Source organism: Nesoenas mayeri (assembly GCF_963082525.1).
Source record: "Nesoenas mayeri genome assembly, chromosome: 18".
Lineage (NCBI taxonomy): Eukaryota > Metazoa > Chordata > Aves > Columbiformes > Columbidae > Nesoenas > Nesoenas mayeri.
Genome location: NC_137566.1, coordinates 6,280,517 through 6,419,436, shown reverse-complemented (window position 1 = coordinate 6,419,436; position 138,920 = coordinate 6,280,517). Strand labels below are relative to the sequence as shown.

The following is a 138,920-nucleotide window of genomic DNA, read 5'->3' as shown; positions in this document are numbered from 1 at the left end:
GGCTTGGCCTTGACAGATTTTTTTGAGAGTAGTCGGTGGCAAGGTAAACGGAACATTTGAGGAAACAGGACCTTAAATATCTCAGTGGGATATGCTGAACACTTGCAAAATCAGCCTCCAAAGTGTTTGTAAAATGTCACCTTAAAGAATTTGCCCAAGGCTGTGGCAGAGATAAACGCCTGGATGCATTAAATCTAGAGATGTAATCAAACTAGCCTGGTAGGAGCGAGAGAGTGGAGGGAGATTAGTGAAGGAGCCCATTAGTCTTCCACCTCTTCCCACATTTTCTCCCCAGCACTACAATCCCCCACACCAGAGGGTCCCCAGATGCCTTCTCCAGCCAGAGGTCCACCCTATCTGCCATGTGCTGGGCACAGTCCTGCATCCTGCTCATGGGCTTCCACTATCACTGGGGATGTGCTGATGGGAGGAAGGAGGAACCTGCCTTTTTCCCTACTCCTCATATCAGCCATTCTTTTCCCTGTTGCTGAAGACATACTTTTGGGTGGAGGGAGGACAGGCTGCTGTAGACAGACAAGGGATGCTCAGCTTTGGCAGGTGACACTTGCAGAAGGCCTCTTGTCCAGCGACCATGAGCATCACCAGTTGAGTAGAGAGGAGACTGCTCTTCTACAGTCAGCTGCACTGGGGCTGAGACAGGTGATAAAACTGCGTTTCCTTTGGAAAGGTGAGAAGGATGAAAAGCTGCTGGCTGTGAGGAAAGCATACGCTCCAGAGGGAATAAAGCTCTGAGACACATGGCTGGGGCTGGGAGGGAGCGGAGAGCTGGCAGGTAGGAATGCAAAGTTCACTGGCAAGGCAAGTGCAAAATGCTGAGACCAGTTACCACACTGGGACTAATGATTCCTTTGCTTCCTGGGTTGCGAACAAGAGAGAGATGTGACGGGCAGGTGCAAATCTGTCAACAGGATATTGTGTAGGTGTGATGATGACTGTGCTCATAGGCTTGGCTAGAAAGGGGTAGGATGGACAAGGGAGGTTTTGCTCTGCAAAATGCATGAGAAAGATGCATGTGGAAAAAAAGCTATGAGGTAGGACTGCAGTTTACCTGCGTTATTGGAAGATTGATTTCTGATGAAAGGAGCAGAGAAGGGAGGGAATAAAATTTTATAGGTGGCAGGAACAGGGATCAGATCTTTAAAATGGCAGTTGTGAGTTAGTATTTTTGAAGGATTGTTTCAAATGTGGCTGCAGATAACTGGTGCTAGGTTCTGGTTTCCAACCATTTGCATTTAAAAAGAAAGAGACCAGCACACTGGCCTCAGTGAAATTCTGCTGGATTTCCCCTAGAGCATCAGGATTGTCCCTGCATTTGAAGTACGTAAAACACCAACAAGGCTGAAAGGTGAGGTGAGGGTCGAACAGAAGGAATGGCTGGCAGGAATAAGCAGATTGTAGACTAGGCTGAAAATTCAGGGATCTGTAATAAAATACATGGTGACGGATAGTGAACAAAAGACTATAGGTATATTATGGTTTACGGAGCACAGGACAGATGTGTTTCTAAGGAGTAGAAGGGAGCAGCAGCTGTTTTGGGATGCTACAGCACTGTGTGAATAAAGCAGCACCGTAGCAAGATAGTTCAATCCTGATGCTGTCACCAATGTGTTATATACGACCTTGGGCAGGTCAATTCGGCTGATATGTTTCAGAAGAGCTTTTAAAATGCATGTTCCCACGTGTAAGAGCTGAATTTCTTACAGCCAGTGCTGTGGTTCTGAGCCCTCCAGCTCATACAGTGGATGGGAACCACTCGGGGGACTCAGCTCCAAGTTTGGGATGAGAAAAACAATCTGTTGTTTGTTTTTTTTTTTTAAGAATTCAGCAACCTGTGTCCTCAGGAAATGTAGCCCCCAAAGACTGATGTTCAGCAGTACTCAGTCTTTACATTCCCAGTGCTTGGCAAAAGCAGCACTGGTTTGCATCTGACCCCCTTCTAACCCAGCAAAATGGCCCGACATTTAGAAGACTGGCCTGAATTAATTTCTCATTGCATAAGACCACTAATGAAGTTGGCATTTTACTGGAATATATAAAGGAAGAATATGCTAACTATATCTCTTTCCCTCCCTTGCCCAGAGAAATGGAGCTTTTACTTACACAACATGCACGATGAAGTGTGGACGTGCACAATACACATGCATGCATTGTGCTTTAAGAAGCCTGAATAAAGACCACTGTTCCAGTGCAGCATATTAGTCTTTTTACCGACTTCAGCATTTGCACTAAATAGCAATTAATGATAAAGCTGCTTACATTAAAAAGAAGAGCAAAAGAGGCTGATAAGTCCTTCCTACCAGTGGATTCTCCCGCAGTGCTTCTCATTACTGTTTGTTTTCAAGTTTGAAGACAGAAATTTTGTCCGGGGCATTTATATATATATATATTTTTTCTCACTGATACTTCTCCAAGGCAGCTCTTCTGTAAAGCCTCGAGACCAGTGAAGTACAGTCTGCAAACCCTTCATATCTCAGATAACAGAGATGCTGCTTTGATGCTGGGGGCATGACCCTCCCTTGGGTGCCAGAATAGAGGTGGACAGAAGGGCTGGGGACAAAAGCACATGCTGCTGCCCTGGCACAGCCTTACTGCTTGTCTGCAGACCACCACAAATCGGATTGGGAGCTGGGGAAAAAGAAATCAACAGGAGAGCTGAGATACACTCTGGATTTGATTTTTTGTGTGTAATTTTAAAATTCCAGACTCTCGAAATGGTGTGTGGGCTGATTTCCTGCTCAATAATGTGGTATTTTTGTAGTGAGATGCTCAGGATGCTTTTGCACACCCTATGCAGAGTCTTCTGGGACAGCGCTGAAGGACTGAAAGATGACAATAAGCCTTTGGAGAGTTGGTGCTTGCTCATATTGACTACAACTGATATTAATAAAGCAAGATTTACCCAGAACTAGGTTTCTTCTTAGTTGAAGCTTGTTTGTTCCTGAAGAAAACCCTAAAAGTGAACTAATACAAATGCAGTGTCTATGGCTAAGGAATGTGGGAGCAGAGTTCTTTGCCAATGTAGAAGCACTCAGAAATATTTAGATGCCTAACTCCTAAATACGTGCCTAATTCTCTTGAAATTCACTGGATGCAGGAAGCTAAGCAAGTGATGGTGCCCCGAATATAATACCTGTGGGGCTGAGATTGCCAGGGGGTGGCTGTGAGCAGGGTTCTGTACTGGAAAAGTCAGAGATAGAAATGGGCGTCAGAGATGCCTGAGGATCCCCAGGACAGGCTGGTTTATGTTTGTTTGCTTTTGGTTATTTTGGTTGGTTGATAGTGTCATTTATTTCGTTGTTCTTTGCTTGATGTTATATGCACTTGGACGTGACATGTTCCAGTTATCTGTAGGGACCTCATGCCTATTTAGTTACAAAAAGGAGAACCGAGAGAAGTGAAAAGAAAGAATTCAGAGAAATAAGGGGTAAAAAGGGATGCTCTGGCTGTCTTAAAATAAAACAGCAGTAGATGACAGTTTCTAATGGAAAAAGTAAATCCAGTCTCAGATTATTTCCCAGGAACTTTTCTCTCATTTTTGATACGAGGATTTGCTCATTTATTTTTTTCTGTGAATATAATTATTTTACTATAAGTTCTCTGTTGAATGCAGGTTTAGACTAGAAGAGAGCAAAGGACTATGAAAGCCATCAGCTTAAGAAACTCGCAGAATCTCAGCCTTGCTGAGATCTCTCGTGTTGTTACGAAGATCTGACAGACAGTCATTGTAATTCCTAGTGGGGATAGGTGAATAATGATGACTTTTTTTTTGTCAATTGGGTTCTGAAACAAAATGAAAAGAAAAAATTACTTTTAGCTATTCAAACATAATTAAGGTGGAGGGAAGAATGAGAAAACTCTTTTTATATGCAGGACTAGAAGGAAAGGAGAAGAAAAAATCACTTCAAAACTTTATATCTTGCAGAAATGCATGACGTTTTTCATAACTGGATTATTTCACTTTCATTTGGGTTTTTTTTTCCTCATTTCCTCTAGATCTGCTTTGTAAACACTTCAATATGAAGCATTTAAGTTAAGAAATAATGCAGTCATGTACTTTGATTCTTTTCAATTTTTCCCATCCCATTTTTTGACAGTAACTATCTAATGGATTCAGCCTGAATTAATAAACATTGTCAGTCAATCCCCAAGCACATTTTTGTGCCTAATTTTAGTACACGTTAAAAATAATGTCTGGCATCTTTAGTGCCTATGATTGCAGTTTCCTTTATGCTACACACAGTTAAAGACAATTCATACCTCAAACAACATATATTCAAAGGATACAGAGCAGTAGGACATAAAAGGAGAAAATAAAAAGATTTAGCTGGAGTCACAGAGTAAATCGGTAGCAGAAGTGTATAGAGCAGCCCACAGTCTTGACTTCCATTCCCCTGCTCTCTCACTAGACTGCGGATTAATTATAAATCTCTTTCTCACCCGTTAGGTTTTTCTCATACTTCTTCTCCTCCTCCACTTTCTCATTCACACCTTCAATTCTTTGCTTCCCTTCCTTTAATCCAACTTTCCTTATTCTCCACTTCTGCATGCTTTCCTCTTTTCTCCTCCTCTGCTCCTTCTGTACAAGATCACTAACGAAGTGGCAAGTGTTAATAACGTGTCTCGGCTGTGCCTGCTGCAAGGGATGAAGAAGGAGTAAGGTGGGTGAAGGAGGAGAGTAGCAAAGCGGGGAGGGATGTGCTGCGATTTCAGAGTTCAGGTGATGGTGTGTAGGAAGGCAGGAAACCCAACTGCAAGCTCAAAAACCCTTGCTGCAATGGGAGCAGAGTCCAAACCAAATGTCTAAGGAGTGGAGGAGAAGGGTTTCTGAAAGGTAGGACCTGTGTCTTCAAGGATAGAAGGGCCAAAAGGAAAGCAAAGACTTACAGGGTTGGGAGATGTGTGGGCAAAGGGGAACCAGCAGATTTCTCCTTTTTGCTGTGACAGGACCTCAAACCTGGGTGTCTGGCACTTGATTCATCTGGATGAATTTGTGCACAGGGACTTCTAGTGCTTGAATAAAATGAAATGCAAATATGCATATTCAATCAGACAGGGGTTACTGGTGCCCTCCGTGCACTGGGTGTTGCATGCTGGCAGGGATTAGACCACCATCTGCTTGATACAATGCACATCACAGGGTCGGTACCTGGAGCCAGGATGTTGATGGAGTTCCTGCTGGCTTCCTCGAGTCCTGCAGGATGACATTTTTGTCACTGGAGCCTCAGTTGTGTGGTTAATGGACAAATCTGGACAGAACACACAGATTTAGGGAGGAGAGGGGACAGGTAGAAGAGCCTGAAGAATCCATACATTGGGCTGATATCTATAGCTCCTTGAGGAGCACAGCCCAAATACACAACAGCTGGTGGAAACCATATTGATGCTGTGGGAACAAAGGTGTTGTCTAGTCTGCAACCCAGGCAGGAGGAGAGAGAAAACAGAGATGTAAATTAGGAGGAAGCTTCCTTGAGCTGCTTTGGTCTAAGAATATTATACCAAGAATAAAATGTCTGAGAATAGCTCTATGTCATTGTAAGCAGTCACATTAGACATGATAGATAACTTCAGGCTATGTCTTCCTGAGCACAGCAGACTCTAAATACCCTCCTTTCTTTGGAAACTCCTTCCAAACACCTTTGATTTCACAGGGATAAGCCAGCTAGCTGTATTCCTGTTCTGCATTTGATTTACCACTCTCAGAAAATTATTTCTCTAGCTAGCTATTTATTATCTAATTCCATGGCTGCAGCTGAGGAAAGTCTGTTTATTCCTCTTCTCCAGCAGTGTCTCTTTCTCCGGTAGCTCTGACTAGCTGCTAGGTGCCCTGGGGAATGTCAGAAGAGAATTAATTAATCATGACCAGTGATTGAGGTGTTTTTCAGGTTTGGATTTGGCCATCTTTCTGGGAGTCAGGCTGTTGAAGAAACAAATGGAATGCCTGCTCTGGCTTGCTTTCAGACAGAGTCACTTTGGGAGGCTGCAGAGGCATGTAGGTTCTATCAAGCAATGGGGAAAATCTAGCAGAAGTCAGCAGTGTCCATGCTGGTAGAGGGCACTGCTTGCTCCCTTTGGCAGGACACAATGCCAACGAAACTGTAAACTACAGTTTAGCATGTTCTATCCTGTTCCCGGCCCACAAAGGTGTGAATCTTTCAGCATCCACAAAAAGAAGTCTTCTGGGCATTCTATTTCCATGTCGCCTTTGGAGCATGAGGAGTTGTGATGGCACCTGGCACATGCCAAACTGGAAGTCGCCCCTTCAGCATGCCCACGAGTGATGGCAACGCCAGCCAACTGCACAGGTTGCATTGAAGCAGCAGTGTTTGTTTTACAAATAGCTCTGAAATCCCCCAGAGCCTCTTCCCTCCCTTTGTAGAGCCCAGTAGAGCATGTGCTGTTCTTCCTGGTCAGTGATTTCCTCCTGGTGATGGAGAAAGGTCAAGTGTCCACGCCAATTCTTTTTGATCTGTCAGCAGCCTTCAGCTCCTCTGGCAATGAAGGGGTAATGATTTGCAGTGTCTGGCATGGATGGGCAATCTATCCCTGCAGGAGCATTCCTCCTTTCCAAAGAGACTCCACAGCGTGGCTTGGAGCAGTAAAATATTTCCCTCCAGGACTTTTCCAGGGGGCAATTCAATGCTCAATTGTATTGTTGCTGACAGAGGGATGGGGCTACAATATTATGGAGGTGCCGATGACAAGGGACAAGATCAACGTTCAAGTAAATAATCCCCGGTTTTCAAAATTTATCATCCACAAACATCTTCTGCCACCTTCAGCTTGTTCCATTGTTGCCTGACGCAGAAACAAATTGAGGCGCTTTGCTCCTTTCCCACCCCAGAGATGAGGCTGCACGTAGAGAAATGTCGGTTGGGCTGGAGCGATTTGTGAGGCGGGGAGGTGGAAACATCAGCCTTTAATGGAAGTCTCAGACTCCAGCAGCACCCGCTATTAGCAAAAAAGCTGTAATCTACAGTGACAGGCCAGCTGGAGCAACAGTAGATAACCAGGCGGATCTGCATGCAGAGGTGCACTTGGAGCAGCTGTGGGGGGGAATTCAGATTTCAAACCGCAGTGCCTGGCGGTAGAAGCATGTCCGTCCCTTTAAGAGGAAAACCAGACAGAAAATCCACCCCCTCTACTTTAAATAAACCTCTGAAGATTGAGGATTCTTCTCCTTTTTATCCCCATTGCACAAAGCACACACGGTGGGGGGACTAACCCCTCTCTCCAAGGGGTGCTGGCAGCTTTGTAATGAAGGAGCAGCCCATGCTACTTATTTAAACTTTATTTTAGCTTGATGAAAGGGAGGGGAAGGGAAACAGGGATGGTCATGCACAGCCACGCTCTGTGTCCTGCTCTATCCACCAGCACACACAGATTTGCGTTAGGGCCCTGCCTTTGTGTACCTATACATATATAGTTTGCGTACATTTAAAATGCACCCTCTGTCTTACAGTGTCCAGCACTGCAAGTGGGTGTAGAGCATTCGGTCCCTAAACCCACTGCCCTCAGGCCCTGATCAAACCGCAGTGAATGCACAGGAGCCGTTGGGGACATTTTCATCCATGAAATGAAGAATCAATCGAGTTGCCTCATTAAGGGCTCTGCTCCGCGCTGCTGTCCTCGCCTTCCCTTTTGCCGTTCGCCTTGTCCTTTTTTTCAACCCGCTTTTACCACGGACTCGATGGCACAAATTCGCAGGTAGCAATTCCCCTCTGCCATGCATGGAAGAGCAAAAATATGCTTTAAAAGGAGAAGAAGAAAATAATAATCAGGTAGACTTTTAAGAAATAGATGGAATATATATTTTAAAAGTACCTAAGTGGTTTAGAAGCCAAAGGCCCCGGGAGGTCAGTGGTATCCAGACTTTTCAATCCCTGATGCTCATGAAAACATCACACACAAATTCCACCCTGGGAATATCTGCATTTTCTTTTTTTTTTCCTTAAAAAGCAGACAAGTAGGTTTTCTGATGTGCAGAGGGGAGCGGAGTTGTCATTGCAGTCATTGAGCTGACAGAGCTGCTTGGAAAATGGACACGCTATTTCCTTAGGAAATTCTTACCTTTGGATTTGTGGTTATTTTTTTTAAGCTCCAGTTTGAATGAGAACTATGCTCCTACAAAGCTCTTGTGGCCCGAAAATTCAAAAGAAATACTAATTTGAGACCATAAATATATTCTGTTTCTGTGGTGCTGAAGTACTAAAATGCTCTGGGAAATATTTTGCATTGTATAACGATAGCATATGTAATAAATAAAACACCATCAAATATTTTATGCATTATATAGTATTTTAAACATATATCAATACAATTCAGAATATGTAAAATTGTCAAAACAAATTAATTGAAACAACATAAAAATAATGTGTTTATCTCCTCAAAATGAAACATTTCAGTATAACTGAAATGAAGAGAGAAAATCAAACTGATTTGTTTTGACATTTTAAACGTAAAAAAGTTTGTCAAAATTGACATGTTCCCCTGCAACGTTTCGATTTCAGGAGAACTGCGTTTTCCTGCGAAAAACTGTTCTGTCAAAATTTTTTGACCAGCTCTACTTACAGTCTATCTAAACAGACAAGCTTCACAGCCAAGACTCTCAAACGCTCCAGGTGGTCAGAAGATGGATTTAGCACAGTGCAGAACAGGCTCGAAGAAGGAAATAAATAAAACTCACAGCTAGAGGCGGCCTTAAACTCGGGTATCAAACTGCTTTAATGTTTGAGATGCTCAGACCTGAGTAGTTTTGGACTTTAATCCTAGCAAGGGCTGAGTTCCTTCAGTTTTTAGCAAATCTGTGTTGGTGCAGTGATGGAAGAGATTATTTGTGATGGTGAGATGCCAGTGCAGATTCTCAATATCCTCTGGGATTTTTTGACTCTTGGCATCGGTTGGGGTCTAGCTAGTAACTGCCCTTTGTGTTGGACAGATTAATACTGGTACGTATACTGGTACCACACATCCTTCTGTCTCAGTGATAATCCCAGGCTTAGGCTTTAGGGAATGGGCTGAAAAGCAGTGCTGCAGGTAGACTGGATTCAAGGCTGGTGAGACTGGCTTTGGGCAGGAGTTCTTCCACCTTCATGATACACAGATTTTAAATCTTCTCATTACAGAAATGCAGTTTCAGGTTAATTTGAGCTTCTAATTTAATATGCTCTTCCGAATTAAGAGATAATATTATATTTGATTATCTTTTTGCAATGAGATCCAACCCAAGGCTCATTGACTTCAATAGACCTTCCAGCAGAACCTGCGGCTGCAGAGCTACTTAGAGCGGGAGACCTACACTCAAGGTTTCTGAAGCTGCCGATAAAACAATGTTATTTGAGGCTATTACACATTCCACCTCACATTTCTAGCTGGAATTTAAGCTCTTGTGTATTAATGTGCACATAACTTCCCCTATATGGGGAGGCAGGGCAGTAGAAGGAGCTAAACCTGAGTGTTTTCAACCTCAGACCAGTGTCCTACTCGCTAAAGGAATCTGTCCTAAATAGGTAGATAAGCCCTTTGTTTAACATGTCTCAGTCAGTGAGCAACAACCATCAGGTAGCTGCACAGTTTGACCAGGGTCCAGAATTTGCAGCTGCCAACAACTTGGGGTCTCTTCTCCCTCCCCTCTCCAGCTGCCCCTGGTTCCCTTGGCTTCATCTGGCGGGAACGGTGGCAGAACCTGGTGCCCATAGGAAGCTCCAAGTTAAATGGTGCTTTTCATTCCAGCAGGCAGGGCTGTCATTACCCAAGCAGCAGGAGCTTTTACCAGGAGAAGCAATGGCCTGTGCATTTTAACCCCTTCTGCTCCTCCATAAGGGCTGAGGAACACAAAAGACTCAGGTCAAGAGCTGCACTCCTTTCTGAGGGACAAGAAAACAGGAAAATATCTCATTTGCAAGAATCATTAGGTAACCTCAGCTTCCTAGCAGATCAAAGTAAGCAGTTTTATCTTGTATTTGCCAAACACTATGGATCAGGATCGCTCCGTGTGGTCGTGGTGGCAAAGTCCCTGCCCGGGAATGAACTTCAGAACAATAAAAATATTGCAGAGAGTGTCAGGTGTGGGGTAACAGTTGACCTTTTGGATTGAGCATTGCATTATTGCTCTTCAGGGCAGTTTTGGCATCGATTATTTTTTTTTTCCTTCAAGCTCTCTGCTTACACGTCCGAATTGTTGCAATATTGGAAAGGTAAGAGTGGTGCACAGAAGAGAACAGGCATGAAAACAAAAAACAGGGTTTCTGGATTCTGACACAGGCCTCTGCGAACTCATTTTTCAGATTACTCTCTTTCCTAGATTTCCAGTAAAAAATTTAAGGAATAGTATGATTTTTGTTCAGTTTAGTGTGTATGGTTTGCAGGTGTTTCTTCTTACAAAATGCAAGAAAAGTATTAAATGAATTTGGATGTTTCTTTTTATGCATAAATTACAAAATCTGTTTTGGCTCAGTCAAAACATACTGTTTAGGAAAACACTTCATTTTGATTTTTAATGTATATTACTCAACATGTAATGAAAACCAAAATACAATCTTGAACCAATCCCTTCCAAACAGAACACTCGACACATTCTGTTCTAAAGAAAAGCTGACTTTATCAAAATGCTTTTTTTCCCTTAAATCAACAAATTTCTACAAAGTGTTCTGCCTCTGATGAATTGGCATTTTTCTAACATAAAATGAGCAATCAAAAAAAATTCTTAGCAGCTCTGTGGCAAGTCTTAGCTAATTCTGGAATAGTAGCGTGAAGGTGCGTAGGAAGGGTACTGCAAGGAGAAGTGGCATTGAGCTGAAACTTAAGAGATTTGGGTTGAATTCCTCAAGCAGTTCTAAAATGATCTGGGACAAGCCATTAATCTACCCCGTGTCTCAATTTCTATTCTGCAGAATAGGAAAAACAGCATTTCCCAATGTCCTAAAGCTACTGCGAGAATAAAATCCTATTAACACTTATGAGATTACTAGACTTTGATATGAGGTGTATAAATACTGAGGAAGACAGAAGACTGAGCTGCATTTTTCTGTAACTTTGAATGAAATTATGGGGAAGTGGACTAGCTTGGACAATAATTTAATAATAGTAGGAATAATTTCAAGTTCAGGGCAGTGTTTAATAGAAATCACTGCTCACCACCCACCATATTTTTTTTTAATAAGCAGCTCAGAAAAGTGCAATTTATCATTATTATTATCATCTACATTCATTCTATCTCTGCCACTTCACAAATGAGAGGAGTTCCTCACAAATATCTACAAAAGCTAGCTCATTATCCAGCTTCCCTATTTAGAACTCTCATTTCTGACAATAGCTATCAGAATCTTGCCAAGCATAGGGCTGCTGGTGTGCTGACACCGCTGCTCCCCGGCCCGCTGAGCAGCATTATCTCACTGTTCCCTTGCCTTCCCCCATCTGTCCCCGGCCATCTGCTGTCCTTGGTCTTCTAATGAGATTGTGAGCTTTTTGGGGCACAAACCGCCTAGCACAATACCGTTCTAGTCTCAGATTCAGCAGGGTTGTCTTCAGAATGTGATACTTCACCACATATCTGTGTGCACTTGCAGAAGATCTTTTTAATTCCATTCCTAACCTACTAAGAACTGTTTGATGGATCCTTTTTCTAAGTAGATCCCTGAACCAAGTGTCTGTGGATCCTGGATTTCAGAGCGCCTTGGCTAGTGTTACAGATTTATGATGAGGACTAATGGAGTTTAATTCCCTCTGTCCAGCACCACCCGATGTCCTGACTTGATGGAGGTTGCACGCCTGCCACAGTTCTTCCGTTCCAAGCCGCCTCTCATCCTCATCATGATAACACCAGTAGTTTATAATTAGCTGGAGTGCGGGGACAAACGAGCCAAAAACAGGTACCTCGTTGTTGCTGGTGTGATTCTCGCCTCGCTACAGGCAGGGAGTAATTAGACTTTCTACACAAAACCCGTTCCCTTTAGGCTGCTGGTTGAGCTGCATTAATAACGAAGGATTTGTAGGATGTTTTTGGTTTGCTGAATGTTCTGACAAGTTGTAAGCAAAGTGCTGACAAACTGGAAAGAGAAAACAACTTTTTCTCCTCTAAGTCATACGGGGTTAAAAGAAATATTTTTATCACTGTTCTCTCTTAAGAGGCTGGTAAGACAAATGAAAACCAGGAAAAACTCTAGTAGTTTCAAATGGAAATTTGGGAATATTTTCCCTTGGTGCTCTCACAACCAAAACCTTGACATCTCCCCATCTTTATCTTTTTCAGCATGAACAATTTGGCAAAAGTGAAGTGAATTTATGGACTGTGTTGTTTTTTATTGGAGAGGTATTTCTCATTTTCCTTCCATGCCTTTCCTCACCCCAAACTGTTTCAGCTGATGAATATCCCTCAGGTCTAACCACTCATGCATATTTCAAATGAAATGGGTAAAGAATAAGTGCAAATTTAGACATTGATTAGTGCAGAATTACCAAAGTTTGGGGAGGGATTCACCCATCACTGCCTGAAATGGAGAAATCCCACTTCCGTAAAGAAATAACTTTGCAATTATTTGGGTTTTTATAATACAATATTGCATGCCACAGTCATCTAGAAAATCAGAGCCACTGCTGAAGTGCAGCTCCATCCCTGACTCCTGTCTGATATCAGCCTCTGTACTATAAAGACACCTACAGCAGAAATGGCCAAATCCTGTTTTCCCAGGGCTCAGGTTTATCCACAAAAGTCCATATGACTTAACAAACCTCAACAGATTGGACTTCCCATCCTTTTCCATCCACATCCCCTGCTTTCCCCTGGCCCTGACACACCAAAAATGTTCTCAGCTTGGCTGGGTTCCTGACCAGTGTTTCCAAAGTTCAGCTAAAGCTGCTTCACAGGCAGTAGCTGCCTCCCTGGACTGTAATGAGCCATCTCTGGATTAGGTGCAGGACATAAATGTTATTGCTCCAGTTGCACCCAGTGACTCAACTAACATGAGTTAAATCCTGAAGGTGAATGGCAGTAGTTACCTGTCGAGCAGGAATGTGAGTACACAGTTAACTCAAAGCTGGGATAGTTGAATCAAACCTAGGAGAGTGTCTCCCATACTTAAAATTAAGGATACACTTAAGCTGTTTGCTGAAATGAGGTCAGACATTCGTCACGTTATAGGGCCGAGCTCTAAACTAACATAAGCTGTTTCATCTCTCCCTTGACACTTTAGTCTTTCACTAATTTATCAGCATCCTAAAGCGGGGTGTGAAGTTTCTGCAGAACAGAAGTGTTTCAGATACAAATAGCAATTGTTAGCCTCTTCCCTCTGGTAAATGGCAGCAGGCAGAAACCTCTCTCAACCTGCCAAGAACCAAATGTGGGACACAAGGAAGAATTATTGGTGCATGAAGCTTAAAGAGATAGGGGACTTATTTCTTTACTGCAAATAATGCGTTCGGTAATTTCTCTTTCCTGCGTCTGCATTTTTGTTGGAAATACTTTACAACAACGAGCATGAGAAAACAGAAGGGATGTGTACAAGATCAATTTGAATCTAATATAAGGGACAAATGAAAGGTGCAGGGGCTAGAAAAAAGGTAGAAAATCCCAGGAGGCAGAGGAATAGTGGAGTGTTTACAACAAGCGGTGAAGAATCAGAGCTCCTGCATTCCCATTCATAGCAGTGATCTGGGGCTACACAGCCTCCCTCATATGAAACAGACCTTGCAATATCATTTTGTGCAAAATCCATCATTCTGAGCTATCCCACTGTATAAAAATTACCTTTTAAGTGGCTAAGTAGACACCCAGCTTTATTCCTTTCTTCTTATTTCAAGAAACAATGGGAGTAACAGCACTTGCCTGCCTTACTAGAGTGCTGAGAGCTTTAATTAATGTCTCTAATTCAATTTGAACTCCTTGGATAAAAGGCACTGCCTTGTGACAGCAAAGGTATTGCCTAAAATAGAATATAATTAACACACAGATATCAATCACGATGAAATTAAGTGTACATTCAAATACAACTTGCACTTTACAGAAAGTACTTGCCTATTTTTCCTCCAAGAATCCTAAAGACTCATAAGACAAAGAACATTTAATGTTCCAGGCTGATTTCAGCTTAGAATAAGGCCATCTTAAACTGCCTAACGAAGTGAAAAGGGGTTGTGACAGAAATCTCCATTTGCACTGATGGATGCGCCTTCATGATGGACAATGCTGGAAACTGACTGGAACATGACTCAAAATCAGTATATCTAACATTTTCCTCTCCTGATACTTATTTACCAAGAACTCTACCATATGTCCTAGCTCACCCGCCGACCGTGTTTAGTAACAGATGTGACAATTGTGTGATCATGTTTGTTACTGTGAATCAGAAAGACCCAGATCGCTGCATTGCTCTGTAATGCTCCTGAGTGGGAGTGGGCTTTGTAGCTTGGATCTGTTTAACTGCTGTATTACGAAGCTTGCTGACACGTTGAGATGGTTGTCATTCATTGCTTATAAGACAGGAACACGTGTGGGCAATGGGACTGTGTTTTGCGAGGTGCTGTACCCAGATGATGGCCTCCCCAGCAAGTTCATGGTCCAAGCAGTCAAAAAAATACTATCATATCTCTATGCTGATACTTGGAAAATTAGGCAAAAAAAATAGGGCACTGCTGAAGGTCACAGAGGGTGTGTAGGGTAGAACTGAGCAGAATGCTGCATTCCTGGATCAAAACTCAGTGTCTAACTCCCCCAAGCCTCCATTTTAGTGCAGAAATTGCTTCTGTGCCAGATTTAGCTTTTACTAAGTCTTAGGTCTCCTACCCAAGGGCTATATACTTAGAGACATCGCCTCCCTGTCCCTTCTTCTCCTGTTCCTTTAACAAAATCCCCAGAAACATATCTTACATCAGTGGAGGCCCATAAAGACACCTAAAAAATTAATTTCAGATTCAAACTTGTTAGGAGTTAGATTGAATGCACCTCACAATATTGCCTTAGACACAAAATAATCCCACTTTAGTAAGCTTTATAGCTTCCATGGGGACCAGCCCCGTGGTGTGTATTAATCTTTAATGCGAAACAACATCTCTACAGCAGCTACAGGGGGGAAAAAGATACTACTAAAAAATTAAAGTCGATGGTGTGATAGTTGTCTAGACCCAATTGCGTTCTACCATCCTCGGTTGCCGCAGGCACCGTTCCCTGCTCTCAGCACCGATACCCACAGCCAGGTACAAGGCTGGAGATGCATCCGTTTGTTCTAGTGATCTCAAGGCATGTTCTCCCCATGTCTTAACCCTTGGTTAAGGCCCATCACAACTCTAATCATCCTGACTTTGACCTAAAGGAAAGAAAGGGAGGATGAAGAGGTGTGTGGGGAATTAGTGAATATCTCCTGTCTTTTATAAGCTGATATTTCCCCAATGTATGATGTCTTCATGTGGGAGGACACACTGGGATTTCTCTGAAACCCATTTCTTTTGGTTCTTCTCATATTTATGTTTGTGCTGTGCTGGGAAATAGTTGAGCTATCCCTCCACTTTGGTATGTAAAAGCTCCCTTCCCCTCTTTGCAATAGAAATTCAATAGAAAGTGAAATGTTTAAAGGAAAACTGATCCAGGCTGGCTGATGAAGGAAGTGGTTATGGATGAGTTTAATGAACAGACAATCAGGCGAGTTTGGATGATGTGTACAGAACAACTGATCATTATCAGCAGCAAATCTGCATACCTGTCTAATGGCAAATGCGCTGAGTTTGCAGCTGCTTACTGTGATGGGACAGTGTGGATCTGCAAAGAGCAGCAAGGAAGAGAAGGAGCCTGGATGGAGAAGCAGGAGAAATGAACTCCTGAACTGGAATTTGGAAATGCCAAGAATGGGCTGTAGCTAGGAACATTTCCCGGTAATCACGCCGGGTTCATGACCACTGTGAGTGGGAGCAGAACTGCACTGTAGCCCCCTTGCAATATATTGTATTCCTCTTGATGTGGGGCTAGAAACTCTCCAAACCCCAGTTTTGTACAGTGAAGTAGAAACACTCCTTTCCAGGAGGCGAGGGACTAAAGCACTGATAACTTCCACGTTTCTAGGTAAAGTAGGAGTTAGTAGTGAAGGCTAGTATTAAACACATGCCTCCAGAACAGGAACAACCTCCTCAGGCAGGAGCTACAGGTACCATTATGTTTAATAACAGTAATATTCTGTCTGCAATTGGAAAGAAGTTTACATGTACCCAACAGGAAAAGTGAACATTCATTGCTTTCCCATACCTCACTTTTTCCATTTCTTCACGTACTGCAACAGCTGACTGTCATTTTTAACCAGCCTTACAAAACTCCGTTTTGTCGAGGGCTGCTGAGCTCGCCGCAGCTCCCCCGACACATGCTGTGCACACGTGCAGCCTCCCACACACCCCGGCACACACACGCTCAGCGCTTGTGTTCCCCATCGTGCTCCTGGGTTCCATCTGCCTGTGCAGAAGACACGAACACTCGCTGCCGTGGGCTGCAGCTTCACCACGCTCCTGGTGAAAGCTCTTGGAGCTGACGAGATGGCTGTGGTGGCCACAGATGCTGGTGCCCTCTGGTCTGCGCTGTGCTGGTCACACCAGCCAAGGTCTCATGTTCACAGGCAGATCTACACCCCTGGCACACCTCAGTTTGGCCTCTCCTACCTTCTTAGCAAAACCTTTTCTTTCTGGGAATCACAGACTTTCAGAGTGCTTATGGTGGACTCAGACTCAAAACCAGAAATGTTTCTGGAGATGTATGAATCAACCTTATGCCGAATCTCCAAGCTCTGCATAGCCTAATTTCTCCTGCTTTAAAGAGTAGCTACAGTCCCTCTGCACCATGTTCTGCAGACGTAGGTGGGTGTTGTCTGTCCTGAGGACAACTTTTGGCCAGGTTTGTGCCCCTAGAGCAGGGGATGCAGCCTCAAGATCACTATGCCTGCCTGGGCATGCCCTCCGTGTTGGCACATCCCCTCCAAAACTCAGCAGGGCAGACAGATGGATGAGAGGTGGGCAGGAGGAAGAATATGGATGGAGAGGACTATTTCAGAGCAACAACAGCAGCTCCCAGCGATGAGGAGCACAACCCAACACGCCGGGCTGCTGTTGCAGCCGTGTTGCGGTTGGGAAGCAGAAGGTTTGGGGGTGTCCACATCAGACACGGGGTGCCAGCTAAGCGAGCCGCTCACCTTCCACCAACGGAGCACATGGCTTCATTCGGAGAGGGGCATCGTGCCAACAGCATGACTGTGGAGGCGGATGATCTAATGGCTGAAACGCTGGAAATGGGAGTCAGGAGGCAAGGGCTCTCTTCCAGCTGTATCTCTGGCTTGCTGCGTAACCTTTGGCAAGGCATTTCACCCCTCTGTTTCCCTTCCCACTCATCATATGTCTTGTCTGTTTAGCCGTTAAGCACATTGGGGAGAGGAGCTGGCTCGTAGCAGGGCTGTCTACAGCCATCGTTTGACGGGGGTGCAGCGGGACGGCCTCTCTCCCATCGTATGAGTGACGGTGTGCCCTGCACCAGGTGGTGTGAAGCATCCCCTTAAGCTCCCTAGTAAACCTCCGACCCTGAATATGCATGTTCAGTACGTCGCCCTGCAGAGCCTTGATCTTGGGAAGAGCCTCGAGGTCCAAAATAGTGACAGACCCTCTCCACCTCCAACAGACACACCTCCCAAACACCCAGGCAGGAAAGCAAGTTGAGGTGATTTTTTTATCTTTCAGACTTTGGCAGGATTTCATAGTGATATATGTGTGTGCGTGTGTCCATGTATCTGTATGTGCTCGTCACTGGAGCCTAGGTAATTATTTTTTTTTAATTTCTTTTTCTGGCAGCACTTGAAAGTAAGAGCTGGGTCTTTATAGATTGCTCAGGTTGCATGGAGTATGGATTACAGATCATCAGACAGACATGAAAGCAGAAGACACGTTTCTCTGGCACAGCTTTAAAGGGACAATGAGGGGGTAATTGTAGCCTAGGGTGGGCCACCTTCTGCGCCCAGCCTTCACTTGCCTCTGCGGCACTGCGGAGAACTTCACCAGGGAAATGATGGAAAAGCTGGGTGAGGATGTCTCAGGTCAGGACCTGGTTATTTCAAAGGTGATATATGCTCAGGAGGTTAAAGACACCACTTAGGTACATGAATAAAACACTGCCAAATACTCTAAGCTGTAGCACAGGCAGAGTGAAGTCTTTTAAAACTTGATTTTTCATGTCTGTTTTCACCCTGAGAGATGGCTGTCAAAGCATCAAAGGAATTCCCATTTTTAAACTATCTTTTTCTCTCCCTTTTCCCTTTCCTCTCCTCCCCCCTATTTCTCTCTCTCTTTCCTTCCTCCTTTTCCCCTCTCTTTTTCAACAGGACTCCACAGAATGGAGCAAGAATGAGAGGAAAAAGGCAGACAGAAAAGCATGAACTGGAGGCTTGTTGAGTTCCTCTACCTCCTGTTTATATGGGACCATATACTAGTACAGCCCTCCCACCAGGACACAACTGCTACCAACCAACATGTCTCCAAGGAATTTGATTGGCTTATTTCAGACAGGGGGCCTTTCCACCACTCGCGGAGCTACTTATCCTTTGTGGAAAGACATCGTCAAGGATTTACAACCAGATATAAAATATACAGGTATGTTGGTTTACGTTGGATAAGTTGTTAGGTGGTGGGAACTCAGCCAGTTCCTATGGCTTGCAGTCAATGATGTGAGGCATCGTTTCTGTTCCACCTGGAAATGCTTCTTTGGTTCTTCATGGTCCTCAGCTGGCAATGCAAATTGCTTCAAAGACTCAAAAGTAATGCTCTGATAGTGAAATAAAGGCACAGTGGTATCACGGCAATATGCACAATATAGATCAAGATAAAAAGGCAGCAAGGGTCTGGGTGCGCTTAGCTTGCGGTGAAAGATGAGTTCATAGGCAGGTTCACAAGCATGTTTTTCAAATCCATGTGCCTGTGGCCAGACCAGGCCTCTGTACCAAACTCATACATGTGAACTGCCGATAGCTTAGGGTTCACATGGGCAACAACAGACATAAAGACAGCAAGACACACATCAGTAGGGCAGTTCTCACACTGCTGTGTGTGAGCCTTAGCTGGGTATTGCCTACCACAGACCTCTGCAGATTATCCCCATATATGAGTCAAACTTGCCCCCAGAACTCTTATCTTGGTTTAAAAGTGTTCCAATTAAAAAACTACAGAGACTAGGCAGAATCTGGATTCTCCTTTGCCTTCTAGGTTTTGAAGCCTTTGTTGTTGCCTGTTTCAGGCTTTTCTTGCCAGCTGTGATATCCAGAAACACACTTTTCTTTTTTTATTTTAACATGAAAAGCTGGAGTAATCACATGAGTCTCCTATTAAAGCAGCAGGCACGTTGGAGTGAAAGGTAATAAGCCAACAAGTGTCATGAGATTTATGCTAAAGCCCAAAGAGACTGCAAACCTTTCATAGATACATGTGCATTTACATAACTATATAGTCCTGTTTTGTTTCAGAAAGACACTTGCAAATACAACAATGCAAACTAGTAGGTAGGAAAGTGCTAGCGAATGGCCAACTGGTTACTGCACAGAGATAATATACATGATGACAGGGATGGGGGCCCAGGGAAACCATGTGTGCACAGGCAGTGTTCTCCCATGGGCAGAGAGCCAAAAGCACTTGCAGAGTAACAGGGACATGCGAGACATCATCTCTGTGTGGGGAAGAAAAATGAGTTGTGCCTGTCCCATGGCTTGTAGGGAATGCAGCATCCCCTCCCCTTGCTGCAGCCTGCCGAGCAGGGGCAGGTTAGCATGGGTTGAAGACATTGTCTTGGCTTGTCCTCTTCCTTCAAAACAGCTCGGGGGGAAGACAGCCCCAAAAACTAGAAATTTAGCTGCCGTGCTTCCACTAAGGATGTCTCACTGTCTTTGCTTGCACAGAGAAGCAGAGAAAACATGTTTTTTTCAAAAATGCTTTATTCCCGGTGATGCATATCCCCAGCTTTCTGCCTGCCCAGCCTGATAGCATCCACTCTGATCAAGACGGCAAATCTCTGCCCCATGCAATGCCTCTGGCAGTGGCTCTGCCCTTTGCTAAAGAGCTGTTCAGCCCAGAATGCCATCACAGCAGTCTGCAGGGGCTGTTGTGGGAGAAAAATGCCTGCAATCGATGTGTTCAGACACATCTAAGAACTGTCACTGCAGGTCAGGCCAGAGATCCATCAAGCCCGGGATCCTGTCTCCGAGAATCATGGAGAAAAGGGTCTGGAAGGACCTTGAGAGGTCATTTAATCTCTGCCTCTTCCCCAAGGCAGACTCAGCCATACCTGTGTCACATCTGACAGAGGTTCGTGGCCAAACTCTCCTCAAAGATTTCCCATGACGGAAAAGTCACACCCAGCGCAGGCAGCCTGCGCCACGGCTTTGCTTTCCCCGCATTTATAAAGGAGCTAAAATCTTCATTGTATGTGAAGCCTATGATTTCTGGTTTTATCTGTTAAGGGATGAGGAACAAATTCCTCTTTGTTTTGTATGAGACTGGTAAGAATTTGAAAGCTTATCTCAATTCAGGATGCAAAGCAGAAAGGGATCTGTTTTTCTCCTTGTCTGATGGATATTGCCAAAGCACTTACAAATGACACTTCTAGCACAGGGAGGACAAGGTCCTCCTTCTTCCAACATGGGAGAAAATGGGCAGCAGCATTCTGCGTGCACAGGAGGTGTGAGGAGGTGTCTGAGAAGGGTCTTACAGATGGTCATAGGGCTGGAGAAGTCACTATTTGCAAAAGAAACTGGAGGTGAGACAGAGCTCTGGTGGAAATAGTTGGGTAGAGAGTTCAGAGAGATGTGGGAAGATGGCAAGGACACCTTGGGATGCATCTCAGGGGCAAATACCATGCACTAGGCTGAACAAGGGAGCTGAGAGCTTGGGGACAATCCAGCCGTGTGTGTGTCGTGGTTTGAGCTGCTGGGAGCTCAGCACATTGGCAACATACTCTATGGGACTCACTTTCGCTCCTACCACAGTCAGCTGAGGAGGAGGGAAAACCTCCTGTGGTCCAGCAGAGCAGATGGAGCCATTAGGTAGGAGCCTGGCTGGATGTTGGAGGGTTTGGTTGTTTTCAGTATCTGGCCTTGTTGGCGGAACTGATCTCTTAAAAACTGGGTCCATGCATTTTTTAAGGAGTGTCTAAATCAGTCTAGCAATGGTGAATTAGTGGAGTCACAGCCAATTCTAGCAGTTAAGACCTGGACTCTGAGCACACACACCCTCCAGAACAGATCGTTTTACTGAAACCCACAGGGGTAAAATCTCATTTTTGTGGACTCCTTAAATTGACTTCGAGAATCTGTGAAGCTGTTGGGATTTTGTCAACTGTTTAATTTCAACATAGAAGCCTCTTTCCTCCCAAATGATGTCTCTCAATTGCTCTTTGCACCAGACTAGCCCAAGGGAGGTACATATTCTACATTAAGGATATCATTCTTTTCTGCAGAAAAAGCAGCTGATTTGGAGCATGGGAATTTTCTGTGTAGTCTTCTCTTTCAATGTTCCTTTTCTCCCACACTTTTTTTTTGGTTGGCTGGTTTGTGGTTTTTTGTCCCTCAGTCAGACAGTTCCTTTGGGCACTTGTGATTTTGTTCAATGCGGTCTGACCTGGCGACTGCTCCTCTCCTAAGGCCAATAGCAGCAAACCCCAAACCAGCCACAGCGGCCAAGGCTTTGGAACAGATGTGAAATCGGGCAAGAGGACCTTACCCATCCCTAATTGAAACACTGTCGCCTGTTTAGTGGTGATTTCCCTAGTGTCTTGCTGTGCGGTAGCATGGACACAGCACATTAGGACCGTGTCGTTTATGTTGAAGACACTCCGAGATAAAGTCATTGTCAATACTAAACAGCAGTGTAAGGCAAAAAGCAGCGTTTTCTCATTTTACAGGTGACTTTAAAAAGGAAGTAACCACAAACTAAAACACGCACCACTCCTCCTTCTATCAGCAGCAAAGAGCTGGTTTTAGTAAGCAAGGCTATTTTATATGCTGCATAAGCAGAATTGCTGTAGAATGGCATAGCTGCTGATATCTCTTCATGGGATGCCGGGCTCCAGATCTACCATCATAGCACTGCTGTTATAGTCTCCAAAGGCTCATTCCCTCCTTCTGTGTATTATGCTTTAGCAGATTTTAGGCCTCTTTCTTGCAAAACTTGGACCACTGATTTTCCTGGTACCCTCAGTCAAGGTTTGCACCTTGCCTAGAATATTAGTAGGAAGGCAAGCAAAGGGGAGATGTTTTATATTAAATCATGGACAGTAGGGATAAATACAATTGCATTAAGGAAGCACATTAATCAGCATTGATTCATACTAATAAGGCTGGTTTAGGGGGGGCCTCTGGCAGGAAAATGCTGCTTTGATCATTATCTGTGCACTCTGATGCTAATGCAGATAGGATGGCAGATGCTGAGAGTGGTTTGTGGGATGTCTGAATATTCATTATCACTATCCTTGTTGTTGTTCCTAGTCATGAGAGCCTTGGGTCCTCGGTATGGCACGAAGGCTGGAAAACAGATGAGGCTCAGCTTGGCTTTGGGACTAGGGCATTGCTCAGAACAGAAAACATTCCCGTTACTACAGAACAGTAGTTGACAGCTTCAGTCCACTTCTTTGAAGGATATTGTGGTGGTGTCCTTCTTTCTTCTCCAAGAAACTGAGTATTTAGCTATGAGGCAAAGCAAATGAAACAGTAGACTGAGATACACTATGCAAATAGCCAGGCACAAGCACTGAAATAGAGGCATTTTACTAATGATGCTGCTCAGTTTAAGCAAGTTCTAGAAAAACGAATATTTTCCAGAAAAAAAAAATAAGACTTTGTTGTTCAGTGCCAGAGGTGTGACATGGGAGGCAAAGAGGGAAGAGGTGAGATGATCTCATCCAGCTTGGAAAGAGGGACTTACGGTTAGACTGGCAAAGGGCTAACACGGGCAGTATCTTGATTTTTGCCCCAGGCAATGGTGTTGCTGTGGGAAATCTCACTTCTCTGTGCCTCGGTTCCCTCCCTGCCCTCCCGAGAATGGGAGATGGCAGCATTTGTCTGCTCTGTGTTGCTGGGCAGACTTAATTAAATGCTGCAAGACATTTGGACGTAAGGGACGACGGCAGTGTAAAGTGGATGATTGCACAGGGCTGGAAGGGGAATTTGCGTGTACAAGAAGAAATGTGGATTTTTCCGTGTGTGGGAGTTTAATTCCATTTTCTGAAATGGAATTCAGAAAATGAAAGTAAGGACAGAGAGATCTGGCTTTCTATGTAAGAGAGCAAGGAAACCCTGGAGTATAAAAGGGAGATCTGCTCGCCTTGCAACTTCTCCTGCAGTGAGACCATTTAGAGGCTGCTTAATTTCAAGAAACCTGCAAATACGGAATGCTTCTGAGACCTCTGCCAAGCCTGGTTAAAATGCACCAACAGATTCAAAACTTAGTGGGGGATGTGACAGCAGACCAGTCAGTCCCTGTTCCATCCCTCCACCTGCAGAGTGACAGGACAAAACAGATTGGTTGTGTATCCTCATTACTGTAAGGTCTCTGGACATGTAAAAAGGAAAACTAGCTCCTGAGACAGGAAAGGTTGTGAGTAACTGGCTGCACAAGCTGGCTATAAATTGATTGGGATGGTGCCTGGGGGAAAAACAAACCAAAAAACAAACCTGATATTTATTTTTTTTTTGTCCTGAGAAAAATTGGTTCATCAGGAGGGTGGTGCAGGTCTGGGACAGGTGAATGGAGAGGTGAGGGATATTTCCATCCTTGGTCATTTTCAAGGCTTGGCTGGGCAAAACCACAGCTGATGTGCTCAAGAGCTGGTGCTGGTCCTGCTTCAAGCAGGAGGTTGGATTAGGGACCCCCAGGGTCACATCTAACCAACATTTCTGAGATTTCCCTGTTTCTCTGATTCAGAGTGGACAGTAAACTGGGTGCTCGTAAAGGGATTTGCACTACTGAATGCATTTGGTCACACTAGAGGTTTTTATTTAGTCCTAGAAAACCCACAAATCTAAGTCGCTACGTGCTCTCTAAATGTGTCATTCCCTTGGCAAAGAGGAAGAGAATTACCATGAAGTGAGGATCTTTGCTGTGTGCATAGCACAGGCTACAATTGACTTAGAAATGCATATGCTGTTTCGCTGCTTAAATTTTCCCTTAGTGGAAAAAAAAGAAAAAGGCAGACAAAAAATTGGTCTCACAAAACTGCCTCACAAAAATTTCAAAGTTCTATCACACCACAAATTAAAAGCAACGAGCCAGATTCTCTGTGACATAAATATGAGAAGCTGTTGTCTTCAAGGAAAATTCACCCATTTATTGTCTGGAGAATCGCTTCTAGCATATCCATCATCACCCCAGCACCTGCATCCACAGCACAGAATCACAGCATGTCAGGGGTTGGAAGGGACCTGGAAAGCTCATCAAGTGCAATCTCCCCATGGAGCAGGAACACCCAGATGAGGTTACACAGGAAGGTGTCCAGGCGGGTTGGAATGTCTCCAGAGTAGGAGACTCCACAAACCCCTGGGCAGCCTGGGCCAGGCTCTGCCACCCTCACTGAGAAGAAGTTTCTTCTCAAATTTAAGTGGAGCCTTTTGTGTTCCAGTTTGAACCCATTGCCCCTTGTCCTATCATTGGTTGTCACCGAGAAGAGCCTGGCTCCATCCTCCTGACGCTCACCCTTTATATATCTGTAAGCACCACGGTTTATAGGGCTGCTTGCCTTGTCTGTCTGTCTGTCTGGGAGCATTATGACCTTTTGTTATTTCAAAGTGAAAGCAGAATGCAAATCCTGCATTCAGGCACAAACTTGGACAATCTGGCTGGTGAATGTGAGGTTTTTAGGATTGTTTTTAGCAGCTTCTACTATGGAAGTTTTGCCTTTCCTCACCAGACCTTTCAGGCAGGTTTTGTGCAAACCTGTGATTTCCACACCTGAAGAGCTGATCCGTCAGAAAAGTAATCTTGCAAGAAAAAAAGAAAAAAATAGATTTAATTTTCAACTAGATCACTTTTCTGCTCTGATCCATTTTGTGCTCAGGTAACAGTAAATGGACAGGACTCCGGATGGAGTCGGGGACAAAGAGGATGGTGATGCTGCTGTTTTCAGCAGCAATGTGGATTAAATTTATATTAAAGTGGCTGTGGAAATGCAAAATGCACGCCAAGTTTTGGCAGAGACAAGATCTATTAGAGCTCCTTCTACCATTTTTTCAGTCCATTCTTCTCCCATCTCTCCACTCCTCATTGACTCCTTTTGCTGTCTGCCTGTTGCATTGAATTTAATCTACTGGTCACTAGAGCTCTACAAATAACTGATTTTGTGGTTCACTGGTTGCACGGAAGAAAAATAACATTAAAAATGGGTTGATCTAAAATGGATGTTTGTTCAACTTTTCAGTAAAATGAAAAAAGCAAAACATTTCATTTTAGGCTCAGTGAAAGGTTAAAGCTTTGCTGTTTGTTTTTGTTTTATTAATCCAGTGAAAAGTGGGGGGTTTTTGCAATTTTTAAGGCATAGAAGTTCATTTTAAATCACAAAGTCAACCAATGCCACTTAGAAAAATGTCAAAAGGGAAACATTTTGATTTTGAGGGTATTTTGTTTAGCTGTTTGCACTTCAGCTTCCTCGTTCAATTTAAGTTGAATTTGCAAGTAGTTTTTATGTCCCTAGGAAGGGTAAAAAAACAAACAAACAAAACTTGCTGTCCTTATTGTTCACTCCGAGAGTCTGAAATCTCAAAATTCCCCAGGGCTAAGCTTTGACTTCCCTTGGGTTCAGCTTTTAACATCTTAGGATTCAACAAAATAAGATTTCCCCAGCACCACTGGGCAAGTGAGGCAGAACCAAGGGGAACAGCGGGATCACAACTTTGCGCGTTCAAAACCCAGGTGGATGCTGAGACCTGGGTGCTACTGGCTGAGACAAGCTGTACAACATGGGCACAGTTTCTCTCTCACATGCATCCCGGTAAGTTTTCAGTTCTCTTCCAGTTGTTTGGATGCCTAGAGCATCCAAAAAAGCGCCGCGAAAGTTCTTCTCAAGCAGCTTTAAGGTGATGCTTTGCACCGGTACAAATTGATAGGCACTGTTAGGCTTTTTAATCTTTGCTTTGGCTTTTTTAGTTATGCTGAAGTTCTGCTGACAAGGTTTTCCTATTAGGTTTTTATGCTGTCTGTTTAAAGGGGACATCAACTTTTATGTTTTCCAGTCGTAGGCAAGGCTGTTTTAGGAGAGGCACCGCAGCAATTGAAGGACAGAGGGAGCAGAGATGAAAGGAGGCTCTTGCCTCTGTGCGGAATGAACAATGGGAATCCGCACAGCATTGCATGGCAAAAAATACAAAATCTCCATAGTTTACATTATGCATGTAAACGAGTGATGTACATTGGTTTGTAATCAGTAAATGCCTTGTAAATAAGTGTGTGTAAACCAAAAATTTAAATCTATTTCCATAGTGCATGTAAACAATGAAGACTTCTAGTGTTCTCTCCAATGTAAATGTTAATCTAAAAATGACATTACTACAAGTTTATGCAACTTTACAAGAGACCCACAATTTGCATTCCTGTCTCACCAGCTCTAACACAGCATCTTGGCAAACACGAGATGGGCACAAACCAGCCAATTCCATCACGCAGCCTCTCCTTTAGCCACAACCTTCATTCTTCATGCAGCTCAGAGACCAGTGTCATTACATTCCCCGCATAATGCGTCCCTGCATACGGGAAACTTTTAATACATTTGCATAAGCAGAATAAAGGCAGGAGTGGGGGATGGCAGGGAATGGCTCTGGCTGAATTGGATGTGCTTAGTCCTGGCAGTGCTGGGCTGAGCTTGGCCCTCATCAGGGCTGGAGGAGCAGCTGCTGCAGCCGCCTTTGGATTCAGATGGCGAGGGCTTGGAACATGGCTGGCAGCTGCAGGGATTGACAGTAGGACACACCTCTCCTCTTTGATATTCTTGAGAAGAGAGGGCAAATGGAAGGATGAATGGCACCAGCCTTTGATATGCTCAGAGCTGCTGAGATCTGGGAACAGAACATCTGGCCAAGCTTTGGGGAAGGGCAAACCCTCCTCTCAAAGTAGGGAGAGGTGCAGAAGCAACGCAGATGATGAGTTCACATTCTGTGGTTCGGACAGCCCGATTCCTCTGGAGAGAAGCGTGCACATGAGCTGGATTTCCAGAAAGACGTCTTGCTAACTGGCTGCCCTGCCTGCTGACCCGGGTAAGCTCCGTGCTGGGTCGGCTGAGCGTTAGCGCAGTTCTGCAGAGTTGCATGCTCAAGCACAAAAATTCCCTTTCTGAATCCAGACTGAAATATTTTAGCCATCCTCCCAATGATCCCAAAAGCAGCACAGACAAATATTTTGAGTCACTGAACCTTTCCAAAGAGATCTGCGTCCTGCTGCATAGGAAGGAGCTGTTTCCACAGTCCTCTCTCAGACCCTGCTTGGTGAGGGGATCTTTTCCCCATTGCATGAAAAGCAGGGGAATTTGCCCAGCGAGCCTCCCAAGGCTGCTCCCAGCCTGCTGCGACAGCAATGACTCTGCACGTTCATCTCAGGTTTCTTCAGACCAGCACACTATGGTCCAGTGGCTTGAGAGCATATTTTAAAGGCTAACAAGCCAAGGAGAAGGCTTCACTCCTTTTTTTTGAGCAGATTATTAATTCTGCTTTTAAATTAGGCATGTTTATTCCAGCAGAGAAGCTGTTACATTGAAAAAAAAAAAAAAAAATAAGGAGTCATCCTGTTAGATGCATGGAATAATTCTGTTCTGGCACCAGTAGCACTGGGAGATGGAATGACTGTATCTATTAAAGGGGTTTCTCTACTTCTGGATCCTTCTAATGTTTCCCTTGGGTTCCAAAAGTTGGTTTGTTTGGGTTTTTTTTCCTTTCTTTTTTGTTGATTGCCACCTACCAGCCTCTCTAAATGGAACAAGGTACGTCCCACCAGGGCAGCCGGAGCCATCCAGGGATCAGCTTTGCCTGCAGTGGGGACGGAGAAGGGTTTGGGTCAGGCCTTTGTGTCAGGATCCTCCTCTGCAGGCTGTATGAAATTGAATATATCTGTGCAGAGCTAGTGGTTCCTCCGTGTGCCACAAACCACGTGTGCCCAGTGAAGGAGCTGACTCAGCACATGAGCAGCTCGATGCTGCCTCAGTTTCCCCTACAGAGAACACTGGGCAGGGGTACCTGTGCCTGGGGAAGGGAGTTGGAGCAGTATTTAGGCTGCCAGGTCTGTGCACTTGGGATACTGTTCACTGGTGACCAAGCCTGGAATCTCTGTGGCTCGGGTGATTGAGTGAGACCCAATTTCACATCCCTCCATTGACCATGGAAGGTTTATGGGAAGCTGCAATGAGTCTCCCTTCAGCAGGGAGTCATTTTTGCTGGTTAAATATATCCCATCAGGTGAGAAATTCTGACATGGATGGAAGGAGAGGGGCAGAGGTGTAGCTGCAGGTCACAGTGGTATTTGCATCCACCGCATGGTCTGGGCTGGAGGCAGATGCTGCTGCCTCCTCCTCTTCCTCCTCCTCCCTGCCAGGCTCCTTGCAGCTGCCTCTCCAACCTCTCTGTTCCAGCAGGACAGAGATCCTCCCCATCGTCCCTATACTCTGCAGTGTGGGAAAGCCTCAAAACTGCTCCATCCCCTGGCCCGAAAGGCAAACCTCGAGGTCTGACACCGGCAGCTGTGAGCTGGGCTGGAGCAGAGGGATAGGATTCTCTAAACTCTCTGCTATGCTGCTAAATCAAAGTCCCGCTGACAACACAGAGCACTAAATGCCTGCCTGGGGCTCTGCTCCTACAGTCATGTGATGACATCAGAATTTAAGCTTTAATTAAGAAATGAGTGCGGGGAGGGAAGGAAGAGTCTCTAGCCCTTATGACTGCAAAAGAAAGCTTGGAAACATGACCTGAGTGCAACCAACGTCTGCTTTAATGTGCAGACGGCTCCCAGCAGAGGGGTGAGCAGCCGGGAGAAGCCATTACATCAAATTCCCAATCAGTTCAGGCCTGCTTGTGCTTCTGCTTGCAATAAAAGAGCTTGCTTGGAGAAAGGGGAGTTTCCCTAAAAGCTGTGCTATGGCAGAATTCCATCAACATGCCCTCCCTCACTGTACATGGCTCTCATATAGCCTTGCAGGGCCAAATTTTATACTAACACAGCCTCTACTTGTGCACAGACATAGTCTAGGGATGGCAAAGCCAGCAAACTGCCACTGTGTTGCTGCAGGCTGAATTGTGCCAATTGGGACTGGAGGCTCAAATATGCCTGATATTGCAACAACCGCTCATTCCCATGAATGATTATCACAAAAAGCCAGTGGAAGAGCTGTTCTCCTATAAGTTACAGCTGGGACCTGTCTCTGCCTTCTTATTGACTTAGTGATAGCTCTTACAGGTGTCCTGACACCGACCCCTCTGCTGATGTGGCTGGAGACCTTTTCATTCCTGCAACAAAAGTGCCTTTTGCAAGTTGGAAACAAAGGTTTCATGGGCTGGTAGCAACTGGCAGGTCTCCTGGAGCATAGGTTGGGTCTAAACACTGATTTTGGGAGCTGACCATTGCAGAGGACTCAAGGGATTCAGCTTGGATGAGGTTGCAGAGACTGATGAGCGGGGGACACTGCCTCCCCACAGCTACCTGGAGGTGGAAGAAAGGACGAGGTGAAACGGAGCATTATGTCAGAAGAGCAAAGGTTTCATTGTCTGTGCATCTGTATCCAACCTCACTTTGCGTTTCCTCCCTTTCATACTTTTTCTTTCCCTCTCAGCAAAGGAAAACCTGTCTATTTAGTATTCAGCATTAAATATTTCAGTGTTAGCTTCCAGCTCGAGCAAAAACCCAGAAAGAACATTACTTTTTACTCGCCTCCAAATATCTGAGGCTGTCCCTGGGGAATACAGGAGCGCAGCCTGGCTAACGCTAATCAGAGAGCTTGGTACACAAAGAGAACCGTGTGTTGCATGGTTAAGTGCAAACAGGAGAGACAGGAATAAGAAAAGAAGGTTGTTAGCCTCATCTCTGGTTATAACTAAATGAATAGTCCCCATCAGACTAAAATGTTCTCTTTTTAGTTTGTCTTTCCTTCCCCTGTTTTCCTCCCCTCGCCCCCCATTCATGGGCAGACTGGGAAAGCCTCAGATTCCCCCACTCCCACCCATAAAAGGCTCCCGACTGTTTCTTGGGAATATTTGATATTTGAAATCTGTGCCAAACCGATTCAGCAGCCGAGTGTTGCCGAGTCACATGGTGAGCTGTATCTCAAGACTATTTAATGTCTCTTCAAAGCCCACACTTTCAGAGTCCTGTGATTATGTAAGAGTCTCAACTCAATTTTTAAAGTAAGTTTACGGCCCTCATAATTGCAGAGGAAAACTTGATAATATGACTCCTACATACTCAGAAAGCAGAAGGCAAAAAAGAAACGGAAAAAAACCCCTGAAGTTTATCAGATTTTAGAAGTCTCATGAATTTTAAAACCAATCTCTTAATTCTTTTTTGGAGCCTGACTCATGGTTTTCAAACAGTTAGCAATATGGCTGTAGGGATTGTAAGGCTGGTTTGTTATCTTATTAGATAACTTACATAAAATATCCAAACCCTTGGAGACTCAGAGATTGAGTATTGCACTTCAGTACACAGTTGGAGAGAACAGTGTCTTTTCTTCTGTATAGATGCTGAGGATTTCCTCTTAATCCAGGTCTCGAGTCACCACTGTGGCATAAATATTTCCCAAAATTATATTAGTGCTAATCATATGAATAAGAATAGCCATAATATTGATCTTCATAATACTTAGGTTATTAAATTTCAGTTTGAAGGTAGGTTTGTGGGGCAATTCATAATAGTAAATCTCGTCAGCATGCATAAGCAGGGAAAGCAAGCCACAGAGCAACAGCATTGCAAACCCAGAGAGAAATGCATTCTAGATTCTTCCATCATAACACAAGATTGCTCACTGAACAAACACATGTGAATAAGTTAGAAATGCCAGAACTGATGATTTGTTAATCATTTGATAATCTGGGGTGAACTTAATTGATCTTAAAGGGGAGAAAAGCCTTCAGATATTGAAACAACTTCTTCCAGTGTTTCTGTGAGGTATACGCACCACCTAGGCGCACTTTATTCCTGAAATATTTGCACACATACAAAGACAGGGATGCTGGTGTGATAAGATGAAGGGGGATTGCCACTGTTACCATTAAATACCTAAAGGAGACCTACAAGAAACCTGAAGAGGGACATTTTACAAGGGCATGTAGCGATGGGACAAGGTGTAATTGCTTTAAACAGGAGGCTGAAACTAGATGATCTTTATGGTCCCTTCCAACCCAAACCATACTATGATTCTAAGTGGTGGGCTTGCCTTCCACATACATGTTTATTGAGGTTGTCCATGTTCAGTTTAAGCATCAAGCATGCTGAAGAGGTACAAGGCAGCAGAACGTCCTGTACTCGTACCTGGTCACAGAGCCCCACACATGCCTCTGTGCAGACAAGAGCATTGATATTTGAGGTGCACGCAGATATTGGGGTAACTGAAGCGTCGTACATAGCAGATTAAAGGAAATCTGAGGATGCTGTCCTGTGAAATGGCTGTATAAAAGGGGACCAAAAAAAAAGGCCTACCAGCTCTTTTAACATGGAAAGGGGGAACCAAGAGTGTGGAAGAGGCTGAATGCTATGATATAATAACATTACAGGATAATTGCAAACTGTATTTGGACTTCATTTTCTTCTGCAGAAGAGTCATAAAAATAAGTTTATTGTTTTTGCTTCTAGGGACTGAGATATTTGCATCATGTCTTTTAAAAAAAGACACTGCTTTCTCTCCCCACTTGAACATATGAATTCCACTGGTGATTGTCTCCTGTACAATTGTGGGTGAGCATCCGAAGATAAAGATTTTATACAAACAGCTGCTCTCTGCTAGCGGAACAGAAGTAGCTCAGCTCTCTGTCAGTGTCTTACAAGCATTTGTAGCACTGAGTGGGGGGAATTTTCACTTGTAGTGTTGGGGATTGTGCACTAGAAGGCGAACGGATCTGGGGTAGTTCTACAAGGCTGATGGAAGGCAAATGACAAGATGGCAAAGTCTTTGCATTTTAAGTGTAATAAAATAGTCTCAGTGAGGTAGAAAAATGTTTTCTCCAGCATAAGGTTTTGTCAAAATGCTTAATTTTGTTAGTAATATAGTGGCTTATGATGATGAATTTGATTCAACATATTTTTGAAGTCCTGTCCTCTCTGGTCACTATTGACGATGGTGAAAGAGAGAGATCTAAGAAATGAGCTATTTTGACAAAATTTTGTCTAGTGAAAACATTACAAGCTGTTCCAGATTCTTCCAGCGTGGAACAAAGCCAGATTCCACAGCCCTGAAAGTAGCTACAAAAAGGAATAATCTCCTAGACAGCTCCAGCCGCAACTGAAGTCAGAGCTCTCCCAAATGTGAGCGATTTAAGCTTTGTCTGGAGACACAAAACTGAAGCCCTTACCAATTACAGATGAGTTATCATCAGGTGCCACAGGGACAGTGCAAAGGGACTGAGTAGTAAAGGATTAGCCAGTGCACACAGAAATATTGAGCAACTCACTACTACCTCCTATTGTGCTCATGCCAGTGGAAATCCTTCTTAGAGAGGCATATTTTATTCAATTTTTAAGAGCTCTCAATTTTTCATTTAGGAAAGGAAGTTGGAGCAGCGTCCAATCCGTAATCAATCAGTCCGCCTTTGCAGAGAAGCTCTGAGGAAGCGCTCTTGCTCTTTGGTCCTTTATCTTCTCTGTGAACTCACAGAAATTGTATTTCTGAATGGGATTAAGAGCGAGGGAGATGCAGAACTACAGCCAGGGCAATCCTCAACTAAATCTTATAGACTGTCGCCTTGTAGTAACTAGCCGTACCAAAATTATCACTAACCACATCACTTCTCTCTCCAATTGGAAGAAGCAGATGATGTTTCAGATAAGCTTAGAAAGACTTAAAAAAGGTATTTAAGCACTTTGTGTGGGTACTTAACTGCCTAAGTGCCAAATTCCTGTAGAGTTTAGTGGGCATTGTAAAATCAGGAGGTTTTGGACAGGATCTGTCACAGTCTTAAATGAGGCTGTCCATAACATAAGCCATGGATTTATTGCTCCGGGTAATATATCACTAGAAATACACAATGATAAAAGGAGGAATAACAGACAGAGCTCGTTCAGAGATCTCAAAGCTCTTTGCAGCCGTTATTTAGGGTTCCTTATGATAGCTGAGGAAAAGGTTGGGATTTGTTTGTTTGGTTTTTTCAAATGAATAAATTAATCGTTAGTAAAATATTATGCAGTTCATCAAATATATTATTCACTAGCTATTTGTCAAAATAACAGCTCCGTCATATATTATCAGAACTAAACATTTATAATGTGTGTATATCTAGTCATCGGATGATTTATTCAGGCTTTTGTGGAATGAGTTAGTTATTGACCAGTTTAAATCACTGCTCCCTTGGGAGGCAGAGACGTATTAGGTTGTGAGCTCCCAGTGAACTTGCACCATCTTTTTTGCTGCATTGTTGTTCAGCACCTGGCACCACAAGCAGAGTCCTGCATCTGGGTTCCTTTTTTGAAACCACCTCAGTCATAATAGTTATAATTCTGTTCATCTATAGCCAGGGCCAGGTCTGTCTCAGGCAGGAAAATTCAACCACTGAGTCAAGATCAAACTATGATGAGTTCTCCATGTTCTTGTTGGATTATTGCCTGAACCCAACACCAAGTTTCTGGCCCATTCTTAGATATCTCAACTGTTCAGTGTCTCTCCACCTCCCGGCTGCAGGAAAAGAGGGTTTATAAATCTCAGCTCGCTGCTCCGGGTGGTAGATCACACTATTTCAGTAACGCTGGGAAAGAACAGAGGAGCCCTTCACCAGGTCCCTCCCAGCTCCCTCTCCCATGGCAGCAATCTGGCCGCCTTCCAATAGTGCCTCAGCAGAGCGAAGCTACGTGACTGACACTCACTGTCCCCTTGTCATCCGTGACCAGCATCCCAGAAGACTGCAGCTCCTTCCATGCCTTTATTGGTGTCAAACATCCCAGCCTCTCCCCTGGGTTTTATTAGAGAAGCTGATGCCAAATCACCCAGCTTCCTCCTACTCGATAAAAAATGTTTATAACCCAGTAAATTCTAACATATCAGCGGCTTGTTATGGAGGGAAAAGGTCACTGGGAGAGAAAGACACACACAGAAAAAAAGAGTGCCCTTCCATTGGAAATTCTGGCTGGGTATATACAAAGGAGTCAGCACCAGGAAAATATCTTTTGATATGATAAAGTCTCATAATAGAAAATGTTGCTGCAATACAGGCCTCATTTCTACAGATAAATATTTAATATAGATCACTAAAGATTAATCGAGTACAGAAAAGAGTCTCTCCTATGGTTGGTGTAACGAAAACATCTTCTTGTTAATTTATTATGGAGCCTGAAATGAGAAAAATCCTATAGAGAGACATGCAGGGTACGGTTTCCATAGAGAAGCAGCGCACCACACCAGAATTTATTTAGTGTGTGGGCAGAGGCCTTCCCAGAACCAGCTGCAGCGTGGCATTCGCACGATAAAAAATGCCAATGTAGGAAGAAGCCTCACAGACTCATCGCGTTTGGCTGGTCTGACTCCTGCAGATCCCAGGGTTTCCAGGAATGGTGAGACCGTAGGACATGTGGGCTCTCGAGAGCATTCTCCACCCTGGATGAAGACTATATGATGGCATGTGAAACATCCCAATATGTTTCTCCAGGAAAGGACATTTGGTCCTTTTGCCGTAAGGTGATACCCTGAGCTCAACCCCCACACTGACCCCGAAGGTTGTTTCTTTTAGCCAGAAGTCCCTGTAAGCATCTCCCTGACAGCTGTTCCAAGGCACTGTGGCCATTTTACACTGTGCCCCTGACTGTATTGGGTAGCAAAGAGTCCAGGGTGCTGGGTGAGATTTCCATCTCCCATAATGCTGGGATGTGTTTAATCAGCTCCATTGTGATGGGTAAATGACAGGACTCCTCTGCTTTCTATACCACCAACCACAGAAACCATCTTCTCAACCATTTTGCAGCATTAAATAGGACAGTTGCAGAGGATAAATCATAAATAGCAGCAGAGACAGTATGAGGGAGAAAATAAGAGAGTCACGGGCAAGGGAAGAGAGAAAAAAGATATAATTTCAGCCAAGACTGAAATGGAACAGTGTTGATGAGATGGAGAGATAGATGAAGGTTGTTCCAGATGGCCAGCCCCACTGATTTGAAGCCTCTTGCACCACCAGTATCTACAACACGTGGATGAGGTGGGACCACTTGCTGTTAGATGAACAGTGGAAGTGGTGGGAGAATCCAGCAGATCTGTATGTGCTCAGGGATGGGGGAAACAGAGGAGCCCCCTCCTGAAACGCATGTTTTAAAACCCAGAAATAACTCTGGAGAGAGGGAGGGTGTAACATTTTTCCACCTCTCCAACAAGCCTTGTCTAGTTGCTTCTCTAGAGGTGATTGTTTTCGTACTTGACCTTTTCCTGTGGACACCTTTCCTGGTTTGGGACTGTTTGTATGGAGCAGTTGATGAAACACTAATCCACGTGTTTAGCTCTACCCATGAGAGAGGCCAAGGAGAGAAAGGTTGAATGTCACCTGTCAGACCCTGGTCATGCTGCCCTGTGGGTTGCTGGGAGGCATTCAGGAGATGCAGCTGGGAGAAAGGTGGAAAAAGCATGGTTAGAAAAGGGTTTGTTTTATTTTTGTGCCATACACAATGCAGTGTGTCTCTTCTTGTGCTGCCATGCCTAGCTGATCTCACTGGCCACCAGTTTTTTGGCTCACATCGACAGTAGTGGAAGGACAGAGAGGCTTTAGCATCTGGTATTGCAACCCAAGGAACACAGGATTAAAAGGATCCCCCAGGGTCACAGATTCTGCCAGGCACAGCGTTTTGCCATTTGAAGAATTACAGCACGGGTGGTCTCTTTGCAGACTGCATCTCCCAGGCCTTGGCTGCTCCCAGAACCCAAGTAACAACTGAAAACCTTAATAATAATTCTCTCTAGTTCTACCACGGGCTGTTGGACTTGGTACAGGTGTGACTGGATGGCAAGCTCTAGCCTCGGGCTATCCAGGGGAAAGACTAACAGATTTTTAATAGCAGCAGTGACTGTTGCAATCATCTAATATAAAACTAACCTGTGTTTAGAACATTTATTTGTGGCGTGTGGCACAGATGTGGTCAGGAGAATCGCAACAGCTAAACTACCCCCAGGATAACCTGGAGGCTAATCAAGGGGCTTCTATTTTCATCTCTGCCAACACGGTGACTGCACTGCAGCTTGGCCCCTGTCACCTTGACAGGGCGTTCATCAGCCGAGCCCCTCTGACTCTGTCATGCTTTGTACTCCCGCCGCAGTGAGCCACAGATATAATCTATGGAACACAAACATGATTTTATAATAAGTTTTCTATGCAGCCAGGATAAAATGCCAAACAGAATCAGAAAACAATCAGTCAGTGAGACTCGGCACTGCTGATGAGTGCGCAGCTCGTAACGGTTCAGTGCCTGGGAAGATTGAGGCTTTAAATACAGGCACCACCTGCCCTTCCAAACACCAGGATATGGGGGGCAGGAGGAGATGGGCAGGCAGGGGGATGAGGCACAGGGAAGTGGGAATACCCAGGACATGTCCTGCTGGGAGTTAAGTTAAAACAGGAGCAATATCAGAGCTGCAAAAAAGACACCTTGCTGCTGCTTCTCCTATTCAGAGATCAGCAAATTCACCAGCAGCTGGGCTTTGTGAGTAACAGTGCGAGGAGCAGGGACAGGTCTGTTGCAGAGACGGTATTTGAGATAAACATGCACTTATTGTGAAGACCTGTGGGTGATGCTCTTGTACAGGACGGTATAATTGATTCCTCCCACCGGAGGCAGTTTTAGGATGCCTCTCTCCCCACCACCAGCCTTGCAACTGCCCTTCCCTGAACAAGTTGAAGTTTACATCAGGTTCTATGTCCTGCTGCAAGAATGTGGTCTGTAGGACCCTAAATCTGTACTGCTCAGCACAATGCAACAGCTGGTGGAGTGGGAAAAAAAAAAAAAAAAAATAGAAAAAAAAGGGCTGGGAAGCACGAAAAGGGGAAGGAATTCCACCAAAGAGCAGGAGAAAGAAGGAAAATGGATGCCTTGGTGTGGAAGGGAGAGCTAAAAAGCATCCTGCTAGTCTGAGCAGCAGCTCAACTCCCCTGGCAGCTTGCCCTGGTCCAGGAGAGGGTAACTAGCCAGCCCATCACTGGCCAGCCCACAACAAGGAGCAGACTTTGACCTGCCCTCTTGCTTCCTGACACTTGCTCAGGCACTGGGACTTGTGAGTTTTCCAGTCTGTAGCAGGAAACATTGGGACCAGCTCCCTGCCAGCCTGCACAGATTTTTTTTAGTTGTTCCCTCCAGTATTTGTACGAGTTGGGGGATTCATAGTGGCTTTTTTCCTGTCTTCTTTAAGTACTCCAGGCTCAAGTCATATTACTGTATAACTCACAACTTCCATTTAAAAAAATAAGACTAGGCTGCCTTTTAGGATTGCAAAGAAAAGCCAGAAAATATGAGTCTTTAAATTTCAAAACCCAGAAGGCAAATAAAAAGCATGGCAAATATTGTTATTTTGTTCAGTAGATAAATATATACATATACATGTGCTTCAAAATTCTGGAGTCCAGTTCATTATTTCTGAGCAGAAGCTCGGCTGTGCAATAGCACATAAACCCTTATTCAGCCCTATGCATTGGTTTAGCTGGCATAGGAGGTGGTGCTTTTGCTTTGCCCAGTCCTCACCTCCTGAAAGTGCCATGAGTTTTCTCTTCAGCTTTTCTGTGGTATCTGGTCCCCTCAAACTAAGTTTCCAATAACTTCCCTCAGACAGAGCCTGACTTTAACTCAGCACAATCCAAAAGGACTATAGTGAAAGAAGGCAGCACAGGCAAGAGGGAAAGAATCAGTCTCATAGAAGCTGCCACTCAGACTCAGCAAAGGATTCGCGAGCCACGATAGAAGCACAGAGCAAATACTTGCCAAGGCAAAATGAAAATTTGAGATACAAGAGCTCTTACTAAAGAACAGAAAGAAAGAAAAAGAAAAAGAGGACAATAAAACTCCACACCTCCCCATACAGCTGACTTCTATTTCCCCCTAAACAGATCATGAATGGTGAGGCTCTAAATCTTTGCAGCTGGGCTTATCCTGTCCTACATGAGAGAGCTTTGCATGGTGGGGGGGGGCGGGCATGGAGCCCACTGGGCTTTGAGATTGTCTCTGTACATGGGGCTGGATGATGTCTGTACTGAAGCTGAGGAGGTTTTGCTCTCAATGTCTCCAAGAGCTGAACCTCACATCTGGATCTTAGCATGTGAGTGGATTTTGCTTTGTATTTGAATTAAGTGATTTGCGTGGACAGGTGATTTTGTGGCTTTGTGCGTGCTGCTGGGCAGTTTGCATATACCAGTATTTCTCTGAAGTCCCTCCCTGTACCATGCTCAGTGAGTTAATGTAGCATTCTGGTGGGCCATTTTCCACTAAAACAGTCCCCTGTGTTATCTGGCTATCGTATGTTTCTAAAACTGCAGGATTTCAGGCAGAGACAACCTGAAGGGGTACAGCCTGGTGTTGCTGAAGGTATTAGATGTCTTCAACCTCTCTTGCAAACCATCTGGCATGTTCTTCTTTGCTGATTTGAACACAAGAGAGTCTGCGATCAACATGGTTTGTGTTTCATTAGATTGATTTGACAGCCTTTGGGGTCCTATAACTTTGTAGAAGATGATGACCCCACCATCTACTTTAGCACTTGCTGTTGAAATCCTTTGGCCAGCCTCTACATCTGGGTTAATTTTGTTCATGGTTGTGCTGGATCTTTTTCTTGGAAAAGTTGTTCATATCTTGCTGCCTTCGTTTGTCTGTCTATAGTGACATATTCCTTTACAAATGCTTTGAGATCTATGTACCAAAGTCACAAATAACAGCTAAAGGAAATGTGGCTCATGATTGGAAAATTGCAAAGCATGTACCTGAATAACCAAGTACTTCACAAACAGCTCCCAGAAAACAAAAACTTTTGCATTCATTAGTTCCTGTTCCCTGGATAGGGCAGGACAAAGATAATGCTTTTCCTTTATGAAATGTTGCAGAAAAAGCATAGTTGTCTTTTTATTGCAGGCCACCTTGCAGCATGCAAAATGATGATCTGTCTTCAAGAGTTTGTGAATTTTTATTTTATTGTAGTCTCTTTATTTCCTCCATCAAAACATGTCTGAGTTTGAAGTGGCATGACTAGGAATGAAAATTAAATACATGAAAACTGACTTTTTTATGAAATGAGGTTTTGGAGCAACCAGGGAATGTTCAAGGCTTTCTCAGTTTGCTAAAGAGAGATATAGTCTGAAGAAATGGGTCACCTTTTTCCTAGAGAAAATTTCTTCAATTTTATTGTAAATCTGCAATGTCACAGGCTTTTGGGGACAGGCTGGTTGTGGATTTTTTTGGTTTTTTTAATCTTGAACAAAACACTAATGTCTCTGATTGTGGATGGTTTGAATTTTACTGCAGCTATGCTCTGGCAGCCTATTTTTTGTTTTAGCCCCTCACCTCTTACCTTGTGCCCTTGGCTAGTGATTTCAGGCCCAGTTACCACCTGAATCCTGTAGTGAGAAGGGATAGTCTCTGCGTGTGGCCACTGTGTGTATCTCTGCTTGCTGGGTGTCACTGTTAAAAGAACAGCCCTTGTCAAGTGTCTTGAAGGCAACAGAACAGCTTAGAAACCAAAGGGCTGTTGAGCCCCAGCTCTTGTACCTCCAACATGGACTTGTGAACACTTTCTTCAAGACCTCTTGCAATGGCGTGGGTGATGAAGGGTGCTAGTCCTTGTCAAATCTCCTGGGTTATTCTGAGGCTGGTGGCCATGTGTTGGATCTAGGTATGTCTTTAGGACCAAGTAGTGATTGTTGCATCTCTGCAAGTCAGGATTTCCCCACATATTCTCTATACGCAGCCTGGAGCATGCCCTTCCATCTAAAGGTTATTCCCTGGCAAGGAAGGGCATGGACTCTCTTCACTAAACCTAAACAAAAGCCCCTCAACTGGCCTGCAGCAAAAGATCTCTGATGGAAACAGGTGGCTTTGCCAACTGGTTGTCTTTAGGCATCCAAGCCGCCCACCAGCACCATCAGTGGTGTCTCCATCAGCTGAGAATGACTCAGGGACAAGGTGGTGGGTGAGAGGGGACAGCTGTTCCATCACCGCCTGCCCTTGCTGAGCCCACAAGCTGCTACCTGTGCCCAGGTGGCTGTGACAAGACTGTCCTGAGGGTGCTGCTGGATGTAGAAGGCAGGAGAGGTTTTGTATTTAAACACCTCCTGCTGACAAGGTGAATTTGAGCCCTTGCCAAGTGAGTAGCACAACTGACCAGAGGGGGATGATTAGTCCATTTTCTGACAACAGTTCAAGTTTTGCAACATAGTTGCATGCTGCGTTGGAGAAGATTTTGTGCTCTTTGAGGAAAAAAAGACAAGGCTAAATTTCCGATACTTACTTTCCCAGTATTGGCAAATGCTGTGCTTAAGTTGCCAGTAGTGCAGCAGCCAGGTACCCAGCCTGTAGCATCAGAAATTTAGGTTCAAGTCCACATTTTTCATGTATTTTTTTCATATGAGTTAACTGTGAATCATGATAAGTAAAGAGCAAAGCTTGGAGCTAAGGTGATCAGCTTGCTACAGCTAAAATAAGGGGGGTAAAACCTATTGTCCACACACCAGTATCTTCAAGAAATGAAGCAAGGATTGGATGTCTCTATTGTCCATTCCAGTGCTTGGAACACAGGACCTCATAGCTTGTTAGAACATCTTCCTCAGTAGCTTAATAAACCATGTCTAGTTTAGGTAAACTGTTAGGAAATGTTCTGCTCAGTTGCTGTTTTATTTCTATTGTTGATAATGTTTAAGCTGCAGAGTTAACAACGCTGGGAGCTCTTATAGAGATGTCACTCTGGCTTCTAGCATGGAGTATCAACCACTGTGTAAATGGTAGTGGCTTAGAAGCGCCGTCAGCCCAATGCTGAAAACAGCTGAAATGGTGTTAACGGTAATGGGAACTATTTACAAGCAAGTGTCCGGGGTGGATGAGGCTTAAGCAGGCTGGTGTTGAAAAGGGAATGTTTAGTGCCCAAGATGGGTGCTGTTTGCATTAAATCTGCACAAAGGACATTATGGGGAAAGTTGAGGGGAATAAATGTCCCACGAACAGTTTGTGCTGTAACCTGATGCGTGTGATGAAAGGGAATTATAGAAGTTGGCTCAGGTGAAATATGGGAACAGATCAATAGATGAAGGTAGCTGGTGAGTTGACTCTTTGCAGAAGTTTAGAAGTTATTACCTGTTAGTTGTATGTAACTCAGAGGTGATCCTGTTCACGTTGAAGGGGTAATAACCTACTCAGCTGTGTTTGCTTGTGGTTATATTACTGTAATGTTAGCTATGTTTATATTTGAAGTCTGAGCTAGGAATCATAGCCACGTCCTGTCTATGGTCAAATTTAATAATAAGCAAACTTAATAATGAGCAAATTTAATGACCTGTCTTTTAACTTGTACTTACCTTGCTGAATCACTCTGCTTTGACTTTCTAATAATAAATTTATCCTAGCTTCATCTTTTTTTAAACAAATCAATCCTTTCAGTACCCCACAATTACATGTTGCCTCCAAAGCAACCCAAATGTAGTCCCATCTTAACAAAGAACACAAGACTCAGAGTCGTGTCTGACTGGGTTTTAATTTGGTGCTGGAACAATGTGTTTACCAAGATACTTTCAAGGTCACATGAAATCCTGCTAACTTACAAACTTCTTGTCATTCTGGACCTATTATTTAACTAAATCTCCTTCTACAAAAGAAAAAAAAAAAAGGCAGGCCATAAACTTCCAAGTTTTTAACCCTTTAACAACTTAATACTTCTAAGAAAAAATATCAGAGAATTGAAAACAAAACTCTGTTTATAACAGGAAAATCCAGCAAGCTGAAACGGTTGCACAAAAAGGGGGAATTAGTTGAAGTTTCAGACACCTCAGCCAATACCAAGTACATGGCCAAGTGTAGACCAAGGAAAAAACAACAGAAGCTTCTTCCACTGTCCTGTGGAGACAGGTGAAGGAGTATGTAGTCCAAGAGTGCTGTTTTAATTCTGTCATATGATTCTGGTGAATGATCCAGACAGTGATGGTCTTCTCCTTGGGTTCAGTCCTATCCAGGTAAATGCCCCTTTAGGAATGCTGCAGACAGCACAGCATTTATCAATAGATCAATAGTCAATTTATTTGTCATATTCACCTGCCAGCTGTCATATGTCAGCCTGTCTGCTTGCCTAGTTGTTATGCAAAATGCTGTCAGGCTTTCAGCTTAAGTGATTTCTTTTTCATATTCCTCTGGTATTAGATTTTTTTGTGTGTGTTTTTTTTTTATTTTATTTTTTTAAGTGGCAGAGCTCTGTTTAATTTGAAACTAGTTTGAATGTATGGACTGGAGTTTTCTTAAATAGATTAGGGGAGCTGAGTGCCAAACCCTCAGAGGAAACTAACTCTTATAGGTCCACTGAAAACCTCAGCTTTGAAGACTGACTTCTTCATGCTGGCGTAGACAAAGACACCAAGCTGCAGAGGAAACGGCTGAAGGAACAGTGCACTGCCCAGCCTGGGGCTGTCTGGCATTTTGAGGGCACAGACTAGAAATAAAACATCACTGACCCCACCATAATCACAGATACCCTCTGCAGACTCCCATTAAGCCAGATCTGGCAGTAAAAGATAAGCATTATAGTGCTGTTGTCCTGCTCGGATCCTGTCCCCATGGCATTGTTTGCAGAGTCAAGGGCTCACAGAAACCTGGAAGAGATACCGCCCTGAGGATTTAAGATAACTATTACTATGGGTAGCCCATGATAGGGACAATTAGGCTGAGACAAAACACAAGACAAAACAAAACAGAACCCCCAAACCAACTGCTGTGGCATAGGAGCATCTGAGAGGATTCTGGAGGACTTTGGGCTAAGTTCCTGATGCTAACACAAAATTTGTTTATACCTGGGCAGGGACTAAAATCTGTCTGTTTTGGATCACACTCACTCCAGCAGCTAATAACACTTACTTGCAACATACATAGGGGTGTCCAAAAATGTCTGTCTTGATGATTGTGGCGCTAGTCCTGTTTGCTGGGTGTGCACCATGAGTGGGATGGACCGACTGCCCTGCAGCCAATAGATCCAGCAACAGGAGCTGTTGGAGTGTTCTAGTTAGCATGACAGTTATCAGCTTTGTTCGGCATCTTCCTGCACTGCTTTTTTTCCTTTTCAAACAGACTCCGTCTTGATCATTGCTTAATGCATTTAATTTCTTTTTGGTTTCAAGCACCAGCCCCTGAGGTCTGTACTGAACTTGTTTCTTCACTTAACGTCCTTTGCTTGTCTTGACCATTTGAAGATGGGGGATTTAATTTGTTCTGATGGCCTCTCTCTTTCAGACTCCTCTGCTAGGCTAGAGATGCTCATGCTCTTGGATTCTCCCATCCTCTCTGCTGGTGCAGTGGGGGGTCTGGGTGTGATGTACCCACTCCAGACTTCTGATTTTTCATCCCTTTTCACTGCTTTTCCCCCTTTTTTCTGTTTCCCTGGATGGGTCATAGTGCTAATGAGCACTGAGACATCCCCAGTGACTCCCTCTGTCTGACATGTGTGGCCTTGATGGTGAGCTCATTAATGCAAACTCTGAAGGGGCAAATATTTTCTCAGATATAACCACATACAAATAAAATGCATCCCCTTACTGCGACAGGGTGGAAGGCCTGAAATACGCGTCTGCCTCCCTGAGGCAGTACTTCATCGTTCTATTTTCTCTCGCCTCCCTCCCCCTTTAGGCATTAGCACTTCCTACCCCTTCCAGCCATCAGATGAGGAGGCTCTTCAGTGCTTTCAGCAGACATTAGAGAGCAGATTCCCTCCTCTGACCTGGCAGGCATTTTCCTGGGTACGCTCCACATTAGGGCTGTCTGTGCTGGCGAGACATTAGAGCACAAACAAGTGCCTCTCCAGCACTACTCAGACGTTAGGTCATAGTTTCTCCTTATCCCGTCTCTGCATCAGGGATCCAGGCTCTTCTCCCTCCTTGCTAAGAGGTTTATCATTCTTTGTGAAGCCCTTAAAAGCTTCCCCACTGGCAGAAGTTCAGGTCCTTGCTCAGGATTTCTCCAAGGGTCAGAAGACTCTCCACTAATCCTGACTGTATCATGGGGTGCTACCATAACCCTGGCCAAGTCTTCACACCTGGAAAATGAGCAACAGCACAATATTTCTTTTAAAGTGACTTGAGACCTGGAGAGGCCACACCTGTGCTTCTGGGCAGTGGCATTGAGACTGTGGTGTCACTGACGCTTCTGAGAAGCAATGGTCAGTGAAATGGCATTCAAGAATTATTTCTGGAAGGAAAGATCTCAGTTCCCTTTTGCACACATTGTCCATGAATGCAAGGCCTTTGTAGATCCTCCAAAGACTCACAGATTCAAGGATTCAGTGGTGAGTTTGCTTATCTAGCCTCGTGCCATGGTTTCACTTTTGGTCAATAACATCTTCTGCAGAAAATGCCATTAAGTCTAGTACTGAAAGCTAATAGGTAACATGTCCTTGGAGGTGTTTCTTCATTAATTTCTGGAGTTACAGGCTGGATAATTCCCTAAGGCTGGAGCTATACTGTTCACTGCAAATATATGTGTATATACATTTATTATTTTTTTAATCACCTCAATAATTCTAAGTGATTTCACTAGGCATGTCCATTAGTGTTGAGTCTATTTTCCAAAATTGTACCATAATCTTGGCCTCGGGTGCATATTACAGCATAGAGTTCTATAGACTGCATGGAAGATTGCTAGTATTTGAAGAGTTAGTTTCAATGTAAAATATTCTGGAACTGGGGAAGCCAAGTTTAAAATGTATTTGTGGTCATTAATCAGGAAGCTTAACAATACCATATCATTTAATGACCAATCTCAACCAATCAACAACATGCAAAGAAAGAATGCAGCCAAATACTATGCAAAACCTTAAAAAAAGCTTGAGAAATGTCACTGAGTAAATTCAAATAATGCATAAATTAGAGGGAATTGCAACTGGCTCATAGATATTCTATGAGCAGAAGATAAACATCTAAGCTAGTTGCATAAATTATTCATCATAACGTATTTGCTCAGCTTTTCTCATCAGCTACGAAAGCCACACAGCCAAGCGTTTGGAGAGTATAATAGAACTGGGTTTTCCCCTCAATGATATGCCCTAGGAGCAGGAAGCCCTGGGGAGGGATGTATTAGGCAAGAACTGTGTGGAAATCCACATCCACTGTGATGTTTTAGATGTGGGTTCTGCCAAGGGTTTGTGTACTGCAGGAGTGGTGACACAGTGGATATAAATGATGCTTTGTCTCCATTTCATATAGCACCTCCACAGATACTAAGTACTGGACTTTTACATTATTCCAGGATAGCAGAGCAAAAAACCTGTTCTAGTCCATATGGGGAATACATGGACATTCATATTGGACTCACCTGTAGACAACTTTGGAGCCAATGGTCTGTTTTCTCCACTCCTGGTATTAAGATGGGGGTTTTTTTGGGTTGGGTTTGTTTGATTTTGGCCTTTTGATGTGATTTTCTAGCAAAGACCAATGTTTCTGTGGATTTCAAGGTTTGACACTAATGACTCTTTGGATGTGGTTAGAGGGGTGTTCTGATTTGGCATTTTTACTTGGCTTGTGAAAGCCTAGGAGTGGTAAATGGGGCATTAGCTCAGGTGTAAGGAGGTATTTTGAAGTACAAAGCTGGCACTTCGCTGTTTTAATGAATGCAACTGCTGTTAGGCAGCCTGGGGTGTCATGATGGGCTGCAATCAAAATAAATGCAAGCATAATTGCATTAAGTAAAATAAGCTAACACACTTAAAGTGGACTGGGAGTAGAATCAACCTTGGGGAAAAACAAAATCTGGTTTGTGATCCTGGCTTTGCAACTGACTTGCAGCATCTCGTAAATCTGTCTGCATGTCAGGTTCTCTACCAGCAAAGTGGGATCGCCGGTGCTGGTTGACACACATTGATAGAAAGTGCCGCATCAGTGCCAGGTATTGTCACTCCTATTATTTAAATAAAATTTTTGTCTTAAACACAAGTTACAGGAATAAGCGAATGGAAAGTGACAGAGAAGATTGTGACTTGATTATCTGAGAGATACCTTAAGATAGTGCAGGTGCATTGTAGGAGAGCAGCTATAAATAATATCCTTTCTTTTTAAGAAGGCCTTGCTCAATATTTTTCAAAGGACATTAATAGGTTTCTCATCTTTTAGGTGCTCAGCTAGTGATGTATTATAGAGGCCTGATTTTTAGATGGCAGGTGTGCAAGGTTTTTCTCAAGGCATTTCCCTTTGTGTCATTTCAAAATGGATATCTGCAATAAAGAGCTGCTTTTGCAAACATTAACTTTATTTTTTTTCCAGTTGCTATCAGTTTAAAAGAAGGGATTTGAGAATCACTTCATAGGTTTTAAAAAATAAAGAAAAAAAAAATAAATAAAAAACCAAGCCTCCATTTTCATCATGGCCTCTGAATCAATCCTTTTAGATGGTTTATCAAGCATATTGTTTTTCAAAGTGATCTTTTTCAAAGGGTCTTTTGCTGCTGATGCTGAAAGATTAATATATTTGGAGAAAGTGTGTTTCCTTCAGCCTCGCTTTGCAAGAGCGGACAGGTGGATATAGCAATGATCGACTGGTCTAGCTCTACAGTTTGTCTAACTGACCAGCTCTTTTGCTGACAGAAACCAGAATTTGCTGCTTTGTGGAGAGGTGTAAGACCCCGAAGTGTGTGTGAAGGTGAAAGGACCAGCCTGATTTCTTCATAGGGAAATGCAGCCTCTGTCAGACACCTCTGGAGCCTCCCAAGCTGCCTCATCAGCTTAGACCCTGATCCTTAACATGTGTCATTATTGTACAGTAATGTCTCACTTTTCCTTTTCTCCTCCCCCTTCCCTTCTGTCCAGCCTTGTGACTTCATGTGTGTATCCACGTGGGGATGTCAACAGGATTGTCCCCTTCACCATACTCCTTCCTTGCCCTTAGTGGCTCTCCCTGCCTCTCCAGACTCGAAGCCTCACCCCTGTTGTGTTCCTGTGCTGTCTCACAGGGAGTTTGCCCGTTGGAAGGTGAGGAACACAGCCATCGAGCGGAGGGACCTGCTCCACAATCCACTGCCCCTGATGCCTGAGTTTCAGAGGAGCATCCGCCTCCTCGGCAGGAGACCCACCACACAGCAGTTCATCGATACCATCATCAAAAAATACGGCACCCACATCCTCATCTCTGCCACCCTGGGAGGTAGGTGGCAACCTGGGGTGGTTTTTGACGTGGGTGGTGGGGTGGTGAAGGCACTGGAGAGCACCCGCAAACCCTGGCCGTGTTGCATGGAGGCTGGTTGGTAGCACAGAGCCAGGCTTCAGCTCTCTCAGCCGAAACTCATCTCCTCGTCAGATGGTGTGAAAACCCCCGGAGTACAAATAGCCTTTGCAAATGAATTCACAGTGCAAAGTGTGCGAGTTCGGCATCTGTGATACGTGAGCACCTGTGCTCCTCCGACAACCATGTGGGTACCGGTGTGCGTCAAGATAAACATGCTCCATTTGGTTGGGGAGCCTGTCTGTCATTCCTGTGCCTCTGTCCTTGATTTGACACTAGAGTGTGTTGATCCCTCTTTTTATTTTTTCAGAATGAAACCAAATGCAGAGGGGAAAAAAACCCCATCCTTTCTTGCTAGAACTAGAAGAATTCTAAAGAGCTGCAGGAAAAGGGAGTTCAAGGAGCTGGGTAGCAGGGGAAGCGATGGACAGAAAGGCCTGTGCTGAATGCAAAGTGAAAGCAGTAACGTGGAGTAGATTTCTGAAAAAACAGTAGTTAAGTAAAATTCAAAGTGTATCTGCAAGGACTGCAGAGGTTCGTGTGTGCAAGCAGAATATGTTGGTGATGCCATAAGACAGAGGACTGTAGGGCTGTTAATCCATGTGCATGCTTTGCTATTGGTGGTGCATAATTTCAAATTCTGAGCATTGAAAATGGGGTGTGGGGGGCTGGAAATCAGCAGCTCTTTTGGTATTTGTTGCTGTTTTGTTTTGGGTTTTTTTGCCACCCTCTCTTGTACCATTTTTACTTTTCTTTAACCCTTTGGAGCATGCATTTAAATGCCTTTATTTTGAGAAAGATTATCTGTAAGAAGGATTGGGTGGTGGTAAAGGGTTTTAATTTTAGTGGAGTTTGTTGTCATTGCCCCTTCTAATGTGCCTGACCTCCAGTGCTGACAACTTGTGAAGTTTGTAGTGAACTTTGAGGAATTTCTGGCCATCTGTCTGTTCTCAAAGCATTCTGCAGGATGAGATGTAGATGAGATTAGATGTGTGCATATGATTCATGCACAAATTAGGTGGTAGGTAAATTGGCATGGTTCCATTCAAGTCACATGGCCTCTTGTGTGGCAAAAGTCCTTCAAAGAACCTCAGGCTTCTATTCCAGTCCAGGCATTCAAACTGTCTGCTCCATCAGCAAGAAATGTGAGAGAAAGCGGGTAGGAGTGACTGTCTGCATCAGTTCTTAATGAAGTCTGCACAAAGAAACTCATTTTTTACTGAGGAAATCACTTTTCAGGACCATATTTTACAGAGTCCAAATCAGCTAAGTAAAAGTCCAGTAAGGTGTTGAGAGTTGGTTTTGTGGATTTACTTTTCATTCCATTGATATGACTTTTTCTCCTTGCCACTCACATCTGCGGAAATTGAAAATGAGAAGGACCTTTGGTAAAATATATTTTTAGTTTTGCCTGGGTGAGGTTGTGAATTATTCACAGTGGCTTGTTTCTTCTCCTGATTTTACAACGCAACAATTTTAAATATGCAGAGGCTTGTAACGAAAACCGGTGTTGGAGAAGAGTACTAAATGCTCCATCAGCCTGGAGCATGGTGAGCAATGGTGGGGGGAGAAAAGAAGGATTTATCTTGGCAATGGCAGTCCCAGAAAAAATGTAGATGTAGCTGGGCATGCATTATGCAAGGAGGACAGACTCTAATCACAGTCTGTGGGCTAAACAAGACCACTGGGATATAAAAGCAGACATGTCCTGGTATCCTTGCTCTCCCAGGGCCTCAGATCTCAGAAAAGTTACAAGAATTCTGCTTTGGATTTACAGTGGTTTGTAAACTTAGCCTGATGTCTTATTAGGTTGCAAACAAGTGACAAGCACACAGGAAATTGTTTGGCTTTTAAATGCCAGCTGTTGCACAGACCCCAGGGGCCGGGTGATGGATCAGGCCAGCCCACCTGAATGCAGCAGCTATTTTCACACCTGGTCACATGGGGAACAGCTCTGGTGCCTTTCAACCTACAGAGCAGTCGGGTCCCCCAGGAGCCTAATAAAAACCAGCTCTGCTCCAGTTTAGTTCTGACAAAGGGATTGGCAAAGGGTCATTTTGAGGGCATCCATGCTCCAGGATGGAGCACACAGAGCTGAGAGCCAATTTGCAGGGAAAGCCCTGAAGGAAAGACAACTTTGGATATAGCATCTGCTTAATAAATGAGAAATTAAGACTTAATAATGCAGCAAAAGTCTATTAACCTCTCTTGATCTAAGGGTTGCTTTCTTGTGCACACTCTCTATGGGGATGCTGTGCTTTTCCAGGTCTGCACACATGTACACAGAACAGGTTTTCAGCTACATGATTTCTGCTCAGCAACCTTCAGTCCTTGGGACAGTATTTGTTCTTCAGGTCAACCAAATATCCTCAATATAATAAAATATCTTGGGCTTTACTTTCCTGTTTTCTTCATCCTCCTCCCAGCGGAGGGATCCAAACATCTCAGGGAGGAAAAATGACAGTTTTTGTGGGGAAATCACTGACCTCCATTGCCCTAGAGCACAAGTTTCTTCTGTCTGATGTCAAGGAGCTGTCTCAGCTGCTCTTTGCCTGCTGCTTGTTGTCTGAGGACTCAAAGCTAAAGGTGGAGCTCCTGGTGAAAGAAACCAGCATTGTTGGTCTCTGTCCAAGTGATCTCCAATCTCAGCGTTCCTCTGCTAAAACAAACTGGTCTGGACTGAAAAGGTTCTGATTTTTGCACCTTGCCTGTTAAAAGAAGGCATGATATTTTTCTACAAAAAACTGGGTTTTTATTCCAGTTACTGGTGGAACTGAAGAGTTGATACCTGGATCCCACAGGTTCCTCTAAGAACCGCAGCTAAGGGAAGAATTATCTCAGGTCTTCCCTCTCCTTTCACAGCCTTGTGAAATGGAGTCAAAACATCATTTATATTCGCTGCGTCTCCATGCTGGTAAATATTTCTGTTATGTGAGAGATACAAAACTTTTGGCTCAAAACAAACACTTGCCAATTTACCCCAAGCCTCTTGGCTAATGCTATCCAGGCGAATGAGTTGCCTTGCAAAAATTCCCAAAGTCTGACCTTCCTTCAGCTGTAAAACTGTAAAACCCACCTTGAAGATGACACCTGAAAATGCAGTGACAGCGGCCAGGTGTCTGGTGTGCAGTGATTGCTTTTCTCGCACTAATCACAGTCATCTTATTGCCTTGTGCTTTGGCTGTTTGTTGCGTACACCTGTTGTGTCTCATCAGATACGTGGGTTTTAAGTCCTCAGGGACAGGAACCGTCTTTCTGCTGCTTATGTGGATGGAACTTGATGTGACAGAGCCTTGATCCCTGCTAAGGTCTCAACGCAGAATAATGTTAACGGTGATAAAGGAAATCAAAGCTGGTCATTTTCTGGGGAAGGTGTTTTTGTGAGAAGTGACAATGATGATATTGTTACTACAGTAACTTTGATCATTGTCAAAAGATAGCATGTTATTTTTAACAAAATATTAAAGTGACTAAGTTTTACATGCCAAACTTCTCCACTTAGCTCCAGTGAAGCCAATTAAAAGATCCCAACTGATCAATTCTTTTGATGAAAACCATCTTTCTACAAGAAAGTTCCATCTTTCATATCAAAGCCAAAGGCTCAACATTCAACATATCACTTGAAAAACTGAAATCCAATAAAACTATTTTGATTTTCAGCCAGAATATTTTTGGTTTGTTTTTAGGCATTTGGCTTCTGGATAAAAGCTGGAAAACTTCCAGGAAAGCAAAAGGGAGGGCTTTGTTTGTTTGTTTTGGGTTGTTGTGGTTTTATTTGGTTTTGTTTGTTTGTTGCATGTGTGCAGTAAAATAAATTATTTGGAGAAATTGAATGATTTCAGCTAATACAAATTTTTAAGAAACAAGCTTGATCTCTTTTTAAAAAAAGCAGGGCGGGGGGGAGAGGGCAAAAATGCTGAAAAAGGAAATATTTCTTGGCCTAAAAACTGGTGCATTTTTGCTCTTTGACCATGCTATCGTTGCCGGAGGCAATGTATTCATCAGCGATGCATCCATCCAATCAGAACAAGTACTATTTTTCTCATTAAAAGAGCTATGTAGAAATGGCACATTCTTATCCTGGGTATATATTTTCTTCATTTTTTAAAATCAGAACTTCAGATGTTAAGAATGCAGGGTGATATTCCACCTTTTTACTCCTTCTATAATGCCAGCTTTGTTAAGAATGAACAGGATTTTAATCTGGCTCATGCAGCACAAATTGAACTTTTAGGTAAATATTACTTCTCAGCTTCGTGTCCTTTTCATATAACTTTTGTTAGATTCAGGTTTCTGCTAATGTTTAGGATGTTTGGTGCTATCAGGTCTTAACTACTTCACTCCCAGATTTGCTGTGATTACTGGCTTGAAATCAGCTGTTATCCCTTATCTTGCATAGTATTTTTCACTTTCCACTTAAGTTCACTAAATGAGACGCTAGGAGAGGGGAATAAAAAAAAGGAGCAAGGGTGGTTGGTTTAACTTAATGTTCCCAATTTCCCTTTCCTCTGATTGCTGTTCTTCACTCAGACCCCTGCCCTTTCCCTTTTATGTGGTCATTACAAGCTAAAGAGGTACAACTAGCATTTGTTTGTCCTCTGTACTCACCCACGTACTTATGTCCTATTTGCAGTTTAAATCATCATTTGCTCCTTCTAAAAATCAGGTCAGAGAGAACCGCATAAAAGCGGCACCTCCTTTGGTCAGGTGTGGGTCATTCCCATGGCACTGCCCACGGAGAAAAGCGTTCCTCAAGGGGGACACTAGTCTGAACACTTTCCAACAGTTGTGGTAAAGATGTGCTGGATAATAAATGTCCAAAACGCTATCTACTCACTTCACTGGAGCTGATCTGCAAGTGTGGTGGACCTGGCCTTTCTGGCTGCGTAGAGAAAGAGGCTCATATATATAAAACTGAGGTTCTGGTGAGGAAGGTGGATTCATTTCAGAGTACTTTAGATATTGGACTTTTCCTTCTTCAGGTGCAACATGTGATATCGTGTTCCTGAGAAGATGACCCAACGTGGCATCCTTTTAGGCCTTACTGAAATCTTTTCTTTCTGCTGCAGGAGAGGAGGCCCTGACCATGTACATGGACAAAACCCGCCTCGACAGAAAGTCGGGAAATGCTACCCAGAGTGTTGAAGCGTTGCACCAGCTTGCTTCCTCCTACTTTGTAGACCGTGATGGCACCATGAGGAGACTCCATGAGATCCAGATCTCTACCGGAGCAATTAAGGTACTGTATCTTGCCTTGGGAAGACAAAGAAGATTGTACGTCCATACAAATACTGTAGGGATTTTGGGTAGGGATGATTTCCTGGGGTAGGTTGGTCTCTTATGGACCTTATTGAAGAATATATTTCCCTAGGGCCAGTAATATCTGGAAAGAGGTGGGCATTCAGTGTGATGGTTGTGTAGGAGAGGAGACTTCCACAATATGTGGCAGTGACCTCTGGAAGGGAGAGATGGAACAGATAATCCAGATCAGAGATGGAGGCTGGAAGGGAAAAGCAGGTCTGTGAAATGGGAAACCCTGTGCACCCCAGAAGTATTTTCCTCTTGCAGGTGTAAGGCTGCTAAACAACCCACAGATGAATTTACTACAAGAAAAGGTGAAAAACTCAGTGTGGAATTATTGAGGCATCTGGAATGAAATGGACTGAGAGACAGCTTGAGGGTTGCAGCAGGAAGGAAGGGGAGCTGCTCAGAGCATACAAAATAGGGGAAATGGCTCTGCAGACAAAGGCTGCCTTCTCTGGAAGCAATCATCCTATACTGGGGAGGGATTTTATTGTTGCAGAGTTCACTCCAGGGAAGGTGATGTGGATGGAGTTGTCATTGTTAGCCACTTCTGAAAGGTTTCAGCTCTTGTTATTGTTCTGTGGTGTCTCATGGCTGAGTCCGTTCCCTTCTGGATGGGAAATTGGATTGAGATTTTGAAACAGTGACAGCAGATAATCACCCCATCTGAATTCAGGAAGGGCAGCTCTCCTCCATGGCTGGAAACCAACGACAACAACCACAGTAACAGCACTGCAGGTCATCTGTGCCTCCATCCATCCTCAGCACAAGGATGGTGTGCACATATGCTGTGGGAGCTCCAGGCACCATTGTGGGCTGGCAATCCATCTCTGTGTCTTGCTTTCCAATAAGAGAAGCCAGGGAATAATTCCTCTACTGGCTTCTGATGTTCTCCAGTGGAGATCCTCTATGAGAAACATCAATCTGCAGGACTTCCTTGCCAAGCTCAGAATAACATGCAGTACCATAAAGAAAGCAGATAGAATTCACTCTAGTTTTTCAGCTTGTGAGGGTGCCAAACATTAGCTGTGTCGGTCCAGTGTGGGGCATTTTTCCCTGATTAGGGAAGATGTATTTGGGATTGCATCAGCTGGTGACAAGGGGCTGTTATATTACAAGGTCTGAACCTGCTTGGGGAAGATGTGATGGGAACACTCTCTCTTCTACCTCCTCCACAGGTAACAGAAACTCGGACTGGCCCCCTGGGCTGTAACAGCTACGACAATCTGGACTCTGTGAGTTCTGTCCTTCTGCAAAGCACTGAGAGCAAACTCCACCTGCAAGGTAGGGCTCAGGAATGAGGGAGAGGGTGATACAGGGCATGGAGCGGGGGGATGAAATGAGAGACGCCTTTTTTCTAGCCTTTTCCACTCTTTTGTTTGCCATGATCGTTGTCTTTGCTCCAAGTTCCCTGAAGCAGAACTGGTGGCTTCATATGATGCTCAGCACAGCAAAGCCAGGGCTTGACAGGGACTGAGTTTAAGGCACAAGGAACTACAGACTGGATCCCAGCAAAGTGTCCGGGCCCCCTGCTATTGAATTTTGATGATTTCTGTGTATTACACACACACTGATATAAATAAATTTGACCTTTTCCATTAATACTGAAGTGACATTCTGCCCATGTCTCTTTGTCCCTCCCAAATTGGTGATTTGCGTAAGAGGTTTGCAGATCAGCTTTTGGGACTCTGTAATGACCATAATCTTTGGGAAAAGTCACAGAGGTTTTATTTAGATGCTAGAAGCCATGGCTTCGGTCCCGGTTGGGGAGCTAGTCCAGAAGTCAACAGATAGAGGTCATGACTGAATTAATAAATAAATACATGCTAGTTAGCAAGAAGTCAACTTCAGTAGAAGGAGAAAATTCACTGGGCATGTAATTTACTATGGTTATTCCCAAGTTTTTGACAAAATAAGGAAATGTGGGATTTAATTGCTCATTTGCCCAGATGGTTTTATTTCTGGAATCCTTGTACTTGCACAAATTTTAATTTTTCAGATGAATGGGCTACATTACATCTTCTGCTTTGAGTGTAATTTGGCAAGTGCTGTTTTAATCTTAGTTTCACAGAAACTGAGTTTCATTTACTGAGTCATGTTGTGGATATATTATTATTGTTGTTATTATTTGCCTTTAAAAATAATAAGCAGGTGGTTTTCACTATTTCGGTGATTATCTAAGTCACTGAGTTGTGGCTCTTACCTAATTAACAATAAACAATTTGAGGGGTTTTATATACTGTTATGATGGCTGCTGGTAATGAAAACCAAAGGATGACACATCAGATAACTAGGTAAACTGCTAAATAAGCAGACAGCTCAGTTTATAGGCAGAGAAACTGGTAAGTGGGTAAATCAATAGATCTCTATTGGCGATCTGATCCTACAAAATAAGAGCAAAAGCAAGATACCCAAGAGAGGGAAGGAGGTGGAGGAAGAGGGAAAATTAAGGAGAGATAGGGGATGTAAGGTGGACAAGGCTGAGATTTCTGGTGGGAGCAGACAGGACCTCAGTGGTCAACCACACATGGGCTTCATGGAGCTTCATGGCATAACCCAGTGCAGAGAGCGGCCAGACCTGAGCCAAAGGAGATGCAAAGGAAGGGAGGAAGGCAAGAGCTCTTCCTCATAGAACAAAGTGACCTCTAAAGCTACACCTGAGTGTTTTCTGCCTAATCTGGAGTGCAGTTCTTGGGATAATTACCCAGGATTGTTCCTCTGCTCTGAGAGGCCTTATTAGGAATAAATCACAGGGCTGCAGGTAATGGATCGTGACCGAGTCTCCTCTGATCTGATTAGCAACCGAGCATGAGCTGCTGACAGAAATCCATGTTAGTCCTTCCTGTCAGTCTGTCTGGGGCCGGCTCAATAAAAGAGCAGCATCTTCGTGACAGGGAGAATTTCTGCTTCTGAACTTGCTCGCTGGCGCCCAGCCCTGAGAGTCATGGTTTCCAAGACGTGTCCTTTAGGCGATGCAATGGCTGCATATAGGGTTTGGGAAGGTCAGCCAGCCTGGAGATAGAAGCTAGATGCACGCACAGTGCAGGGTGTCTGGTTCTGCACCTGTGGGTACATGGGCCGAAAAGCGTGACTGATTTATAAACCAGCATCCACATGGACCCAGCATGGGAAGTGGTGGAGTCAGCATCCCTGAAGGTGTTTAAAACACATGTAGACGAGGTTCTTAGGGACATGGTTTAGTGCTGGAATTAGGTTATGGTTGGACTTGATGATCTTAGGGGTCTCTTCCAAACAAAATAATTCTATGATACTATGCACGTACATCTGTGTCAGGTTCCCTGTCCTGTGCATGGGGACAGCTGTGTCCCCTTACAGTACTGGGGGGATCCTGTTGTGGACCAGGATGTCGCAGGTGGCTGCATTCATTTGTACTTCGTGTCCTCCTGTCCCTGCCACCAGCATGAAGCCATAACTTTGCCTGCCTCCACCTCCAGCGAGGCTGATGCACGAGCTGCCTGGAAAAGGAGAAAACCAGAGCATGGGAGGGGAAGATGCTAACAGCTCTCTAGGCTAAAATTTGAGTGAAAAAAAGGCAAAATTTTGAAAAGTTTCAGGATATTAAAATTCCAGAGACATATCCTTTTGGACAGCGTGACGTTATATACCAATATTGCAACATGGCACTATTTCAATAAGGTAAAATCTTCCTGTGCTATTCTAAACATTGTGATATTAAACAGAAAATACTGCATCTTAGGTAGCTTGTTATGACAAATATGGCAGAGTATTAAAATTTCCATTACAATTAATATTAAAGTATTTGCCAAGATGGACAGAGCACTAATGACAACACAAAACATTTCGGCTTTTCAGTGCAACAAAATGAGGAATTATGAAAAATACATTTAGACCTTTCCCTGTCAAAAGAGCTTTTGGAGTCAACATGCTCTCACAAAATGCTTCAATGAAACTGCATTTTCAACAGAGAACTCTTCTGTGGAAAATGTTTCAAATAGCTCTAATTTAGCGCTGGGGAAATTTACCTCTTTTAATGCAGGAAGCTTTTTATATACAGTCCAAAGCCAATCATGTCTCTCTAATAGTTTTTCTAGGTGAATTAAGGACACGCTCCCTTGTCAGACACTTCATATTCTGCCTGTATTTATCTAAGACAAACCCATACCAAATCTGTGCTGCTCTTAATGTTTAAAAAGGAATATGTGCTTTACAGAGTAGCAGGATTTCTCCTTCCAATCAATACGTTGCCTTCAAAACTAAGCTATTTTTGTTAACACTCCTCACCAGCAAACTTCTCTGTGTATCATCGTGTACTGAGGCTGCTGTGGAGCATGAACCCATTCCTTGCACATGCTGGCTTGAATTGAGGGGTTCAGCCACGAAAATGGTCCAGTATCTCAGTCTTAGGATAAATGTGGGGTTGTTTATATAAATATATATGTCAAGTGAAAGCAGGCATGGTTGTATTTCAGTAGCCTTAAAACCGATTTATTCCACAAGGAAATTCCTGGCCTGAAGATCTCAGTGTCACGTGTAATTCCTACAGCATGTTTGCAGTTATAAAGTTAAGGCTTTGTATTTGGCATATGCATGTGTGTTGCAATGAGTAGCTAGATTTGTGTGTTTCTGGTCTAAGCACATATTTGAAAATGTGCTGCTTGTGAAATGCGACAATTAACCGCATGGATTCTAGCAGAACTGCTTACCTGATGAAAGATAAGTGTTTATGTAAGTGTTTTGTTGAATTGGTGCTAAGTGTACAGGGGCTCTGATTACCTCTTAAACGTGAGATAATTTCTTACAAGAGAAGTTTATCCTAGAAACATCTTTTTTAGAAACCGTGAGTTTTATGGACAAAAATCATGTATTCACAGGAGGCACCCTGCAGTGTAGGATGGGACCATGTTATGTTTTGGAGATGGCAGGATATTGATGTTTCTGCACATGCTGAGACATACAACAGATGTCCCTTGCAATGCGAAGTGTTTTCCCTGAAACTTTAGTTTGGTTTTTTTTTTTTACTCCTCTCCCATCCAGAAAAAAAATCTCAAAGCCAGTATTATTTGTAGTTGGTAGCAGACAGCATGTCAGTGCTGCTATCAGAGTATACAATTCAAAGAGAAAACATGGTGAGCTGAAGAGCCTATGGGCATTTGGGCCTCATATTCAAAGGTTGGAGGAGCAACCAGGACAGGTTCCTCCTCTATGAAGCGAAGAGTGGAAAGATTTGTTCATGGGACATGGACCATGAATAAATAGTCAATGCACATGAAGAAGCTCAGCTCCCCTGTCCTGTGAGCTTGCAAAGTCAGTGAGTCCAGCAGCCTTCAGGCTCTCCAAGCCCCTTTTACAGATCTCAGTAGCATTCTTCAGTAGCACTGCACTTTTTCATCCTGAAGGAAAGTTTTGGAACCTGGCAGGTGGCATTATCTCTAACACCACTATGAAGGCTTGAAAAGGAACCATTCCTCTGTGGTGGTCGCTTCAGATAAATCCCTAAAAGGCACTGAACCTCAGGCCTTGACAACAAGAAGAAAGCTGAGCTGCTTATTGAGAAACATCTCAGAAATGACCAAAAGGACCTTAAAGTGTTGATCCCCCTTAGACTGGTTTTGAGGTGTTCCTAGGGATGCTGCAGACTGTGGTCAGCTCTTTGCGTGTCCCTTCCTTTCCCTGCAATAGCACTGCAGAAAAGGCAGCAGGATCTATGCAGACATGGTGCCTCCAAGTGCCAGGCCTGAAATCCTTCCTTGTGCAAGTGTCACACGTGTCTTCTCCAGCTGAAGGTTGCTCTCTGTTCACCCTGCCTGGTGGCTGCCACTGCTCCACGCGTGACTGCCAATGCAGTCAGACACGGGGGCAGCTTGCTGCCACCAGCCATGATGCTCTCAGAAACCCTGCCCTGGCCATGGGGGAGAGGAAACAGAGGTCCCTGTGCCTTCAACACCCTCCCCATGCCCCCCAGACTTAGTCTTCAGAGGGACCCTGTCAAGGCTGAGGTGTCCCTGTGGAATCAAAAGCAAAAGGGTAATGGGGTCCTGGGGGTGCTGCCTGATGCTTTTCTCTTGCCTGAGGTGAACACGACCCATCACAGAGATGGGTCTGAACTCCTGAAAGGAGTCACAGCCCTTCCTGCCCTTCCCACACACTCTCATCCTCTGAATTATTGCCTTATTTTCCTTCCACTCCAATGAGCTGTCAGCCACGGATACCGTAATTCAGCGCAATAGAAACACAAACAGATGGGTAATTGACCCGCGTGCCTTCATTACGATGGAGTTCAGCTCTGCTGTTCGAGCCATAAACTCCTTTATCTGCCACTCTGAAATCCCTGGGCCTTTTACAAGGAAGGCGAAGCAGGCTGGGCTTCCTCTGAAACGCTTGCTCAGAATTATTGTCATCTCTGCCTTGTGCATGGCAGATGCTGACTGAGTGTGACAAGCAGGACTTACCAGGTAGAGGGAAACAGCTGTGAATCCTCAGGGACAACTGTAGGGAGCCTGGGGATGGGGGCTGGAGAAGGACAGAATGGAAAAACATGTACACTGTCCACCAGGCAAACACTTTAACTGTTACCACGTCCTCTTGTACCTGAGCAAGGGTACACACCTACACTGCACAGATGGGTGGACACACAAACACTCGCTGTGGAGGAGACATGGGGACAGATCTCTCAGGCAGTGTAAATCCTCAGAGCACCACTGAAATCACTGGCACTACATCCATTTGCACTTTAATAGGATTTGGCAAGTAGCCTTCCTAGCAGGGAGTGAGCTGAAGAGAGTCAGGTACCAACTCCTGTATTTATACTGTGGGAGCTGGGCACTTAACTCTGCAAGTGTCTGCTTGTGTTATTTTCTTTTTCTTTTTTTTTTTTTTCTTTTCTCTTTCAGTGTGTAGTTTCCTTGTTTCTGTGCTACCAAACCTATTTAGTCTCTCTCAAAACATGGCAGAACAGCATAATGCTCATCACTTCTGAACGAGCACTTGGTTGCAAAGTATCAAAAAAACCCTGCACCTGGGAATAAGGGAGGCTTTGCATTCAGGTGCTTTGTGCTGTACCAGGATCCAGGACTGGGATGAAAGGGGTTCACTGGGCATTGAGGTGGGGAATGTTATTTGTCACCCTTCTCTCGTAAAGCAGATGGGCTCTGCTCTCAGGTAACTCACTGCTTGCACAATTTGTACCTCACCTTCCTTATGACAGCTCCGAGAGAAATATCCCAACAGCTTTTAATTCCTCAGCATCACTTTCCCAAGCTGTTAATGAAACAGTATTTGAAAAGAAGAACAGATACCTGAAATGACTTTTTTTTTTCTTCCTTCACATCCTTGCCTGTTGTTTCGATGCCAGGTCTCCAGATCATCTTCCCTCAGTATTTACAAGAGAAGTTTGTCCAGTCTGCCTTGAGTTACATCATGTGCAATGGCGAGGGCGAGTACATCTGCCGGAATAGCCAGTGCGGCTGTCAGTGTGCGGAGGAGTTCCCCCAGTGCAACTGCCCCATCACCGACATCCAGATCATGGAGTACACGCTGGCAAACATGGCCAAGACCTGGACAGAAGCCTATAAAGATCTGGAGAATTCAGGTAACTGAGCAAAATGTGTTTTCCAACTGATTTATTTCAAACAAAGTATGTCAGGTTATACCAGTTAATACTCCTTTCTTCCCTTAATATAATGTTACAGTTAGGATAAAAATAGAGGATGTTGAACCCAAAAACATGATCTTAGTCTTGAGGGATTGCCTTTTTAATCTGTACACGTACAGACAAAACCACACACCACATGTAATTGTATGTATAAGGGGATATTTTCCATGGAACAGTTTGTTTGATTAAAAATCTGTTTTTTCATACTAAACCAGCTCAGAATCTCTCTTTAATAGTTCTACAGAGAAACTTCCACAATATGAATGATGCAGAAATTGCTTTTCAGATTTGCATGAATGATTTATTCTGCTTTGGTGAAAGGCAATTCACGGAGAGAGAGCACAGGCCAGATGACACCTCATTTGAGATAGAGAGAAGGGAAAATGACTTCTCTCTCCTACAGTGCTGATGTCTGCCGGTGTGAACGTTTCTCTCTTCACTTTCTCCCAGTGTGACACTGGAGGTGTCAGCGGAGTTTGTTCCATGTTGATGCTGGTAACCCATAGTAGGTTTGCAACATCACTCTCAAGGACTTGAGGTAGGAAAGAGAGCAATATTATCAGTGCAATTACATCCTTTCCTTTAGCAAGTGGATGCTAAGCAGAAATTAATCACGAATTTCATCACGAGCTTCTTATCCCTGTGCTGCCTTTCATCTCTTAGTGTTAGCCAGTTACCTTCCAATAAGTTTTCTTTAATGATTATTGTCACAACTGTCCAGGTCTCCATGTTAGGAAAGAAAACTATGAGGAAGGGACCATCTAGCTCTATTCAAGGCATTGAAGAATTCTTCTTCAGAAGTCTTCCCAGCAACAATTTCTTTCTTGATGTTGAAGGTCACCTTAATCCCCTTAATGGTTGAAATGACTCAGCCTGTTTCCTCCATGAGCTATTGAGAACTGCTTCATACTTCAAAATGTGGACCCTGCTGATGTCTCTGCTGTTGCACAGATTTTCATGTCCAACTCACACTGTCAACTTGGTGCTCAGATGAGCAAAGTCAGAGCAGTAGTTAATGGCTCAGTGCTGTTGACCGCCTTGAGAAGAGCCCTCCATAGACTATGGGGAGCCACCAGGCTGGGCCAGTTCCAGAAGTGGGTGACTAGCTGAAGAAGTCCATGAGTTTCTATAGATTCATGGATGGGGTGGGTACACCAGGGCAAACCTGAAATGTGGATTTTGGAAGCTTCTACTAGCTCAGTACCACGCAAATTGGGATTACTGGCAGTGCCTGGCAGCACAGCTCTGCTGCTAGTTAAGTGCTACTAGTTGCTAGTTCTGGCATAGGACCTCCACCTAAGGTGCTCAAGAGCCACACATTGACCACCACTCATCAAACCCCTTTACATTCCCAGGAAATCTCACCCAGACACTTATAAGCTGAGAGCCCTATGGAGAAAGAAATTACAGTCTGAGTGATTGTTTTACTGTTTCATTCTGTACTTGTTGCACTTGATCTAAGCAAAGACTCTGGTAGATAATGATATTCAGTCTCCCTTCCCTTGAGATTTCAATGGGGGAAGGTGTTTTTCATTTGCTATGTTAAAGTGACACGTTCCAGTGCAATTCTCTGCTGTGCTGGAGCCATATTCCACCCAGGGCTGGAGGCTTTTCGGGGCTGGATGGAGTGATTATCTTTATGTTTAAAGCTGCTGCATCTCATTCATCACTTTGTTGCACCATGCGTGAACTTATTCTTTGAGATGAAAGTTGCTATCACAGAAGAATGTAATATTAGTATTTTGCTCCTTTGTTTTAATAAATATTCCCAATGACTAGAGGATTTTCTTCATAATGAACAGCAGAAACAAAATCTCTAATGGCATCTGAAGGTTTTTCCAATAAAGTGGGCTGAAAGGCACATGAGTGCTCTGAAAGCAAATACCATTTGCACAGGAGGAGGCTGATAGCCTTAAAGATCTATATTTTGTTTCTGATCTGTGTTGGATTCCTATGTCAATTTGGAAAAATCGTGTGGGGCAAATGAAGAGCTGGTGTGATTTGGGATGGCAGCTTCAAAGTCAAGGAGGCTGCAGTGAACTGACGCTGCTTTGAATCCGCTCAGGAATTCTTAGTCCATTGCTCATGTTTCATCTTTGAAAGAGATGTTTGACACGGCCACCTGTGATGCTGAGTCACTGCCAGGGCACTGGGTGACTCTGCAAAAATAGGGAGCCTTGTTGCATTATGGGCAATGTAGTCCTGGCCATGAGCAACATTTTCTGTGCAGAGAACTAAAACACAACCAAATGCAATCAGCATTATTAGTTAACTGGAAATTCTCAGGGTTCAGAATGAGCTATTCCCAGAAAGGTACAAGGCTTAGCACAATGCAGCCATAGTCTTGGTTGGGGCCTCCAGGGATAGATATAACTAAAATACAATTAAATAGTGAAGAAACTATTCTTTTTTGAAAGTATTTTATTTTTTTTCACCCCCTGCTTCCCTTTTTTTATACCAACCCCACCCAGCTTTTATTTTGCTCATTTGTTTTCCCCTCAGTGTTGCACTGCAGTATCAAAATGTGCGCACTGCACTGAAATTTCTCCCTTTGCCCGTCTCCATGAAAAATGTAGCACATTCATCATCAGAGGGAAAAGAGCTTGGTCTTGTGCACAAACAGGCTTTTGAGGAAATTGATTTATAAGGGGTGGGAAGCGAATGCAAGGCTTTTACTGCTGAAAGGTACCAGGAGTAATCAGCATGGTCAACAGAAGCAATTATACATGATGATAGTTTCAGAGGACCACTGAACAGAAGAGAATCATTTTTGGGGAGGAGAAGGGCACTGAAAGCAGCATTACAAACAGAGTGAAAACCTGAGAGATTCTTCTAAAAAAAAGAATCTCTCAGCTATCTTTGTGGAAGAAAGGAGACAAGCAGATGTCCCATGGATCTTCATAGTGCAATAACGACAATTATTTTTATTAGGTGCTCGGTTTCACCATGTGATGAGTAAGACATGAACATCCATTTACCATCTATATAATGATGGTACTGACTAATGCATAGATATTCTTTGTTAGGCAGTTAAGCATGAATTGTAAGTTATTCAATAACAGGAAATCTGTTATGCAAATATATATAAGATTTGGAGAATAGGTTGTAAATTATCTGGCCTGATTTTCTCCAATGATTCTATGGATTATTTCTTTTTTTCTGAAAAGATGTCAGCCTTTACAAGCTTTCATTTTTTTTGGCTATTGTCCTTTTTCTTCCATCTGACAATAGGATGAAGGAATTTTTTAAAAAAAGGATTAGGAAAGGAAGAAAAATAATGTAGAAAGCTTTCAAGAAGAGATGGCTGCATTTCATGTTGGACACATTGTGGGGGCTATGGAAGGGCTCTAGTCCACCTCCCTCTAGAAGGACTCCCACCAGCACTACCCTGTTTCCCCAAAAATAATCCCTAGCATGATTTTTCAGGATTCTTAAGGATGCTCAAAATATAAGCCCTACTCCAAAAATAAGGCCTAGTTACAGCTCATAAAAAAAGTCAAAAAAAAAAGCATCCTTTGGAGCAAAAATTAACACCGACCCTGTCTTGTTTTTGGGGAAACAGGGTAGGTCAAGTCCACCACAGTTTTGTTTAGTGGAGTCTCAAACAAGAGATTCTTCTACATCTCTGGGCAGCACATTCCAGTGCTGCATTACCTCCAAGTGAAGAAGTTTTTCAAGAAATCATTTGAACTTCTTAAGGCTGCAAGCTCTCTATTACTTCTTGTTACATCATTGGTCTCTAAGAGGAAGAGTTTCTCTCCTTTGTACCTTTTAAGCAGTTGTAGGCTGTAATTACATTGCCCCTTGGCCTCTTCTTCACCACATTAAGCAAATGTGGCTCCCTCCATTTGACCTCATCAGATATGGCCTTTGACCATCTTGGGAGCCCTCAGCTGCGTCCCCCCTTTCCTGCCCCCCCCCCCCCCCCCCCCCAGAAAATCAGGTTATTTTCCACTGAGAAAGTTGGAATCATCTGTTTTTTCCATGTTATTTCCATACAAGGATTTCCCAGTCTGGTCATCAGAGCCTAAGCAAACTGCACTTCTCAGTAGGGAAGAAAGGGTTGGTCAGAAACAGAATCAGATTTTCTGGTTTGTGATGAAAAAAACTCAAACAAGCCCTACATAATGGTGTTTTTCATTATCAAATGAAATCAAATGGAAATAAAGTGATCACAAAACAACATTCAACAACATATTTTTGGACCAATTAGATTTTTTCCTTTGGCTAAAACTGACACATTTTGTTCTGACTTTAGCCCTGCAAACTACTTTATTTTAATTTCATTGTTACATAAAGCAACTCATTTAACTTCAAATGAAGTTAAACGAGAAAAAAAAGAATCAGAATACTCTTTTTAAAAAATGAGAAAGCAGGACATTTTAACACAATTCAAACCCTTCCTCTGGGGATTTTTTAAAGCTTTTTTTCTCTCTTTTTTTTAACAACACAGCCCAAGTGACTTGACTTCAACAACAAACAGCATTTTAGGAGCAGCTAAACAACAATTTAAATGAGAACTCTCTAACTGACAATGATTACAACTCCCTGCTTTTTGTTCATAACCCCTAGTTCATAATTCCCATCCTCCAGGGAATTTTCTTCTTTTTTTTTTAAAATCTACCCTGTATATATTAACCATATTGTTTCACCTGAATATTCTCTGGGTTTTATTTCCCGTATGGGAGCAGCAACAGCCATGAAATCAATGAGCTTCCCAGGGCAGAATGATAAACCAGTGTGTTACTGGACATTCCCTCCCTTCAGCAGAGCACCGGTGGCCTCGTGCATCACGGTTGGTTCTCCATCCTAGTAAAAAGCTTTGTAACTTCGTTATACTCTGTATTTCTCCACGATTTTGTGTCTTCCAGATGAGTTTAAATCCTTCATGAAAAGGCTACCTAGCAACCACTTCCTGACCATCGGGAGCATCCACCAGCACTGGGGGAATGACTGGGACCTGCAGACCCGCTACAAGCTGCTGCAGAGCAACCTGGAAGCCCAGCGCCAGAAGATCCAGCGCACTGCCCGCAAACTCTTTGGCCTCAGTGTCCGGTGTCGGCACAATCCCAACCACCAGCTGCCTAGAGAAAGGTACCTTCATCCTTCATGGGGGTGGGAGTGGTGTGATTTAGCTGAGGCTGGGCTTGGACCTAAAACACAACAGCTGAAGCGTTTGGATATAGGATGTGCTGACATGGAGGTCTGGGGGAAAAACTAGTCTGAGCATGGGTTGACATTTCTGGAGGTGTAGGTAACCTGTATCACATACCGAAGTGCACTCACATCCCTTCTGTGTGGTCTTACCCACCCAGGTGGATGGCACCCACTTATTCCATCATATTCTATAGGGCTGATATCACACAGCCAGGCAGACTAAGCTGCTTTTAAAACAGTCCTGCGTCACATACTAGAACTAAGTTTTCAGCCTCCATTTGCTGTTAAAGCAGACATATGGAACACAAGATGCTTCAGCCCATTTTTGAGCTGTGCTCCTCAATGAATGTCACCAAAGCAAAGCTTTAATTTCACTGTGAATAGATCACATCTCTTCTACAAAATGCAGAATGAACCTCTAAAGCTGCACTGACCAGAAGCCTGGCAATGTTACTAGAGATGGAGAGAGCAGATTTTCCATTACAGCTACAGTAACTATTGATATCTAATAGTCACCTCCTCCTGGCTCCTTCCAGCCCTGACCTATGGCTGAGTTTCAGTTAGTTTCCAATCATTTTTGGAGACTTGCATCTATGGGTTTGAATAAACATTTCTTACTGTTTCTTTCTACATTGTCCGGAGTGAAGCAACTTAAAGTCTAGGAAAAAAATTAGTCCAAGAGTCTTTTCTACCATGCTTATCTTGGAAGGGTCAGGACAAGTTAATATTTGTATAGGAACTGTTTTTTTCACCTCCCTCTTACCTAAATATTCAGTCTCAAGAAAATAAATTGATTGATTGATGTCTCCTGTTATCATCCAACCCCTGGCCACTAAGCACACTGAGTTTTCATTCCATCACTATGCAGCTCAGGAAACTCCTCCAGGGCTTAACAATTCTTTAATTACCAAGAGGTCTCTTTGTTTCTGGACAAAGACTTCATGGACTTACTAAGAATGAGGAGAAATATTTGTTAAGTTTAAACACTTATGAAAAACTCTGGAGAACTTTCCAAAATCGGCCCATTGCTGCCAAATGGCTGAGATTTTATAAACAAGCCAACTGGTGGAAGAATCACAGGCATGTCCAGGCATTATTTTGAGTTGTGCCACAACGACGAAGTGAAGCAATAGCAAGCAAATATCCAGCCAACCATGTTGCTGAAAAGCATTCAGAGAAATCTGTCTTTAGCTTTTCTCGTCTATTTTAAAAAGTCAGCCACGCAGAAAGGGAGCCTCCAACGAATATTGTAAAAATCTGGGGGAAGTAGGACGAAATGGATGATGGCAGCTGGGTTTTTAGCTGACTGATGTGCTTGATTTGTTTAAGTCAACACCACCAGGCATATTATAATTTCTTTTCTTATTTGTCATTCTGCATTTGTAGCTAGGCAGAGGAGGCGCTCGGCAGGCAGATGTGTAGTGCGAGAGGGATGCATTTCACCCTTCTTTTCACAGGGCTTGGAAATACTCTAATTTTCTAATTGTTACTGTACAGAACGACAGACGCTTATCAAGCATGCCAGTGGCTTTGAAAGGATGGAAAGGTTCTATTAAGGGCAAGCCTCTCTCTCTTTAATACACATAATAGTAAGCCTACTTTATATATTCAAAAGCAATGTAAAAAAGAAATAGGGTTGCTGTTGATTATCCTCAGGGAAAGGAAGAGGTGGTGTTGCCAAAAGAAAGGAAGAATAGGGATTTTTGGCAATTAGGCTGGTTCTCCATGACCTTTTGCAATAGCTAGGAATAATAATAATATATATATATATATATATATATATTTACTTTACACTGCTTTTGCTTAAAAAAACAACTCTTTGCAGGCAAGTTTGTTGGTTTAAAAAAGAAACCACTCCTCAGCTGTTAAAGCTTCAATGTTGAATGACTACCTATAGTTGCATTTTAAAACTCTGGATGTAAAATATAAATAACATCCACTGGAGCAGGGGGGTTGATACATGTTCTGGGCTCCAGCCAAATAGTTATTAGTTAAGAATACATCTCACAGCTGCTGGGAATAAAAATAGCATTTTTTACTTCACTGTTCCAATACAGAAAGCCCAAAAGTACCTCCACAGCAGCTAGTGCTGGTTTAAAAGTGAAAGGTGAGTTTGCAAAGGAAATCTTGTTAAATCTCTACAGTTTTTCTTGGAATTAAAAAAAAACCAAAACAAACCAGTCCTGCTGGATCAGGTTTTTGACTGTGGGGTTTTTTTTTGTTTGGGTTTTGTTTTGGTATGGTTTGGTTTTCTAATCACCTCAGACACGATCTACAACAAAGATGCATCTCAAGGGACACCCATCAGCTCCTTCCCCTCCTCAGACCCAAATAATCCTGAAAGATGACAAAGCGGGAGGGAAGAAAATGATTCATCACCTTTCTGTATAACATGACCTCCACTTCTCATCTGAAAGCCCAACACTGCCCTGCAAAACTTTTTATTTTGGTCACAAGAGGTAATTTTTAAATGGTGAACCAGCTCTGCATGATTACCTGGCTCTCAATTCCCAGCATTGCCAGGGGAGCAACAGCAATAAAACACAGCAAAATAAATCTCACATTTTTCCATTCTAGTTTGGAATGTAAGATATTAAAGTTGAGTGTAAAATTGTTTGACCTTTGAAGACATAGTTTTCCTTTTTTTAATTTCATGTACTCTAGTACTTTATACTTTGGATGGCCAGAGGTAGCAAACACAAGGCAAAATAACTTGCAATGATATTAAGAGGGAAAAAGGTAAACTGGTTACTTCCTAATGAAAGAGAAAATAATTAAAATTAAAACCAATGGCTACTCTACCGGCTTTCAGCTTTTCAACAGTGGCTCTTTTCAGCTGCCATGTGCCCTGACATCTCTTGGTTCCATTCACATCAGCCTGAGGCATCATGGATTTGTGTTTGCAGACGTTACCTCCTGTCAGCTGAAGGGCTGTGCCTGGACCTGCATATATTCTTATCCTGTCCCAGTTGCAGGACAAAATGGGGTAATTTATACCACTTTTCCTCTCTCACTCTGTCACACTTCCCATGGCCGATGCCCAGCTCTGCCCTGGATTCTGCATTTTCATTTAATTATGTCCTTTATTGCTGCCATCAGCAGATGGTGGAGAGATGACTTTTTTTTTTTCTTTTTTTGTCCTATTTGTGTCTTTGCTGAATGCTAAGACATATACACACACTCCTCTCAAAAAACCCTCTTTCTCCAGATCTTCTCCCATCTTCCCTTCATAAAGTTGATCTGGCAAACAGGAAAATTATTAGTTTTGATTGCAAGACATCAGCCTAAACTCCTTTCTCATTTTGCTCTGCTGAATGTCAGTATAATAGAAGGACAGAAGAATGTATATATTGTTTCTTCCTAAGACAGACAGGATATGGTCATCTGACACTGTGTTTGTTGCATTCCCTGCTGTACAGCCTGGCAGTCCTTGTCCCATGAGCTCAGTGGCATTATCCACATGTAAAACCTGTGTAATGCACCAGTCTAGCACTGCACAAATACACGTTCCTGCAACCCAGTGAATAGTGTCTGTATACTGGGGCATTGCTTTGGTTTTAGCTTGTCTTCCACTTGTTTATCATCCCGCAGCTTCATGCTTAGATCAGTGGTTAGAGGCAAAGAAAGAAGCTTTCAAAGAGGCGTGTGGAGGAATCAAGGTGCACTCACAGCACCTTAGGGAGATTCAACCTGGAATCTGGATACCTTGCTATAATAAATTCAAGTGCATGTGGCTGGCTTTCCAAACAGGATCTGCAAGGATTCAGGTGGTGTAAAAAAAATTATATTTGTATTGCTGAAAAAGTGAGCAAAAATTCACCTATGAGCAGAAGGCAGACTCAGTCCCCAGGGGATGGTTTTGAGAGTGTTTTTTGCTGTCAGCAGCATGGTTTGCAATCATGCCAGGCTGTGCTGTCCCCTCCCCTCCAAAGCAGAGCTGTCCGAGGAGCCAGGAGGAGCCCAGTGCACTTTTCCGGGGACCAGAGCTGTCATCATCTCCCTCTATAGAGGTCACTGCCTTGCTGCCAAGCTCCCCAGCCAACCTTGTCTTCTCCTCTAGCAGAAGAGTTCCTGTTAGCTGTGAATAGAGGAAAGAGACCCTGGCAGCTCCCTACTGCAAGAGGCATATGGAAATTGTCTCTTCCCACATCCAAGACTTTAGAATTTTCCTGCTGATGTACTTTTTTCCTCACTCATTTTTATTTTCTTTCCACTCAGTTTCTTCCCACTTCTTTTCATTCCTGCCTGTCCTCTGTCTTTCAGTTGTTGCCATTGTTCCAGTTTTCCCTTTTCTCCATCCCTGTTCCTGCTGCCCACTGCATTTCTCTCTCATTTTTCCTTTTACCTGCACATTTTCCCCCCTCTTTCTTCCCCCACCGTTTCTGCTTCTGTTCCTTGATTATTTCTTTCCTTCCAGCACTTTCCTCTGTTTTATACTCTCATCCCTGCACTTGCTCCCTCCCCCTAATTATCTTGCTGGTCTTCGCTGCTGTATCATTTAATGCCTTCTTTGATACAGCCTACAGCTTAATGATTATTCGGAGGTCAGGCGATGCAGGTGCCATGAATTTCACTAATCCAGCTCTGAGAGCCTCTGTCCATAATCACTCCTCCCGTTCTACAGGGACTGAATCCTAATTTGTCATTAGCCAGTCCTCTCACTGCAGCACTCCCGAGAACTTTTTGCCCAGAGGAGACAATGAAGTATTCATTAGCTGGGGGGGAGGCGGAGGGGAGGGAGCGGGCGGCTGAACAAGGGGTTCTGCTGAAGGATGCTGAGAAAGGAGTTGCTGTGCTGAGATTTCCCAGGGCAGTGAGGAGGAGGGAGCAGGGGGCAGCAAGGCCATGTTGCGAGTGGGTTACACAAAAAGCAAACGTGGGTTATGGTGTCGTTTGTAAGGATGAGGAGGTGAGGGTGATGATAGAGCAGTTGTGGGACTGGTGGGGCTTGGGAGTGGGCAAGTGTGGATGCTTGTTAAAGGGAGAGGCTGTAAGAGGAGGTTAATTAGCAGCAGATTTTTTTAAATGAGAAAGCATTCTAACAGCTCTGTCTCTACACACCCTGACTTCCACCCTCTTCTGTGCTGTTATTGAGTTCTGCACCATAAGCAGAGGTTACTGCTGGCTTTGCCTCATCCCATTACAAGTCTGATTTTGGAGAGTAGGGGGGAGTTACCAATGACGCGGAGAGGAGTTTTCTCCTGCTCACCTAGAAACTATGCTGACCTGCAACATCCAATAGCACCTCAGCCTCTGGCATGGTTTTATCAGCTCCACTCCCATCGCTGAACTTTGTCACTGTGGCACTGATGAGATTCTTGGCAGGAGACTGTGCCAGCCTCAGCTCCTAAAACAGCGTGAAGAGAGATATCTTAGATGATCAATCCTAACTTTTAGCTGTTTCTTAGAGGGCTTTTGTTCTCCACCAAAGGAGTAAACAGCAGGTGAAAGATTCAGTCTCAAAATAGACTGGAATAGCTCCCAGATGCCACGGCAGGGCATCAGCATTCTGAGAGCTCTGCCTCAGATATAGCCCTGAAAACACTGTGGCTCCAGTAAGATGCCAACACCAAAGGCTCTGTGAGACTCTACAATGCTAATGCTTTCTTCTTCCCACCTGCAGGACAATACAGGAATGGCTTACTCGGGTCCAGTCCCTGCTCTACTGCAACGAGAATGGGTTCTGGGGGACCTTTCTGGAAAGCCAGCGGAGCTGCGTTTGCCATGGTGGCACCAGCCTGTGCCAGCGCCCCATCCCCTGCATCATCGGGGGCAACAACAGCTGTGCCATGTGCAGCCTTGCCAACATCTCTCTCTGCGGCTCATGCAACAAGGGCTATAAGCTTTACCGGGGTCGCTGCGAGCCCCAGAACGTAGACTCGGAGCGGAGCGAGCAGTTCATCAGCTTTGAAACGGACTTGGACTTCCAGGACCTAGAGCTGAAGTACCTGCTGCAGAAAATGGACTCTCGTCTGTATGTGCACACCACCTTCATCAGCAACGAGATCCGCCTGGACACCTTCTTTGATCCCAGGTGGCGCAAACGCATGTCCCTCACCTTGAAGAGCAACAAGAACCGGATGGACTTCATCCACATGGTGATTGGGATCTCCATGCGAATCTGCCAGATGCGCAACAGCAGCCTGGACCCCATGTTCTTTGTCTACGTCAACCCCTTCAGCGGGAGTCACTCTGAGGGCTGGAACATGCCCTTTGGGGAGTACGGCTACCCGCGCTGGGAGAAAATCCGCCTCCAAAACAGCCAGTGCTACAACTGGACCCTGCTGCTGGGCAACCGGTGGAAAACCTTTTTCGAGACTGTCCACATCTACCTACGCAGCCGGACTCGGCTGCCCTCCCTGCTGCGTAACGAGACTGGCCAAGGGCCAGTGGACCTTTCTGACCCCACTAAGCGTCAGTTCTACATCAAGATCTCAGATGTGCAGGTGTATGGCTACAGCCTGCGTTTTAACGCCGACCTACTGCGCAGTGCTGTGCAGCAGGTCAACCAGTCCTACACGCAAGGCGGGCAGTTCTATTCTTCCTCCTCCGTCATGCTCTTGCTGCTGGATATTCGGGACCGAATCAATAGACTGGCACCTCCTGTGGCCCCTGGGAAGCCCCAGCTGGATCTGTTCTCTTGTATGCTCAAGCATCGCCTGAAGCTCACCAACAGTGAGATCATCCGTGTCAACCACGCTCTAGACCTGTACAACACTGAGATCCTCAAACAGTCAGACCAGATGACAGCCAAACTCTGCTAACCCGGACTTTTCAGTGGACATGTTGGTGATTGATCCTTTTGCTGTAAAAAAAAGAAATAATAATAAAAGAGGAAAAAAAATAAGAAAAAAACGTAAAAAGAAAGAAAAGTGGGGGGAAAGTTATAAGGGGGAAACCAAGATTTGTAAAATGTAATTAATATACAAAAGAAAAAAACAAGAGGAAATTCTTCATTTGTTGAAAACTAAACCCGTTCTAGCAGCTGTATAAAACTGTCAGGCATGTTTGTTATTTCCATAATCCGTCATAAAAGGGTGACACTTTACTCTCTCTTGACCTTGGGGGTCTTGCTTGCTAGTCCTTGGGGGCAGCAGAGTAAATAAAGGGAGGAGCAGAGAGAGGGACAAACTTCTGTAATGAACTGTAAAGTTTTCTGCTATGCAGGTGCCAAGACAAAGAGACAAAAAAAAAAAAAAAAAATCAAAACAAACAAGAGTTATATGTAAATGTAAAAGAACTGCCATTATTCCTATAGTGGGAGTAAATGGTTAAAGATAAAAGATATTTCTTCTGCTGAGATTTATACCAGGTTTACATTGAGTTATTCACACAGCCTGTGCTGAACTTTGCTGGAGTACAGAAGGTGATGTCAGCCCTTTAAGAGTAAAACTAACGCCTCATTGGTGAGAAAACACATAAGAGGTGGAGGGTGGGTGCAGGTCTCAGGTGTCTTCACTTTGGGATTTCCACCTTGGAAGAGTTTTCACCCGAGGTAGAGTCTCAACGCTTGCTGAAGAATGATACAGCAGGTCCCTTGGGCTGCTTTGCTCAGCTGGAGTTCATGCATCACAACTGCTGTTGCCTTCCATGTTGTCAGAGCTCAACCCCATGAGGATCAACACCTCTGGATCTCCGGAGTCGCTTGTCTTTCAGGTACTTCAATAGAGTCTCTAGAACAAAACTAAAATCATACGCCACTTTGATAAACCTAGGCTTACAGGCAAACCCGAGTCTGGCTTTCCGCCTCGGGTTCTGGGTTTTCCAATAACACTGGGAAACCCTCAGCACCACAAAAACCAAAGCACAATGTAAGAAAACACATTTCCAAGGAAAGCTGGAGACACATTTTTTGTTTTTTTCAGGGAAGGAAAACTCCCTTTTACTTTCTTATGTTTCTGTGGCTATGAATAATATCCTTGTTACACTTACACTTTCTTTGTTCACAAAGAAAATTTACAGATGAGAAAATTTTATTAAAATGTCCACGAAAGCAGTAAAAGGGAGGGAGTATTAAAAATAGGAAAAGTGGGAGGGAAGAGCACAATAACCAAATCCACCCTGAATTTGCATGGATAAAACCAAATTTAAAAGGGCCAAGTTATCAAAAAAAAAAAAAAACAACACCCAAAAAACACCTAAAATACCTAAAATCTGGGTAAAATTTTGTGGAGTGTGTGTTTTTTTAAAAATAATATATTGAATGGAGTGTGTGGATGTAGGATCAGCTGAGCTGGGGGATGAAGGCTGAATGCAGTGGGAGATGAGTAGTGGGGCATTTATCTTAATCTCACTGGTTTTTAGTTAAAGTTGGTGGTGAGAAGTGCTAGTGACAGACTAGAGTTTCTGCCATCTGAGAAGGGAGAAGTAAATCTCAGATTCTGTGGGTTTCTGGAGCTGGAGGAGTATTCAGGGGAAAACAAGCCTGAGCAAGAAGGGCAGTCCTGAAGTCCAAGATTCAACTGAGTTCAAAATGGTCTTGTAGAAATTGTGATGTTCTTATTTGGAGGCTCTGGCTCAGATTATAAGAATAATATCAGTTCTTCCAGAAAGAGCTAAATGCATGGTGGTGTAGTTCATGTGACACTGGGGACTCGGACAGTTAAGTTTGGCTTCAGATTTAGTTTGTGTGGTTTTGGTTGATACTCATTCAAAGTGAGAAGGAATTAGCTACTTCAAGGAAAAAATGCATTCATGGAACTCACCTGCTGAACTAGCAATCAGGGGCATAAGAGAAACTATCTGGGTAGTTAGTAAGAAACAAAAACAAGTCCTAATTGCAAAAGCACACCTACTTTTCCCAGTTCGTTCATTTGTTTTTCATTTGATTGGTCTTTGCTTTGTGTAGTAGACATTCATACTTGCAGATCCCACCATTCAAAGAGGTTTCTTTATAGTTCTGACATTCCTGTGTCAGCTTTCTGATATGGGAAAATTCAGTGGCAATGGTATGCATGGAAGTCAGTTTTAAGCAAATAGCAGAGAGTATTCATGGGAAATGAATGTCAAATTTGTAATTATGAGTGGAAATAATGTTCCTGACAGTTACGTCCATCCAAGCAGGGAATAGCAATGTACTGTTTAATTTACATGTATAACCCAAAGAGCTGACACTGAGAAGAACTATAGTTATTGCTCTAAAAATACTGAATACTGCATATGAGCAACCTATGGCCTGAGATGCAGTCTGCATTCAATGATGGGATTTGTTCGTGGCTGGGAATAGTGAACATGCTAGCACAAAGTGAAATTAATTCGATAAGTTGCTTTCCTATGAGAAAAGTATCCAGCTCTAGTGTCTAGAAGCCAAAAAAGTTGCAATTAAATCTCACGTCCCGTGGGTAACTAGCAACATGTTAGCTAAATCTTGCACTGTATTGGTGGGACTGTTAGGGATCAAATTAATTGCTCTCATGTATCTTTAATGAGGCATTGGGATGAGCAGCCACCGATATTACTGGGCCTCAGCACAGGGGGCAACACCGCAAACATTAAGCAAGATATTGGGTGCCCACAGAACATTAAATCACCGCTGTCCAGTTCAGACCCAAGCAATGGCAGACAGCTATGGAGTTACAGACGCATTTTCTAACATGAGCTAGTGTATCCACCATGGCTGGGAGTGGTGAAGCTGAAGCATAGAAAAATGGAAAAAAGTCTGGCATAGATATTCTGTCAGTGTATGTAACTTACCTTAGGAGTACCTGATGGTGCAGTGTGGCACCAGGGTATGATGGCACATCAACACAACAATCTGGAGGTGTATTGCAACATGCCTAGATGAGATTTTGTGGTGGAATTAAGCCAAAGTGTCAGGAATAAATTCCCTTGTCCTTCAGAGCGGGGAAAAAATGAAGCTATCTGGCAGCTCAGCCACCACTTTGGACTCAAAGTTTATGTCAGAGATAAAAAGGAAAAACAAACCCAAACAACCCTATCAAATGTGGCCTGGACCATGCCACACTGTGCTTGTGATGCTAGAAGTGTCTGCCACAAACAGGGCCCATGCTCTGTTCCCACTGCTCAGTCCCTAATACCTGTCCCCAGGTAAGGGGACAGCCTGGTCGAGAACCAGATCCTGCAGGTTTGTTTTAGGGTATTTGTTTTGCAGGCAATAGAAGATTTGGAGGCATCTGGCATACTTCTATCTTGATAAAAGAAAGTGGTTCTGATCCTCCTAGAGGACACACGAGTGCTATGGTGATTTTAATGGGCTTCTGAGGAAATTATGTCCAAGTCCTCCAGTTAGTCAGTAAAAGATGTTTTACAAGGCAATGACTAGAATGGAGGGTAATTATTAGAGGAGAATGAGGTGAGTCTCAGAGAAAACTTTAACCTATTTACTAAACTGCAAGATCAATAGATATTATTATAGAGTTTAATGATAAAAGGGACATTGGAAATATTAGTAACAATTCTTTTAACTGTACAAGAATGGAACTCAGCTTCCTTCCTCTGTACAAGAAGGAGTTATGGACCAATCCATAAGATTGTACAGCTCAGCTAATACAGAGATAGTCCTATCAAATCATAGTAGATACTTGTCTCTTGCTGCAGTTAAATTAGGGACTGCATGAAAGCTGGAGCTTCCAAATAACCCAGAGAAAACAAGAAAAGCCAGATGCCAGGTATCCCAAAGGCAAAGAATGGCAAAAGTCAGCAAGCAGAGCAGAACCCACCTGCTTCTTCCCTTTAAATGCAGAAGACTTCTGGGATCAGTTGCTTTGAGTCACATGAGAGAATGTACTTGGAGCTTACTAAGAAATGTGCTTTTTAAAAGTTATTCAAATTTAGACTTAGCAGCCGATGTGGCAGAAAGCAAAGGACGTCAGCAAGTCTTATTAATATGCTGATTCTACGGCTTCAGGAGTGTACAGAATGCCCACTTGGATTGGGGCTAAGAGCACAGCATGGGGTTGCCGTGGAAACGTGGGAAAGCCATTAATTAGCTATCACATGAAATTATCAGGAAGAATCTGGACCTCAGCAGCTTTGCCCTCCCCAGAGACAAAGGGCACGACCCCAGTGACCTCCCAGTCAGACCCAGTGATGCCTCGAGAGCTCCAAAAACAACCACATCCTGGAGCAGAAATGTCATCCTGGAGGAAAGGGACAAGGGGACAAGTAAGGGGGAGGAGGTGACAGGGGCAGAAGGCAGGAAAGCAAAAGATAGAGAAAGTTTCCCCTCTTATTTCCCCTTCCCAAGGAGCCTGTTTGCCCTCGTATAAAGAACACTGGAGGTCTGCTCCCAGTGGCCTCAAAGGAATCAAGACTGGCTACAAGGCCCTGGCAAATTCAGTGTATGGAATTTGCATCTTCTTGGGTGGGCTACACGTGGGACGAGTGAATACCAAGGCTCCCCAGAGCCATCTCTGACTGTGCTAAGCCAGGAATCCCTGTCTCCAAAGGGAAACATGGGCAAGTGTGAGCGGCTCATTGGCCACTTGCCCAGCCTCCCTCCAGAGCCAGAATCCACCTCCAGCCCAGGCTGTGTGTGTATGTTCCTGTGACAGCTGTGACGGACTCCAGCTGCCACGGACAGGATGTTCTTTTGAGCCCACTTGCTAAAACACAGGAGGACGTTGGGCAGATGGCATCTCCTGCACCAGGGTGCAGCACAATCCCTGGCCTGGCTGCTCAGTTCCAGTGCTGGAGGAGAAAGGCCAAATTGCAATCCTAGCAATGTGTTCCTGTCTCCAGCTAATGCACTTTCCTTCAGGGATCTATCCCAGTGCTTGTTGAAAGGGGGAAAAAATGGCACAAAGATGAGATGCTGCAGTTTATTGTCTGAAGGTAGAGACAGGAGGGTGGTCGGTGGTGTGTGTTAAGAGAGAGGCAGAAGGGAGACAGATAAGACAAGGCATAAGAAGGTCATAAGGGAGACATTTCCATGTTCTTTCTACCCTGGAAAGTTTGAAGTGATACATTAGACCTGCTGGACCCAGTCTGATTATAGTTCTTGTCCAAGATACTTTTTCTAATCCACATATCAATTAACACCCCTCACATTTTCTTTGCGACTTCTTGCAATAATATTTTTTTTCCATAACCTAAAACTACCTTCTCTTACTGTCATCAGGATTATTCTGTAAATTAAATAAATATGGAAAACAGTGAGGACTAAAAACTCTATACAAAACTCGTTGGAAATTTCAGTCCTTCTTCCTGAATTTTCAACTGACAAAAGATGGGCGCTTGGTGCAAATATATTGTTCAACCAAATATGAGTTTCTTTTTGCATAACAGAAAAAAAAAACATGAATAGTAACAGTCTGTGTCCCTTGGCTATGCAAAACAAACCTTTGCATATACAAGGCTGTCCATATGAATCCTGACCACAAGAAACAGGTGAGCACTGGTGCTCCTCAGCCTACTAATTTTGTGGCTTCTTAGATAAATACTGACAAATACCACCAGACACTGTGGTGAGAGTGGGTCTCACAACAGGACTATCTTTCCTATCTGAGCTGGATTAAGTTCAGCAGGACATATGAGGTGGGCTGTAGCTGGCTAAACATCTTAATGGCATTTAATGCTGTTGAAGACATCTACAGGAACAGCCCCAGGTACAACATTTTGTGTCCCCATCTTTAGCGTTTACCCATGCAATCATGGGGTGGTTCCTGCTGGTGTCCAGTATTTGACCTTGTGTAGAGACCTAGGAAAATAAAAAAGCAACAACCAAAAAAAAAAAACCGGCTATGGGTCCCTCCGCAAGAGAACTACAAATGGTATTGCTAGAAAAAGTAATCACAGCAGTAGAATCTGTGGAAGAGCGAGATCTGGTTAGGTGACCCTGACAGATGCAGGCAGGCACAAAAGAAATTGGATTACTGACCTCACCACTCAGGGAGGACTCCTTTCGCTCCCCAAACCCATCTTGTGTCTCTACAGCTCCTTTTTTCTGTTTTGGCTCAGTACTGAACAAAACCAGCCCATTAGATATTACCTATAGCACACATCATGTCAGTGCAGCTTGAAATAATATTTTAATGCCACTGAAAAAGTCAAGCAAATTGAACTGAACAAAGCAGCAAAATGAAATGGGAAAAGCACACAGACTCATTCTGCTTATTAGGGATGCTTTTGCCAGTGATAAATTGCTGTGAGGTGCCTTAGTTTTTAACAGCACAACAGCTTCCAGTAGAAAATGTCCAACTGAATTATTTTGACTGAAATTTTAAAGAAGGTCTTAAGAAAGAGAAATTTAAAGTCAAGATTTTCTGCTTGAAACATGTGGCATAGATACTAGATTTGAGTATCAGAGCTACACTTGGTTTTTAATACTGCCCGTCATCTAGAACATAGATTTGTCTAAATAGGAAAAAAAGGTCAACTTGAATGATTTTCCAAGGTGCTCACAGATTTCCTTGAACAGGGTGTGCCAAGGGAAGCTGAAGGTCAAGACTTCTCAGAGATGTTGCCAGGAACAGAGGAAAGAGCACCTGGAGTATGGTGCTGCTAAATTCAAGTGAGGAAGCCAAGAGACCTAATGTGACATCAGGAAGACAGAAATACAACTTATGCCTTTCATATTTCTACATACAGGTATGTATTTAGTTAAGTTTTGATCTATTTATATTACATCTCTTTTATTAATAGATATCTATAAATGTATCTATTAGTTTATGTTTTGAGGTCTTGACTACAACCCAAGTCTCACTGTGTTTGGTTCTGGGCTTGCACAGAATTAATACAAGATTGTCACTTAAATAGAAATTATCGTTTTAGGGCTAGCCTGATTTTTACAGGTGGGAAAAGGAAATCTAAGATAGTCTGATTTGCCATGGCAAAACCTGCTCAGAACTGGGACCAGAGTCATTCTTGAGCCTCAGTCATTGTATGACCACTGTATGAAGAGGGGAAGATAACAGAGCAGAAATGGTTATTCCAGATAAGCTTTTATTTCCGCTGACAGTTCCTGGTGTCTGAGTGTCCCACTCTCACATGTGTTGATAGTGACCTTGAGAAAGATGTATAATGATGTGCTACCAGGACATGGATTCTGTTTCAGACTTGTGATATCCCAAATGCTTAGGTCAAGCCTGGGAGTACTGCCTGTGCCTGATTTTGGTGCAAAGTGAAGCCTGTAATAGACATTTTCTAGAGATGAAGCAATCCTTATTTCAGTCTGTTTTCTGGGACAGGCTTTCTTGACAGTGTGCAGCATCTCCCTCTGAGTTGGGCTGTGGTATAATTTAGGACTGAATCTTGTTCTGCAATGTGATGACAGGAATATATTATAGAAATGTCATGCATCTAACTACTGAGATCTGGTTTTCAAACTTCCCTAAGACATTTACACTCAGGGTTCTATTAAGATTCATTTCAGGATGAGAAAGCAAAACCTGGATATTGGCTGGCTTGGATTTAGGTATTGTGATCTTTTATTCTATGTTTTTACAAGCTATTCAATGAAGGGAGTTCACTCCTGATTTGCTCCAGGATACTTGGGAACTATCTCCATACTTTTATTGTCTCTCGACATGAAAACCTAATCATGTTCGTTGCTCAAAATCAACTCTGGTTGAACACTAATGCAAGAAGTCTCAGCCTAAGCAAGCAGCTTGTTTGGGAAATGTAGATAAGAATCCCTCGTGGGTTGCTTTGAAAGTCAATAGACTCGGGTTTAGAAGGATTAGTGAAGGGCTCAGTCCTGTAAGGTGCTGAGCACGATCACTTGCAATACTGAGTGTCTGTGTATGTGTGAGCAGATGCATGAAAATCAAAGGGACTGTTCAAAACCATATGAGTTAAGATCATGTCCATATATTTTTCTGGGTCAAATTCAGTGCTCTCAATAACCAGTAATGTGTGTTGAGCTCTAGGGGAATCCCAGATCTCAGGGCTGTAAAGGCCCAGGAGTCTCAAGATCAAAAATCAACTTGCTGGCCTGAATTATTTTTAAATCTCAGTGGCTGGGTTGGGTTTGGTAAGCCCAGGCAGCTGTGATGGAGCACACACACAGAGCCTTTTAGACCCAGATGAACGCTTACACTGCACCCTGGAGCAGCCAGCAAAGGGCACAATGCGTGTCCAATGAACACCAATTGCGTCACTTCTTAATGAGAATTCATATCTCTGATGTAGCACTGGGAGACCTCAGTCATGCACCCAGACCCCAGAGTAGCTGGCATTTTACCGAGTCATAAGAAAAAGGAGATGGGATTTCAAGAAGCTTCTCAGAACAGCACTAATTAAGAGAAAGATGCATGTGGCACCAACTGAAGTTCCCAGTGGGCTTTCAAGGGTCAGTCCCATAGAGGTGGACCAGTCCTTCATAGTTTTTTTTAGGGTGCTTTTTTTGCTGCCCTCTCTCCCCAGGAAATGCAGAACAAGAGCCATTGCTTTTGCCACTCTGCATATGTTGCCATTTGCAAAGTTTTTACCTCTCTGATTTTCTTTCTAAGGTGAGCAGCATTTCCTTCAGGTCAGCATTACTTGTGCATTTATTATAGGATCCAGTTAATGAAAATTTAGAACAAGAAACAGAATAAAAAACAGCTAGATGACATGGACATGAGAAACTCATGTTCCAAAAAGTATTTGTTTAAAAAAAGAAAGAGGGGAGAAGTAGATGTTGAAAGAGTTGCCTTTGAAGTCTCTGACTACAGAAGCAAGAGTCAACTGGAAAATTTAGGGTTTTTTTCCAGGGTGAAAGGAGCTAAGGATCCAAAAACCACATCTGCTGTGCGGCTACTTTATTCACCAGTTGTAGAATGGCTCTAATTTCTCTGAAATATCAGACATGGGCTAGAGGCAAGGTAATAAACTCCAGGGTACCCAGTTGTTCTGATGGAGCTGGCATATCCTACCTTTCTGCACTCTCCTGAAAGACAATAATGCCATTTCTGCCATCATTATGCATCACACATCAATCTGGCTGTTCATTAACAGCTGTGACCTGAATCTGTCACTTTACAACAAACTCCTGTAGGATTCCAGGTTTACTGCCATATAACTGCTTTATTATACATGGAAGGCTGTAATAAGCTGATTAAATAAACCTTCCTTTTTTTTCCTGAAGACTTAATATGTACTTTTCTGACATCAGATAAGTACAAAATAAACCTGAAGCTTCACCCAAAATGCATTATGCAAAGAAACCTGTCACTATAAAAAGCCTAAACCACGCAGGACTCCCTGTACCAGCTCCTCTTGGCTGTACATGAGGGAGTCTTGTTGTGGCAACTGGTAATTCTCTAAAAGCCTTGACTCAAACCATCCTTTCTATGATTCAGCTTGTGCAAGACACCTTTCCTCCTTAGAAATGCAGCTTTCTGGAACAATATGTTCATTCTGAGGAGGAAAGTTCTAAAGTTAAATTGAAAGTGTCATTCTCAAAGTTCAGGATGAAAGGCAACATCCCATCATGTTTCAGCTCGGGAGTCTCAGGATGTGTCTTCTTGCAGGGAAACTCTGGTATATGATTGAAGGAGGCAAGGGCTTCTCTGCTGGTTTTGATTACTTCACGCCAGATGAGACAGAACTGGCCACATGCTAAAATTAAAATGAAGCGTTTCAATAATTTCCCATTAAAAATGTCAACAAAAAATATATTTTGCTGACTTTGAAATTTGGTTAGAGAAAACTATTCAGCTGGGGGGGAAAAAAGGGTCAGCTCTGTCAGCAGAGCTAGTTATGAGTGGTGAAATTCATTGCATGCGGGCTAATGGGGTGTGAAAAATTGGCCTTGCTGAGTACATGTAGACCTTTCTTACTGCTCCTGAGAGGCCTTGGAGGAAGGAGTGATCCCTGATTACTCCCTCTCCTGTCTACACAGCTGTAATGTGCTGATCCAGACAGGGCTGGGGTCTGAGAAGCCCCAAGTGCTTCCAACCAACACCCTGATCTTCAGGCCAATCTGTGTAAGTTGGTACTCTTCAAACTTTCTGCTTCACTGATGCTCCAAAGAGGGAATCAGTGCTGATGGTGAGATATCACACAGGAGCCAATTTGGCTCTTGATCACCCCAGACAATTATTTTATGTGTATGTTTTGTCACCTCAAAGTGCTGGAGGTAGCCTAGCAATGGTGTTGCACAGAGGACATGCTGCTTACTGCAGGACATGTCTTGAGGATGGCTGGTAGGAACGTGAAGGAGCAAAGTCTGTTCTGATAGTGGTGAAGAACTGTCCTGGATAGAGAGAACCGAACTTGGTATACATATAGATGTCTAAAATAGACCTAGCAGCAAAATATTCTATAAACTACACTAGTCTTTGACTTACAGGGAACAAGGTGATTGCTCCAAAAGGAGTCAACTTGTGGGATGTGAGTGCCCTGGGTGTAGGACCTTGGAGCAAGATGGTGGCACCTAGGGCCAAGTAGAAGAGTGTGTTTGCAAACTAGAAGGCAGAATTATAGCAATTATCTGCAATATTTTAAAGCACGACTTTACAAGCTAGAGACCATCTTAAAAGGGAGAAAAGGTATTGTGAGTGGCAGGGTTTTACAGTGTGTTCTGTACAATCAGTGAACAAAAGCCCCAGATATTTCTGTTAATCAAAGCCCATCTTTTGAATCAGTTATTAGGTTTTTCCTCTTGTTGCAATCACTGGCCAGCACAAGCTGAATTACAGTGTTCTTTATTAACTGGCACGGCTTGCTCCACCTTAATTAGTGCAGACCAGTGGAGTTAAGGTGAATGAGGTGAACATTAGATGCAATTCTATCATTGATGTTGAAAAGGCAACCAGACCTTGACTTTTCTCTCTGTAAGTGCATCCTTTCCTTTTGTGAGATGATCAATAACACTTCCACTGGAGGAGGTGGGCAAAGCACCTTTCAGAACTGATAATTGTGCAGGATCCAAATCTTTTCTAATGAAATCTTTCAAAACCTTTGCAATATTTCTACTGAAGGCCAGCTTTCCTAGGAGACCTATAATTATTGAGAGCAAAAGAGAGAAGAGACAAGAGTTATCAACCTGTTTCACATAAATAGGACCAATTCAAACAAGGGACCTGAAAGACAGGGATATGGAGAATGAAATAAGAGTGGAAAAAATAATAATAACAATAATAATAATAAAAGAGCAAGGATCAATATCTCTAAGAAGAAAAGATCGTTTAATTTTATACAAACCATAAAGTGTACACAGGTTCTGTGATTTCCCAGAGGTCTCTTGGCTGATTGTATTTTCTTGTAAAACCCACATCTTTACACAGTATCCACAACTCCTGTTTTAGCAAATATACGTTCACACTGCAGGACATCCCTAAAGATTTATTCCCTTGATGCTGCTCTTCCTCCTCTTTTTCATGTTTCAAAGTCAAATATTTATCTTTTGGCATCTTCTGTGTTTTGCTTTGATCCTTGACAGAAAAAAAAAAAAAATCCCTTCTCATTGCCCTCTCTCTGGAAAACCATGAAGGCAGAAGCACCATCATTTTCAATTGAGTGGCCAGGAAAATGCAGTAAGATGATCAGCTTGAGAGCAGATAGGAAGATGGCTGCAAACCAGCTGTTTTCCCCAAACTGTGGCAACATTTCAACATACTGACACCTTCGAGAGTTTGGTATCCAGGAGGTAAAAACACTAATTCAGGTTGAGGAAGACACTGAGACATCTTTCCTTACCTTGGAAAACATCTATTTGAAATTCACAGCTTACTGATTATGGCACAGCCTGATTTATGCTAAAGCATTTTGAATATCAGGTCTTTTCTAAGAAGAACAGTATGATCAGTGCTTCCCATGCTTTTGTCTGCAGCATTAGTGGGTAATGTCTATGTTTATCCTTATCCAAAGGTGTTACTCTTCACCTAAACTTGCCAGAACCATTGTCCAGACTACAGAAAATTAAGGCACTGATTGCGTCTCCTTGCTGATTAAGTGTAATATAGATAATTGGGGAAATTGTGAGGGATAGTGTGCAAAAAGTGAAAATTGAAAAGTGAAATAAGAACTCCAGTGACATTCCTGCCTCCCTCCCAGCACACAGAAAGAGACACAGCTCTGTCTGTATCATCATCCCTTGATGATGCTTCAGCCAGAGGGGCATCCACCTGGCCCCAAGGTCCTCCAGCCCTTTTGGAAGTCAGCTCTTGGTTTCTTTTCTCACATGCTTGCGTGGGGAAGATCAGCTCTTCATCTCTTCCACTTAGTGCAGAGGTGAGAGGAGACCAGTCTAAAAGAAAAGGATGAAAAAAACAAACCAAAGAGTGGGGGAAAATGCTCATGTAGCAACAAGTGAAAACCTCCTCAAACATCTATGTGAGACCCAGACTCTCTGAGGTACCCTCAGTGATAGCGGTAAGGACAGGAGGTGGGAGAAAAAGGGGACAGTAAAAAAGAATTACACTGAAAACTTACTAGCGAGAAGGCAGGAAGGTGGGTTTGTGCCAGGCTGCAGCTCCGCTCCCATTGCTGCTGCTGTGCTGAGCAGAGCTTATCATTCTGTGTAGTTCAGGGAGCTTCCAGGTGATTGCTCTAAAAATACCTTATCTGCAATGGTTAAAAATAATTTCCTCCTTTCTATTTATTGACCTCCCTCTTTACCTTTATGACCTCTCATTCTCAAACATCTCCCGAGTATTTAAAAATAAAAATCTTTCTTCCTACCCAGCCTAATTTGATTAGTTTATACAGCTCTGTTTAATTGGGTGCACGTGGAAAACAAAGACCTAAGAGAGGAGCATTTGCTGTTTAGAGTGACACTCGGTCTCATCTCCCACAGGAACAAGCAACACCCTTCACACGTTGTCCCTGAAGAAGTTTTGGGTGATTTAAATAAGAAATGCTTTCTTTTGAGCTACCGCTTTGTTGTCCACAGTCTGAGGAAGAAGTGTGCTCGGGGAAAAAACACCTCAGATTGAGGGGAAAAAAGAATACAGAGCAGCAAATTGCAATAACTTGCATTGTACATGGATTAAGGGCTCTGTTTATTCCAGTGACAGCTTTTCCTGGCTGTAGCTTCTCTTGCTGCGTGTACGAGTCAGCACTGCAAGGTCCTGGGCAGCAGAGCTGGACCAGGGTCTGCTCAAATATTAATTGTTGCCTCTCGTAGTTTGAAGTGGGCATTTATTTCTTCATTCTTGATCTTTCAACAGCAACAAGAAGCAATCTTGAACTCATCGAAGAGGATGAACTCCCTAATGCTGCCACTTCAGACTGAATTGTCTCTTTAAGGCATCAGATATTTTCTTCAAACATTAACTTATGTAAAGCAGAAGACCGAGCTTGTGAGAGTCTGCAGGTGTAGGCATGGAAGGAAAGGCTGTGCAGCATGTCCTGGTTTGATTTAGAATTATGATTTAGAATTACAATTTAGAATTACATTGTTCATCCTTTGCTAGAGACAGAGTATTATTTAGAAGGCAATACTACCAAAGACAGAGGAAAAAAAGGTCCAGCAGAACAGGTACAGATCCACCTCATTTAATTTAGTACTTTTGTGCTCCTCACTTTGTGATTGGGGATGCAGGGAACAGCAGCCACTTTGTGCTGCAAGCACAGCTTTTTGTAAGGACTTTGCAGTACCTTCTGCCCTATTAACACTCGCTGTATTCTACTCCCAGGCTTAATTATTCATCTTATACCCAAAAGTGCGGCAATGATTAAACTGAAGAGCACTTTTTCAGATGGAAGCGTTGGAGAGATGCGTATTTCAAGGGTACAAGTTTGTCCCTCTCCCCCTGCCCAAGCCTCCTCTCCACTGAGCATCACCTCTCTGTTTCTCCACTGCTCTTTGTTTCCATCTCTCCTCCCGCCCCTCTCACAATTACATCTTTTAGCTCTCTCTTGTCATTACCTTTCCCCTCTGTTGATTCGCCTCTGCAACTGGATTTTCTCTATTGCTTTCTCTGCAGGTTTGGATGAAAGCCCATTGAAGACAACTGAAATTTTCTTACTGACTGTTGAAAGATATTGTTGAAAGAAGGAAATGTTAAGGATAACAAAACTTAACCGCAGCTTTCTGCCTGTGAATGGGGATGGGTCAAGTGACTCCTCTTTATGTTTCCAACAGGCTTTAGTTTCTCTGACCCCATGAAACTTGAGCAAACCATTTCAGCAGCATTTTTGAGAGACAAAGATGTGCAGATCCCAGGAGAAAGCACAAAATGGTCCTTTGAAGGGGCCATCTACTGAGAAGTAAGCTTTCTCCCTCACTTTGGATTTTGAAAATAACTTGAGACAAATGTGGGTAACAGTGAAGATGGCTAATTTCTGCCACCAAAAAGTTAGGCTTTCAGTTGAAACTAGTCATTTAAGCCATCGAAAGAGAGACTGTTACCTTTAGAGGATGAGTCATCCCACCCACTTTAGACATTCTACGTATGAAGAGGTGACTCATTCTCTGGAGATGCCTCCCTTTCTCTTCACAGCCTGTAGAGGAGGGGTAGATCACTGCCTTAGACATCTAAACTTTTACATGGCTAAAAAGGGGTAAAATTAATCCTCATTTTGTTGAGGAAGACACAGATATTACCATGCTTCACAATAAAGCACTTTGATGGACACCAAACCAGTGTTGCTCTGTAATCCCACAAGAAGGACCTGCTGTCTTGTCCTAAACAGGTCTGAAGTAATTGCTGCCCATTAGTGAGCCAGAGCTGAATTCTCCTGTGAGACAGCAGGAATTCTTTTTGCGTTTCCTTCTACTAAGCAGTGGGTGAACAATCAAAGTCCACTTCAATTTCAAAAACCTCTTCCCTCTCCTTTGCCACCTCACTTGGCCATTGCACCCCATGGACTGTGCTGCCTTCTTTCCATTGAGTTTCTCATCCTTAGTCACATAATTCTATTTCAATATCTCTAATGGGCTTGGCTTACTGTCCCTGACACTATTAGGACACCTCAAGATCCTGGGGCAGATGGGAACTGAGTACAAGACCTGCTTCCATTTTCCAAATGTACCTCCAGCTATGGCCATGCTAGATGTCTTGGAGTGAAAATACACAGTCCAAGATTTCACACAATTATTGGAGCACAGCCAGTTCTCTGGTGAGAAGGCATGAGAGCAGTGTTCAAATCTTTCGTTTCCAGAAAAAAAACACATGACAGGAAAAAAGTTAGGACTTGTTCTTGCTTCCTCTTGCTCATAGTTTCTCCCTTGCATTTCTGTTGAGGGCTGCATCAGTACACTCATTTATAAAACTGACCCGAAGACAAATGCGTACAAGCTTTTCTTGCTTTTTCACTGCTATCTTGGAGGCAAGGCTCCAGTTTTTAACCATATGACACAGCGAGATAAGCCTTACAATAAAAAGCAAACAATGCAAGGCCAGCCCCGGGCCTCCAAGCCGTGATCTCCGTTTGTTCAGCATTTTCCCAGGAGGTTGTTGGAGATACCTGTGAATAAGGCTGAATGCAGAGAGTCAACTGTGCTGAAGCAAAGAGCACAGCATTCTGGGTTATTAAACCATTTGTCTTACAGCCCTGGGGAAAATGAGTTTGTTACAGAAAGTCACAAATGGACTGAGTTTGCCTATCTCAAGGCTGCTTCTCTCCATTTTGCTGCATCCCCAGCTTGGTGCCATTGTAGCGTGAGCACCAGCATCTGGTGAGAAGAGAGCAGAGACTGAGAAATGGGGGAAAAAAAGGATGTTTCAGTAAAGCTATTTTTGAAACTGTCTCTGGCTCTTGTCTGCAGTATCTCCAGATCTCCCCTCAACAGTATTTTTTCATTGTTCTTGGTAGGTTGAAGGGTTTTTTTTTCAACAGAGTGTTGTAAGGACACTGAAAATTCATCAAGAATTTCCTTAAAAATTAACAAAACAAAAACAAACCCAGAGTTAATACTGTCAAAAAATTCACTCTTAGAGTAAACTACACTCTCCATGGCATGGTAATACAATATGCTGTTAAATTCTTTCACTCAGGAGGGAATAAAGGATATTTGAGCATAAATGCATTATCCACAATCCACAACAGCACAGCCTATGCCCCTGCGGATAATGCTATTAGCGCAACATTTCAAATTAAAAAGCATATGCTCTTCTTCTTTCAAAAACAAGGGAGTGCTGCCCACTTCCTTCTCTTGACTAAAAACAAAAGCTTTTAAAGTGATAAAACAGCATTCATTTGGTAAAAACAACCATCTGCACCTGATTTAGCTAAGTGTTTCCATTTAAAGACAAATTGCTGGTTGGGGAAAAATTAAATACAAGAGAGAAGGTTGACTTGCTTTGACCACAAATTGATATCCACTATCCCCACCAGTACTAACCCTGATTCTGACACTAAATCCTGACCTTGAATTGCAAGTCCTGATCAAGGGCTCTTTAAATCATTTTACTTGCAACCTCTCTAATAAACATGTTTCCAAAACTCACCCCCTCCTTCTCAACCTATTAGTCTGTATTAGTTAAAGTGGGTTGCTTATTAAGTTTTTTATATCTTCAGAATAATTTGGAAAGACACCAAGGTCTTAATGTACCAGATTTTCATAACGCAATGTGATATTAACAAACATCAAACTCCATCAATGATCTGTGCAGCAGGCATCCTTAAAGCATGTAATTAAGATAACATAAGATAACATCAGCCACAAAAAACGAGAGCGGAGGAGGGAACAGAAATGCAGTTTTCTGAGGAGGCAGCATTGAGATGATCCCTTTGAGGTCAGGACAAGCCAAGAACATGGAAACACTGAAAATGTGATTCTGATAGTGCACAAAACTCACATGAACTGTAAGTTGCACGGATCACCCTCAGAACAACAGCAACTAGCACAGCCAGAAGGGAGGATGAAGAGTCAAATATACAAGTGTCCTTTTAGCAATGGTTACAGAGACTCTTATGGAAAAGTCCTCAATTGTTATAACCTTTTCTTGATTTTTAAATAAATGAGGAATACAACGAAGGCAACAATACCCACCTGTTGGAGAGTGCTTTTCATCAGTAGATCTTACAGGCTTTGCAAAAGGGGTCAGTATTTTGAGTTCCACTCATGTTACCTCCAGTGCTTTAGTTCCTGTGCCATTCTGCTGGGCACCTCACAAAGAGGTATGAGCTCTGGAAGGGTGATAACAAAACACACAATGGTGAAACGAAAATCATCACTATTACTACTTTGCACTTTCAAGAATCACCCAGAGTCCCCCTGTTCTTCTGGGATATTTCTGCTCAGTTTAGCAGGAGCCATGTGGGAAAAGTACTTTCTTTCCAAAATGTTTCCCTAGGCTTTGAGAAGCGTGCGTGGCTCTGCACACCTCCTCATCTCTTTTCACTGGCAAACGGCTGGATATATTCGTGCTGGAAAGTGTGGTTGTGGATGTTATTGCTGTTCCTTTGCCTAGCATAGCTGAATACATCCACACACAACTGAACATGTATATTTAGCTGTTAAAAAGAATATAAAATCCTGGCATATCGTGATAACAAGTTCATTTCCTACCAGAAGATTCTATCCATTCAGTCAATACTTTCTGCATTCCCAGACAGTAGTAGTCAATCCCAAATATATATTTCAAATAACATCAGAGAGGAGAGATTATAAAGCACATTTCAGATACACAAGTAAGTCCAAGTTCATAAAACCCCCTTTCCCTACTCACAAACCCCAGTGTCAGGCAGAAAACTAAACCAATTTGTCACTGCTGCTGCCTAGTGCCAGGATAAAAGTGTGTGCTATTCCCACTCCTTTACCAGAGGTCACTGGATGCAGGGCCTCAAAGACTGTCTGAAGGAAAACAAATGAGTGCAAACATAATAAATTGCAAGGAAGAAGCTCTGTCGTGACTGGTATGAAGACAGCGGGGATGATATCTTTTGAGGGGAGCAGGAGAAAAAAAAGATGTGCACGGTTCATCCAGCACAAGACTACTTTAATCACTTCGCAAGGGGATGGCTGGATTCAAGGACAAATGTATAATACATGTTTCGCTAGGGCTGATGGTGAGATAGCGAGTATCTTTGAATGTACTGATACAGCAATTAAGCGAACTAGTGTCCTTGGGCAGCTGCTGAGGTTTCTTAAAAGTGGCGTTTTAGACAGCACTTCAAGTCTTTCCTCACTAGCACTGGGGATGCACAGAAAATGTGCTGTTGTGCATGCTGGCAACTGCAAAACATCTGTCTGGGTGCACCATTCCCTTCTCCATGGCTATAGCTTGGGATCGCAGAGCTCTGACCTGGCATGTTCCCCATCCTAACCTGCCCCTTCACAGGGACCGATGGAGGGGCATCTCGATGCCATTCCTATCCCTGATGTAGAGGTGCTTCTATGTAATACGAAGCACTAAGATAAACCATGAATTGTTGTACATTTGAGCTGTTGCCCATAGGATCAATTCATACAAAAAAATGTGCAATGGTCCTTGCTTTCCTGTGCAGCTTGGACAAATATATTTTATGGGGTTGTATTATAAAACTAGATCCTTCTTTTGATATCCTCACATGCAAAGTGATGGGTCCAGCGCTGCCAGTTTACACCAGCCATGCGTGCACAGCAGATCTCTGGAGATCTCTAGAGAAACAGGAGCCCAACAGATGCCATTTGGGCTGACCACAGAAACCGGGAAAAAAGTCCTACAAAGCTGGAAATCTTACAAAGCTTAACAGCCAGATCTACAAACCTGGTGTCACTCTCCTGTCAGGAATGGACCAGGTACACACTGAGACATCTGTTATCTCATGAGCAAAGGGTTGCCAGAGTTCCATAAAAGAGTGAAACAAACCCTCGATTCCCACTTTTCTCCCCAGCTCTGACACATCCAGACTGGTACAGCCACACTGAATTACTCTCCGCACTCGGGGTCACCCACAGGGAACTTACTTTGCACCTGTGCACGGCAATGATTAACTTCTAGCCAAAGGTTTATTAGGCTAATTTTGTTTCTTTCTAATTTATTAGTCTCATTTCGCCTTTCTGTAAGTTATCCTCCTACAACTGAGATCATTAATTCTTTGAATTTATTTGCCAAATATTTTTTCCTGGAATTATTTTTCTGTGTCATAACTTACTTGAATCGTAAGCTTCGGCAGGTTTCCTTTTTTTTGTTCCGTGTTTGTAGTCCATCTAGCACTTTGATTGGGGGCACACTGTCCCTCTGTGATACATATATATATAAATAGGCTGTACATTGTTAGTACTCTGTACCCCATGTTCATGTTGCGCTGGTTAGTTCTGACACAACCCAGAGTTCACATGCTGTGTATCTGTCCCCTGATTTCATACACATTTCTCTATCAAAGCAGGCTGTTAGGGGTAAAGCTAAGAAACAAAGTTGAGTTCCCTCTAATATCACCCAGTGGTCATTGGAAAAGGAGGTTCAGCCACAGAGCAAACAAAAGCTGCATTAATTAGGCTGTTATTTCTGGAAAGTGTTTTGAGGTATTTTCTCACTGTTGTTTTGTTCTCTTTTGTGCCTCATGACCCCACCTGACACTCTCACCACCATCCTTGCTCTTTCAAGGTATCTTTTATTGCCAGACAAAGGGAAAAATATATATTTGAATGTGGCCACCAGATAGGCCATTGCTGACATCTCTGCAACAGAAAAAGACATAGAATAAAGACATCATTGGTATTATGAGGAAGCCAGGTGTGGGCAGAGAGGACTGAGGTGTTATCACACATCACAAGGATTAAAGGTTGCCAGCCTTGACTTTGGCCACACTAGGGCAGATTCTCAGCTGGTGTAAACTAAAGTAGCTTCCATGAAAAAAACCTGAACTATGTCTATTATAACCTGTGACTTGAAGAACACGTGATGGAAAGAGATCTCAAAGGTCATTGCATCCAGTCCCCTGCTATCTCAGGCAACTGCACCACATAATCCCACTCGTAAACTGAACAAGCTTCATCATAAAACTAGTCAGGCTGCTGCTTGCCACCCACTCCTCCTGCTGAAGGCTGTTCCAGAGCTTCCCTCCTCTGCTGCCTGCAAACCTGCTGCCAGCTTTCAAACAGAATTTATTAAATGGAATCCATTCCGGCTTGCCTTCTGAATGCACAATTTTAATCCAGCTGGGGGAGGAAGCAGAGGATGGTGAAACTTCTTTGCATTTCTTTTGTTTCACAAATCTGGGATAACCTTCCCCAGCTGTAGGCAGCACAGTGCATGGATGAAAGGTGGAGATTAGCTTTCAGTCTGTACCTTTCCTTCCCGTGCATGGCATGCAGGTAATGTCCCTGCAGCTGCTGAGCTTTCTGTTATTTCATTTCACTCTTTTCCTCAAAGACCACTTTCTCCTAGGCAGAGCTTTTTTCCATGGTGAGGCTTACCTCAGGACAATTAATAGCAGGGACAAAATATCTATACCAGTTTTTTTTGTCCAAAATCCCAGGTGAACCACAATAACTCTACAGGCAGTTCACTCACAAGGGGTGCACAGATTCACCAGGCCAAACATGAACATAATTAAATTCTGTGAGCTTCAGAAAAAAGATGGATTAGTGCTGTTCCCTGGACTTGAATGTGTTATGATAGTTTAATATGGAGAGTAGACTAGACTTCATCCATTCAGGTTCATCTAACTATGATACTTCATATTAGGTGCACCATAATTTTGACCATCAGGGAGCCATGGCAACACTAATGTCACCATGAGGGTGGCTCCATCAGTGGTGAACTGGAAATATGAGTCTATGCTGCTGGTCGGTCTTATTGTGCACCCACAACAAAAGTCATCTCAATCTTAGCCCAAACTGATAGCAAGTTCCAACCTGGTCTATAAAGACATATCCTGGGCTTGGATCCTTCTGAGAAAACTTGTTATGTTTAGTCAAGTAGGCTTCAAAGCCTGATATACACATTCTTTTTCTCTCTGCACAGAAATAAAATAGCATTATTGACTAGCATTTTCACCTCGCTAAATATGAAAAATATCACAAGGAAATATGCTTTATAAAAAAAAAAAAAAGCCTTCTAATCTGCTCAAGAAACAAGATTTCTCAAGAGGCATGTGATCAGATGATGGAGAATTCACTTCTGGACTTCCATTTCTCTGCAAAAAAATACACTATTGTTTCAGCTGGATTTTTTAAGGCTAAAATGACAATGATTAAGAGATTCATTTAGTAAGCTTATGTTTCGTCCTTCCAGGCACACTCTCCCTGGAGGAGTTAAATTGGAAATCCAAAGAGGCTTCTGCCAGTGGGGAGCTCAGGGGAGGTGTGGAGAGAATATTTCAGCAGTTAACAGGGGTGGCAAGCAGGGATTTTCAGTGAGGATGCAGGAGAAGGTAGTAGGATTTTGAACCCTGGACATTAAGGTGATGCTCCTGGGTTGTGCTCTTTGGGAGCTTGGAAGAATGTGGCCATTTAACAATGACATGGGAGCACACCTGCCCCTAACAGGCTTGGAAAATTGACTTCAGAAGCGCAAAATGGGTCAATAAAAACAAGAAATGAAATTGATGTCAGAGGTTGTATATATATGATGATAAACAGCTGCATAGGCTCAAATTCCTCTCTCAGTTGGGAGGCTCCCAGTTCTTGGCCAAGTAAATAGGCTCCACAGCATATAGAAATGAGGAGACAAAGCTGGGGACACGAGCAGTTGTGAAAGGCAAGTGGGACACCATCTACAGGTAACGTCGTGGGTAACCCTACCCAAGGTGTCCGTCGTTAAGCCAGGCAAAGAGGTAATAGTATATTTGTATTTAATTTTTCCTACTGTGTGGCAATATTTTAGATTATAAAATAATGCCAGAGCAGGGGGTGTACATAATAACTTTAGTAAAAGCAAAACTGCTGGAAGATTTTCCCTTATAGGCTTATTTTGTCAACTATTGTTCCACATCTACTTTTTTGCCTCTTAAACTAAGAAACAGATCCTCTCTTTGCATTGTGAGAAGCACCTTTTGAAGACAAGAAAGAAAGAATGAGAATAAAATAGTAAAACATAAAATAAACCCTGGAGCCCGTGCCTCTGCTCCCAAGTGAGAGAGGATTTCAAAGGGAAGCATTTGTAATTTAGATTTCTGAGCAGCAGTGAAGAGGAGCCCCACTACTTCCCCACCGAAGATGCCGAGGCCGTATTCCTCTGTGATGGAGGATGATGGCAACAGGAGATTTGGGAATAAGCCTGAGAGCAACTACTCAAAGCTCTTCAGCTGTTTAGTCAAAGGAATTCGGCAAGTCTCTCAAATGAGTGTCCACCTCCCATCTTTGTCCCAGGATCACTGGCCACTGCTCCCACAGAAGCACCCAGCACAGCAAGGTGAACTAAATGCGCTGATTTTAATTTGGATGAGAAATGAATTGCAATAAGATCTGCACCACCAGCAGCAGCCCCCTATGGCTCAGAGATATTTGAGTGAGAGCTGCACTGAACAAGGAAAAAAATGTAATAACAGGGGCCTTGCTGGATGCTCTCCACCCCCTCACCCCATGACTGTTTATTAAAGGCGAATTCCTGAGGGTGTTTGGAATCTACCTCTGACTAGCAGAGATAATAACATTGAAAGCTTTGATGAGACCAGCCTGAGCTTCCAAATTTCTGAATCTATATGAGTTTTTGAACTCCTGAGGGGTTAATACATCCAGGTGAGAGAGTGGACAACTAACCTGTATTTGTCGACCACTCGGATCACAACAGCTGGAGCTACAGGAGATTATGTGGATCACAGGACACCCCCTCTCACACTCCTTGTGCTCCTTCCAGCCCCACTTCCCAGGTAGAATTAACAGCAACAGAGTTGGGTATAATCTAGTATGGCTGAAGTTCTGCATCCTAACCTTCAGAAGCTTCTTCCATTCTGACTCTAGTAATTCCGGAAGCTTAAAAGGCAAAATCCTCACCTGTGTAACAATATGGAGAATCTAGGTTTGGAGCAGTGAGATCTGAAATTATTTGGCTCTAGGAGACCCTGTAATTTGAAGAATACAGGGGCCCTGAAAATATCTAAGAAGAAGAAATGCTTCCCCCCAAACCCCCTTTGGTCAGTCTTTATGGTTGGAGATGAAATTGTGAGATTGTTTCACAGCTCAGTTTAAAATTGGGAACTTACATAAGTAGAACCAGAGTGAGAACTGGAGCCTGGACACACAAAGACAAGAACCTCCTGGGTCTGATTTGGGTCACCTTTGAGACAAAAAGTCAACTAAATTCCTCTAGAACCTGGAGAAGAACACAGCCAAGCCAGCTCATGCAGAAGCAGGACAGAAGGAGGGACTTTGCCAGCTGTTCCCAACACAAACCTTGTGTAATTAGCAGGTGCCGTAAATGAAGCAAAGCCAACCTGACAGTCACAGCTGGATTGTCTTCTTTGCTGAGCTCTGTCTCCTTCTGACCAAGTGCAGACATCAGCATCCTTCCCTTTCTGGGTACCAGATGCACCTCTGAAACCACACTTACGAGCCCAGCTCAGGCCTGGGCTCTACGCTAACCAGACTTCTGCAAAACAGATGTCCTCGTCCCTTTGTGGTGAACTTTGCTGAGCCACCCTGGCACTAGCAGCCAACAGCTTCTGCTGACCTTGGGTGACTGCTTCTCCTTTCCAATCCTGTTATTGCTCTCTGCTGGATTGCCTGCTGCTGCAGAGCTCCCTTAATGTCAAGAGGAAAAAACGGATCGGGTGGAAACGCGCTAGAAATAGTTTAGCTTTGGTCAACTTTACTATTAAGCCCAACACAGAATTGTGTGGTATTTTAGGGTGTCTCCTCCCAGAGAACCAAGAGCTGCCAGCTCCCTGCACACCCTCTGTTCACATGGCCAGCATCCCAGTTCACCCAGAAAAAATCAGGATGAGTGGGAAAGCCAAGTTTTGCCTACTGAGTTCTCCCATCTGGATGTACACAGAGCATTAACAACTCAGGCAGTGGCATGATCTCCCCTTTCCTCTCACCCCTTCTCTGTACCCTTTGCTTTGTCCCAAAACTTTTCTGCATCTCTCCATGTGCCAAGCATTCCTGATTTCATCTCCCTTCTACGCAGCTTTCTGTTCCCTCCCCCAAACTTCTTTGATAGGAACTCCAAACTATTCCCTGTATGAAATCACCCGAGCCTGAGGGTCTACTTGCTCCAGCCTGCAGACATGCCAATCTCAGGATGTCAATGGTCTAGTTTAACAACTTTATTCCTCCATCCTCACCTGCTGCTGTGGGGAAGTTCACTGCAGACCAGTGGCTCTCCTGCCGTTTGTTGGAGCTGGTGCTGTCTGATGTGGTCTCTGGGCAGCAGAGGGATGATGTGTGTGCCTGGTTATGACCTGCAGCTGAGAACAAGGCTCCACAGAGACACATGGGATGCACAAACCTGGAAAGCATAAAACCAAAGTGAAAAACTGCAATTGGGACAACTGCGGGAATTGCTCAGAGGCTGCTAGTGATGGCAATAGCTGAAGTGTAGGATCTTCAGTACAGCCACACAGATTTCTTTCCCTCATTTCCATGCCTTCCTGCTTCACCCGTGATCTATCCTATGAAGTTAGTGTGTGTCTCCCCTGCATTGCCAGCCCGACAGCTCCTGATGAGGGGTTGCTGATCCCATGAATCACAGAGCTCTCAAGCCCTTTCTCATCCCTTCCAAGCACATCCCTTCACTCTGGATGATGCAGTGAGCCTCTTACATATCTCTCAGTTGCCTGGTTACCAGGTTAACACTGATAGCAAATGCTGGATGACAGTTTGTTTAACACTGCTTCCTCCCTGATCTGGGCTCTAGCCTTCCCTGTTCCTAACCTCCCGCAGTGTCAAGCCTTCAGATGCTCTTGTTCACAGTGTCTCTTTCCAGTAACTAGCCTCCTGTATCCTACACCGAGTTTAGTTCTGTCATCTCCAATGTCCTCTGATCAAATTACCTTGTCACAGACCAACTTCCCCTGGATCACTCAAAAAAAGTTTCTGTGGTTTAATGCCTCCATTCTCAAGAAGACTGTTGCGAGAAATATCACTGCTTTTCCTCTCCCCTTGCACTCAAAAGAAGATATATTCATATATCATTGATCCTCTGCCTTATAAGCTCTCAGTCTTGAGGAGGGATGCCTGTCTTTATATGTTCACATATGACCTCGTATAACAGGATATAGTCTTACTGTTTCAAGTATATTACAAAGGAGTAATATTAGTAATAATGCACACAACTGTCAAACCTTTCCTTCCATCACTCATATGTAGATTATGCCCTTTGAAACACAGGCCACCTCTCTTTTACATATTTATAGTGTTGAGCACAATGTAGCTCCTACGTGTTCCCATAATGCAAATAACAAGATATCTTTAAACCTAGATTTCCTTCTATCTTGAAAATGAGGAAGGGCTTTCATATTCCTTAGTTGTAGCTTCTTCCTCTGTTCTTGTCCTTAGTACCATCGTTGAAGCTGTTGAGTGAATGCATCTGATTTTCTAACCCCCAAACTCCTCAGAGAAGACTAATCATTAAAGTCTCCCCTACCCCAGCCAAGTGTGATCCTATCATACCTTAACACTTCAGAACATCTTCCTTTTCTAAGCTAAAATAGGACATTAGTCATCTGGCAGCCAAAAGCGCTCTACAACTGCGTGGTCTTTTGGAAAGAGGTGTCTCAGAGGCTGCACGAGAGGCATTTGTCCAGCTGGCAAACGGACTGACCAAAATATATTTTATTCTTCCTGTGCTGAAGCCCAGAGCTTTTGGATGAATATGTGCTTAACTATTTATAATTGACCTTTGCACAAAAGAACATGAAATTTTTATAGCCTAAAGCCTCATTTATTAACTTTACTGGAGTGTAAAATATTGCTGTTTGCTATAAATTTGTACCAGGACAAACAATATATATGCTAATTAGTGGCTGTGCAGCCATTCAGGGGTGTATGTGCTCACCAGTCATTTCCAACGGGCACCAGAGAAGAATGGAATAGGCAAATGACAATTGAGTAGTTTGATACTCTCTGTTCAAACAATGAAGTCTGAAGAGGTGAATTAATGGTGTTCATTATAACAAGTCCATTTCCTTTTCATTTCTTTTATAAATTGGTCCAGGTAACATGCTGTGTCCCTGAGAGAGCCGATCAGCAGCAACCTGCTGAGATGCACCTGCAAAACCATCACTCTGGAGCTCCCCATCGCTCCTTACTCAGCTTTCCCTTTCCTTCAGCCCACCCATTCATCTTCTTAGCTTTGTCTCCTCCATCTGCACTTTTTCTGTTCATTCTTTCCCCTATTTTTGTTTTTGCATCACTTTCATTTTTTCCCTTTTTGCTCCTGCCCCTCTTCTCTTCTTTCCTCCTTTTCCTCTTTTTTTTTTTCCTCATTTTTTCTTCATATTGTGTCTTGCTTATTTTTTCTCCCCATATACTATCCTATTAGTACTTCTGGGATCTTATTGTTATTTTATTAACTCTGGATCATACAAGGGCACAGGAAAAAAAAAAGAGAGTGAGATATGTTTAATTTCATGTGGCTGAGCCAGCTATTTCATGTTTGGTTGGCTTTTGGTAGCAAAGAAGTAAGGTTATAGAGATAATAAAAGGAGCCTGTTGGAAACATCTCAAATGGTCCACGATCTGCAGCTGCATCTGAAAATCTCCTGTTCTGGTGTTTTTCACAGATATTTCAGCTTATACAGGCTGGAAAGTTGAGTGACAACCTGCTAGCAATGAATATGACTCGTCTCAATAGTTCCATGGAATTCAGACCACTTAAGGAATCCAATTGAGTTCATTTAATTGTGGGGAATTGGTAGAGGTTTTTCCGTCAAAATCTTTGCAAAGAAGTATTTGGTCTCTATTAAAATTAAAAACAAAATCAGCTCAAAACTATCAGCATCATAGAAATGGCTTCAGATTTTCCCTTGAAGTAGACAGGTATAAGCCCGACTCTGAAGCCCATGGGAGAGAATAATGTGCCCCAAAATACCATAATCATGAGGCAAATTGACATATCTGGAGGATTTTAACTTAATATAAATTTTTCAGCATCTTCAAACTATCCTTTATTTTGCAACAAAGTTACTTTTCTGGTTAACTTTTTCTGCTATCAATCCTATTGATATATTGAAATGTATTAGCAGGACAAAATTCCGCATGCGAATCAGATCTGTATTCTGTTATAAATGTTAAATAAAAACATTTTCCCTAAACCCACAAACTTTCTGCTTCCTGGGGAATAACATAAACCCTGCTGTGAAGCTGTCCTTGGATATTTGTAAAGGTAAATAAACAACAAAATACTTCATTAACAAAACAGTTGTGTAGAAAAAAAAATCAGTCCATCAATCTCTCTGAGTTTATACACATTAAAAGAAAAAGCTTCCTTTAATGCTTTTTTCTTATTTTTTCCCATTAATTTTAACAAAATTTAAATGAACACAATAATGTACCAAAAGCTCCAGGGTTTTCCAGCTCTAACAAAAACACTTTGCTGAAACCACAGGTTCTGCTCTCTTCTCATTTAAAGACAGACTTTCAGTTAAAGCATAAGATTCAGTTTAAGAAGGAAATTATTCCAGCGAGTAGATGTGGTTTGGGTGAAATCTCTATTGCTATTACAAATATTCTTTTATGTACAGCAAACCAGACGTCCCTTCCGTGCCTCAGTTTACTCACAGAAGGGAGGACGTAGCATTGCTGTGACGTCCCTGAAGTAAAAACAACATCGGGTGGATTTTTCTTTCAAATGTCAGGTTTTTTGGGGAAGTGAGAGCACAGTCCTGGAGGGGTTTATTCCTATTGTAGTCTAGTCTCAACCTAGTTGAGCAGAAGTGTGGTCTGGGTGGTTTGACAAGACAAAAGGCTGGACTATGACCAAAGCTCCAGACAGCGCAAAGGGTTTGGTTCAGGATGGAGCGGTAAGGGATGGTGTCAGCATGAGCAGAGATAACAATGTTCAAACACCTACTGCCTTCAGAGATTATTTTTTAAATTGCCGATCGCGAGAAAAATTATGGGCCAAATTGTCTGCTTATGTAGCTCATCTCAACTCCAACAGAGTTATAGCAGGAGATACGTCGATCGCATCTAGAGTATGCCCAGCTTTCTGTGTTCAAATAGCATGAGAATTGCTGAAAAAAATGCATGAGGTTTTTACAAGCACGTTTTGAATTCTTGTTTATGTGTCTTCTCTATTTTAAATCTTCAGGATATGCTGGGATCATGGTGGGGGGGAATTGTGGGGTTTTGTTTATTTTTTTTCCGACTGCATCTACAGAGAAAAAGCACTGTGTGTTTTCTTACACAATAAAAGAGTATTACTTAATACATGTCTCCAAGAACTAGGGATTTATCTGAAAGACCAAAGAATATTGGTACTATTGGACCGTAGGATGAAGGAGGAGATGTGGGGGATTTTTGTATACAGGACAGTGATATGTAAGTACATTCTTATTAGTCCTCAGTATCATGGATGCTTTTGCCAGCATCCTCTCATTGGCATTCCATTTTACATGAAAGTAAGCTGGAGATCTCTGTGATCTTATTGGCACTTCTTTTCACAGCCTCGGGAGGGAGATGAATAGTTAATGACCCAAATTCTTGCTTTCATCAACCCTTGGAATAGCCCAAATCAGAGACATGGACCTGGCAGCCCCAGCCCCTTCATCATGTCATTAAATTGGTATTGTCTGCTACATTAAATTCATCAATAAAGAATTTAAAAGATCTTCCTCCCATCTTGTCTTATAGGAACTGCATTATTCACACGCCCATACATCTAAGCATAAACTGAGCTTTACGATCACTTTCATTCCAATTTTTAGGCAAACAGTGTATCAGTCAGGGCCTCATCATAAAAATATTGACCCAGTTCATACTGGGCATAAAATACCATTGATTTCAGGGGGGTTGTGGAATTTGGCTCACTGCTATAAACACTTCCCATTAAGTCCTATTCCACAAAGCATCTGGAAAACCTCTTTACTCATATCTCACATAATCCCAGTGCCATTAGGACACTCTCCCATGGTGGCAAAGCTGCTCATTCAAACCTTTGTTTTCCCAATTTTATGCAACCCTGCTGCTTCACCTTTCCGTGGGACGACACGGCTGGAACTGGAGAAGAGGAGGGTGTGATGAACCTGGTGCGAAGGCTCCTCCAGCACAGCTCCATCCCCTCCCTGTACCAGAGGCAGCTCAACACAACGCCAAATGCTTTGTCACTTGGAGAAAGAAGCCTTTATATAGAGTTTTCTGCCCAGTCAAATTAATAATGACTAAGATCGGAGCGGCTCAGCCAGCTTCAGAGCTGGACGGCTTTTCTGGATCTTATTCAGCACCGATCAGGCCTGGCAACAGCATCCAGGTTTAACTGTTGCGAGTGAAGGGACCACTTGCCTTGCCTGGTCCTGCACAATGGTTTTGCTGCCACTGCTAATATTTGAACAATGTGTTTGCCAATTACATTAATACAAACAAGTCCCCCAAGTCCCAAGGAAAGGGCTGTGCAAACCCAAAATGAAAGTGATACTGGTGGGCTGGATGTTCTGCAGAGCTTCGTGCTGCAAGGCAGGCAGAGGCAAGACTGGGATGAGACAGAACGGTGAGTTTTCTGCCAGAACAGACAGCGTGGCTTAGCCGGGCTTAGCTTAGCTAAGCCATGGGTGACTCCCAAATCTCAGGCTGGGACGCAGATAGACTAATGTGATATCAGGGATGCCTGGCTTGTTAAGTGCCAGGAGTCAAACATCGACTGCACTCCCTTGATTGCTCCAGACATATCCTCTCTCAAATTAAATTTGTCCTGGTGAAACAAAGATATTTTATTCTTATTTTCCATCTTTAAGTGATCTACCCTAGTGTCAAAGGTTAATGTCCTTTTGCTTCTTTTAGCTGCTTTCTTGATTAACCTGTCTTCGTGACCACTCATCTATGCCTGGTTTCCCCCACTACCACCTGCTATAAGGCTCTGCTAATGTGTTGACCTCTGGTTTGAATAATCAGAATCTCCTTATCCCAGAGGAAAATATGATCCATGAGTGCCGAGAGTGTGAGCTCGTGAAAAAAACTTTCCTCCAGGACATAAGGAGGACATAGTTGGAGTTTCTATGATGGAGGGAGGGCAGCATGAACTAGGGAATGAGGCCATGCATGGCAAGCTGCAAGACAACAACATCTGTCTTTTTTTATTTCAGTATCCCCATCTCTATGGACAAGGCCAGTGGGATTTAGGCTCCTCTTTCAAAGGACATTGTGTTTCCAGCTCCCTTCCTCCTCAGATCAGACCTGAAATCCGAAAGTTGCCCTGGGAAGCAGCGAGAGTTTTAGTGCACTGCAGTCCTTACGGGCTTTGTGCACACATGTGCGTGCCAATATGTACAACCTCGCACCGAAAACTGGCACAGACATTGTCGCTGCTGCTCCTGTGAGACAGAAAACACTACACAGCTGTTTTAACAGCCTTTAAAAGTCCCATTTGGAACTGCTCAGGAGCTAAGCCTCATCATTACAGATATACTCATAAAGCTGTCATCATTAATTGCTACCTGCTGCCACTATAGTGCCGAGGTCACACCTCCAGGAAGGGAAAGGTCAGTTCACCTGGGCTCCATCCCACAGCTTGGGATGTTGTTAGCACCCCTCTTTATCCCCCAAACAGCACTGTTGGCTTCTTAGAACAAGCACAAAATCCTCCTGCTGCCCCAAAGTTCATGGTCTGCCTGTTCTTGTTTCAGCTCCAAATGCCCATCTGTCTCCAGCCATTTCCTAAATTATGCCTAAGCAGCTTCCATTTATTTCCTCCTTAACCTGCTTCAATATTGTGGGTTTGAAAGTTCACCTCCAACTTGGCCATCATTGGCTTTGCCTTACACTTAGGAGCAACTGTGAAAAACAGGAGCAGAGAGAGGCAAGGGAGAGTCCTGAGAAAGAATAAACAAATTAAATGCCAGCTGAGCTCTGAAAGGCATTTTCTAGCCCAAACAGAAAACACAGCTTGCCCTTTCATTTTTGAACAGAGAGAAATGGCTGTTGCTCTTCTTTTGCTATTCCCCCCTCCCTTTTTTTTTTTTCTTTTAATGAATCATCTTTAAGAAACTCAGCAAGGTAGTTGTGGAAGTAGATGGAGGTGAAATTACAGCAAAGTGACAAACTCAAATGAAGAGAGTACCAGGATCTGGCAGGCTGTCCCTGTCCCTGGCATTACTCCTCCCTCAAGTGAATTCTTCTTGCCAGCATTTCCCTTTGGCTGTCCTCCTCTCTCCATAAATCAATCTTGCATCTCCATGCTTTGGTCCTACATCCTTTATCTCTCTTCTCTGCCCCCAGCCGATGCTTTTGGTTTTCTCTAGCATCTCTGTGCAGCTTTTCTTTCTCCAAAATCCTCAGTTCCAATCCTTCTCTCAGTGTCCAATGTGCCCCATTTCTTCCTTACACTATTCATGTTCATCAGTAACATCACAGATTTGGTAGTTTTGCCTTTGCATTAAGGCCATTGAGACACTCCCCTCTTTTAATACCGTAGTTATCTTTTCTGTCGTTATAATGGTTTCTTGCCCACTGTCATCTCACACAGGCTCCCATGCACCTCCCTGCCTGAGCTGCCCCTTGCCATAGCTTTCCCCCTTTTAGACATTCATATAGCCTTTTCTATATTCCAGAGTAACACCAGCTTAAAGACACTCTTCTGCTTCAGGGTCCACTTGTTTGCTGGTATTACATGCACCATCACACCATGCTTTTCCCTCTGGAACTCACTAAAGGCATCTCCTGGGTGACCCGCAGTCAGCTGTGCTCTCTAGTGCACCATCCACACCATATTTTGAAATCCCAGCACACACCGAAGGGAATTTCCTCCCTCACGCAATCTCCCTCCCAGCAGCCAGCTCCCGAAGCGTGAGATGAGACGAAATGGAAGGTATAAAAACTCGCTTGCAGGAGAAATGCCAACAAAACCCAGCCCAGGTCAGGACACAACAGGCACTCGACAGCTGTTGTATGAGTGAGCACTGGGAAGGCGGGTGAACGCTTCACCGCTGCTAAAGTCAGACAAGTGTCCAGAGGAGGACTGCAAGGAAATGCACCGATAACTAGATACAGATATATAGATGTATTGATATAGATACATATAAATTATTTATAGATTATATTCCTTTTTCCCCACTCTTTCTCATCAATATGGTTTTTTGTCGGTGACCAAGACCAGCAGTGCATCTGCAACCACATCTCAACAGTCCAGCTGACAGCGGCCTCTGAGGACTTAAAAATCTGCCAGTGCCTCAAGAGACCTTATTTCCAGTCTTATTTTCTATGGGTTTTTCAACTCCTGAGCGCTATACAGAAGAGTGTTTCTATAGACCCTGCTTTAAAAGTATGTTAAACACCAATAAAAAGACCCCTAAGAAAGTCTGAAGTGACAACAATTCATCCATATTAATACAATATCAGGAGCAGCTTGAGAGCAGTAAAAATGGAAAGAGATAAGGTTTTCCTGTAGGTCTAATTAGATCTTCTGAATAAACCCTGATTTAGGTTTCTTAAACAGGACATTTCCTCGAGGGGGTAAATAACTTGCCATGATTTCCTTACTTTGAGTTTACTTATAGCCACTGTCAACCCGAGGCAGGAAGGTATATATCCCCTCTCCTGCCTTAAGGCTTGAGAACAGGGTAAGAACGTAAAGAAAACTATGAGACGAGCTGATTCCCTTGTCCTGCTTTGCAACCACAGGACACTTTGCACTCCCTTGCTGCTGATATGAGACCGCCTGTGCAGTGCTGTGAATTATTAGGGCTCATTACTGCATCCTTTAGCATTCAGAGCCTCATGGACGTCTGCGAACCTCCTTAAGAGCCCAGTGGAACATTTAAAAGAGAAGATGCGGCATTTTCTTTTAAAGAGCTGCTGTTCTGTCTCCAGCTAAAGTGCTGCTGTAGCTCACTCCTGGGAGGGAAAAACCTATGGCTGTGTGACTATGCTGCTTCAGACTGGAGTCCTTGGGGAACCATCGCAAACACACTGTTGAGACAGTGGAGTAACGTGGGCAGCATTTCATCGGTTCTCCTGCTGCATGGGAAGGGGATGGTCCCATCCCATGTCCCATCAACAGTGCCCCAAGGGGTGGGCACTTCATGTTTTCCGCTTCGGGAAATCTCTGAATTGAACACCAGCAGAAAGTTATTTCTCTTTCCCCAAAGCACCGAATTACGGAGCACTAGAGCGGAGTCAGCTTACAGATATTTTTCATTCAAGTAGCAGCTAAGGGAGTTTTGCTGCCCTGCACTGCTCTTTGGTTTGGTGGCATCTGAAGATGCTCCTGTTGCTCTGGCTCCTCAGGTTTTCATTCATTAATTCCCCACAAGCCCTTTTCCATCCCTGCAGACCCCTCTGGGCAGCTCCTCCCATGCATGCAATGATTCTGCCAGGTCTCCTGAAAAAATGGCCTAAGCATGTCTCCGGATTTTAGATGCCTACCATTAAAAACACCCACTCGTTAAATCTTACCCTGGATTTATTATCTGCTGTATGAGTATCATCCTCAACAGCCTATTCCTGACCTCCTTCACATCGATAACCAAACCAGATGTCTTTCTTACAAGGACTGAAATCCCGGGTTTCCCATCACGATGACACCAGCACATAGACAGAAGGGGAGGTAGGGGAGAAGAAAAAAGTTAAAAATTGAATCCTTGCACACAACTAACCATAGCAACAGCATGATCTTAATGCTGCAATCTCTGTCCTCCCCGTGCTTCCTCCCCAGGGGAACGATCCCTCACCGTGCTGTGTGTTAGCTTGCGGATCAAGAATGTGCCGATTCAGTGTGGTGGCTGCTTCTAACTTTGGGGAGACTTCCATGATATTTATTGGTATTCTGAAAAATCCCAGCCCTTGGAGTCATTATATTTTGTATGAACCTATGATTCTATGACACTATTCTATGTTTTCTCACTCACTCCTTTAAATACTTTAATATTTTATTTCTTGTAAAGATGATTCTTATGGGTCTGCAATTTTCAAAAATTAGCAAAGAAATATAAACATTCAGAGAAAGAGCAGAAATTTACATACAAATTCTCAGTATTTAGTAACATTTTCCATAAAATAACATTATCCTTATAACAAGCTCTTGACTTTTTGCAATTCTGTCTCCTTATTTTGGGGTCAGAAGCACAACTACCTACTGTTAACCGTTCAGCTCACAACAGTAAATACTAGCTGCAGTAATAAAGATTAATTGTTAGGATGGTATCACACAATGGAGTCATTCAAGATGCCATCTAATATCTCTGAGGGTTTGGCAATGAACTTGGGGGCCAGGGAAGCACCAGGGAGAGAACTTTCCCAAGGGCATCATCTACAGATGGGGCTGGTGGGATTGAGACATAGCAGTTTTAGGAGCCAGGAGAAAGCAATGGAGATGCTTTGATACCAAGCCACCTACCATTCTCTGCAAATGGTTAATTATTCAGTTAAAACTTGATTTCATCACCTGGCTTTGTATCCATAGGAAGTCACTATGTGACCTCTATTTCTGCTCTTATTGTCACATTCTAATCCTAAACGAACATGCAAGTAAATCATAAAATCCATCAAATGACCACACAATGTGAAAATCCATTGCAGGGTGTATTTTTCTCTAACAACGCTATTGAATAAATTAACCAGGTAGCAGAGCAGTAACCTTGAGATAAATGATTAGGTGGTTTTATTTTCTATTTGAAAAAAAAAAAAAAAGGATGACATAGTTTTATCATATTTATAATAAAAGTCATTGACATAATAAAACACTCCCATCACATCAGTATTCATTTCTGCAAATAGAGCGCTGACGTTTTATAATATTAACATGTGTTATAAATGTCACTGATATATTAAGATTTTCAGTCTCTCTAACCAAAAATATAGAGAGATGACTGAGGAAGAGATGACTAATTCTAAGAGATTAAAGAGAACATTTTCTCATGCAATTAAATCATCTTCTGGTGATTGCGAGCTGAGGGAAACACACAAAAGTTCAGGTCTATGATTGCAATTTTTACCACCAGCACAGAATGACCCAGGGGCACTGAGTAACTGGGATATTAAGAAGCCTGAGTTGGTGAGCTACTGGGCAGACTGGGTTGCCTGCTAGTACGGCTACACCTACTGAGGCAGTTTAGACTGCTCCAAAACTGAAAGAGTGTCTTTGGGCATGTCCTTGCACTGAGATACACGGCCTGGACCAGGAATGCAGGACCAGCATTCAAGAAAATATCCCTGGGCTTCGTCCTTTATTGCAGGAAAATGAAGAGCTGCAGTTGTGTCCTGAAAGGGACATTCGCTGGCCCTGCTCTGCTCCTGGGAACACCAACCCACTGGCAAAAGCTCTTCATCTGCCTGCATGGAATTGTTCAGCTCACAAACAGAAGCATCACTAGAACATGACAGGGGGATTCAGGGCCAGGACATGGCCCTGATCAAGGAATGAAGGAGTCCCTTGACATCATGACTAATTCTTTCTAAGAACAGTTTGCTAAAGTTCCTGGGTCCCATCAAGCTTTTATTAAATTTACAGATCCTGTCAGGCATTGGGCTTACAACAAAGACCCGTGCTAACCAACAAGGAAGTTTATGTGTCAAACGCAGCAGCCTCTGGGAGAAAATCCAGAATAAAAGACATTTACAAGCTCTTTTAGTCTTCAAGATTGAACTTGCTACATAATCCAGTCTGAGAATTTCATCCTGCGATTTTTGTATTACATCTGTAATTTCCGTCTTACTATTTTTATCAGAAAGAGCTATTTGTGCTTTGTACAAGGTCAGTAGAGAATCTTCAAACCAGCACAGTTTGTGAGTCAGTTATGGGGACTTTTCTTCTTGTAATCAACAATTAAACAATGCAGCACCTGAAATGTGTTCCCTCCCAGCTGTTTAAACAACACTTACATCAGTATTAATTATTTTTCCTCCTACGTGAAAATAATATGTATTTATACAACAGGTAGTTTCTCTAAAAACTTTGCAATCTGATCAAGAAAAATGAAATGAAAACCCAGGAGCAAGTGGTGAAGGGGCTGAGACAGAGTCACAAGGGTTGGCATCACAAGGGGGACAGCAAATAAGGCTGAATTTAGAAATCATTGTTGCTTTGGCTGTTGAGATCTGATTACAAGCAATGTGCTGCAGTTCTCCCCATCAAAAACAGGTACTCACTGCAAAAAGGTGGGAGGAAGGAAGCAAACTGATCCATATCTATGGATACATGTGTATATCCATATCTATCTGCCTGCCTATCTTTCTTAACCTCCTCTTTTCTGCTGATATAGACATCTTCAAAATGTTTTCATCAGTTCCCCAAACAAACGTCACACACTTTGCCAAATTTCAGATCACAGGAGAGGAAAATATGTGTACTTTGTATTATTCATTTATATTCAGGGAAACAGTGTAATTATGCCTGAACAGCTACAGGGGTAGGGAAGGCCTAAATAAATGTATTCTTAGACAACTAGAGTAACGAGTTTTAATTAGGTTTGCAGCTTCTTCCAGTTCCATTTTGCCAGTGTTGCAACTCATGGTGTTTGAATAGGAGCAGGCAATGGGAAATAAACCAGTAAACATGTCCTACAAACACCTTGTTGACCTTCAGCGGTTACATCCTTAGTTTACTGCCGAAGCATTTGTTTAAGGGTAATTTGATCATGGGAATACTCCTGGGGTTGCTGCTGCTACGGGTCTTGAAAGGGGTCTGGCAGGGTTTATTTGTGTCACTTGTCAGGGTTCCCTCTCCCGGGAGTCCCAATTACAGCAGTGTCATGGAGGTATAAATTTAAATCTTCAGGCTCCGCGCGTCTCTGCAGATGAACTCATTGGTGCCTACGAGAACCGTTCCCATTATAAAACATCACGTAAAACGACAGAGACCTTGGACTGCTGAGAGCACAAAAAACAATAAACATCCCACAGAGAGGAAATGAATTTTCCTCCCCGTCCGCTTTTCTTTTTCGCTCCGCCACATAATAACAGCAAGTGTTTGGATTGCAGGGGGCTGCTGGGGCCACGGGTGAGAAAAGGAGGGAGAAGCAAAGGCAGCAGAAATGGAGATTTTGTACTTACTAAAGCAAGTTATTTTTCACCCTGTACTCAGCTCTAAAGTTCACCACTGAATTATTAAGTGTGGCAGGCTTAGAATCTGCTTCAGCAAATAACAGCTGTATTTCTTTGAAAAAGTGTGGAAGCCCCAAACTTGGGACTGTGGGAAAAGCAGAATAACTCCAGTGGATGGACTGGAGTCAGTCACCTTTACACTATCCATGGGAGGTGGCCCATGGTCCAGAGTTATGGTCCCTTTGTCACTGTCCTTCCCATTGCAGCCGCTTGTCTCCTGTTCCAGCCCACCTGGCACACGGCCATGGGCAAGAAGGGATAATTTTGAAGTAGGCAGCAAGAGAAGCAGAGTAGATTATAGGACCTGGGCTCATGTGAAGATTCCTCCTCTAAAGCAAAGATCGGGATTAATGGAACAAGAGGAGGGAGAAAAGAAAACAAAACAAAAAGTGACATACCTAATCTTGCACTGACCTTGATGTTGCCAAAAAAATCCCATTTTGCAAACAGGTAGAAAACTGTGCACACTCGTGCAAATGACTGAGGGGCAGAAATACTCCAATCCACAAACTGTACCCAGGTTAAACAAGCCACTACATAATAATAGACCCTACTGATCTCTACAAACAGTCATCTCTATTTATTCTTTGGCTGCAGGTGCAATTTTTGCCATTGCTGATTTGCTAGAATAAGATCTTGAGGTTTCAGTGTGGCCACACTGCTGGAATGAGGGTAAAGCTCAGAGCTGCTCTTCCAGACAATCTGCAGACTCAGGCCAGCATCGCTGAGAAGATGGTGTTTGATTCACACTGCGAATATTCCTCTTGCTACTGAAGTGCTGAAGACTTAATTATGTTTTTAGATGATAGCTTGGATTCAGAAGCATAAGCTGTATTGTACAAACAAGGAAGCTGACTCAACTAGACACCCAAGACAGCCCAGCCCAACCCCTTCGAATGCGTTGCATAGATGATTGCTTTTCCTACAAGATTAAAAACTGAAGCAACATGAAGGGTTAGCATGTTTCACAATGAATTCTGATTTATCAAACATGATTAGTGGATTATGAATATGGATGTGATTTCTAAAACTAAAAGGAAGTTCATGTGGTTCATCCTTCTTTAAAAGATTAATTTGAACTCAAGAAGTGGCAACAGCAACATAAGATATATTGTGTATAAAGTCAGAAAATACAGAAAAGGAGTGAGGGAAGAGAAAAATTGGAAAAATCAGGTGAGCTCAAGCAGGATTGACTATGTACAGGGATTTACAGGAGTCTTGTACAATAAATACAGTTTTAAGATGGAACAGAGTTGTCTAGAAATTATTTTGACATTGTGCTTTAATTCACTCCCAGAAACCAGAAGCTCAAATTTGAGGGAGGGAGCTCTATCTCAGCCGTACTATTTGTCTTTTTCCTTTCTTCCCCAGACACAGCCCTCAAGGTTTGGCATCAGATCCCATCTGCAGGAACCACACTGAAGGTTCTTTATCACAGCAGGCTTCCCAGAGGCCAGCAATCTTCTACCAGCTGGTTAAGCTGGCTTTATAGCTGTGTTACATCAGAAGAAGTGCATAAAGGAGTAATTAGGGGACAAGAGAGGGCCCAGTGCAGCTCAGGCAGGACTGCCTGGAGATGAAAATACAGTGTTTTTGGAGTATGGAGCTGGATGCAAAGGATAAACTTTCATACTGATGGCTGGTGATAACAACAAAAGCATCTGCGAGCTAGCTGCAAACCCATCCCAGGCATGCTCGGACAGCTAGGATCTTGGACATTGTAGAGTTGACTTCCAGTCATAGCTAAGGCCAAAATTCCAGGTTTTCTGCCTGAAAGGACAAGAAGTCTTGCATTCAGAAGAGCTTTCAGGTGTTCCTTGTAATGCAGCACAAACACAGTCAGTGACCATGTTTCTATGCTGTGACCAAGAATGAAGAGCTGTTCCTCTGTTGTCAGGGCCTCATACCTCTGAGCAATATCATATTTATCAAGATAGCACTCTGCCTAAGCATACAAGGTCCCCTGTGCTCATCACCATGGTATCTGAGTGTCTCATTTATTATAGAAACAAACAACTCACTTCAGAAACGAGTTAAGGTTGCTAAGTGACAACAATGTACTTACTTACCACATCATTTGCAAAACCCTCACACTTAAAAGCAAGGAAATGAATGATTAAGGACTCATGAAACCCTATACTGCCCACATAATAAATATATATTTTTTGAGTATACAGAAGTGCACTTTTTATTTTGGCTAAACAACCTCATACTTAACCTGTGGATTGTTTTCTTTTTTGTTTGCCCTCTTGTGTGTGATATTTTTATTTCACTGAATTTGGTGTACAAACATTTTCTTTTAAGGAATATTTATAAGTGGCAAATATGATTAGCTAGCTGAAGTACTTCCAAGTGCCATTATTACTGGGTAATACTGTATTTGTAATAGGTGAATATGTGCTCATTTATATATTAAAAAAAAAATTACTAAACCAAACACACTACAACTATTTCCATAATACTGTTCTTCTTCAAATCAACATTCATTTCGTAGGTGTGTTTCACAGTTTTTAAAAAGGTTTTGTTTTCTGTTAAAATTCTAGAAGGTATCATAGAAAAAAAAAAGTACCTCATCTGGGTTGGAATAGAGATTGTTGAGGTGTCTTGAGACACATGTTTTTTATCATATTTGACAAAACAATTTAGGTAAAACCGAAGTTCATCTAAAGTCAAGAAGAACTTTGACACTGCCTTCAGATGGGTCAGGATTTCACCCTTTGTATGCTTTATGTAGGCAATAAAAGATGGATGATGTTCTTAATTATTTATCTCCTAGCTTTTAAGCGCTTGGGTTTTGTGCCTAATGCAACAGGAACGAGTAGTGCTGAGGGAACAATGCTGTTACTTAATTGTACCTTGTTTGAGGAACTAAACTGCTGTTTGTTTCAGGATTTCCTAGATCACTCAAATGTTTATTTTCTGCTTTTCTATCTCTTATTTTTGTGTGGATAAATTAACATCCAGGATCTGCCTTCATTTGCTGTAGACCAGAGCTGTGTAGCTTAGGAAGACATGAATCTACATCATTTGGGAGGAACCTCCCACATACTGGAATGGTCTGGGGTAGGTACCAGTTAATTAAACTCATGACTGGCTCTGATGAAGCCGATCAGAACAAGAACCCCACATTCTTCTCCTACCACTGTCTTTGTAATTGCTGTGGAAGATACTTCCACTGAGGACATGACTTAGTCCCAGTCCTTAGCAGGTGACAGTTCTCTGGGCTGCTCTCCAAGCCACGCCAGGGTCCAGATTTCCAAACTGTCAAGATGTAAAAGAGAGGGAAAGATTTTCAAAAGCACTTTCCTTCCCTTGTCCCTGCCATTACAGAACTCAGAAGAACAGTTTTGAAAGGACTCGGTGCTCATTGAGCTGTGCTCTCTTGAAAAATGTGGCCACTCTCTTTGAGGCCTAAATGGGAGCCCAGTAGTGTTGCTTTGGCTGCTGGAAGAATTAGTCAATGACAAAAGGGCGGTCACGTCAGCTCTTCTCCATTAGCTTCCTCTATCCTCCAACAATATCAATTATGGAAGCTCCAGCCCAAGGTTTTACAAAATAGCTATTTCTCTACAATTGCACATAAAAATGCCTTTTGCATGAACCACTGTCAAGGTCTAATCTAATCTATTTATCTGTATTTACAAGGCACTTATCTTCTGTAGCATCTAAGTGCTCCACATGGATTAAAAGGCAACACTGCCATCCAAATACCTCATTGTTTCAGTGCTTTGCAACTGACTGAAAAAACTCCTGAGCTAAAAACTTTCCTTTTGAGTTCTGTATAAAATGGAAAGCATGATGAAGACCATGGCTGTGTGGGGATCAAGAAAAACACTATTGGCTGAAACCTAATGTCCGAATTCTTGTTGATGGCAGTAGATATGACACTAGCAGATGGTTTTAAGTTGTGTCTTTCCTTGGCACAGCAAACGTTTGTGCCCAGCCCAGTACCACTATATACATCCAGCCACCAAATGGCACCTTCTCCTGTAAGAGAGAACCTTCTACAAATACTCCTCAAGGAAACCATGAAAGTTTACTGCATCCTGAACAGGGAGATATAAAAGGGAGAGGGAGAGACAGGTGGAGGGTGAAGGCTACCGATCATATGCTAGTGTATAATTTTTTGTTTGGTTTTGGTTTTGTTTTGCATGACAAGAGGGAGCAGGAAAGGGCAACTTCTCATTGAGCCTTGGTGGGTCATATGCAGTGAAACATTTGCTTGCTAAAGGACAGACCTTCAGAGAGCTGGGGGACCAGAGCACCCAGCTGGTCTGGTTGTTTTGTTTCCTCATATCTCCCTGTGGGCTGAAAGTGCCATGTCTATCCCTCAAGCGTTATGGCAAATCCTCCCAGGAATCCTGGTCTATGTGATGCTTTGAAAACCAGAGGCCCAGACTTTCACATAGGAATCATCTTGTAGGGAAAAGCCTGGAAAGACCACCAAATTAATGTATTGCTACAAAATGTGCTATGTACTACCTTCCCTTCTGCATGCTCCAGGCTTCCTTATTTCCATCCACCAAAATACTGAAGCTATATAAATGGGGACTGCAGACAGTGCGTGAAGTAATTTTTATTGCTGAAAACAGATAGAGAGTTAACAGATGCTTTTAAAGCACATTCATTGTAACCTGGGTGCCTTGGAGCCATTTTTGGTCTAGTCTTGCACTTAAAGGTTTTTTATCCTGGAACATGGGAGACTAAAGAGTCTATGGAGAAGTCTGATGCATCTTGATAACAAATTGGATCAAATTGTCTGGGTACGCTGTGCCTGGGGCAGATGCTACAATGATGCTGGAGAACACTTGGAAAAACCTGATTGCCCTCTCTGTGCTATCTGCGCGATGCTGGGCTGTGAGACGGAGGACAGGGAGACTTTTCCTCCAGAAAAAGCTTAATGCCTTTTAATAACTGGTTGAGTTATTCTGGCTTTTGGATCTTAATTAGCTGAGCAGGTTCTCATATTAGCAGGCCTATTTTGTAGTATGTGAAGTTCAACACTTAACAAACAAAAGCGATTTTTTTTTCACGCCCCTTAAGGACACCAACTTACTTCTCTCTCAGCTTCAGACAAGAGGAGGGGGGATGCAGAGCCTTTGCTTTCCTTACTGGTATTATACTAACACCCTTATACCTCTCTTGAGATCAAGGCAGCTTTGTGCACTGAGATCATCCCTGTCCTAAAATTTTTCCTCAACAGGGAATGGGTGAAATGGGAAATGAAAAGCCAAGAGCAGCAGAGGACGGATTTACCTAAAGTCACAGGGGTTGCTATCTATCACAAGAGGTGTTGGAAATGTGTGTCCTGAGGCACATGCTGATTTTTAAGACCTCACTCATGCTGTCAAGATCCACCTATAGCAATGCATCTGAGAGCAGCGCTGACTGCACAAGGGTGGGAGAAAGGAAGAGAATCTGTAAATCATTTTACTGTGTTTTGTGTATAGTTATATGCAAACATCCCTGTTTTCCACTGAGATGTAGACATTTGCAAAAGTTCTCATCAGGTCCCCAAGTAAATATCAAACAAATTGCTAGATTTTGGTTCATAAGGGAGAAAATTCGTGACTACCTCAAGTGCCAAACAGCAACAGGGCACCTCTGGGAGAAAGCTGTTATAGCTGGTGTTCTAGATTAGTAAAACATGCACACTGGGGACATTTGGGGTTAATTTATGGGAGCAGAGAGGAAGCAAATTACAGCTCTGTACCTGAACCTTCTCTCCAGCTATCCGATCTCAAATGGGCAGCATGAGTTTATGTATTTATGCTCATGAGAATTCAGTGCAAAGCAGCCTAAGTCCAGAGAGAGCAACTCCAGAGAAGTGAACTCTTCTTTTTCTCACTGCAGTAGAATTCAGACAAATTTACATCTTGTCTTTCACTTAGGATACTCATATTTGCTTGGTTTTTTTCTTCCCCTAAATCCTAATCCAGTCTCCAGTTCATGTAGTGCAGGGTACTGCTTTCTATTGCTGCCCTCTGTTCTATAGATCACACTAATCCTATCTATAAATTAGTTCATTTACTGAACATCAAGCACAAAACAAACAGTGTGATGGTGTCTTTACCTGACCATAATCCTGAATCAATACCATTTTATTCTTGTGTCTAAATCATCCGTGATGATATGTACCACATTTAAAATGCTAATGGACCACTTGAGTACTTTAGAGATGGGATCTTGATGTGGGATTGGGGCATCTTTCTGCCTGTATATGTGATATTAGCAACACTACAGACATTGCCAAACTATAATATGGGCTGAAAGTCCACATTGTTTGGAAGTTGAGCTTTTAGGTCCTTGCTAATCAAAGCTTAAGACTAAAACGTGCTTAGGAAAAGCCTGAAACAAATCTTGATAAATATAGCTGGGTATAGCGTCAGACGTCAATTTCTTCTTTGCAGAAAAAGTAATTTCAGGGTGCAAGAAGGTTTTCACAAATTTATTTTGACTCCCTCAAATAGCTACTCTGGAAACAAGAGCAAATAAGAAGATAACATCCCATTTTGGCATTTTAGAAATGAAGACTCTCTTCAGAGGAAAACAGGGATTTCTGCTATCCAAATTGTATTTGCCTTAAGCTCAAGGATTCCCAAAGATTTAAATAACTTTTATGCTTAATGGAAAATGAAACTTTTCAATTGACCCTAAAAGAAATGCCCCTTTCCTTTTATTTTCACAAGTAATTACGAGGATGGGAAAATGTATAATCCATATTGGTTTGGGTGAATACTAAGCATTTGTTTTACCCCCTTGCTTTGCCCAGGAAAGCAACAAGAAAAGCTCTGCAGCTTCGCAGAGAGACACTACGCCTAAAGGATATCCTACTGCAAGGAATCATATTCAGTGTTGAGGCACAAGGCTCCATTTCTTTCTATTTTATCCCTTCACAAGCACACTGAAAACAAGCTTTATAAATCAATCAGACACCAAGGACGAAATTGTTTACCGAGATACACATGCTTCATTCTTAGGGACAAGGCCTCGGCGTTTGTGATTCTGGCTGGGTGGGACTCGTACCCAGAAGGGATGTGGCAGAGAAATCACTTTCCATTTATTCAGACACTTACTTAACTCCACTCGACAGGAGTGTGAGGACAGAGCTCGCAGCCCTGAGCCACTTGTTAGTCACAGAAGCCTCCAGAATGCTGCAGCATTATGAGCATCAGCAGAGAATTGCCAAGTCCTGGAGGTAATGCAGCAGCCCAGCCAAGGCATTCTGGGGATATCTACTTTTCAGACATTTTCTGCGCAGGAAGATTACAAAGTGGGAAGATATACTTTTGTGCAGGCAAAATATTACCTTTCTCCCCCCTGCTTGGTCTTGTTCTTTACCAAAATGCAGTGTACCATGAGGAGTTCACTTTTAATGAAGTCCTGTGATCAGTTATGCAAAATTATTAGTGATATCAAGTTGATTGCAGTCACCTGCATTATCCTTCCTTAACAACAATTACTCCTCTTTGCTACCAACCAAACTCAGCCACCCAGCATCCCTTCAGGGTCCCTCAGAGTTCTTCATGGGTCTGACCAGGGTGGAACAAATTTGACAGTCTTCTGGTTTGCTGTCCCCTCTTTCGCCTAACTGCCCCCTCCACTTCAGGCTCAGGAACACCCCTGACCACAGTGCTACCCTAGAAACCAGTCTCCTGGATATTTGGAAGTGCTTTTTGGATTCCCCTTCTTGAAAAGGTTCTCACGTTGGAGGCAGAGATGTGGGAAGGAACACAAAGGGCTCTGACTCTATTCAACCGTTATCCACCCTGATTAATTTTACAGCTAATGACTCTCCAGACATGGTGATGTATGGGGTTCTGTCAGTGACAAAAAAAAATTGAACTTTTACTAATTAAGTAGAACATCTTCATAGGGTGAAAGGTTTTGCTAACGAAAGTAACTCACAAAGAATTATGTTGGCTAGAGACTGTTGCTGAGATCAGACACAGAAGGGAGGGAGAGAGCGGTGTAAAATATTCTCTGCAGCTACCAGTCCAAGATTGTCACTGCCACGTTTCCTGGGCTGCAGCCACCTCTGTCTCACAAGAACACAGCTGACACTGTGTGCACGCACCCCTGACTGTGTGAGGAGCCTTGTTTAATGAAGTAGCCTTGGCCCAACACCAGGAGTGCGTGTTATTTGTCACAATTGCCGTGCGAAGACATACAGAACAACACGAGGTCCGTAGTGGTGCAAGGGTGTGATTCCTTGGCTTCTCTACCTATAGATGCTGCCAAGATACGACACAGGGTGCACTATACAACTCCCTTTCCTGTGCAAAAGGACTTCAAAAGTAGATCAGGATGAGTGAAAACTCATCTCTCTCGTCTATTTTCTTTCCTCTCCCTTCCCTTTTACAACCAACTTCCCACTTGCTGCAATGCTCATTACTTTCTAATTCTAGTGTCGTCCTTTCACAGAGAGATTTGTGGTGTTTTAACCAAGAAACCTACATTAAAATATTGAAATAGGTCATTAAATATTTATTTTCCTCAGCTACTTGTAAAGGCAGAAGGAAATTGGGGAAAAAACTGTCAGAAAGGAGTATAATATTCACATTTTTTGAAGAGACTGTTTATGCTTATGTTGCCTGAGGGACCTGCAAAGGCAGAATCACAGAGGCCATGGTGTTAGCTTTTCCTCCTTGCACTCTGTCTCCCTCTCCAGTGGTCTTTTTCTATTCTAGGATTCAGTCTGTTGTGCTCAATTCTCCCATTTCCTTCCCCAGTGTAAATGAAGGTTAACTCCATGCAGGTCAGTCAGTGAGGAGACCAAAGACACAGATCCTCAGCCGGATGGAAATGTGGGGACTGACCCCCACCTCTGTGCCCCTGAACAGTTCTCCTGTGACAGCCCCTGCTTCTCCTCTCACGTGTGCTGATGGAAACCAGCTCTGTCACAGGCACTGGGGATGCAGTGACATAAAATCAGTGTGACACCCATGTTGAGCCCAAGACACTTCCATTGTCTGCATGGGCTGCTCATTCTTTTTCCAGCTGTGTGTGAAGGAAACACGGAGAAAGGGAAAGATGGCAGGAATTACCCTCACAGCTAGCAGGGAGCAAACCGTCATTAGACAACACTTATAACCTAGGAGGAAACTACCAAGGGATCTCTAATAATGCCAAGTTGTGTGGCATTGGAACAGGCTTCCCAGGGCAGTGGTGGAGTCACCATCCCCAGAGGGGTTTAAAAGGGGTTTAGATGAGGTTCTTAGGGACTTGGTTTAGTGCTAGAGTGAGGTTAGGTTATGGTTGGACTCGATGATCCAGCCTCTTCCAGCCAAAATGATACTACGATTCTAAGTTCTGATTATGCCAAGTACCAGCCAAGAGGCTGCTGTGACCATCTTCATAAATTTGCCCCTTAGCATGGCTTCAAGGATTTTCCTTGGAATTCTGAATTCTTATGTCCACAATAACAACTTCAACCTCCACAGACCTCCTGCATGAAAAGGCTGGAAACCGCAGTCAAATCGCCTCTCTTTAGCCCAATAACACATCTTTGAAGACTTCAGAGACATTGGGCATGCAGAAGAGACAGAGTCAGTGGTGCCATGAGCCTTGGCCAGCAGCAGCAGACACTTTGCATTTAATATCCCAAAATTCAGGAGAAGAGCTGCTCAGAGAGGCCATTCAGAGAAAAGGAGGACACCTCACTTGTAGGATGCTATTGTGGAGACTGTTACAGGTTCCATCCCAATACTGCATATTTTTTCTGCATTACCTGGTTAAAATACATCCCTCCTCTTGAGAAAATACCAAATGGTGCTTACCTATGTTAAGTGTCGATCAGATAAGAAACTGAAATAAAAGGAAAAACAATGATCCTCAAAATCACCTCATCTGCAGGAGACTTTAAAAGATCCATTCACATGTAAGGTGTGAAACTCCCTGCCACCTCAAAATGACTCCAAGCAAATGGAAGCTTAAACCAACTGTATTTCAAAACCAAAACTGAAACCAAATGACAGAAACCTATACAAATGGGGTGGGGGCATGGGAGGATTAACCCAAAATCCCTCAATGCTTCAATAACATTTAACAACCTGCAGGTTGGATGTACCAGTCGGGATGTTGTTCCCACCTGCCCACACCAGACATCATCTCTTGGTAAATGTCTTTTTTGAATGGAATCCCTGCTCAGGTATGACTGTATTTTTGATCTGTAGAAATTAAATATTCCACTCCCAAGTCCATAGACCTCAGTTTCAAAAGCAGATCTTTCCTTCTTTCATTCTCTGGGACTTTTTTTAGAGTACCCAGTTTTTCAACAAAACAAATGAACACAGAAACTACAATACCAAGCTGGCACTCCCTATGACATTTTATAATTATTATTAAATGAATTGGTTTGGGCTGCTCAGTGCTTTGATGTGTTTCAGGTGTTTTTTCCCTTGGCTGTCTGGGAAATGGGGGAGACTGTGCCAGGTGTTGGCCCAGGCACAGAGGGATAGAAAAAGGAAGATTTATTTGAGACACAAATAAGATCCACATTATGCATGACTCAGCACCTCATGTCAAAATTTGGCCCATATCAAAAGGAACACAAAAGGCTGATCACAATGAGCAATAATCCAAAAATACGCTGGCGAGAGGAGCATACTGTGGATTTCAGAGCAGGGCATGACAATTAGAGCTGTGCAAGATAGTCACAGGGACAAAAATAGATCTAATTCCAAGTGGAAGGTGCCTTTGAAATTTGGGATTTACATTTTTTGTGTGCATGCTTTCAACTCAAAAAATAGCAACTTGGTTAAATAGAAAAGGCAAAGTGTGGGGATAACAATAAATATTTTATTTTAACAATAATATATCTGAATTTGGAAAAAACTCAGGAGTATCACTTGTGCAAGATTTAACACAAAAGATAGTGCTTTGTTTTGTTGTGCTTTAACAAATCCATTTCTAATTCTAATCACTAAAAGAGAAATTCTGTCTCTCCTTTCAGCAGTCAGAGAAAAGACATTTTAGATAAAGAGGATGCCCGGTGATATCAGGAACCCATGTGCATGTTCTTGATCTTCAACTGACTTCTAGGGGAATCAAATAGTCTCCATTTTTGATAGGTAGTTAAGTATCTAGTGGGATTCTCAGATGCACTTCAGAGCCTGACAGGCACACAGATACTTCTTTGCATGTTCCTCTCTCTCTGCACCACAGGTGATGGGGATGGCAGGATTTCCTCAACTCGCATGAAAAAAAGACAGTGAAATGCTTAGATAGCGCATTGATGAAAATCAGAGAAGATTTAAAGACGGGTATAACTACAAGCTTTGAAAGAGCTTGGTTAAATATAAAAAGTAATTCTTAGCTTTTCACCCATGACACTCCAGCCTTTGACTTTGTCCTGCTAGCACTCACGCAGGGAAGGAGATGGGCGCTTCTTGGAACAGGGTGTCCACCCAAAGCAATTCAAAGACCTTATTTGCAATTCTCATTATTAGTATTTCAGACTTGATTTCAGAGACGCTTCCTGCAGCCACTATTCTGCCTCTTTCAGCCATATTCTGAGTACTGAGCTCTTTTGAAGTGACTAGCTTTTGCTCTGCTGTGATAGCCCCAAAGGTTAAACACATTAATCAGTTTTCTCTCACTATAAGCGCAGGAAATCTTCCTCCCAATATTTCTTAGTGAGTGGCCCATATGTGGCACAAGTCCCCATCCTGGCTGGAGTTCCTTGCTCACATCCCTTTTCCAACCCTCCAGCTCTTTGCAGTTCAGTTCTGCCTTGGATAGAAACAGCTTCACACTTCTCCTGTGTTTATTCTGTTACTTGCTTCTAAGAACGTTTTCGAAGGTATTTTAGGTGGCTAATACACCATTAGGACACACAGCTGATGCTTGAAATTCTAATATTTCCTACATTTTGTAAACCAGCTCATTACTGAAAGGGTGTTCCTATGCTGACACTTCTCTTGTAACTTTTTCCTCTATCTCACACTTTTGTCCCAGATCTCCAGATATGTTTTGATACAACACTGGTGCTTTAACATCTATCACTCCTGGTTCCTTTTCTAAAAGGAAGGAGTGAAACAGAAGCACTTACTCGTAAGCAGAAAGGGATCTCGTGTCTATTGCTCTTGAGCCCATCCCACACAGTTATAGTTATACTGGATTCAGTCTTGAACATAATTGATACAAGAAATCCTTTAAAAAAAAATCCCAGGGCAGCATTAAGGAAGATCACACAGGAAAATATTAATGCTGACAACATTCATCAGTTTACCAGCCTTCTGGTAAAACAGAGACGAACTGGAGCCCACACTTGCCATCACCTTTCCTGAAAAAGAAAATCCTGCTTTTATCAGAGATTTTATTTGATTTTTGTCTGTTGGAGTGGGTGGGCAGGCTGGGTCTGACTCTGATAAAGATTAAGAGCTCTGCTCTCTTCCCACTTGTCTTTGGCTCTCTCACACTCTGACATTTACTTGGAGAAATTAGGTGATTCTGGGGTATTTTAGACAGAGGTAGCTGGCACATTTCACTGCTGAAAGGCAGCTATGGCTGGGGCCACCTCCAGCAGCCATGGGTTTTTGCAGAAACCCAAGGTCATTACCGAAAACTTGGCCACATGCACCAAGGTCAGCCTGAGAAAGCTCCCTGTGATGAACAAGCTTCATCTGAGTGTTATTTGATGGGGCCTGCAAAACAATCCCCCTTCTACAATAACTGCTTTCAGGCCAAATGACAATGCTGCCAAGCTCCAAAGCATGCCCAGCTCATTGCAAGCCTGCCTGCCTCGCCAGCCACATTAACAGCCTCAGAGCTTTGGATCAGGATAAGAGAGGAGCAAGAAAGGGTTGAACAGAGCCCATGAAAGCATCACTGACCAGTCCTGAGACATCTTTTGCCATCACCCGCTTTCCATTTTTCTCCTCTCCATGTTCCTGGAGTTGTGAAAAAGCCTCGAAAGCAAAGAGTTGACCACCCTGAGGTGGATGAGGGAGAATACTCGCAAACTGTCTCCTGCAAGGATTCTTGCCATAAATTACCTACAAGATTGGATATCTCACCCACTGTCTTAGAAATAGAATGATAGAATCATTTCAGTTGGAAGAGACCCTCAGGATCATCAAATCCAACCATAACCTAACTTAACTCTAGCACAAAACCATGTCCCTAAGAACGTTGTCTAAATGCCTTTTAAACTCCTTCAGGGACGGTGACTCCACCACTGCCCTGGGCAGCCTGTTCCAATGCCTGACAGCCCTTTCCATGAAGAATTTTTTCCTAATATCCAATCTAAACCTCCCCTAGTGCAACTTGAGGCCATTTCCTCTTGCTGAAGCCCATCTCACCCACAATGTAAAAAGCAGAGCAGGGAGTTGCTTGAGCAGAAATCTCAACAGATGCTCTTTGTGAGCATCTCCAATGACAACTTCGATCAGACACCTCTGATCTGAGTACTCACTGACCACCACAGCACAGAAACCTCATCTGCCTCTCCATAACCCATCAACAAACAGACACACTAGTCATTTTATTTAACACCTTTCTCCCCCCACTACCCCCATCTTTCTTGGGTGACAAATTGCATGAGACATACAGAGGAAGGGTGTGGTGGTTAGAGTTCAAATCTGAGACAAGAAAAATGTCAGTGGCTATTTTTACCTCTGCCTCAGACAAAACACATGCCTCAGAACGGCCTTTCACACTTCTTTTTTTTTCCTTCTTCAGCTGTGTTTGTAGCACTTTGGAAATGCTTAGGAATCAAGCTGAACTGTCATCTCTTTCTACACTCATCTCTGGGCAAGTGGACCAATTGGACCCCAGGAAGTTTGGCTTTTCACTTTCTATTCCAATATGACCCCCCCTCCAGAAATTCTGAGTATCAGGAAGCTCAGATAATCCAGCTGACTTCTCTTTGTAACTCTGTCTTTAATTGTCTATACTGAGAAACTCTGTCCTAAAGGATGTCCAATATTTCAACCACCACACTCTCTCTAAGCCAAGGGGCAGTGGGAAGTCCCTAAATCCTTGTATATTCGAGAGGCATGATGAGAATTACGGGCCATTTTTTGAAAGAAATACATTGATATAGTGAAAGGTAGAACTGGAATTAATCTGAGTTAACCTTGAATTATCTGTGAGAATAACCCAAAGGGAAAGTTGCCTTTACTCTGTGAATCACCACTATTTTTCTCTCTCTTTCCTTCTCCATTCAAAAACACATGAACTGGACAGAATGGCAGGAAAACAGATCAAGAAAAAACAAGGCACCACTATCACTACCAAAATCTTCTACCGCAAAAGCCAGCCCTGAAAGTTTGTTGCGATGTCAGCAGGAAAAGCAATATCAGCCTCTGAAAAATTAATATGATGCTCACTTGCTGTCTAGTTCCTCCTCTGCTTGTCAATAATTCTGTTCATTCCACGAATATTAAACCTGTTTGCCAGAGCCCTTAATGTGACAAGAAGCTGATGCCTGAAAGCACGATTACTTTCAACTACACATCATATTTAATTTATTACATAACCTGGTGTTATTGCCTTTATTGATGAACTGTATAGTGTAAAATGATTATTTGTTAAAGATTTCACTGTAGTAAAGGAAAAAAAAAAAAAAAGAGAGAGAGAAAGAAAAAGAGAAAAATCTTTACTGCTCCAGAAATCTACTTGTAAATGTTTGGGTTTTTTTCTGTAAAGACTCAGGAACAGGCATTAATATTATCACTAATTTTTGGCTTCACACATTCTTTGCACTGCAGAACAGATCCACCTTCCTCCATCACTTAATTCAGTCCCTTCACTGAGACAGGAATAAGCAGCAGAGGAGCAGAGTGAAGTTCCTCCTGATGGGATCATGTGTAGGAAACTCTGCCATGCTCTGCATCATTAAATCTACATGGTTTGTTTGTACAGGACAATCTAAACTCGAGCTCCATCTTTTCCTCTGTTTTACTGTGTTAAGAGCTTATTGGTATCAGTAATTTATACCGATACTGTCTTTCTGACCGAGCTATAACACAAATGTGGTCCGATGCTGCACATGGGCAAAATAAAACAGGAGATTCCTGCCTTGAGAGAACATATACTCTGATGCAAAAAGGTAGGGAAAAAAGAGAGCTTGTTTTAGGCACATGAGAAACCAAGGACCAGAGACATGTTGGAGTCAGTGCTCATATTGCAACTTCATTTCAAAGATACCATCTCTTTCACTTCCAAGTTGTATTTTTATGGACTCCAAAGGAAGCAGATAACCTGGATAACTACTGTGAATGCTGATGGTTGAGTCACTGGATAATCCCAACTGTCTATTTCCTATTTTAGGCTTTAGCGCAGATGACAAGCCTGAAAAACGCATATTTTCATTTGGACAAGTCAATGCTGAGAGGCTGCAGCCCCTCTCCGCCATTTCAGCTCCTGGGGACAGGACATTGACTTGCAGCATCTGGACATTTCATTGAACCTCTATGGATCTTGCCTTCTTAATTCTACACACAGAGACAATGACTGTGAATATCCTGTACAAAACTGACCATAGCAGGAGACTGCACAGGAGCCAAGATGTCCCCAGCGGAATGCTCCAGTAAAGTATTTTAGTGCTAATGCCATCCTCTTCCAGACATACAGGGTTTCAACTTGGTAAGGGAGAGTGGGAGGGTAAAGTTCCATTTATAAAAAAATGGATTAAAAAAAAAAAATCAAAACACAAAGGAAATGCATTATTCAGTCCCAAGTTTTTTGAATTATCTGCTGATTCCTGAAACCACGATATCAACTGGAGTGTTATCTCTGGTTTCATTCCGGTAATAATACAACGTTTTGAATAGAAGAAATTTTGAAGTCTGCAACTTGAATAGAGATGTCTCTCTTGATTAAAAGGTGCACTGCGTTTCCCTAATACACTGGGAGAAATGCAGTCTCAGAAGAATTCTTGGAATGGTATGATACCGAAACAGATGTAATGAAGAATTAAACCTGCTGCTGAGAGACATTTCTCTTGCTAATTAGTTATAAACAATACAAGTGATGGTATCAATATATGAAAAAGAATACAGAAATAAGGAAGTCTGGTTTTGGATACATTTCTGTCTCATGGCTGATTGCAAATACCACTTGAAGACCTTGTTGTGGGGGCTTTCCCTGTAGACTTAATTTTCTGAAAATCTTGGACCTCATGCTGCTACTTCCTTGTTCACCAGGAACTTCACAGTCTCCTGGTTCCATCCAGCTCTCTGACTCCACAAAACAGAAGCAAAATCTCTGACCATTATCCTTGCAGGCTTTTGACCCAAGCTCTGCTTCTCTAGGTGAAAGGAAAGGGGCAAAAACCAGAAATACAAACCCCAAATGGTCTGCATTTCCCAGAAAGACTTAAACAATAGGGATGATTCAATCAGCTGTTTCATTGCTGCCACGACCCCTGCCACTTTCTGCCTTCCAGATGCCAACAAGATCTTAAATGGGATTCTGGGAAACGCAAGAGACCTACAGACTCTGATCATATAAAAGGAAGAGAACAAAAAGAAAAGGAGAGCAAGACAGAATGAACCAGATGGGAGAAAAACAAAAAAAAAAAGCTAAGAGAGCTGACAGGATTTCTAGATGGCCCAGGGAGTTTTGTTCATCCCCAAGACATTGATGTTTATCTGAATAAGGATCTTCTTGCTCTGTTATGTGAGCACAACATTCCCTCCTTCCCTTCCCCTAGCTCAATTTCCTCTTTCTCTTTTCCCTTCCATTGCTGTTTAATAGCAATATCTTCAAAATCAGGTCTGCTGCTTTCCAGAGGGACCACTGAGCCACAGAGGCCACCGAGATGAACGGAGATACAGTGGTTCACAACCAACTCTGCCCAGCAGGCTTTGAATTGTGAGTAGTTTTTCCCCAAATACGCTGCTCTCCCAAGAAACCCAGTCAGTTCCCCTCAACACGTGTTCAGGTACAAACACACGTACAGCCAGTCTGTCACCCATTCATCTTCTAAAGGACCTGAAAGATGCCTCACTGATACCCATTTTACTTTTATGACGCGCCATCTTTGATTCTAGCCATCCAAACCATACTCTTAGGTAATTAAAAGGAAATGAGATATGGCAATTATGCGGGGTTTTTTTGTTTTGTTTTAAAAACTCTCCATCACCTCTGAGAAATTTACCAGAGTTGATTTCTCAATTGCCTTTCTTTTGACTCCTTCTCTGATGTCTTGGTCTGTGTCGGGGATGTGGCCCTGACCTCCAGCAGAACTTTTGCTTTGTTCCCCTCACTGTCCCGAAGCGCTGTGCAACTCGTTGAAAATCCATTAATTCTGTCTGCAGCCTATCAGATTAAAACTTCTTTTCAAATAACAGTTCAAATATCAGTAGCTTCACCTTAATATCTTTCTTCCATAACATTTCTCGCGGCTTCACACACAGACTCTGCTCCCCTGGGTAATTCCCTTTTCTATGCGAATTGTTGATTCTTTAAGAACACACACTCCTCGCTCCGTCTTTTTGCTGATGTTCCCTACTGCATCTTGCTCTCTCTCTTGCCCTTATTCTGTTCTTATATTATCAGGCCTTTCCTACATTTCTCAGAGTCCCAAATTACAGCCCCAACTCGCAGTCACCAGAGAGTTCCCATTTGGTCAGCCTGCAAAACTTACTCAGCTGTGCATTTGCCAAAGCAGCAGCAGCAGCTGAATTTGCTGGGTCCAAGTACGTGGATGCACCAAAATGTTCTTCTGAGTAACCCTGGAAGACCCACCCCAGTGACTTCCCTACCAACCAACCAAGAAATCCCCATTTCCACTGAACTGACTTCCAGTTCCTTACGGCCAGACTTCAGCTCCATGGAACGAGGAGGCTGTGAGATGTTCCTCACCCACCACCCTCACAGACAGGCCTGGGCTATGACTCCACAACCTCCGTCACAAGGCTTTGGTGGGTGGTAGCTTGTTTTGGTTTCCATCACTGAGCCCCAGAAGTTGTAGATGCAGCATGGGGATCATGAGTCAGTACATCCTCCTCTTGCTCAGCCAACACCTTCCAGATTTGGAACAGCAAAGCCTGGATGGAGGTTCAGTGTCAGTAGGCACAGGCTTGTGTAGGAGAGAGGAAAAAAGAGATGACAAGCACTTGACACCGTTAGAAATTCTCTCCTGACGTCACTAAGGACCTTCCAGCCTCTGCCCAGAGGCAGAAATTATCCTGGGCCTGTTTTTACGGTTTCCCCTTCCTGTCTTAACACTTGTCAAAGCGCTCATCTCAATTTCCCTCCTCCTGCAATCATCCTCCTCCTCCTCTCTCCTGCTGCCTGGCTGGCAGAGATCTGCATCTCCAGGGTGGCAGGAGGCTGGGGCAGCACTGACAGTCAGTCAGGCTTCATCCCAGGGAAATAAAATAAAGCAGAAGTCAGGGAGAGGAAGCAGCGTGGGCAGCAGGTTTCTCTGCAGAGGAAATGGCGATAACCCATAATAACCATCTCCCACACAGGCAATAAGTGTATTTATCCAGGAAAAGAGAGAGGAAATGAGATAGGTTTAGAGGAGCTAAAATTGCCACGGGGTGGATGTGAGGGATGGACATGGGTGACACTGTCATCTTCTTAGTGTCTCCACCCCAGCAGGGAGCTGGACAGAACCTCAAGGCAAAGGCTGGGTGGGACATGGTCATCTGGAGCCTCGGGAGCTGGGCTGGGGGGCCACGAAGTGTCAAACCTGGGGGGTTCTAAAGCTCTGCTGAAGAGAGAACTCCCAGCTTTCCTTCCCCTGTCACTCTTTTCTACTGGAACATCTTGTCCTGACCCTAGAGCCAGACCACACACCAGTCAGTCCTTTTGCTTCGTTTCTGTGCTCAGAATAACTTTTATGCCCATGTGGACTGAGAGTCAGCTAAACTCCATGCTGTTTTCCAACTGATATCTGTCCAAAAAGTCAAAATTGGAACCAAGGGTTCCAATCCCTGCTCATTCTACAGTATTTTAGGATATGGTACATCCAAAGCATTAATACAGCCAATTATTATTATTACTATTTTCCTGGATGACTAAAGCAAGGGAGTTTTGTGGGGCAGAATTATCTAACATGTTCTGAAATATTCAGGAGGTACAGACACAAATCTCTGCATATATTTAATTCAGTGTATTTAGGAGGAGGTTGCCTACGGAGAGAAGGAATACTCTGTATGGATGTGAACCTGTGCAAGGTGGAATGGACTCAGCTGAGTAGCTTACAATATATTATTTATCAGAGGAATTTATCTTCTAGTTTTGCTTATGGTATTTCACAGATAATGATTTTTTTCTTACAGTACTTCATTAGTTAAACATAGTTGGGGATTTTTGTATATGTATACAGAAAATCTCCAAAGATTTCTCAGAAGTGGCTTTAGTTGGTCTCAGTGTTTCAACTGCAATGGATGAGTTGAGTCACATGCCCCTGGTCTTATTATTCATAACAGGAGGAAGTTGCAATCATTGCTGAATGGCCATGCACATTAATTTTGAAATTTGTGCTTGTCTGGAAGAATTCTGTGGTGCACATGTTTATTGCTGTTGTTGTTATTATTGTTTATTTTATAATAGCAGGAGGAGCTCCATTGTCCCTGGCCTCCTGGTGGACACAGAGGGGTGCAAGACAACTGAAGGAACTTCATTATATGTTTGGGGGATGTATTAATACCAACATTACCATTATACTCTTTCTCCATAATATTTTTTTCCTGAACTGAATACTTAATTCTTCTTCAAAGACCAGCTTTAGCATACACAGGGCCCTGTGTGAAATCAGCACAATGTACTCATAGATAAAAATTATATGCAGTGGAGTACTGGAGGCTGGAATTATGAAAACTATATGAAAAAAAATAAATTTAGACCCATGCTGACTCTTTTCTACTTCTAGGCATTTACTTAGACCTAGTCTAGTGGCACAAACCAAGAAAGAATTAGTTGGATCTACTCCATTACAAGGTAACTGTAAAGTATTTATTTTGCAATTTCCTAATCATTCCATCGTTAGTACCTCAGTCAATTAGTCAGTTTGTGCAATCTGCTTTCACATGGTTTTCAAATTTAAAACAGGTAGAAGGATCTTGCACACTGAAACTGCTCCCAAAGGCTGGTGATGTCCTGAAGTGAGGTGGTTTAGGGGCAAGGATAGCACCCTTAAAGTCAGCCTGCCTCATCATTCACAGCTCAGAGAATCAGGACACAGATATTTCTCAGGGCTCCTCCTAAAGCCTAGTCCCCTGATTTTCACCACTTTTAGACTAGAGACTAAAATCCTGGCCCTGTTCAAAGCAATGGCAAAAATCAGAAATGTCCTTTTCCTAATGACGACTACAGTTTCAAAAGGAAAGAAAAGTGGGGAAGAAAGCACAGAGACTTCCTGTGATGACAGAGAATAAAACAGCCAGAGACTGGAAATCAAGTCCTCTTTGAATGAAACCTGGGATCCCCAAACTACCAGGCATACTTTTTAATTAGCCTCTTCTGCAAAAATATAGGCAACAAATACTATCTTAAGACAGCTCTTCGGGTTTATTTGCTTGTTTGTTTGTCTGTTTGTTTCTGAGCAGCCAAAGCAAACTTCTCCAGGGACCTGTTTGATTCCTCTCTGCAGTCTGGGCTGGAATATTGATCCTGGAGAAGAGATGTGTGGTTTGTGTATGTGTGTGTGAGAGTATGAGCAAGCTTGTGGGGATGCTGAAGTGATGAGACAGGCTTGGGATTCACCTACCAGCCCCATCCCCTCCCCACACCGCATCTTCTCCTCCCCATTCTGGGCTCAGAAAAGCTCATGCATCGCCATTGCTTCAAAACCCAGCTGTAATTTTCTGGCTAATGGAAGACGTATTGACAAAAGTTGACATTAAGTGGAACTAATTACACTGTAACTGCTAAATAACTAAGAAATAACTACCCTGTAATTTATGGTGCAGCACAGACTCTGTTTAGCAACTTTCAGAGCCATTATATCTGCACAAAGCTCACTGATGCATGTGCTGCAGAACTTTTCCCCTGCCAGTAGGATCCGGTCGATGGGAAATTGCCAGCTCTGCAAACACACATCGCCGTGATCGGAGCATAAAGCCAGCCAGGCTTCCCACAGCTCACCACAGCCCTGCTCCAGAGCAATAGCATGAATGACTGCAGAGATGCTCTTCCCAGACCATTAATTTTATTTCTGGTTTTCATTTATTGTTGCTAATCCCATCTGGGATGTCTTGTGTCCCTCCAAGCTGTATGCAGGAGCTCATGCCACCTCCTGCATCCCTGCACTGATGGCTTTCCATTGTGGATACTGAGAACTGGGGTATATTAAAAAAGCTGGTGTCCGGTCAGGTTTGCTGCCTGTCATAATTGTAGCAACCACCCTCTTCCCTCTACTGAAATAATTTATCGAACGAGACATTAACCAAACAGCTGGGAGCAGGGGAAGGCACGATTCACGTTTGCACAAGGAGGATGGGGTACACCAAGGGACAGGGGGAATTTCTTCCATACATCACTGTCACGCAGCAATATCAGCATCCAATTCAGAAGATACATTTGAAAGTGCCTTGTTCCATCTGATCAAACTCAGGATTTCTTAAGGCTCATCATTAAAGTTGATGAGAAAACAGGCATTCTGTCTCCAGAGAAATCTAGCAACTCAACATTTGTTTATGTCTCAGACAGGACCACATCAGAAAATATGTTTTTGAAATATTTCTCTTCAGAAGTTACACCACCACCTACTGAAATGCTTCATTTTGATACTATTGAAATGCAGTTTAGTACTGCAATACTGGATGGTATAGAGATATGTAACAGAATAAAATTAAGATTCTAATATAGAAGTGAAAACAAGTGGGAAATGGAGCAGGAAGCAGCCGAAATAATAAAAAATTTAAAATCCATTTTGATTTAAAATTGATTCAATATTTTGCCTTTGAAATGTCATTGGAACTAGAGTACTCCGATGAGGCATCCACGTTTTACCTATTATCCAAAGAACAGCCTTTTCCCAGGGGCAAAATGTTCCCACAGACCAATTTGCAGCCAAATGCAAACCACAAAGTTTTTTTAGACTGGGAACTCTTCAGTGCAGAAGCCAGGACTTTGTGCTTTGGTTGTACAGCACCGAGCACAGCAGGACGGGTCTCCAGCCACCACCTCGACAGAAAGCGCAAATAATAGAGCTGTTGGTCAGGGCTTTCGCTGACGAGTCCCAGAGGATGCTACATTGTGCATAAGAAAAATGGAGAATTTGTGGGTAATGAGAGAAGGGAGAAAGAAAAAGCAGCCTGTGTTGGAGAAGGGAAGACAGACAGAGAAAAGAGAGTGAGATTGCAAAGATATGCAGGTGGGGAGAAAGGGAGAGAGGTGCAATTCAGCACCTGCTGCTGCCTGATTCGTTCCACCTCCATTATCATGCACCAGAACAACTCATTCTTTTTTTTTCCAGAAAGCGTAATAATGTTCCACAGGTGAAGGAGTTATCTCGGCTTTTCTCTTTCTCAGCAAAGCTAACACTCAGTACATGAAATAAAGGTTATCTTGAAAAATAGATGCTGCAACTCGCATACAAAGGAGCCCTTTCCTGTGACAGGGAGTCTTTTCTGAAGGGGCCTGTTAGATTTCGTGCTTGGAAGAAGAAGAAAATGGAATTGACTGCTTAGTCTCCCTGCCAGGTTTCCAAATTGACTTTGGAACAGGACCTGAAAGACGCTCTCCCATGGCACGAAGAGACAGTTACCCTGGCGAGGATGAGGATGGAGAGGAAGGCAACGCTGCTGGCCACACTGGGGATCAGAACACAAATCAGCTTTCACATCTCTCCCAAATCAGTGAGGTCAGGGATGCTCTGAGGAGCAAACAGCCTGCATGCTTGTAGAATCCCAAATGCACAATAATAAGAAGGAAAAGACAAATTTTCTGTCCTTGTATGACAACATGGTTACGCAACAACACGCAACTGCAGCAGCACCAGCGGTCCTGCCTGTGCTCCCATCCTGCGCTGCACGACACCCCATTCAGTTGCCCGTGCAGGCAGAACCACGTGCTTTAGGCAGAAAAACGTGCTTTTACACCTTCTGCTGCTCCCTGTTTATGGCATCCAGCACAACAGGGCCTTGACTGTGGTGGTCGGAGTCTTTCAGTTATTACTGCAATAACAGCATAATGCACATTTTGAGACATTTGCTTTGCAGCTGAATCTGGGCATTTTTTAAAACAAACCTTAAAAGGATCTCTGAAGAGAAGCAGTCCATTTAAATGACTAAATAAAAGGTCTGGCTGTAGTTTTTTAATGAAAGACCGGCATGAACTTATACACTTTGCCTTGTGCCCTGAAGCTCATTAAATAATGCACTAAGCCACTCAAAGTGATCTACATAATTCTGCACTCTGATTTTTCTTTTTAAGTGTCACTGTGCTGATCAGGAGTAAAGAGGACAGCTTCTGGGCGGCATCAGCACCGATCTCAGGTGTTTATTTAGTATTCAGCCAGAATAGGTCTGGGAACATTCCTATCTAATTTCCTTGCAACAGCTGCCTGTCACTTTTACGTTCTTGGATACCTATAAAAACCCTTACAGAAGGGATGTATTTATTTTACTAGCAGTTCCTGTCATCGTGATCAGTGCTTGGGTGAAATATGGATTTTTATTTTCATTGAATTTTGTTTTATTTTTTAAATAACTGACAATAATTTTACAAAGCTCCAGAAGTTTGTCTTTCTTTACATCAAATCGTTGGAAGTTTCTGAAGGGCTCTAATGCTTAGTAAAATCCTTGAAGCGTTGACATAGCACAGAGTGATATCACAGACCTTGGGCTCAGTCATGCAGCTTTTTCAATCAAATATTCTCTTGTTTTGAAGGCGCTGGATACCAGTGTGGATGATGGTGAAATGCTGCCATTTCAGGACTAGAAAATGGGCGTCTTTCAAAATCCTTTCCACCCCTCTGAGGATCCCTTCCCATTGTCTGCAGTGAGCTGCAGTTCAAAGACTGTCAGAGCACATAAACATGACACAGTAACTGAGAACATCAAAGAGCATTATGTTTCCCATACATAAAGAGTGACAAGCTGCCTCACTCTTTACATTAAAAATTCAGACAAAAAACAATTCAAGAAAAATCAAAGTAAAGCCTCCAAAAGAGAGTCAGATGCCACACATTGTTACATATTCCTTTTTGCCTTGCAAAGTGGCCTTTAAACTCTGTTTCTAAAATATATATATATAAAACTTAATTTGCAGCAGTTACATTGCTGTCTATAGACAAAAGGGAAGGTATATAATGAGTGTAATATTTTGACAGACAACTTCTGGAATGAAAACATCTGCCACTCCAGTAGATAAATTTGGAAGAAACCCTCAGAGACTGCAAAGTCCATCATCACACCCAACATCCATTATTGAGTCCCTTAAAACTGGATCTATGGACTTGATTCTGGTGCTACAAAGAGATGATCCACGCACCACAGAAAAAAACAAAGGAAGGGTGTAAAGATAGAAGACATGAGACCCTCTATTTGGCAAATAACTAAATAAATGATTTGTAGAAACAATGGCCAGAGAAGGCCTTGGCATGAGCTGAGCACACTTTGAAAAATAATAGAAATTTAGTTTCAAATAACTGAAAATCATAGTGATTGGGATTAAATTTAGTGATGACTTTTGGACCAAAAAAAAAAAAAAAAAAAGAAAGCAGAAAGGATTTTGGAAACCTTTAAACATTTCAAAACTTTGTTTCACCTCAGCATTTTCATTTTATGAATCAGTTTAAAGGAAAAATAGGTGAAGAGGTTAAATAACTTTGAGAAGAGATATTCATTTCTTCAGCAAATATACTGCTCCAGATTCATCATGGGCTCGGACTTGAAATTGTTTCTTTTCCTTTCATTCGCCTTTCAAATATATTTTCAAACTCTGAAGTTATTTGAAGTGGATTTTGCCTTTTAATGCTTTTTTTAGCTTCTTTTTCAAATATATATTTTAAAAAGTCATTAACTTAGCTCTAATCACTGATAACTCCTGCAAAAATTTATGGTACTAATCATTGTTTGTGCAACACGTGAAAGGGTTTTGATAAAATACCATTAAGAAAATGGCCAAAGGGACTGGATAAGGCTCAGGGACAAACTCTTCTGTGAGCATTGCAACTGGTTCATCACATTCCTCAGTTCTCTATCTTCTCTGTGCATCTTCCCTCCCTCCCAATCCCCTAAATGCCAACCCGGATTTAAATACCACCTACTGCCTCTGTAGTAAAGAAATGAACCCCCAGGTAATGTTTCTGTGCACAAAATGACTACCTGGCAATGGCCTCAAGCTTCTTCCTTTTGCAGCCTGCGCTTCCAAATCCAGCTGCAACAGCTTTTCTGGAGATTATCGAGTTTGCTCCATCCTTCATGCCCTCTAAGCTGTGCCTAGAAAACCAAAGCCTTTGGGGACTGGCATGGGAGCAACCGAAGCTTGTGCATGAATACACCCAGCTAATCCAAACCAGAGGCAACTGGCCTGTGATTTGACTCGATTTGATGCTTTTTTTTTGTTCTTCTGTGGGTGGTGTTCTTCTATCTGTTCCTATTTACAAGCTAGGGGGTTATTTGAAGCGGGTTATTTATTTATTTATGCACTTCTATTATCACAAGAACCAAATTGCAACCTTCAAGAAAACATGTTTGTGAAGCAGGGGGGGAGCCAACAAATTGAAGCTGGGCGGGGGGAGCTACATCTTTATCAAAAGACAACATCAAATTAATTTCTCTCTGGTCTCAGGAACTCATGTAAAATTTATAGGCTGTTTGTTAATTTTCCTGTAGTGCCAGCAGCACGAGTGTTTGTGATTCAGGGGGAAGGGATGGAAGAAAAGAGAGAGGAGGAGAAGGAGGTAGAGTGGGATGGCAGCAGCCTTGGCCAGGCTGGGATGGGTCTGTATGTGAAATAACCTCATTCATAAGCCAAACCACATGTGAGACGAAGGGAAAGGAGCCAGACAGGGGGTTTGGATGGGGAGTTGCTCACTCCCTTTCCCCGGCACAGCCTGGCAAGTTAAAATTCCAGCAGTGTCCCCAGCTCTTGGTACAAGGCTGCCCTTTCATCACCAACACAGTGACTCCTCTTACATAACCATGCAGGCAACTGAGCAGGTTCACAACCAGAACAGAAGGAGAATTAGTTCTGGATTAACACATCATCTTTCCCCTCTCCCCATGCTCCTCTGCCATCCTCTTTCTTTGGTTTTTGTTGGGTTCTGGAGCGGTTCTGTGGAAGTATCTGAGGATTGGAGCCTTTTCCAGCCCCTCGGCTAGAGCAGGCAGGACAAGGGGCTGTGCTCCAATGCAGCTGGAAGAAAACAGGGAGGGATCCCCAATGTCTTACTTGAGGTGGGAGAGCACATTCCCCACCAATGCTTTACAACAGCAGCAGCATTTTTGTTAACTTTCTCAAAAGCCTCTTCTAGAATTGGGGACTTGCAGCTTTTGGGAGCTTTGACAAAACCCAGGTTTCTGCTGAACTGCAGGGAGCAGCAGAACAGGGCTGGGATCAGCAGCCAGGACGGGCTGATGTCTGTACCCTTCCCGCACCTTAGAGCATGCAGAAGTGCTTTTAGAAACACAGAGAGATGTCAAAGGGTCCCAGTACAATCACGTATGTTTCCTAGCTCAGCAAAGGTTTGTATTTTCCCCAGCAATGCTTACAAGCTGAAGCCTAACGCAACATTAGCAGCACAAACCAAACAAACAGAAAGAGCTGCAGGAATCACATGAATTTCAGTTTCATACCAAACTTTCAAGCTCTCACAGAAACCTAAAGCATCTGGTTCTTCATTTTAAAGACATGAGCTGGCAATACTGCAAAAATTCCCAGCTGAACAAGAATACATCTCTTTAAAAAAAGGCCTCTAGACTTGATTTAAAGACTTCAGCAGCCCACCACTTCCCTTGTTAGCTGTCCGAACATTTTAAGAGTCCTGCCAAGCAAGCATGTGGTTTAGTTTATTATTATTATTATTTCCTTTTTTTCCCCTCCCCTTTTCAGTTTCACAATGTGTAACTTCAGCTGCCAGCCCAGGATGCTCACCTGGAGACAAATGCTGCCAGACTCACATTCTGGTCCCCAGTCTCCCATTTCCTTACCAGCTAGAAAACAGGTGTAGAAAACCCACCCTACAGATGTACTGGAAAAGATAAAACCAACAGAAGATGGAGATTAGATTAATATAGAGAATAGATTAGTCTAAGAAATCATCCATTGTTCCCCACTAGACTATTGATTTTACACCTACTTGTAACAAGCTACTTTATCGTCAAGACAGAAAGAAGAATCATCCCTGCCTGGGATTTGCCCTGTGCCTCCCTCCCGTCCTTCCTCCCAGGAGAGGTGTGTAGTCATCCTCACAGCCTGCGGAGGGGATGAAGGCTGTGCCTACCAGCTGGGGGCAATTTCTTTCCTCCACAGCGATGGAGAGGAATGCTGTGCTTCATAAACACACTTCAAAGATGCCACGCTATTAAAAATACATGGACATCATGTGGAACTAAGCTAAATACATATGGCCTTTGATTGCTTGGCATTTCCAATTCATACGGGAACATTACTGCGATGCATTATTGATGATCAGTAGCATTTCACTGTCTCAGAGTAAGGACACCTCTTCCCCTTCTCCCTTCCTGTCATGCAGCACCCTTCACTCAGAGATTGAACAGTTTAATTAAGCTGTGATTAACTGTATACGCAATTCTGACTGTCACTGATTTAGTTCTGGAAACGGTACCGCTGCATATGAACACTGTGCTGTCAGAGAGGGGACCCAGCTCACAGGACATCCCCACTTTGGGGGTCTCAGCTGCTCACCAGATGTGCACATCTGTCCAGGTGGGTTTGGATAGCAGATGCTTTGAGTTTTCCTGGACAAACTCACATCCCTCCTCTTTATTGTGCTTTGGAAAGCTCAGGCACCTCCCCTGTTCCCTCTGGACACGTGGCTGCTCATTGCTTCCCTCCATGCCCTGGGTGTCGTGCATCTCGTGTCACCAAGTGCTGCACGTGTCACGCCGCTGCCCACACGCTGTCCCTATATGTGTCCCTGGCTGCTTTGGGGAAATGCTACACATAATGCTGGTGTCTCTCTGGCTGTCATTTTATCAGTAATTCCACACTGACTAAGTCTCCCTCTCGCTTTTATTCTTTTCAAAAGGAATACTCCAGAAGCAAAAATTTGGGAGGAGGAGAAGACTTGGAAAGAAAAAAGCAGAATCATTACAGTCGAGAAACAGCTCTTGAAACTTATTAGCTCATGACTCATCTCTCTGAGAGGAGCTAATACCTTAATTTCATATTTCTCTGCTTAAATGGAGACCAAAGCATAAACTGAAATGAAACTTTACACTAATGGCTTCTTAATTACACCCATCTAAAAGCAATTACCTGAGGTTTAGCAGATACAAAGTTGGGTTGATGCGGCCACTGGAAGGGAATTGTGCAGCAAGGTTGGTGGGGAAGAGATGGGCTGTGGGGAGGTTAAGAGCAAGGTACCGCAGCCTGGATGCTCCTGTATCTCCTCCCTGCTTGCCCTGGCGCTGCAAAGCAGCTCAGCCCTCATCTCTTGCAATCTCCCTATGAGCATGTGCTGAGCACCAGCCATGTATCCACAGAGAGGAATATTCCTTAGGACTCCACTTGCTTTTACTATATTGGAAAATAAATTCATGACATAAAAACTCCAGCATGGAGGACCCAGCAAATGTGGTGCCAGCAACACATGGGAGATAAGGGAGAAAAGGCGAGTCTCTAGGAAAAACAATTCTCCTGCGTTCTAACTCCTGCCCAATAACCCTTATTTTCTTCTACTTTCTCATCCACAGGAGAAGAATCATTCCTGTCAGTCTCACAGTACATTTTAAGAATGTCTTAATACTTATTGAAGGTTTTGAAATTATCCACAAAAAGTCACTATAGGAGATCAACGTGGTGGCATTGCTGTTATTATTAGGACTATTATTACTGCTATCGCGGGCAGATTTCAGCTGTGTTTTGTTCACAGTTTAATGGTTTGGCACTAACAAAGGGCCTTCAGCAAGGCGGTGGTGTCCAGGACACCACGGTAGCTGTGTAGGTTTCCCGTACAATGTCTGGGAGGAATTAGCTGCCAGGATTGAGAACAGGCAGTACATGGTGCTGAGAGCCACGTTAGCTGGGAACTAATAACCACCGTGGAGGTGGATTTTAAATCCCAGTTCTCTCTAGAGCTTTAGTCTGAGCTGTGAGGAAACAATTCCCCCCCTCCTTTCACGATTTACAGCCAAGAAGCCTCAGCTGGATTTAGGTACCATCGTGTCCCTGAAAAAAAAGCCTGGGGAGGAGTCATTCCTTCCGAGCACTGGAAATGGAGCGCTAGGTGGTGCATCCCACCTCAAAGGTGGGTATA

The 138,920-nt window shown here is 43.2% G+C and overlaps 1 protein-coding gene across 1 annotated transcript; it reads left to right on the top strand.

The window, feature by feature from the left end:
- Nucleotides 1-18,400: 18,400 nt before the first annotated feature.
- On the top strand, nucleotides 18,401-73,022 carry BRINP1 (BMP/retinoic acid inducible neural specific 1; the record flags this gene model as incomplete). The annotated part of the gene is made up of 7 exons (XM_080355952.1): nucleotides 18,401-18,618; nucleotides 47,311-47,501; nucleotides 52,649-52,818; nucleotides 54,062-54,167; nucleotides 60,217-60,453; nucleotides 65,388-65,610; nucleotides 71,297-73,022. 7 exons carry the CDS (start codon nucleotides 18,401-18,403, stop codon nucleotides 72,435-72,437), a joined length of 2,286 nt encoding a protein of 761 aa, XP_080212078.1. The 3' UTR covers nucleotides 72,438-73,022.
- Between the last annotated feature and the right edge of the window lie 65,898 nt (nucleotides 73,023-138,920).